A 135,148-nucleotide genomic window follows, 5' to 3' on the forward strand; every position below is an offset into this window, starting at 1 on the left:
ACCCTTAACTTCAAAGACAGTCCAAAAGTAGATAACTAGTTTCCTCTTTCAGCCCTTCCTTTCTTTCTTTTTTCCCTTTAGGGTTACAGTGAAATCAGCGAAGCAGAAAGTCCGAGCAGTAACATTATCATAAGGACTGGAGTAAGGTGGCGTGACGTAAGGGTTGACGTTAAGTACTAAAAGTGATTTACCTTACTTAGTTAAGATTTATCATTTAACAGTCGACATTATGATCAGGTTACTAATTTACACCCGTGAATTTATGAATATTTCGCACTGACACGTATTATGATCGTATTCATTCACTGTTAGTACTACGTTGGAAAATAATAGTTCGGTGCGAAGTTCATTTCAAAAGATTAGATGAAGTTAAGTTTTAGGTACTTTATGTAAGTTTGACCAATCATTCCAAATATTTTTTGTAGATGCCATTCCAAGAGTGAGGGGTATCAGGAAACCTCTCCAAAAAGTTAGCAAATGATACGTTTAAGTTCCGCAGTAAGCGAATTTCATTAGTCGATCAATTAATTATTACTGATGAACCCGTGGGACTTGTTTTAGGTCAATATTTTACACGCCGTTGGCATGAAAAGTTTATTGTGAAGTTTATTTGATTTTATTAATTTAGGGTAATTTAATTTTATAAAGTTAATTCAATTTTATGTTTAAACATTTTCATTATTTTAGACTAGATGTTGATTGTAGATGTGGATATTAACAAAGGAAACAACTTCATAAAAGTTCAAAATTTGTCTACATAGTATACAGCACTGAAAGATAAAATCAATTTCTGGTTCAACTGCTATGTAGTGTCCCAAAACGCATCAACAGAGTTGCAAACTCTGGAGACCCTCGGAGGAGTCAGTTGACAGCCTTGTGTTGGCAGTGTTGTAGAATACTTTGTATAATGAGTTCACACTCACACTCACAGTTACATACTCCACCAGCCAGGCGTCGCCACCACTCGTTAACAGCGTGATGCAATTTAAATGGCTCCCCACAAGCCAGCTAGGGTGATCATGGTCGAATGTGAAGGGAAGGAGAGTATATCTGTCATTGTCGGCCCTTCCTTTTACGTCCAGTCTCCCAAGATAGGCCCAGTTATCTCCCAAAAGCATGATAATGATGTCGTCATCTGTCCCCGCATGTCTCCTGTTGCTTGTCTTCACCCATACTGTGTATCGGACAGCATTGCACGAATAAAGCACAACACAAATTATAGTCAAGCTCAGTAGACTGATCATCATGTTTTTTAGAAATTATCTAAACACCAAGAAAAAATTTCTGGGAATAATGGATGCCAAATCAAAGTTATTGTATTTAAATAAAAACGAGCGTGATATTTTAACGTGAGGAACATGTACTCATTTAGTTAATTAATGGAGGGAGCTGTTTCATTTACCACGAATCCTTAAATCATTTCTCAGTTAATTTGTAGGTAAGATAAGCTGATGAAACACACTATAACCCACGCATAAATAATTACTTTACTCGCTGTTTACACTTCACAACGAATGTGTTCACGGTTTTGGTTGAATTGAGGGGGGGGGGGGGGGGGGTTCACCCTGATTTTTTGTGAAACTTGGTTTCGAGATAGCAGTTGACCAACAAACTAGGACCGGTGACCGAACTTTTGAGGGGGTCCCGGACCCCAACCGCCAAACGGTGCCCGCGGGGCAGCCACGCCCATATTTGGTCCAAATTAGGCCCAATTTAGCCAAATACCCTGAACATGCCCAAAACCCAGATTTTAGGTGCTCTACTTGTAGCTAGTGATCCCCCGAACTAGTATATGAAATTTCATCAAGATTGGATAAAAAATGACTGAGCTAAAAACCATATGCCATATTTGGGCATACGCACCTAATTTGATCGATTCTGGCCCATAAATTGGTCAAATATCAATATTTTTGAATGAAACCAACTTTATATGAAAGTTAAGCCTAAACTACACATTCTCTATGATTGTCAGCTCAATATCTACCCAATTGTGGATTCTGTGTTCAAATAATCGCAAAAAATGAACAAAATCGCCCATATCTCAGTTCGCAATATTTGCGAAACTGACTTCGCTCAAAACAATAGAACTCAATAGGGTTTCAATATTTTTTCATGAAATTTTCAGAATCAACTTAGAATTGCCTCATGACCTTAAGTTTTGGGACAGAATTTTGAGTTAGGCCTTTAAAAAAATTGGGCGGCCAAATTCTGAAATTTGTTCAGGGTATTTGGCTAAATTGGGCCTAATTTGGACCAAATATGGGCGTGGCTGCCGTTTGGCGGTTGGGGTCCGGGACTCCCTCAAAAGTTCGGTCACTGGTCCTAGTTTGTTGGTCAACTACTATCTCGAAACCAAGTTTCACAAAAAAATCAGGGTGAACCCCCCCCCTTAATCAACCTTTCATTGCCAAAAAATGTGCTATTCTTTGTCGGTGCAGTTTTTTTTCTCTGCTCATTTTGGGTTAAATTGACTACCAGTTAAAGGTCAGGGGTCAAGAGTGGGGTTAAATTTGATACATAAAACTTTCTTAGATTCAATATTAAATTGCAGTTAAATTGTAGCTAAAGCTGCCAGGTTGTACATTTTTAACAGTGTTATTTTAAAATGAAAATTAGGCATTACCCGGAAAACCGGATGAGATAAGGAGCAAATATTATATAACATTGTTCATGAACCAATTTGTGTTGCACGTTGTATAATCAAAAGTACGGACTTTTGTCAAATTCAAACGTACTCCATTTTACCAACTTATAAAAATTTCACATTAAACGAACTTAAATCACGATTCTAAATTGTCCTTGCAATAGCATCAGGGTAGCATGAAACGTGAACAAAAGAAGTTTCCAGCATGAACCAAGGAGAAAAGTGGTTTCTAGGAATCCACTTTCATAAGCATTTCTTAACCCACTCGCCTGCTGACGTAACCTTGTTAGCCTAAAACTTGACCACTATAGACTATAGACATAAAGTTGATCACTAGACATATAAAACTTGACCACTATAGACTATAGACATAAAGTTGATCACTAGACATATAAAACTTGACCACTAGACATTAACTTGGCGTCTTGGCCACTAGAGTCTAGGCATAAACTTGACCACTACTAGACAAACAATGGATTATGAAATCGTGCAGTAGGTGAAATCAGTGCTGTTATTGATTGTCACTTGTCAGATGGTACACGTATTCTAGTTCGACACGCACTCTACTTCTAGTTCGACACGCACTCTAGTTCGAATCTGGTATATCATGCGTTGTCGCAAAAGTTGGTATGGCACGAACAACTGTTCGCGATCAGTTTTTCGCGATCAGTTGTTCGTGAACAGGGGTCGGGCTATCTGGATACTGCCGAAAGTATGAAGGCTATATCAGTAGACACAATTACCGAACACAGGGCATTGGCTCGACCTCCGAGACAGGATATTCAAAATTATGTAATCAATCACTATACATCCACGATCATATGATCAAAACACAAAACTTTGAAATATACTTTTTCTGTTTGAGATTTGAATTATGTTGCTGTAATGTTTCAAATTATATTTTAAATGTTTTTCAAAAAATGAAATTTTTTCACTCAAAATCTTCTGAAACGTCAAAAAATTACTTTTAGCTGCCCAAGACGATCTTTGGGAAAATACATATATAGGTGGGGGGGGGGGGGCAACGTTTTGTAGATTAAGGTAGATAAAAGTATAATGTCATCCATTTTTTTTGCGAATTCTACTCTACTTTATTCTACTTTATTCTACTTTATCCTACGTTGGCCCCCAAAGTTTTATAGATTCAGGTAGATGAAAGTATAATGTCATCCTTTTTTTTTGCGAATTCTACTCTACTTTATTCTACTTTATTCTATTTGGCTCCCCCCCCCCCCCCCCCCTATAGGTATTTATGTATACTTATGAGGTTGGCCACCCCCCCCCCCCCCCCCTATAGGTATTTATGTATACTTATGAGGTTGGCCACCCCCCCCTATAGGTATTTATGTATACTTATGAGGTTGGCGCCCCCCCCCCCCCCCCCCCCCCCCCAGCTCATCAATACCACTGCTAATTAATAACGAGTGTGAGATTATCATAACCTATTAAATTGGTTCTTTTGCGATAGTCAAAACGCGACAACTAGCGCTGGATGGCGACAACTAGCGCTATCCAGCGCTAGTTGTCGCCATCCAGCGCTAGTTGTCGCCATCCAGCGCTAGTTGTCGCTATCCAGCGCTAGTTGTCGCTGGCTATGCAACACTGTCGCACGCGATAGTTTGCGATGGCCAGCGCAACTGGCCATCGCAGAAAACAGTTCGATAACTAGCGCTGGATAGCGACAACTAGCGCTGGCCAGCGCTGGCCATCGATATCCAGCACAAAATTTTTGCGCTATTACTCGTCAGCTAGCGCTGGCCAGCGCTAGCCAGCGCTAACCAGCGCTAACCAGCGCTGGCCAGCGCTAACCAGCGCTAGCCAGCGCTAGCCAGCGCAATGTATCAAAATCATATACTTGCGATATTACTCGGATGATGATTAATCACTTTACACTCGACTGTCACGTGACTTTTTTAACCCATTCTCTGACTCTAGCTGGTTCTGAACGACTTTTCTAAACCCTAACCCTCTAATCTGATCCCAACCCTAACCCTAACCCAATCCTTAACAAAAACATAATATGCTGAAACCCTAACCCTAACGAGAAATTAGACTAACTTCCTTATACGGTCATATCACGTGATCGATACAGTTTTTCGCCAATATCTCGTCAGGAGAGCATTTTAACCCTATGTCATGGGAGTTGATTCGGAATTAGCGTCCGAAAATACATTGCATTGATTGTTGATTGAAGTTGGTTACAACCATCGGGGGCCCTTTTAGAACAATCTCGAAGATCGACTGTAGAGTGATTTAGCACGCTCGATATTAGTATTACTCGTCAGCCAGCGCTGGCCATGAGCGCAATATAAATGCGATATTATTCGTCAGCTAGCGCTGGCTAGCGCTGGTTAGCGCTGGTTAGTGCTGGCTAGCGCTGGTTAGCGCTGGCTAGCGCTGGTTAGCGCTGGTTAGCGCTAGTTAGCGCTGGCTAGCGCTGGTTAGCGCTGGCTAGCGCTGGCCAGCGCTAGCTGACGAGTAATAGCGCAAAAATTTTGCGCTGGATATCGATGGCCAGCGCTGGCCAGCGCTGGCTATCGCTTAGCGCTGGCCAGCGCTAGTTGTCGCTATCCAGCGCTAGTTGTCGCTATCCAGCGCTAGTTATCGAACTGTTTTCTGCGATGGCCAGTTGCGCTGGCCATCGCAAACTATCGCGTGCGACAGTGTCGCATAGCCAGCGACAACTAGCGCTGGATAGCGACAACTAGCGCTGGATGGCGACAACTAGCGCTGGATGGCGACAACTAGCGCTGGATAGCGACAATTATCGAACATATATATTTTGCACTGGCCAGCGTTATCCAGCGCTGGATAGCGACAACTAGCGCTGGATGGCGACAACTAGCGCTGGATAGCGCTAGTTGTCGCCATCCAGCGCTAGTTGTCGCGTTTTGACTATCGCAAAAGAACCATTAAATTGTCTGTTCTTACAAACTCTAACTGCTCTAACTGCTAACATATTGTGCCAGGAAGTGACTGAGCACGACACACTGCGCACTTTTGTGCCGACCCTGCTGAGGGAGGATGACGTGTCCGTTCTAACGGAGACAGTCAGGTTGTTGAGAGCTGCTCTCGCTCTGGAGACGGACATCTCAGACAGGTGGCGCAGAGTCCTCCCTGATGACACCGTCGAGCGTCTTATTCACATTATCCAGGTTCATTAAGTGGGACTTTAGCGCAACAATTCGGAGTTAGTTGATTTTTAAACTTTTAATTTAGTACGAGAAGAACAATCGATGATCTGATGAGAGCTAGTGATTTCGTTCAGTCCCAATTTAATACCACGTTTACTAAAAGAACAATAAAACGTGTTGTATCTAGAGCACGCTTAATATGACGAGTGTACGAGCGTCAGTACTAAAGGAGCACTGCGCCATGATGCTAGAGATTCTCTTCTACCAAGATGAGCAACTTCTCGCTAACTCAGCCTACACCGTGTTCCCCATAGTGGATATCCTCCAGAACCGGAGTAGTCAGAGTCTGGAGGAGCCTCTCTTGAGGTGTCTGCAGTACTTGTGTGAGGAGAAACGGGCTGTCACCAACATGTCCCAGTGTCCAGGTACTTGTCACTTTGTTCTGTCACCAACATGTCCCAGTGTCCAGGTACTTGTCACTTTGTTCTGTCACCAACATGTCCCAGTGTCCAGGTACTTGTCACTTTGTTCTGTCACCAACATGTCCCAGTGTCCAGGTACTTGTCACTTTGTTCTGTCACCAACATGTCCCAGTGTTCAGTTACTTGTCACTTTGTTCTGTCACCAACATGTCCCAGTGTCCAGGTGCTTGTCACTTTGTTCTGTCACCAACATGTCCCAGTGTCCAGGTACTTGTCACTTTGTTCTGTCACCAACATGTCCCAGTGTCCAGGTACTTGTCACTTTGTTCTGTCACCAACATGTCCCAGTGTCCAGGTACTTGTCACTTTGTTCTGTATCTTTTTCCTTATCAATATGCGGATACCGCTAAGCTTCACTGCCCAGGTCTCCCTAAGGTGCTGCACAGAGTGATGTCACAGAAGATCGAGCACGGTTTGACGGCAGTGTGTTTGTCTCTAATCTGCACTCTTCTCACCTCTCAGGCTACCGATGAGATGTGTGCCTGGCTGGAGAAGGATTGTAATATCACCGAATCTGCTATCAGGACCCTGCATAGCATTATTCTTGATGACGAGTTAGTGTTTTTAAGAATACTCTTCTTATCACCAACTCATTTTTTTTTCATTTTACATTTTAGTTTTACCTTTTATTTTGATAGCAGCTTTCAGAGATGGCCCCAACTTTTTTGTTGTTACCTCTGGTTACTCCTTGTTACCCCTGGTTACTCCTTGTTACCCCTGGTTACTCCTTGTTACCCCTGGTTACTCATTGTTACCCCTGGTTACTCATTGTTACCCAGTCACATTTTTCTTCAGAGAGGAACGAGAGAACAAGAGTTCTGAGATTTCTTCGAATATTAGCGGTGTTACAAGAGCAAGTGAATCGTGTATAACCGAGACTGACAGTTCTAAAGTCGCAGAGAATGGTCCAGGTAATCTACAAGCGATGTCCAATTAATCATAATGTGCCCTATTTTCTGAGGTCAGACAACAATATAATCATTTTTTTTGGAAATTATTTTTTCTGATGGCTACTTTCAATTAGGACTGTTCAATTAATTTTAAAAGTTAACATTTAAGACTTTCAATTGATGTTGTTTAGAAATTCTGTTATACTAAATCATTGTCTTTACGGAATAACATTATTTAATGGTTCAGATAATCAAATTAAAGAAGGTCCTTCACAAGAAGGAGAGATAAACGGACACGGTCAAAATGAAGGAGCGATAAGAAGGCAGCTCTCAAATAATGAAGAACCCCCAAATGAGGGGGAACCCCCAAATGAAGACGAACCTAATCAGAGAAATGAAGGACACATAGAGACACCGACCCCCAAATCAGCAGGACCGTTTGAGAATAGAACCCTACACCCCTATCCGATTAGTTACCCCTACTTACGGCACTCCGTGTGCACTCCCAACTCCTTCATCACAGTAAGTCTTATTTGTTTATATGTAAATAATACATCATATCTTGCATTAAACTTTCGTAGGAGTCATAAACAGATAATAGTAAGGGCTGATATATGGTAGTCTTACGATAAGCAGAAGTGTTATTCATTAACCAACACCCACCACCCAATCCAATATCTACTCATGTCACGTGACGCAATGTTACAAAACTAGAACCGGACCAGTTCTGGTCCAGTAACTGATGCTTTGACTTGTTTACTGGCCAATTGCCAATTGGTCTTTTGGTTTTTTAAACTTTTTCCTCTTGGTCTCTTGTCAAGGCATTTCAGAGTCTTAACCTGGTAGATTAGAAAATTTATACGCTGCTTTTCACCTTTATTGTATAATAAAGTGTGTTGATAACTAACCGCCTTCAGATCGAACGCCAACACTCCACAGTCCACCCTGTCCACTCCCTACTCAATACAGCAGCGCGTCATCTACACGCCGAGTGAGCGGCGTGTGCGGCGCGCCACCTCGGAGCCCAGTCGGCCTATAATCAAGGTGTGCAGAGATATGTCCTGGAACTTCCTGTATACTCTCGCTAACCATGTCCCTCAAGAGGGTTCCTGTGTTCTGAGGTTTGTTCTTTACTTTCTAAATTAGTGTTATTGATTCTATTTTGAAGCCTTATGTGTTATACTGTGTAGTAATATCGATACTTTTAAAGTATACAGTAATGACACAGTGACCGAGAGGTGCTTCACTTTTTAACAATTAATGATAAATCACTGTAGATGATACAGATGATCTACAAATAAAACCCCCACTTTGCATCACCTCCCTCCCCACTGCAACCTGCTTTCACCGTCTTACTATTCAATTTTAAACGGTGTTATTATCATTACAGGTACATATCAGACTGTATTAAAGATCTGATCAGTTGTTTTCAATCTGAAGGTGACAAACACGTTGAGTTAGCTATGCTTTATAAACAGCACTTGGACAAATACCTACACTTTTCTAAGTCAAGCACTTTGCTGAACAAGTACATCACCTGTCACACCCGCTGATGACTCTAAAAATCTCATACCATAATTAATTAATTATAAAGTTAATATTTATTATTTTACCGTACTGGATGGTGTATTGAAGAATTTCAAAGTTGAGAATTTCAGATTTAATAATACTTCATATTTTATTTGAAAACGGTGGAAACATTTAATCGCAAATGATTTTTGTAGCTGATAATGCTGGGCGCGCATACAAATTGTTTGAAATATTTAACTTTGTACGTCGTCATAATAACTTTATATAAGGACGTTTTTAATTATAATCATAATCGATTCTAAAAGCATTTTAGGAGCTAATGCTATTGCCTGCCAGCCTCTTTGATGTAAAAATATGATAAAATAGATAAGCCCATTGCTAGTATTTCACTATTTTACACTTAATTTTGGTCGTACATTTGGTAATCATATTTAAATTTGAATCTGTGCTATCAATTGATGTTTTAAAGTTATAATTTTATGCCATTTGTAGACAGCGTAAATAAACTAACTCATCGAGCGTGCTAAATCACTCTACAGTCGATCTTCGAAATTTTTCTAAAAGGCCCCCCGACAGTTGAGACCAACATCATTCGATGTATTTTCGGACGCTGATTCCGAATCACCCCCCATGACATAGGGTTAAAATGCTCCCCTAGCGAGATATTGGCGAAAAACTGTCTTGATCACGTGATATGACCATATACGGAAGTTAGTCTAATTTCTCGTTAGGGTTAGGGTTTCAGCATATGCTTTTGTTAAAGATTGGGTTAGGGTTAGGGTTGGGATCAGATTAAAGGGCTATGATTTTGAATAGTCATTCAGGGCCACCAAGAGAACGTGTTTAAAAAGTCACGTGACAGTCGAGTGTAGAGTGATTAATCATCATCCCTAACTCATGGCGCTTATTACACTGACTATTACTTATTTTTATCATTATTCAAAATAACGAGTCTTTTCTGTATGACTATAAAAAATAAAACGCGACCACTAAATTGAACAACAGAAGAATATTACAATGTTGCATGTTTACACTAAAATATGGGGAGTATTTAAGAACGAGATTGATCAAACCACAAAGTACAAAATAAACTGCAACCTTTGCTTTAATTATATTTGGCTCAGAGTTACTTCCTCCATCCTTGCTCCATCGATGTGCTTAAGAACGGAAAATGTGTTTTTAATCAGTACTACTACTATCACAAGGTGTCGAGTCTCCGACCTCCGTGCTTATTTGAGGCTCCAGCCTAGCTAGACTAACGGCTAGGCATCTACAGTGCCTGGTGCCTAGCCTATAGACCGGTTACGACACGAGGACTTGAGTTCTGGGCCAATGCCAATGGCCTGACGACAGCCCGATGGGTTTTAGGAAGAAGCAATTGATGTTGAAGTTTTGATTAATGTCCTATAAGTATAATCAATAATTGGCTCTTACTAAATCGCTCGCCCAAAAATTATCACGAGACTTTGGTTTTTATGGTTTTGCACCCGAACAAAACGGTTTTACATAAACCCTAATCCCAACCCTAACCATAAGTATAACCCTTAACACAACCCTAACCCGAGCCCTAAACAATCGAATTCGTATTTTACTAGCCTGTCACGTGACCAAAAAGGTTTTTTGCCCATAACTCTCCAGGGAAGCATTTTAACCGAACCCTACGTCATGGGGGGTGATTCGGAATCAGGGTCCAAAAATACACTGACTTAAATCACTTTCATGCCCAAAAGGGTCTTTTCGCAAGAATAATCTTAAAATTTGGGCGAGCGATTTAGTAGGACTAGGACTAGGAGCGGCTACGAAGTAGCGTGCGCCGGGCCAGACCATTAATAATGGTCATTGTAGCGCGATGCGTTACTGTGCCGGGCAGCGCCGCGCACTCAATGAGGCTTCTCCTCGCTAGATCGGCGAAATGCGCTATTGTGCCGCGCCGAGCTGCGATGAATTGACATCGTCAATATTTAACATGATGGTCAACACGATATAAATAAACTTGCTCAGATTTTTAAAAATTTTGTACCGTTCGCGTTGTTTTCTAGAGACTTTGAGAATTTTCACAATACCAAATTTGTTATACCTTTTTTGAAAGATCAGTGAGTTTCGCCTAGGTGCCATATTTGATGGTGCGCGGCTTTTGGAGCAAAATTAGCTGTAAAAGTCGCGTAATTTGACCAAATTCGTTGATTTTTGTCGTATTATTCGGATATAATGTTTTCGGTTCCTTGAATGAGATCATTCTGAAAATTGGCGACGACCTTCCAATAGGGCTTTTACAACTGTCCGAAAAATTTGGTGGATATCGGAGTTGATATATGATATAGCATAGTGATCAAAATGGGGCAAAATACGCTGCTTTTAGCTGTAACATAATGTCTAACGGTTGGTTATGCTTTAAATTTTTCGGACACATTCCTTGTAAGTCTATGAGTAAGCTTACCAATTTTTGTTGCAATCGGAGGTCGGGAAGGATACTCAATATCTATTTGTTTGAAGAAAATTGTGCTGGCCGAAATTAGCGCTAAAAAACCATCCTCAATCCTACAGTCGGCACGCGCGGCTCACTACACTGTTGATGGCGCACTACCTATTTGAACACCGTTACCATGGTTCATGGTTATTATGCAGCTTCCTATTTCTCACAGACAGACAAACATAATCTTTCGAATTATAATATAATTATAGACTAGAAAGCCCGTGGTAAAAGGGATGAATCTAGTAGTTTTCTATTTATTTGGCAGTCAGTTTTTATCGAATCAAAAAATATACATCACAATTATACAACCGAAGATACAACTAATTAAAATGTAGCTCGCACTGAACACAACGTAGTCGTAATAACAACAAAAACGATCAAAATGCCATTCCAACAATCTGTGCACGTGCGTGTAAAGGTGTAATAACCCTCGTTACCATTACCAATACCATGGTTACTATGCAACTTCCTATTTCTCATCTGATTTGCACGTGGGCGGTCGTACAGACAGACAAACATGATTCATTGAATTATAAGTAGGACTAGAAAGCCCGTGGTCGCAGGGAGGACGCCAATAGTATTCTTTGGTAGTCAGTTTTTATAGCATCAAAAAATATCCATACTAGACTGAGCGCCGCCCAGTCTAGTAATTCCAAAACTAAAAGGGACATACGTATTCGTTATTGGGTATATTAATTTTTGTAAAAATAAAGACACGTTAATTTGGAGCATATGTGGAATGATTCAATTGAAATTAAAATACAGCAGCATATAGCAAGATATTTTGAAATACAACACAATTTACAAACGAATAAAATGCAATTAAAACTTAAATAACTTAATTTTAATTGATTATGAATATCAAAAGTCAAAGCGAAAAGTTTGCAGTCCTATTAAAATAAGTGATTGTGGACAGCAATTTTGCAGAATTTAAATAAATACATGATTATTCTTTGCAATTGAGCTCATTTTGACAACATATAAAATTTCTACATTATCATGCAACAGTAGACAAATATACAAATATCTAAAAAATGACTGAAATAAATACTGCATGAGCTAACTTTTATATAAATACTACTTCAATATCATTATTTTGTCCGGTCAAAAATCACATCATCAATAACTGTCATATTGAATACATTTAACAGAACACGATATCAGAATCAGTAAGGTTGAACGAAATGACAACAATTTTCTCGTTCTGTTGGAGAATTGCTAGTGTTTCGTGATTTCAAGTCCAGCTTGAAAGCATGCGTTTTATTTACAGGTCATAACGTCAATGTCTTAAATTATTTACATAACAGCAGTTTTTGATGTCATTATGAGATTAACTTAAATAACACATTACACGCATAGCACTACAGACGAGTATTACCAGTCGGCGCTCAAGATTACCGCCGAACTGAAGGACACTCCGTAAGCGATCTAAGCCAGCCCCAAGTGATGGGCATATGTAACCATGGAAACCACGTGGGACATTGGTAACCATGGTACTGACTTAGAACTCCGACAGGCAATGCAGCTATTTTTAAAAAGTATCAAAATTTACACACGCACAAAAGATCACGAACAAACGATATATGAAAACAAAGAAAAGCGCAGCGTGTAGCGAGGGTGCAGTCAGTAGCAGTTGAAATGTCATGTGATAGACTCATCATTTGCCAGCGCCAACTATTTTCCTCATAATCGAGCTCTAAAACAAATAAAATAAATTAAAATTAGGTTTCAGTTCAGAATTACAAAAAGTTTTACTTGAGTGGTTCATGGGATGCATGAGAACACATTTTGCACGCGGACACGCGCATAGATCACGTTTTGCACGTGGAAACGTATTGCATGCATTCCACAGTCCTGAATCTCATGCTTTTTTTAGATAGTCTCTAGTAGGAATATCCTCACAACTTCGCGATCAGTTTTTGAGATAGTGCTCCCTGGAAAACCATGCGGTGAATTTCATTATAATACAGATTAAAACTTATCAAGTATAAACGAGTTCTTGAGTTGATTGGAGGGAGAGAAAATAATACATGCATACGTTTAGATTTGTCAATAAATGAAGGAATTATTATATTACAAACGTGGGTCATGGTTGGGGGTGGCGGGATTGTTTTGACAAGTGATTCTGGCATTTCATTAGTCAATGCTCACTGTCAAAATATTTGCACAACCTCCAAATTATAAATATCTCCGGGATTTCGACGCGGGATCATATTATCACTCAGCCCGGCCCGCTGTTAGATAAACATCTCAAGGTGATATCATCCCGCCCCGGAAATTTGTATAAACCCGGCCCGCTTTTTAGTCGTAACTGATGTTTATCATTCAATTCTCCGACTTACAATAATCAATGATACTGCTGATTAGAACTCGATAATAGTAGAACAGTTAGACGCGCGATCACGTGGGCGCGTCACGTGCGTACCACGTGCCACCAATAGCATACGCCGAGTCTATACCACGTGACACGAAAGCGCACCACGTGATATGAAACATCGTAACCGTCCACTTCTTTTACACGCAAATTACTGGGAACGTTGCCAAAGCAGCTAATTCTTGGAATTTCTCCAACGCGTGGCGTGAGAAGTTGGCGACTAGCCAGCTACCCTTGTCCGTGCCCTAAAAATAGTATTGTTTTGCTTGCTCTCCTTCCAGCTCTTGTTCCTGCTAACGTTCAAGCTATTGCTCCACTATGACAGATCGGTTTGACATTCAGATTGATGAACTGCTTTCCAATCGTGTTCCAGACAGTACAGTTAGAATCCCTTGTCGAAATCGCCGGAGATAATTATAATCCATAAACACTTCACGCTCAGGGCTAAATAAATGTAATCCCTCAGCTGGCGCTTCGGGATTACATATTAACACAAAACTCGTGCGCTGCGCGCACTCGTATGTGTTTATCAGATCATCCCGCTAGCGCGGGATGATCTGTTATATAAACCCTTTGCGTGGCGGGTTTATGTTATTATAACCGTCATCTATTGACTAAACTTACCGGAGCTGAGTAGATGAAGAGACCAACCATTGCGACAACCAGGAGTATAATAAAACCTATGAGGATGTACCACTTGTAGCTGTTCCAGATGATGTACCTCAGTGATTTCCACGGTGACGTGAACCACAGGAAGGAGGTTGCTGGTCGACTGAGGAAATTGAAGGTTTAGTAGGGGAATTCAGTTGCGGTCAAACTCAAATTTTTGCATATAAAATATATCTTTTTACTAAAGGCTTCAAAAATTAATGAATTAAAACAACATTATATCTATAATATCAAAGTTCAATATTTAATAATAAATCTTGACTCAAATACTTGAGTCTATAAATGAAGTTTAATCTTACTTGGGTGGGTCGAGATGCGGGTTCTCGTTGGGCTCCTCCTGACCTTTACCAGCTGGTTTAGCTTCGGAGTCCTCCTTCGACAGGATCTCCAACTCCATCTCTACCTTTCCCTGTGTGGAACACCAAGTTAGAGGATTCTCAGGTAAAATTGCAGACAATCATTCGACAATAAAATTACACCAGGTTACATCTGTGGTTACTACGGTTACTATGAATTCAGTGGTTACTCACTGTAAGTTCACGAGGCGTGTCAGGGCCACCCTCTTCGTACAGTGGCCACCATCCCTTCACGTTCTTCTGGTCGAATAGTGAAACCATGGGTACAGGTTTTCCTTTCTCGTTATCCGGGAGATCATCTAGAGAAACACTCTTTGCGAACTTGTTGGCTTTAGGCATGAAGTTCAAGTTGAGTTCCAATAATCCTGGTGAGAAGGGGTGTTTTAGATAATAAGAGTAATCTTTGGTAGTAAGAACACGGATCGTCACAATATACACATTTTATCAGATAAGATCTAGAGTCCATTTACTGACCTAAAAAGTCGTCCGGAGTGAAGATGTCGTTATCCCAAATCTGACAGACGAAGGTTACGGGGTGTTTCTCCTCGTGCTTGTCCAGGGAGAAGAAGTGCTCCTTCTTCTTGATAACCATCACTTCCTCAGCTGGGAGGTACTTGAATGGGAATACGTATCTCCAGTTGAAGTTACCCTCACCGTTCAGCGATCGGTAATGTACATCTGTCTTCTGTTTCTTATCTTGTCCTTTCAGCCACCTGGTAGCAGAATAATTTAGTATACAGATTAATCAACGGTTCTATTTAATAAAACGGAGGAGAAATTAGTTTGAGTCTGACCATTAAGTAAATAATTAAAATGTTAATATACTCCGTACCCCTTGACATAGATGTCGCTCATCTTCTCTCCAGTGAAGCTGGTATCTGATAGCAGCACATCTTGGACGTTGTACACGATCACTCTCAGTTGCAGACTAAGGAAACACGTCGTTACAAATACGCTTAAATCTATAGCAATAATTTACACTGCAATTATTGTAAAATCTAAGAAATTAGATAATACGAAAAATCACTTCATGAGTCTGAACATAACGGTTTGATAAAGGCAAACAAAAATAGGATGATGACTTACTCTTGAGGCGCTCTAGGAGTGATGTTAATGGGAGGGGGTATAGTGGCAGACTTGGGGAATATATCAACGAAGATCTGTATCTTTCCCTGAGGTATCTCAGGTCGGAGAGGGTTGTACAGAGTTCTGGTCTCAATGTGCTCAGGGACTAGACCCAAGTCCAGGAGGGTGTAAAGAGCAAGCCTCTCCTCGGGGGGTCCCCAATCCTTGTGTACCTGTCCTCTCGTCTCTGTGGAGTGTGGGGATAGGGTTAGTAATTTGCTAGGGTGGGTTATTAACTTTTGTAAAAGAGCGGCGGGTTTATCGCGATAATAATATTACAAAACCAGCAGTCTGATCATCTAACCACTCCGATTATGCTACATATTTCTATAACCACTAGTTTTTGCAACTATGTTTTGTTTGGCAGAACTTTATAATCACGTGATCATTTCTTTCCCCGACTTTCTCATTTACTGATAGGATTGCTAGTTAAGTATGTGTGCAGTGTTTGCCGTGACAGTGAATAAAATTAGAAGGAGTGTTTGTGCGATCTTTGTCGCAAGCAATCAAAAAACCAATAAATCAGGATGATATTCTTTCAGCAGAAACAAATTTCCGTGATTGTGTTGTGGAGGTCACGCGATGTCACTTGTCACAGGTTGAAGCTGTATACATTGCTTTATTTTCTGTGAAAACCGCCGAGGTTTGCTGTGCATGATTTACACAAACAAGGACATTCCGTGTTCTCAGCTCAATCTAACGAATATGTTTCTTAGTTCGTTTCCTCCACGATTAATACAGTGTTTTCAGAACTAACCGTAGTCTCGTAGGCAGCAGGTTTTGCCGTTAACGTAGACCTGACTGTTTCCTCTCCAAACAGGAGGTGGTAGGGCCTGGGTAGCACACCATTTCTCCAGTATCTGTCGGGGCAGTTCTGCATCTCTCCACTTGTAGGGTCCCGCTCTGTAGGTTGGGAATCAAGATAACGATTAAAAAGTCGCATTAGAATGCATATGGATCAGAATGGACTATATCTTGATAAATAAAAGTGTTCTAGTTTGACAAACCAATGTAAGTCACATTATTTGATAATTTAACCTTTCACACTTTACATCAGATAAATTATAGATAAGTTATAAAGAGAGTTACTTACACGTAGTATCGTTTGGGGAGGCCACACACCCCTCTTCTAGCACTGAGGAACCTGTTCTCCAGATCAATCTTAGTCTCGCCGATCAGATCATCTCCAGACAGAAGATCGTAGTCGAATATCTGCACTCTCAGTTCACTCTCAAGAGGCAGAGTGCCGTCTAACTCGAACATTTTACCAAATGTTGGGGACAAGTTCTTGGGCACGTAGTTCTCACGGTCCTTTACTTTGAACCGACCCAGTTTGAGGGCCAGGTAGGGGTCACTCAGACCATTGGGATCCTGAGGCTGGAGCTCAAACGCTTTCACGATGTAAACTCGGACCAGAACCTCAACAAGCTGGTTACACGGGACATTCTTCAACATCCTCGGTGGGGGGTCACTACCATCTGCAGGTAGGGGATACACTCTGAAGGTTCCCTGAGAGAAAGAAGAAGGTTAACAGTTAATTCTTACAATTTTCTAACAATGTAATCTTATAAAAGAAATTTGTCCTCAGATTCAGTGCTCAGTAATAAGCCAGACTCGTATCTCGTACGGCGTACCTTGAAGTAGCCGACAGCCTTGTCCTCATCAAGATCCTCGTCTTCGTGTCTCTTTCCATGGAAGAGAGGGAAGCTCTGAGCTAGATCTGTGAAGTTGTCGAAGTAGTTCTCTAACTCCTCCTCGAACACCACCATGTTCTCGTATCCCTTCTCTCGGTAAACCTTAGGATGGGAGATTCTTTATAAAGCTGAGAAACGTCTTAATACACGCACGTTAAACATTATAGAATAATGTGCTAAATATTCCTTCAAATTAAAAGATTTTGTGATGGTTTGAACTTTGAACCATGCCAACATTTTTAGGTTTGTAGCATTGAGGTGACTAATAAAAATTAAAAAATAAGTTTAATAATTAAACAGTTTGCTGATTAAAGTTACTTACTCTGCCGAGCTGCTCGTTTCCACTGGAACTGTAGTATTTACTCCACCAGTCAACATCCTCTTTAAACTCTCCCTCCTCGCTTGAGGTACTGGTAGCAGGCTGTAACAGTAGCCAGGGTTACATGTTACAAATGTAACAGTAGCCAGGGTTACATGTTACAAATGTAACAGTAGCAAGGGTTACATGTTACAAATGTAACAGTAGCAAGGGTTACATGTTACAAATGTAACAGTTGCCAGGGTTACATGTTACAAATGTAACAGTAGCCAGGGTAACATGTTACCATGGTAACATGTTACCATGGTAACAGTAGTGCTGGTTACATATTGCATCTTTAATGTCTAACATTATTAAATCCCTATAATATGATCTGTACCACCAAATGTTACGATAAACGTTTGATATGTTCGATAAACGGAGGCAGTTTAACCTCTAGTTGCTGCTCGTATTGGTGGATGGGTCATTACAGAGCATGTAATTATATAGTTACTTGTTGGTCTAAACCTCAGAACTCGATATTTACGGTATTTAAGGCTTAGTGTAGTTCATGATACGTTCCGAAACTGTTTACTACTCAACTAGACCAAATAGGGCTGTCCTGCCAAACAGTTCCACTTTGGACAAGCTATGTTCAATTCACCAAAATCAGTATTGTAAACTGGAGGGTGGGGTGGCTAAACTTAACGTTAATAAGTGTTGGAAGTAGTTGAATTAGTGCTAGGTAGATACTATAATATTCCGTCTAGGACCAGATAACCCACCCATAGCTTAGTACATTTGACTGAAACAGTTTCTCTCAAACCAGTGCAGCTTAGTATTTTGAGTTGCTCATTAAGCTTTACAAGTAATTATTTAAAAACCTCGGCTTTCAACCGTTTTCCTCCAGATCTTAAAAAGGAAGATCTACTCACAGGTTGGTGCTCTGCTGTGGCAGCAGGATCCGCAAAGTCCATGTCAATAGCGTACTCAGCATCTCCAAAACCTGGAATTAAGGGCAATTTTAGTGCGTGTGTGCAGTAGTCGAGAGCTAAGGTGTACTGTTCAGATATAAGTAATGTGTTCTCTGTTTACCTCAGTTAAATATCTGTGAAGTTACAATGTTGTGATGTGCTAGTAAAGCTGTGGAGTAATTGTCATATCACGTGACACACTTCAAGCAACGTTGTCACAGCAACCGAACTGGGCTCCGATTGCAATTGGCTGGGGAGATATAACAGCTGGAATAATATGGTGGTCTGTACACTGCACGATTCATCATCATGATTCATATCCCAATCACGACCTATTCATGTTTGCTTACTTTCTATGAATTTCGCGGTCTCGCAACATATTGCACAGAGTGATGTTCATTTTCATTACTGTGTTGATTATGAAGGTAACTGTAGGTATGAGGTAGAATTTATCTAAAGGTTAGACTTACCGCTGTGACTACATTGCATTTGATGTATTATTGTCGGACGATATTAAGTATAATATTATGACATAATACTGAATAATAATGTTATACTCAGCACAGATTGTTTGAATATTCTCGATAGTGATGTTAATGGTAACTTACGTGCAGTCGGTCACTTATTTGAATGTAAAAATAGACGTGGGTACTAGACGTCTAATGTCTATGCTAATGAACGTATTACGTAATAATATGGTAGTTGTTTCGTTCTTTAAGTTAGAACAAGTGCCCAAGGTACCAACATGCATCAATCTCTCATAAACCCCTTATAAACCCATTTACAAGTACAGGTATGTTCCGCTCTAGTGCCCAATCAACTAGCGGAATTGTTATAATTACCACATATTGCGACATGTTGTTTAATGCGATTTGCTCTCGCCAATCATTTGTTTCGTTAAGGGGGCCGGGGGGGTCTTCATCAAAATTCTCTCGAAATCGACTTTATAGTTGTTTCTGATAGAGGAGAGTGATATCTATCAGCTGCTTTTGGTCCCATGGAAAAATATTGTTCCTAGCCGAAATTATCGCTGGTCAAAGGTCAGCGCTTATGTGTAATTGTATTGCGCGAGCGATTTTCAATCGCGCGTTCTGAAAATCGAGTCTAAAAATCTATCTTCTCCTACATTTTTTGAGCAATCACCCTCAAACTTTCAGGATAATTAATTTGATTTTGAAATTCTTGGACCTTGATTTTTAGAGATCCAAGAATTTCAAAATCAAATTAAAAATCTTTAAAGGCCTATCTCAAAATTCTGGCTCTAGAGTTCTCTTCTAACTGATCCTAAGAACATATCCTGAAAGTTTGAGGGTGATTGCTCAAAAAAATGTAGGAGAAGATAGATTTTTAGACTCGATTTTCAGAACGCGCGATTGAAAATCGCTCGCGCAATACATGTACACATAAGCGCTGACCTTTGACCAGCGATAATTTCGGCTAGGAACAATATTTTTCCATGGGACTAAAAGCAGCTGATAGATATCACTCCCCTCTATCAGAAACAACTATAAAGTCGATTTCGAGAGAATTTTGATGAAGACCCCCCCCGGCCCCCTTAACTGTACCGCCTGCAATCTATTATTGATGGGTTACCTAAATGGTAAATTACATTCTCAGTATTTCGAACTTTCATTATGCGCAAATTGCATTTTCTGGTCCAAAACTAGTCGAGGTGAGACTGGACGGCGTGGAATTTGTCGGCGCAAACAATTAGGGTTAGGGTGAGAATAATTCTCATAAACGAACCCAACCTAAACCCACATTTTTTGCGCCGACAAATCCCACGTCGTCAAGTCTCACGCCGACGAGCTTGTAGTTGTCGTATTGTCAAACCTTAGTTTAACCTTTATTTATCAGTAAATTAACTTAACCCCTAACAGGATGCGTGGTACTGGACTCAGTTCCTGACCTCCACACCTCTCTATTGTAACACAAGGTGTAGCTTAGCTAGCTCCTGAATCTACCCCCTCTATCCCCTCTACCCCATCTACCCCTCTACAGCTCTACTAGAAACCCTCTACCTAGCTACTTCATAATCGTTCCTCCACCCCACGCTGCATGGATGGTCCAGCTAGCCATCTTCAACGCAAACAAATCCTGTTTCCAGAGCGCAGGATGTTTCTACTCCAGCTTCTGCTGTTACAACATCAACGGAGTGTGCCAGGAGAGTATGGTGGGATCCTGTAGTCGGAGTGAGGAGGGTATCACTAGCTGTGTTAACCTTACTGGGTGTCAGAACCAGCTGTCTGCTGTCTGCTGCAAGGTAAACCACCACTGCTGTCGTTATAATTATCACCACTATTTAGTTAAGATGGTATAGCTATGGTGGGTTTTATTTATAGAATTTAACCCCTGTATTAGGTCAAATTGTCTAAACAGTTTACCAAGTAACAACCATGAACCTCTCATGTCGACTCTTACTAATCTCAACTGAAGCTATCGTTCTGAGCAACTGTCGTAATTAATTGTAACAATGTTCTTGTCTTATTAATCGAAGTTTCACACGTTGGTCCTATACTATATCCTAATAAATAATGCCGGCTGTAACATCCCACTCGCAGGATGAGAGCTACTGTTGTGACTACGAGTGTTGCATGAAGAAGAAGTGGGTATTCTGGCTGGTATTCTCAGTAGTGGTAACAGTGCTGGTGTTCACAGTGTTCGTGCTCCTTCTCAAGGGTATCAGGAGGAGTCGGAGGGTGGACGAGGTGGCTAACATCCCTCCTCCACCACCAGAGCATAACCATAACATCAAAAATCACAACAAACTATTTAACAATATTGATAATAAACTCGAGGGGGTTTATCGGAACACTGCCTGTTGAAAGTGAAAGTGAAAGTGGAAGTGAAAGTGAAAGTGAAGGATGTGCATCTCACCTGACTCCAACATTTTCTCTCTGATAGTCTGTACCATAGCAACAGGGTCACGTCTGTACTCCTGGAGAGACTTGATCATGTGGGTACCAACTAGAGGCTTCACTCCGAAGGATCTGTGGTCCAGCAGTCGGATGTTGAGAGGAGGTGTGTACAGCTCCTCTACCGGCAGGAACTGTGAAGGTGACAGTCAGTATTATAGATACTGTGTATGTATCAAGAGAGTCAGTGATCAAGAGATATCTAACGACTCAAAGACACCATTTAAACTGAAGACTTCTTCTAGGCATCATGTTCTTCAGAGCGAAATACAAAGGAAGAAGGAAACTTACCACATCAAACAGCATAGAGGATGTGTCGAAGTTGGGGTTCTTCTTAGCGTTCTTGATTTTGATTGTGGAGAGTACCACACCACCACACTCTATCTCAATACTAGGAGAATTGACGGCTGCTAGCTGGAACTTCTTCATGTGTCGTACACCCCAAGTCAGCACCTGGGTTGTTTTAATCAGTATTAAGCAGAAGGACAAACTCGGCGTGTTTCGACAGTTGAATAACTTTGTTTATGTGAGTTTTTAAATGTAATTTGATAATTTCTATCTATATTTATTGTCCTGAGATTAGACAACACATTAATAACTGCGTTTCAATGAAACTCATAATATCACCATGGTAACAAGACCCGTACCTCTATTCTAGTGAGCTGCATGACAGGTCTGATTCCACTAGGAACCTGGTATACGTCTCCTCTGGTAGGTGGCATGAAAGGTAGCTCTGCTCCCTCGTTCAGGTACAGCTCAAACGCTCCTAACAATTCACCTGCAGGTTCGCCACCCCGGGTTATGGGGTGCCAGTTCAACTTCGCCATTTGGTGCTCACCCCCTAGTTTGACTATGGGGGTAGCTATCGCTCGCCCCAAGAAGTCAGATCCCTGCAGGGTCAGAGGTGGGTGGTAAGGAAATAATATTTATGATACTAACTGCGGGAGTAACGGAGGATGTTATTGCTATCAATGTTAAAACAGCGCAATAAGCAAGTAGACACATTGTCATTTATCTAAAACACACAGAATGTGATAGAAAGGAAGGACACCAAATTTTTAACAAATTTTTTAATCTCACCACAGTATCGTAGTCGAAGAGCTCTACCACAACGATGGGAGGACTCTCTGCCAACATGGTCGGGTTCCCGTAGAACTCGACCTCCTCAAACACCAAGGTCTGGTCCCATGTGGGGCAGAGAGTCTCATTTAGGATTTTAGTTCTTTGACTCTGTCTTGAGAAGACAACCCTAGCGTACGGGTCGGATAGACCCGAGGGGTCAGCACTGAACAGATCTCTAGCTTGATAGATGTAGGCTCGCAGCTGGTAGGTATGGGGCTCTAGAGAGAAGATGAGGGTTAGGGGAGAATGCACAGCATGCTTTAAGGTCAACATGGACACAACATTGAAAAACTACTCAGGGTCAAAATATTTATAGTTTAATTCTGTGGGGAGGAAATGAGAAGTGAATGAATTTTTGAGTTCTTCTTTCTTATTCATTTCACAGATCTCATCACTATTAATAAGGGGGAATCCTAGATGCAAATTAAATAACTTTAAACGCAGCGAAAATATTGAACCAAGGATAGCAACAAATTCATATAAAGGACAACATGGGATGCGCATTTACAGGGAGGACAGTGAGGAATGTGAAGACAAAAGACAAATCATCCAGACGTGCGACAAAACGGATATCGTTTGAAAAAACACAAAGAGACGAGGTATTTTACATATTTACATCGGAATTCGGACCAAGTAACGGGATTTTTGACGTCAAAACAAAACTTACAAAGGAGGGAAAATTTTCACACCAAAAACAGCTCAATTATGTCGAATCAAATCATGCTATGATAACGATAGAGCAAAAGTTGTAGCAGCGACGTTTTGGAAGTGAGCCAAGTGTACAATATCGACAATAGGCCAAATAGCCTTGTTCAAACTAATTTACGATTCAACAGGGGCCACTAATAAGACCAATCAATAAGAATATGAAGAAACTGAATTGTATGAACATCAATTATACAGTGCTATGGTAGGCTACATAATGTGGACCATGATATGGTCCATACTATGGTCAAGTTTTACTATGGACCTTATTACAGGAGATGACAATGTGGACAGGCTGTGGACACTGTGGACAGGTTAACCGCGGCGTGCAGCAGATATCAGCACACTGGTAACAACGCCACCAAACCTTTGAATGTAATAAACATTCTGGGGGCCTGAACTTTCGGCAAGAACGGCTTCTCGGCACCCGTACTATCCTTACGACTGCCCTCTTTTTCCTCTTTGGTCTAGAAATGAGATGTGTGAGAGTGTAGATGAGAGTGTAGGGGGAGGTGCGTGGCAAGGAGGGGGACAGCGTGACGTCATCGTGATGACGTCACGTGGTCCCCGCCTTACTGCACTAGTCCCCTGGTTTGTACCTTTGTAAGTTAAGAAAACAGTCGGTGTTATCATGGTGCGCTGCTGTAGGTGGTCGTCTTCTTTACCTCTGGCAGGGGACCGAGCCCGACTCGCACCAATAGTCTAAGCAATGTTCAGAGTTAACTCACATTCCTTCAATCGACCAATTAGTTCAATTATCCAATTATTTTATTTATAGTGTTTAATGAACATTTGATTTAAAGGAACTATGTAAACTAGTTCAATATTTGATAACAGCAAGTTTTTAATGCACTGAAATCTACAAATTGTTTTGTTAACCATTTTTGTGGTCTATAATTTAGAAATCGCCACAATTTGAACGAAATATAACTTATCTTTTGTTCTGGACAAGCTGTAAGAATATAAAAATTGGGCTATGATTATAATTTTGAGCAATTAACAGCCCCATTGAAATATCAGCCCCGATGTAGCACCGTTGTGTTAGCGGCCGAACCAGATCAACTTACATCGAGCAAATCGTATGGATTTGAAATTAACGTCTTCAGTGGGCCTGGTTTTTCCACTGGCCCAGTGCCCTATCATAAAGATAAACTTAAGGCCACAGGGGGGGGGTCCGAGGTCGATTTTGAGATTTTGAGATATGTTGTAGAGCTCGATCTAAATTTTCAAATGCTTTTGTCCTTACCGAAAACAAAGTTTCCTATTTGAAGATATCGCGCGTTGAATTTTGAGGTTTACCTGTAATTCTATTGTAAATGAAAACTTTAAATGAAATCGTGTTCAAAATCTATCTTCTTTTTCAGTTTATGACTTAGAACCTTGTAACTTGGCAACAATGTTCTTCAAGGTATTTTGAGTTTTTGTTATGTAACGATTTATGATATCTTGCTCCAAAGCTGAGATATGAGGTTAACCATGAGTGCGGGTTACAAAATTTAAAATGGTTAACCTCATAATAAGAGTTAGGATCAAAATTACAACAATCGTTACATAACAAACTTTTAAATTTATGTCAGGAACATAAGTTCCAAATTTGAGGTGAAATGGATAAAAACTCTAGGAGAAGATAGATTTTGAAGTCAAAAATTCGAGGTTTTCAGGACTTAAGTATTGAGTCGAGTAAAGAATGCAGAATTGAAGAGTATCAGAGGGATAATAAGAGTCCAGAAACAAGCGCTTACCTCGTGTACATCACTAGTAGGATCTATGATGAAGATAGCATCAGCATCTGGGTTATCAGCAACCATCTTCCTGTGCCATCTCCTCCTCCTCACCATATCCATGGTGCGCTGCTTCAGGTGGAACTTGGTGGTGAAGAGTCTGGAGTACTCCCAGCCTTCCTCAGCTGCTCGAACCATTCGTTGCTGGGGGAAAGTGGGTCAGCTCTGAGCCGGACGTGTTGTATTCTATATTATCAGACTCCCAGGGGTAGAAAAACTCAACAGAATTTGAAAAACTCAACAACAAGCCCGAATTAAAACCCGATACTGTTCTTATAATGAACCTGATACTTTCTCTTGCGAAAACTTAACGACTTGAACTGATATATGTGAGAATATTAACAATAAAAAAGAGTAACAGAACAGAGGCCATATTATCTAAAATCATCGATTAAAAAAAGTGCGGAAAATAAATTAAAAAACTCACGTGTGCGGCCTGTTGTCTGAGATCAGGGTTCCTCTTCCTGGTACGAACCCATCTCCTTCTCCTACACAGATGGTAGGTCTTTTCAACTGGTACAAATCCTCCGACACTCTGGTCCAAACAGTACTCGTACCCCTCCTCATCTACAGCTCTGTTGAGATCCACAGTCCAGATATCAGTCCACTCCCAACCAGCCGGGCACATGATGTCCTCCTTGCTCTGTGCTTCTTCTCCCGTTACATCGGTCCAGAAGAGCTTGCTGGTGGGCCAGTCACTTCCTGGCACTCTCAGTTGGTTCTCAAACACGTCATCTTGGAAGGAGCTCAGTCCGCTGTCTAGGTCGTAGCTCAAACTGGGTAGGGAGTCAGGATTAGCACTTAGCAGTGTCAGAGTTAGTGAAGCTATCTGATCATTCTGCTGATTCAATTCCTTAGTTTCTAGCCGAGGGTTTATTTTCGGGACATAAATGTGGAATATCAAGCGAGTTTATACTTATTTAATAGGTTAGAGTAGCTTACCTGAGGTTAGGGTTGATGAACCATTCTCCAGCCCATCTCCAACCACCAGGAGTAGTAAAGGACTCCTTGGGCAGCTTCAACTGTCCGGTGATATCAGACCACTTAGGTCTAGGCATGGCTCTGGTAGTCCACTTGCTGAGAAGTGAGATCATGTTCTCGTAGGTCTCAGCGAACACAGAGATCTCACCATCAAGTGGTTTGTGTTGGATCCCCTTGGCATGGTCCTCTAGACCCATCCACACAAACACTTGTAGTTTGGCGGGTAGTTTCCACTGCCTCTTAGCGTTGCTCTTGTCCGGAACTGAGGGCCTCTTCAGGAAGACACTGAACACATGACCACACAGTTTTCCGCAGCAGTCTTGTTTGGGAGAGAACATGACTTGGTGAGAGGGAATTCTGTGGTAAGCCACTCTTCTGTTTCCACACAACATCCAGATTATCACATCTGGGATACTGTTCTGGGGCTGAAAGGGAGGGGGGTTAGGTATCATATCATCATACTACTCTAACATTCTAGCAGAGATCTTAAACACAGTACGTGATAAAAAGGTGCTCTTTCCTCATAACGAACACTCATAATCGACCCATAACAAAGATGATTAATGATTATAAGGTCACATGATTGCAGTTAGCACGCTGTTATAAATTTACAGTTGGACCTTTTTCCTGGGTTATTCTGGAAATTTTCCGTTCACCGTCTAATTTTAAGCATCAAAATTGTTTGTAAACCAGTTAAACAGGATTAGTTGATGCGCAGTTTTATCTTCCATATCGTTTAAAAATTCTTAAATCTAGTGGTGAACACATCTATATCGTGAACAGACATCCACACGTACACGCGTGACTGAACACGTGCACGCATGTTAACTACACGTGCGTCGTGCACATGCCAACATGTTACATAACCCACGTGCAGTTGGAAAACAGGTCAACTAACCTCAGTTGCGATCTGTTGGAGTCTGTAAATATAACTGTCGATCTCAATAATGGCTTGCTCAATGTCTCTGGCATTCTCTCGCAAGTTCACTGCCTCGATCAGGATTCGTTTCTGAAACACAAGTTAATATTATAAAAGGTCTGTTAGTGGTGTGTACGTGTAGGAAAGACGGTAGATGTATGGTATGTTAGGCCGAGTGTAAACCAGGAAGGAATGCTTCTACTTTTGGAGAGCTTGTTATCTAGAGGTAATTATCCGACCATCCCACGAGCCGACCAGCTTTGTGCTAACCACTTGCACGAAACATATTACGTGAGCTGTACTACCAGCTGGAAACGTAGCGAAACATTCCCTACCATAGCCAGGATGAATATATGATCGACAAATTTAAAAGAAAACCGGTGCGTTTTAATGACGAGCCCATAGAAAAGTAGAGTACGAAACTATGAATTAGTAATAAGAGAAGAAAGTTGAGAACACTGACCATCTCGTCGTCTCTGAGAGCGTACAACTTCTTGTCCAGTTCCGTGATATTTTTCTGAGGGAGCTCGAGGAGAGGCTGGTTGAGATCAATGATCAGCTCATCCAGCAATTTTATCAGCTTACCTGCACTCTCTGCTAGAGGTGCTTTAGCTCTCATCAGGTACTTCACGTCCTTCAGATGTCCTTCCTGAGAAAGAGGAGGGGGAGGATTAGAGGTAGGGTAGGTAAAATCAGGGGTGTTGGGAATAAGCTGAAAAAACTCAAAAATATGCGGGATCCGAACCAAGCATTTCAAGAAATACCAGTATAAAAATATCAAAGATTGCTTGTACCAGTCTGTCAATAGTCCTACAGATGAGGTTAAGACTCTCAATCCTAAACATGACATCCTCCCACTGAGAGTTGAGCATGACACAAGGTTTGGTCTGGCCCCATGGCAGGTAGTAGTAGTGGGAACCATCGTACACAGGGTTAGTTGGCTGGGTGGTAGAGGGAGCTGGCAGGGTCGTGCTGGCAAACTTGTTACCGTACTCTCCTGATTGGAGAAAGTCGTGTCACGTCTCATATCCTCCTTTTTATTATAAAATCTTTATTTGGAATTCAAGTTGTTTTTAGAGCAGAGTATTTTGGGATGAATAATTCTAATTTTATTTGTAGAGGAAGAAGCATGACGTGGGTTCGACGCATGTAATTCTTGGGCAATTTGTGGCTCTATTTACGATTTTCCCATCAGAGGAAATAAAATTAGTAGACGGGATTAATTGGGTGCGTCACTAGACGATGACTATGAAGCAATCACATCAAATCACCATACTCAGAGGGCTGAGATGAAATGAGTATCATGACCGGATATCATTACCGTGGATGGGTGTTCAGTTGACGTGGCAAATGGTATTGGGGTCGAATATATGATAGAGTTGTGATGAAGTGAGTCTGAAGTGGATGGTATTGATGGAAGTCGTCCTGCTAATAGTGTTAAGTATCAACTCACCAATACTAATCTCAAACTCGACGGGAGCATCTACTGGGTGGATCATGGTTCCCTCTAGGAACCCAACAAATAGTCTGTATCTCCTTCGTCGCTGGAAAGGCTGTACTCTTAGCCAGTCTTCTCCGTCTATATCTCTTAACATCTCATCCTTGCTTGGTTCTTGTCCAATGTTCACTGTCAGCTCTACAAGAGCTCTTCCTCTAAACGAACAACCCTCACCCTATAAAAACACACTAATTTAGAAAAAACATTGCGTAAGATCACTTTTAACAGAGACCATCGTCTAGAAACATATAATGACTATGGCGCATTTCATCCTAAAAAGGGTTTCGCACCCGTGACCCGCCTCCCTAGCCCCACTCCCAAATAATCCTCTCTCACTTACACAGCCGCGGTTAAGAGGTTCCAGCTCGTCGTCCACAATACTCTCTCTGGGACTTCCGTAGAAGTTAACATAAGCGGGCCCGAAGGTGGGGAGGAAGCCCTCATCATCAGGATCAGCAGATGATAGCCTTGTCAGCTGCAGAAAGTGCGTCGCTATGATGTCGTCCCGGTTAAAGTGGTCCCTGCAACAATGGAGTCATTAGTCAACTTATCGATAATTAGTTAATTACTTAATTGGATAACAACATCTATCATGATTATCATCAAATGGTCTCAATATCTGGGAATGTATTAACAGGAAGACTAATGTTATTAATTTGGCAATCCAGTAATTGGTCAGGTCAGAAGGAGTTTGTGGCCGTGTTTACTCAGCGCGAGTAGCGGTGAAGGATGTGATTATGTTTAGCTTGCTCGAGTCTGAGAGGAATCCCAGGTGACACCTGCCAGCAGCCTCATTATCCCTCTAATTAGTGTGATTAGAAGAGTTTGCTAATCGTTGTGGGCGTGCTGCGGCTGATCACGTGGGCTAATTAGCTAATGAGTGTGACGTGTGTTACCGGGTGTGGTCTGTGTTGTGGGCGAGCAACTATCATGGAGGAGGGCGTGGTCTGACCGACCAGCAGCGAGGGAGAAAGAGAGCACGTGTTGCATCTAGAGAAGACATCTACCCTACCAATACCCGCCTCATCACAGATGTAGAGGCGGCTAACACGTGCACACACCGCGCACACAGACAACCTTGATCCCAGGTCACGTGACATGCACGTATACAGCTAATGATGATTCAGTGGTGTAGGTACTGGCATTGTAAGGGTCTGCCAATGTGTGAATGTGTCGCTGCTTGTGACAACTCCTAGTATTCTCAGGGCGGGTTCGTTAAACTATATTATAAGATTATAGTAGTCACTATTATTATAGTAGCTCGAGAAGGGTAGCCACTATAATGGTATAGTGTACAGGACGCCACTAATTTACTGTACACAGTCACCAGACATGGCATTAGGATATTAAATATCGATTACTGAGCCCAACCCTCTTACAACATCATGTGTTACTCCATCCTGACCAGGTTGCATCATCTTGGTTAAGTAGCGCATCATCAGGGTTAAGTAGAGCTGTATTTTATAATACCTTCCGGGAATTATATCCACTAAAAGTCTCCGACACTGAGAGCTGATAATTTGCCGATATATCCCGCAAGGGAAGCCAAGGTATTATCAGCATAGACCTCAGACTGGCTGGCGGCAAGTTGTAAAACAAATAACACTGGCGTTCTATATATTAGACACTATATTGTATCATGCGCACGTATCGGATTACACCCCTTCCAATTCGGAACCGGAAAATATTATAATACATAATACCTCCGGTTCTTCGGGCCGCAAATTCCCTCCAGCAAGCTGTCGGGAATTATCAAGCGGAGCCCGAAGAGCCGAAGGCATTATTATATTATAATAAGCAGGCAAGTGCTGCACCAAGTGCTGCACCTGGTCACCATTTCAATACCCATTATAAGCAAATACCGCTTGTTATTTACTGGTAGTTGTCATTATAACCCACAACCACTACCAGAATTGCAAACCGCAGTGTAAATCTTGACCAAGCAGAACAATTATAAATCGGAGAATATCTTAAATTTGTAACCGCTATCTAAGCACACACGTACGAACAGACGAAAAGAAAGAACTTGAAATGTTAAAACTAACTTGTCCATGAGTCTGAGCATGAGCTGTTCACACATGGAAGGCATCTGAACCCCTATGTTGAGCTCCTGAGCCCACTCTGGCGTGTAGGTCTTGTAGAGGACCTTTGTCTTGAGCTTCTTGCCCGCGAAACTGACGATCATGTAGGGGTCCACTAAATCGTGATCTCCGTGTTGCATCCGGAGTACTCTCTTCATTCCCTCAAAATAGTCAGTGTCCACTGAAATTAGAGGGAGGTTATTTTTCACCGTCAGTATCATAGTTTTAGTCACTTACAATCGGTAACAAACTATCAGTAAGGTCCATAGTAGGTTGTCATTGATATCGAAAAGGTTAATATCAAGTCCATTACTATGAGTTGTAAAGGTTTAAATGTCGTGCAATCTAAAAGTTCACAGCCTGACCAATGTAGTTGGTTCTCTGTCAAATAGCATTTTTATCAGTTAAAAGTTTGTCAGTTTCTTAGATAGGAGGTAACTTACTCTTGGGTACATCCTCAGCCTTATATATCTTAACAGTGTAAGTAGCAGGCTGCAGCTGCACTCCAGCAGGTCTCAGCAGGTTGCTCTCAATATCAACCAGATCATCACTGGATGAGGACTTGGGAGGGATCTTCAGCTTGTCTCCGGGTCCCAGGATTGAGATGGAGATCTTGACATAACCCTTTGCCCCGGACTCCTTGTCCTCTGGGTCTGTTAACAGTACCCACTTGTGTACGAACTGGTGATCTGAGGGAGCAGAGTTAGTCACTTAACTGGAGGGGTGACAGAGGAAAAGTTCCTAACTAGAGGGCAGGTGAGGACTGAGGGGTGACAGAGTTCATACAAGTTCCCCCTAATAATAACAGGTACTCAGCCCTCCTAACTAACGCATCACAAGGCGTGGAATCACGTCAGGAGCGCTATAATCTAACAATAGTGTAATGTCCAGTTAGTACCCACCTGCAGATTCGTAGACAAGTCCAAGGTCGAACTTAAATGCTCCTATAAGCGAGTCAGATCTGATCTTTCTGGAGTTGAGTACCTCTATCGTAACCGGCTCATCACACAGGTCAAGAGCGGAGCAGTTGAAATCAAAGAACAATACCTGGGAGTGATGTGATGTATGACTAACAATGAAGAATTGGTGGCTACACCGAGTAAAATGCGTTTCACTGCCTTATTTACAGAATTTGTCTGGACATCAAGGAAGTGAAATGAATCTTGGTTTTAGTGAAACATTTTAACATCTAACATGGAGATAAGAACTTCTTATCGAGGAACATATAATAAAGAGATAAGAACTTCTTATCATGGGAAATTTTTAAGAAATAGGTAACAACTTCTTAGCAGGGAATTTATAAGAAAGGGATAACAATTTCTTAGCAGGGAATTTATAAGAAAGAGATAAAAACTTCTTATCAGGGAATTTATAAGAAAGAGATAACAAATTCTTATCCGGATATATATAAGAAAGAGATAAGAACTGATAAACTGACCTCGTCCCACAGAGGCTTGTTGGTAGATTTCTGGACTCTAGTGTGTTTAGATTGCTTCCCCACGTGGATATTACAAACTGGGTGGATGTTTCCTCCCAGCAGTTTCCTGCCCTCGTGTATATTAACTCTGACCTGCGTAGATAGATGATCATAATTATGTTCCGATCATAATTAATTTGCTAAATGGTCTTCCAAGCCTAATTTATAGGGAGACCATTTAGCAAATTAATATTATAATTGTTTAACTTTATGTAACTAGATTTAAAGGATAAAGGCTACTAAGGAGAGAACAAGAGCTTACGACTCAGTTAGTTCATCAAAAAACGTTACGGCCCGCTCAGAAATAAATTCAATTTTTAAGGGTTGAATTTTGAATATAACTCATTATAAATTTGATCGCCAGTGTATAGCTATTTCTCTAATGACGATTTCCATTTAACGGCCAGGAGATAATGATTATATATGACTGTGATAATTGAAGGTAATCTCAGCAGTGGGCTTATAAAATTACACGAAATATTACATTATTTGCTGAGAAAATAGTTATTTGAGAGAAGGGTCGTCTGAGACAATTTGAAACTAGCTTTTACCTGGAAGTCTTGCTTTTTGGTCGAGAGTTTAGAACGATCAATGCTAGATCGTGGAGCTGCTATTACACTGAAATGGAATGAATGTGAATTTTCATCGAGATTTCAAGTCTAAAAATATTTTATATGATGTTTTATTAAACTAATTTAGTGCCTGAATATTAGATAAATAGTTAATTGATTAAGTGCTTTTAGCGGGTAAAACAATGCTAAACAAAGCGGTTTCCACTTTCCTGAACAGCGTTAGTGAGTCCTATTATAATCAAACAACATCACTCCCTAAACACTAAACCCACTTAATCCCACTCCCCGAGTATTATTTAAGCAAAGAATAACGGTTCTGATGAGAATATATGGTAGGTTCGCAAGGATCCTGAACCGACTGCATTGCCGTTTTTATTACTGGATCCGACCTGTCAGACCGGACAGGATTCCTGGCAAAACAGGCCGAACACTGAACTGATCCAGACCCGATCGGTGCAAAATTATATCGGAGCGGACCGGATTTCCGGTCGATTATTGGACTCCAAAAGAATAAAAGATCGCGTACTCGTCATATTGAGCAGTTTTGACTTTCTCGCGGATTTCTTCTTTAGGCTGTCCTGAAACCTCGACTATCTCCTCATCTTCCTCAAGTTCATCAGGGTCCATGATACAATAAAATTCTCCGTCTTACTAAATAACGGTCAGTTGCACAACAAATCTCAACACCACAAGTGGGAAATGATCGTCCTGTAGTCAATCCGGCTACGTCCTATTTAATTCTGTATATGGAGATAACCAGCCCTAAGATTGGCAATTAAAATCTAGGCAGGGTAAGAAAGGTGCGATCGGATTGGCGGATTGACCGGACACGTGCCCAGGTTAGATTGTCATGTGTGAACTGGTCAAGGTTTGACTGGTCGACATCCTGTGACTAATCCACCCTCATAATTGATAGGCTGGAAAAGTGCGCTGACGATTTTAGTATAACTGTGATAATTACAAAATTTCAGCACCTACCACCGGATAATTTCTAATTTTAAGGATAAGATCTTGCGATCGGGATCAGGATAATTCGGGAAAGAAAGACGCAGCACTGAATGATTTGTCAGCCGGGGTGCAATATCATTAATCAGCGCTGATAGGTGCTGCCAATGGTATCGCATCACAGTGACTTCTCTCACAACAGTTAACTGATTAGTCAGCTATTACCGGACGGGAGACCGATCTGACCTGGTACAGAGTTGACAAATCTGAACAATTTCACAACATTCTACGTAACGAGACTTGCCCATCCCTCGTTCGAGACACTGATACTTTCGCCGCTAACCGACCACAATTAACAATAAACTCAGCTGAGTAATCTAAATGGGAGGGAAAGTGAGAGGTGGGGTGTGAACACGTACTTGCCGTAGTAGCGGTGGTCATTCTTGAAGATCTTCTTGATCTTGTGCTTCAGGGGCAGGTTTTCAGGGTTCATGGGTAGATTTCTCTTCTGGTTCTTCATTGACTCCATGTACTCCTTATAAGCCCTCTTTCCTCCCAGCCTTTTCTCCTTAGCTGGCACCACAACAGTTTTCCCATCTTTATCCTTCCCTTTCTTATCTTTGGGGTCTAAGAGCTCGTCCTCGTAGAGGTACTCATCATCATCATCATAGTCGTCATCATCCATGATGTCCCCCGGGTCATCCACCTCCAGGGTGTAGTCATCAAACGTCACCTCACTCCGACTTATCTTATCACTCATCTATATCTGTTAAACAAACATTCGCCTAATGTAAACAAACGTTAAAGAAATTGACGGCAATGATTGTGTTTGTTTGTGTAGCAGCAGCTCTACTAAACCTGCCCACAGTTGCTTGTGGTAAACTCGAATACAGGCCTCGGTCGACCCGCCCGCAACCCACTTAATTTCCATGGAAGTTGCCGGCCTTAATAGAACTACTTGAATTGTGATTGGCGGACTGAAATTAGAGCGCAACCAACTAATTGGCTAAACGGTCAGACTTAAAGTACGCCTGAGGATTACGGAGAACGTTTGTAGGATACACAGTAGGAGGATAAAGCAGATACTGCAGATATACTGTACTCAACAAGGCGGAAACTGGCAGGAAGTCAGGTTACTACAGACAGAGGTGATTCTAACTCTAACTAAACTCTAACTATACTAAAGGTCGGGCTAGGGCGTGTGAAGCGGTTAGCATGGCAACGCCCGCTTAAGTAAGATAAGTAACATTAACTCTGCGCTCTAGCAACATACATGGTTTATAACTACATAACTGCTTTCAGCAATGGACCGCAGACGAAACCATCCTATGCAGACAGCTATTTATAAACATCCTACAGTCTATTGAAAATGCAAGCTACCACTGTAGCTGTGGCAACCGTTAAGATTGCTCGGAAATGACCTATGTAAATAACAAGTCATCCTACAAAGTTCATCCCACAAAGTTCATCCCACCTACGTCATGATTCATGAGCACAACCGGGTTCTTGAGGTTTACTAACTCACTAATCACTATATACTTAATTAGATAAGAGGATAATACTAGTAATGAGAGGCCTCACAGAAAAAAGTAAGGAGACCACATACAAGATAACGTCAGAGAAGATAAGGGCCCCATAGATAAGATAATCATTCCCAAGCAAGATAATGGGCCCACAGGTTTTTACATTTATAGACAGGATAAGGTCCACATTATATGATATAGACAAGATAAGGTCCTCACTGACAAGATAAGTGTTGCACACTAAAGTAAAAGGCCTTCACAGTCAAAATAAGGGGCCAGCAGATCTTCACAGATACCCATAGACAAGAAAGGATCTCCACAGTCAAAATAAGGTACAATATGATATGGTCCTCACAGACAGGAAAAGGTGTCCGTAGATCAGATAAGGTCCCCATAGACAAGACAAGTTTCACACCAAAAGAGAAAGCTCCTGATGACAAGAAGAACGCTACCTTCAAGATAAGGTCCACGCAGACAAGAAAACCATTTCCGAAGAAAAAAAAGGTCCTCGAAGAGAGAATGTCACAAATACAAGTAGAGATATAGACGGATAAGATAAGGCTTGTGCAGAACAAAAGAAGCCGGCCCATTAGAATAGAAACAATAGGAGCACAGTGGGGAGTACTTAACATTTTGAATGCAATCTTCTAAAACCATGGTCGTTTAAAATATTCGAAAGAATACATATTGCGGGTGGGATTTTTCAAGAACTAGATTATGTTGAAGTGAAGGTATCTAAAAGCTTGGAGAAGCGCTCCTTATATAATCACTAGACTTATGTCTAAATCATGTATTTTCCAGACAGATTGCCGAACAAGGACTTCGCTAAACTTTACTTGGTTCAAGTCTGTGACAGTTCGACCGTTACAGAACCATTTTCTGTCCTGTCATGTGATTACTATAACTACACCATTTTCTATCCTGTCATGTGACGCTACGATCACCGTAACTCCCATAACTGAACCGTTTTCTGGCCAATCACGGGCTGCCACGCCCTTTGGCCTCTGTTACAAGCATATATAATGCAGCCAGATTTATAACCTGTCACAGCATTAGTGTACTCGCCCAACTAATTAATTCAAGGTCAGAGAGATTAATGGACAGTACCCAAAAAAGGAAGACAATCTCAAAAAGAAGCACTAGGCTCTGAGTACAATAGATAAGAAGCAGACAAAGGTATCGATAAAAAATTTCCGAAACCCTGCACAATGTCAAACTGTCTAGATACACAAGGCCACAATGTGTACCACAATGTGTACCACAATGTGTACCATAATGTTCACCACAAAATGTACCACAATATGTACCACAATGTGCACCACAATATGTACCGTATGAACCTTTACATTAACCAGTCCCAGCAAAACATACTCAAATCATTACATTCACACGGGGTACTATGTGTGTACGAGGTGAGAGACTTGTTGTTGCCAGGCAGTTAAGTTAGGCTGCCGATAACTTGCAGAGGTCATCAGCCAAAACAAAACTAACCCCAGTATTGCAAGCCAGTAACTCTTGTTATATTATAGAATAGAGGCCCGCGGAGGGGGAGGGAGCGTTGTCATACCATGGTAGCAGAGTGGTGACTTGGATTGACAAAGGGGCTGTATAGGGGCGTGGTTCTTCCATTGTGCGGTCTTGATAAGAGAAGTATTTGCTCCATTAGTCTACTTGAGATGAACTCCTCCAAAAGATACGTGCTGTATAGATACTGTATGTATTGTACCGTGTTGGTCACACTGACACATCAGATCTAAACTCAGAGCACTGAGTAGATATCTCTAATATTCCATCTGAATCTCAGAGAGAGCAACCAAATTACTGGACACTAGGGCAGACTGGAGCGGACAGAGCGGTTACCAGCTTTATTTGTCTGTCAGGTTAGCTGACCAGTTAAAAGTTCAAAGAGTAGACATCTAAGAAGAGAGAAAGGTTGGTGTCTCTCTAACTCAGGTTAATATAAGTAGTTTATATGCTGTCTTCATGATGCCTGGTGACTGGCCCTCACTCAATCTCAACAGTTTTGTTGTACGACATGTCTTGATTATGCAAATAAATGACAGTAATCTTGGCTGCAAGATTTTAAATTGTATTTGAGTGGATTGAATGCTTTTAGCTGAATGGTTCTTTTAAATAATCCATCGCTGAGAGAAAACATCGTGAGATTGAGCAAGTTAAGAAATGCTGGCTATGTAACAAAATTTGTCAGACGGAAGAAACCCCCCAATTCCTGGTATTGCACCATAGGGGGAATTATCAACAGCTGGGAACTGTAAATTATGTATCTGATTTCTGAAATGCAGATCATGAATCATGATTCATGATAATGACTCATTTAAGCCTCGTTATCTTGTCACACCAAATCTCCATTGCGAAGTGAGACACTCTCACTATGCAAATCTCGTCTGCACATTCAACGGTCAAGCAGAGTCTGCTAGTGCTTCATTCCTGAACCCGCCATTCTTATCATGGTTGATAACATCTTGTTGAGGACATCAAGCGCGGAAAATTAATCAATTATTAACAATTTAGTTAGTAGTTACTTCTTTCATATCATATTTGAGATTAATAAACACCCCCTCCCATCCAGCATCCCCTATCCAAAATAACGAATATCTTAACAGAATAACAACACATGTAGCAACATTTAGCACGCTCACTAAACACACAGCACAAAACACACTGCACGATTAAGAAATGTATCAAACCGTTCGTCAGCTGACCTATCCACAGGCTTGGAGGGACGGTTAGGAGCCCCCGGCACAGCTATTTTCTCATCTGATATCCCTTCTTTAGACTTGGCGGGAGATTTCCCTGATTTACCTTCCTTTGCACGTGCAGGTGTGTCACGTGTCCCGGCACGTTCAGTAGTATCACGAATATCTGGGTTTGTAGGTTGGTCGAACAAGTCCTCATCATCCATGATGTCTTGTCCGTATCTTGCCTTTCCCGTATGGATATTGCCCATGGAGATGGAGCGTACCTTCTTCCCCTTCTTATTCATCTTACTGGGAGCCCCGGGGGACCGCTTACTACCGCGAGAAGACAGGTCCCCCAGCTCCAACAGTGATGACTCGTACCCCGCCACTGCTCCAGTTAATTAGCTAATTATTTAATTAGCTAATTATTCAGCCAAATATTCCAGATTCACCACAAATGCTTTGTTAGGAGTAGTGTCCACGGTCGAGTTCTTCTGGACAAACTAAACTAAGTGGGGGTGAACAGCTAGTTTAGAGCACTACAAATGGTTATATTCTATTATCAATCTTCAATCCCGGATTTGTCACAGCAGGGGAATTAAACTGTTTCATGTCATCCAAAAGATCACCATGTTAACTAAAGAAAATCGCACAGTTATAGATAAAAGAGACTGTTCCTGATTATATAAACACAATAGTCAGTCTATAACTCTAACATTATCACACGATTCGTCAGAAAGCTGTATAACACATTATCCATGTGACCCGAGCAAGGACGATAAGCCGCCTATCCAAGCAATAACTATTAATAATCACCATAATTTCGGTATATGATCCCAGCAATTTACCGATGAAGCAACTCAATAGAGTCTGTCTAACTGCTAATACCTGATCATCATCCCAGGTAATGAGTGATCACATTGGTTGTAAATTAGAACTTGAAACTATAATAACGTGTCGAGGCGGATATTAACTGCGGCCGATCAAAATATTACGACTACCAATAGAGCTAAATCTCTAAATGTATAAAGTTGATTCCTAGCGAACAAAGACGTTGTTCTTCAACAAGTTATTTATATCATTTAAACGACATTTATGAAGTTCAAGACTGTTTCTGGCACCAAACGCTCCAAAGTCAGGACAATTTAACTTATCGACAACTTCTTGAGTGATAATCCAATACTAACTTTTCTAGCCTATACCTAGTACCTACCTTATCGGATATTATTTGAACGGACATTAATCGGACGCTGGAGACCCTACAGATAATTTTAATGCCCGTTCAAATAAAGTCCGACAAGGCAGTTAAATCATATGAATGTCTTCGAGCGTTCATTTTAATACCCGTTCACGCTACGTCCGTTCAAATAACGTCCGAGAAGATATGTAATATGTCGTATAAATATATTAATACTTTTGAAGAATACGGACACTGCGATGAATATTAAATTGCCAATACCAAACAATCGGGTAATTTGAATAAATAGAAACTTGGGGATGCGTCAACTTTGAACGTGGATTATCATGTCAATTTAATAGTCAATTTGATCTCCTATTTATTTAATTCCTTGCCAGGCCAGTACTAATAGGACCATCTTCCTGGACACCATTAACAAGAAATACTGAGTCAGTCTATGACATGCTGCTCCTTGCCCAATCAGTGGTCAATGACTAGACATGGTCTCCATTTGATATCCTTAACTTCAAATCTTAAACAGACAAATAACGATTATAACCATACAGTGCATATCAAGTTATACCCACATCTAACAGATTTTCCTTTCATAACATTACATTTTAAAGCACAATACTTAAGAGAAATAAAAGTTTGAGATGGGACACCGGGACGGCCAAATTTACGAGGCGACCATTTTGATTTCAAAGGCTTTTAGTTGCCCTAATTTTATGTTTAGAGTATTAATATTCAAAATTTGGGTTAATTACCTAAGAATTTAAGTTATTTAAAATTAAAGTCTTTTGGTGTGGAGATTTTGCATTTAAATTTCATGGTCCAAACTCCAATCTGGTTTGACCATCTTTTCAAAAACTGGTTTGAAAAGTACAGTGGTGACGAATCCCCGGTTCCTCAAAACTAAACGGCTCTTTGGTATTGAGAATTCCATATTCACCGAATGACCATCTTTTTAAAAAGCGTCAAACAAAACCGTTTAGTGTTTACGTTAAAAAAAACCCTAAAGCAGTTTACGTAAAATTGTTGTCGCAACAAACCATGTCGAAGCAGAAAACAAGGCACGAGTAGGTTGAAGGTTCTGGAAACATAGAGTGCTACTCAAAACGATAAATAATGGGAATCTATAGCTCCAGGTACTCAGGTACTTAAATATCAGCAGACATTTGTAGCGTATCATTGGTTCAAAGGTAACCACAAGGGTACTATGAAGAAGCTTAATGCTAGCACCGCAACTCAAACTTGTCCTACTTAGTTGTAATGTACGGGTTGTAATGCACGGACCTTCAGCTCCTCTGCTATAGGATATAGGCTCAAAACACCAGGAAATTTAGGGCAGTAACCCAAATAGTATCCACTCTTCAGGACTAAGGTCGAATCTGAGCAGAGTACTTGACTAAAAGTAAAAGGACCCACCTGTGCGGCGTTCAACAAGCATTTCTTTCCAATTTACCATTTAGCCGCTGTGAGGAGAACTGTACGGAAATGAGGTCCGGTAACCACCATGTTCCAGGTCATAAAATACTCGGATAAATCGGGACCGTCTTGCATTAGAATAATCATCTGTGGGGGTTTAATTGGACTAAACCCTTCAACTTCGGACTAATTTGAAATACTTGGTTAAAATAGACGGACTTAGCCCCGCTTCATATGTACCAATATTTTAGGCAAGATCTGTTCTATATTAATACTGTCACGTGATAATGATATCTTCCTCTGCACCATTTACCTCCTCTTTTCCCATCTTAGCCGATTAGTGCCATGGCGCCGGATGCGCATGGTCTAAAAGTGTAAATAGAGAAATAGAGGCTAATGCACCATTTCACGGCGTATAGTAAGTGAAACAATATTGAACCACTGGTAATGACCTTGAACCACTGTGCACACTTATAAAATAAGTGAGTCAGCAGATTCGTCTATCAATAAGTTGTCGAAAGCATGAACTAGAGGTTAAAACTAAATGGAGTAAAACATGAAGCTGAACTGATACCATGAAGATGATACCAAGAAGACCAATCAAAAAATGAGATCCGCAAAAATCATTGAACCCGCAATTAATTTGCCATAGGCATGACTAGAGAAGCTATAGAGTAACCAAACTCTACAATTACCAAACAAAATTTTGTTTATCTAACTTGAGCATATTTATCAGTCGTGATGATCTCATCCGATTGATTGGCTCTGTCAGATGTTAAAAAGAGGGACGTACAAATATTACAGTATTTACATATTATATGGTCGAAGTGTAGAAGTCTTTTTGCAAGTAAGCATCTTCAATCCAGGAGGTTTAATCTGTTTCCCCTGTGATCTGTATTTTCCCCATTTTGCAGTCCAAGTTCCCGCAGCTTAAACAGACGGAGGAATGTGGAGGATAAAATTGGGCTTTTAGCAACAAACAGCACATAAAATAGCTTCACAATGAGCATCATGCTACAAGTAAGCGTGAGGTTGGTCATCTATAATCGTCGAGCTGCTTATTTGAACCACCAATCTACAGGAGAAGGATCATGATCCCCTCTTCCTCTCATGGTAATTAATCATACGACTCATGCAACATTCTGGGGTTGTCTTAAACTTACGAACTATAGTTTTGAGGGTTGCGCTGTCTTTTGCTTTAAAGAGTATTCCGTTACCACACTAAAGTATACAAGCTTTCTCCTAATGCTTCACGAAGGAAAAAGAACACACAAAATAATGCTCATTACTGCACCACACTAATTAACCAATTTACACGAAGCATAAAAAGTCAATGAATTACAACGACAATTTTAAGAAAGTACTCACGATTTCTTCTTCTTGGCAGCACCAGGAGTCTCCCCCGGAGCCACTTCAATCTCCTGCTCAGTCTCGTCAGGGATCGGGTTTCCCGCTTCATCTGCTACCGTGCCTGCAACACCTTTTAAACTACAGATGTATTAGGAGAAGGGGTGTCTCAGAAACTGTACTCTAAACTCTGTTTATCGGCGCGGGGTAGGGGAGGGCGATTGTCTTATTTTGTGGATGAAATGAATGTTCAATAAAATAGTAATCGTCACGTATGATCGTAAGTGTGAGTAAAATATGCAACTAGTATTAAGGTTGTGACGTACCGCCTGGACAGTAAGGCTGATACTCAGTGGTTGTACTGAGTCTAGGAGTCTTGGAGTGGAAGAGAGGGAGTATATCTGCGTTCTTTATGGGACTTATCTCAGGATGAGAGCAAGCAGTGGACCTCCTGGTGGGACCTCCTTTCTCAGAGGGCACCCACCCCCCTCCACTATCTGACGGTAGAGGAGAGGTGGGCCGGCCTGAAGAGGAGCCACCAAACTTGTTCTTCATTATTTTCACCCGGGGACAGTTGCAAGGGCTATACAATACAAAACTGTAAGTGCCAAAACCAAAATGAGGATTATTTATTATATTTTATCAAAACTATACGGCATACGCATTACGCATTTACGTAAGTACTGTAATTGAAACCAAACTGACTACTAAAATACTACAGTTTAGTATGAATAAATCATTAGAGTTCTTATTTATTACTTTTTGCCGAGATGGCTGGTTAAGATGAAAATGGTAGTTGAGCCATCTAATTGATGTCCTAATTGAGCAGTAACTGAGGCCTTGAAAGTTGAAGCAGTTAAAATGTTATCATATATAGAATATGTTATATTATTATATGTACCCTTATAATACACCAAAGAGAGAGATTACGAATAAAGTAACAGAATACAACTACTGGAGACAAAGTCAAGCAATGAATATACCGAACAGGGATTGAGACTATTTTTAACAACGACATCCGCCTCTTTCATAGCTCAGTTGAAACACAAGAAACTGTCTGACAATGACACCAGTCTTTGGCAATAATCGGATTTAGATACTAATTATTATATTCCATGATCAGCGATAATTGAAACTATCAGTGATAATTGGAAACTTTGTTTATCGTCACTGCGGTCGAATGATCGATGACTACGCTGCCAGTTTCAACTATCACTAATTAATACAGCCTCCATTAATGTCATTGAATTTCCTGAAGCAATATAATTGTCGCAAGGTTTTCATGGAATTTCTGAGTTTCTACAGGAGTTCGTACTATGATGATTAACCCATTAGGGACGATAGGGTCGTTTACGACCCACCTTTTCTAGAGGCTATAGAGGACAAACCAAAATACTAAACGCTCAATAACTTTCGATTGGGTCGTTATTGGCCCAGTTCATCGATTTTAAAAGTTAAATCAACGTACAGGAGTAATGACCAAGATATAAAATGTTTTTATACTAATATTTGTAAAAGTCTTTGACAAAAATGTATTTTATTAATCAATTTTGTTGTCCTAGTGGATCGCTAATGACCCATTTAACCGATTTTTCGCAGTTTATGATGATAATCACTTGCTGAGTGAGCTGAGTGGGTCGTTAATGACCCAAATTCTTTATTTAAACTTTTAAAAAGTTAGAGTCACACAGTATTGGCCATATGCTTTTAACTTACGATACAATTTTTATTCTATCCTAGCGTCTTTGTTTCAGAGGTAATAGCCGAAATACCGTGATGGGTCGTTTGCGACCCGGACGAGTGGGTCGTTTTTGTCCGTCGCTGTATCTTTTATAGTAAACGAGATACAGATTAGCTTTTTTGGATATCTAATTGTTGCTGTAAAGTGACCTAGTGTGTTAAACGGCATCAAAATCGGCAAACTTTAAAACTCGTCGTCCCTAATGGGTTAAAGGAGCCCACAAATCAAGCATATGTTCAGTGGATAGTCCTGAAAGGAAATTATCGAGTAAAACAACTGATAAGCAATGAACAGATAATCCCGAAATGAATGGATCCAATAAGACAACTGATATGCAAGTATCATATTAAACTGAATGGGTCTACACCATGAATGGCTGGCAAATTTGCAATAGATAAAACTCGGTCGTTGAGTAGAAGCGAGATGTAACTAAGTAGCTGATAACAATCCAACTTATTATATAGTTGATAACAACTAGTTAACAAGTATCACCCACGTGGGCAGGGCAAATAGTTTCCTTCTTTATCTCTTAGTATTGAGTCTGATAAGACCACTGCTACAGCTATAAAGGGCACAAAGTGTAACTGCCCCAGTTGCTAAGACGATCCTAAGTATCATACTCAAGTAGGGACAATTATGATCAAAATGACGTGTGCTCATAAGTAAAGATGAGAACTATAAAGTTAGTTCAGGAAATGTAGAGATTAGCGGGATAGACCAGCCTTCAGGATCAGGGACAGAATTACTTACGCGGGAAGATAATCACCACGTGCAGGAGACGCGGTTTTGAGTGATTACGACTAATTATGACTAATTACGACTAATCACGGATAATATTGTTGTCATTAAGGGGATAAAATTTGTATCCCCGGCGTAAAATGCAGAGTAATATTTGTAATTTAGGCGTGGTAACTTTTAAGTTTGGAAAGTCTTTGGGTTTGTCTGTTCGGCTTGTCTGTTAGTTGTTACCAAAGTCTGGTCTCGATATGAAGTCATCAAATGTATCCAGATAAATGTTGCGAAATAACTATGGCTGACTGAATGAGAAAAATGTAATGAAACGAATATAAGATGAGTTGAAATGACTGGAAAATATTAAGAGGGAAGTAGATAGGAATTTCAAGTATTTGACACCATTAGACCTAAGGTTTGAGCTATATTGGGACCGTGCGGCTAAAAAAATCCGTGTTAAAATTACAGAAGGGTTAAAAGAATGATTCCCTAAACAAGCTTACCTTCTTCCATCTCCTCATCAGGGTCAAGAGTTGGTTTAGTGTATTCCAAATAGAGGTTCAATCGACTCTGAAAAGATGGAATGATAAGAAACTCATAACAGCATCAACATCACAAAATAACAATTCAAACTCTCCAAAAACACAAGGAAACGTTTTGAAGATCTCTCATCACACCTGTTCGTCTAATGAAAGGTCAGGCTCCTTATGATGCAACCTCTTTGCCAGACTGAGCTTCCTTACAGAGGAGCCCCTCCTAGCTCCCTTATCTACTGCCTCATCCTCAGAACCCCGCTCCAGCTTATGTTTGGTCAGTCTCCTAGTAGCTCTCTTTACCAAGCCCCCCTTACTGTCCCCCTCCTGCTCCTCCTGCTCCCTGATAAGATACAGCTCGTCCAGATAGGCCTGCTCGTTGGAGGGAGACGGGACGGGTGCCCCTGAGAAACGTTCCGCCAGAGATGCTTTACGCTTTGACATTTCAGCGTCAAATCAGGTCCTCAACACTTCATGGACTTGAGTTCAGTCATGTTACCAATGCAATAAAGAGTTCAAAACAATAAGAGGGAGATACTGATCGCTGTATACTCCAAAGTAAGCTAGATAATGATTTGGGCGCAGATTACAGAGCGAGACAAAAGGAGGGGGTATCTATGAGAAGTGGACAGATAAAAAATTATCACGAGTTAGGGAGTCGCCCTCCAAATGGTGGTAGCCATGACGACGTAGGACCTCGTGGACAGTTGGTCCGACAAAGGAGCCAGTTAATTAGCTGAGAGAGGTCACCACAGTGCGTAAGAATCGGTTAGATTCCGCCAGTGTCTTATCTCTACCACTACCATGTAGATTGTTAGTTCAGTAATGTAGCCTAAACCAGCCTGTATCCTGGCCAGGGTACTACTATAACCGCAGATGTCATACGGCTCTTTTAATTCCCACAGTGCAGTGTGCAGCTAGTGGTACGTGACGTAACCCATGGTAACAAGCAGAGCTTCATTTCCGGGGAAAGCTTCCCAGGCTCGAGAGAGATAATTGTATATACAGTATAGTATATCTAACGGCCCCGTGGGGTAATTAGGGGACCGATTATGAGTTATATTCAGCTGCTCAGTTCCAAGGGTGTGATCATCCAGTTGTTTCCATGGTGATAGAAGCACGGAGCTGTTACAGCTGCCTGTCATAATGCCTTCAGTTGGGCTTGCTAACATGATCAATTATTACAAGTCCTTTCGGCTCGAGTATCTACTATTGATTTCCACTTTTGGCTATCCGAGTTGCAATAATTTGTTAGAATTCTTACCAGAAATCTCTCCGGAAGCTTCATAACCCGGACTCACAGAGATCACACTAAATTCCTCGCTCTAAAAACAGCTCCTCCGCTAGCTACTGAACACTGGCAAGGACAAAATAAGGACAAGTCCGAAATGTAATCCCGTATACACATCTGCCCAGTGGAGTCTGCCCTCTATCCCAATTTATTGTATTTCAGGGCGGCTGTGATTGAACAAGACTGATACCAGCGGCAGGAATTACTATTACTCTTTAAGGAACAGCTTCCAAAGGATTGGACAGCTGGTCTTCTGCGGAATGCAGTTGTGATCTTCAGTCGATGGATCCAATTAACCCTACAACCGACCAACCAATAAACTCATTTTTTCAGAACTTTTGAGATAGTACTGAAATGAGTTTAAAGGGTGGTTGAAAAGCACAAATAGAGCCTAAAGCACACAGGATCCTGTTGATGACCTGATAATGACTAGCTTTAACTCATCACGGAGTTATCAAGCAGATATCAATTAGTGACCCTTGTCAGTTGCTTGTGCTGCTTAGTGCAGCTTAAGTGCCTAATTCTATCGGTTAACTGCTTCACCATTGTATTTGGCGCCATCAAGACCAGCACAATGCATGTTATTTGATTCTCAAAATTTAAGCAGATATTTGGATTAACATCCATTTTATACTACTTCAAAGGATGAAACAAATGGAGCGATTTCGATCATTACACTTGGAAGTTGGAGACAATCTACCCCAATTCATATTAAAAGCGCTGATACACCTAAGCTTATGATGACGTAAAAAAACAACTACAATATGCAGTTTTGACTGCGTAAACACACACAAGGACATATAATGACTTAATATTAGTAAACACAAATAATAATACAAAAATAGACAAATTATGGATATTGATAATAATTAAACTGAGAACTGAGAAGACGCTAAGTTTCACATAATTGCTAGAGTTTAATTCAAGAAAGTTGTCAATTTGGTATAAGTGGACTTTCTGTCGTTCTCATTGTATCGATGACTGTTTAATCAGCAGTTTATCAATAAGATAATGACCTTGCCGCTTTGAACTGTACGAAGTTTTAGTTGACGATCAAATGGAGGTCTTTGCGTTCCCAGTACAGAAAATGATACCAATAAATTGTTTTCTGCGAAATGTCGGCAAGAATGCAAGATTCCTAAAATCTTGGACAGGATTCGAATCAAACTTACCCAATTGTGCAAATCACGTGGATTCCAAAATAGCTTCGGTCAACTAATTCGGCACACAACACTTTCTAACTGTTTACTAATATGAAATGTCATATCAGACAGAGGCAGCATCATGTCAAGGCCAGAAAGATGAAAACAGTCGAGTGTTGTCCTTTATAATATATACTGTAGTGTTGTCTGATGAAATTGGTCCTAGGATCACTTGAAGAAAACCTGTCTTTTAAACTACAAAGTTAAACACTATACACCCTCCCAACAGAGACATTAAGCTCCAGCGAGCAGAACGGGGACTTTAGGAAAGATAGAAGATGCGATACAAGAGATAGTGCATATATCTAGAATATAGCGATAAAAAATAAAAGTAGAATATGGGATATTTGGAGAAAAAGTAAATATAAAATATTCTAAATATTAGGCTCACCTCTCCAACTTTACCGTCTCTGTCTCTGAGTGGTACAGTAGCCTCTTGTGCTCCTAACCTAACCAAATCTTTCAGAGGGTAAACTGCTTCGCCCAGTAACCTATAAGAAGTTAGAGAATCAGTCACAAACAGAATCTCAGTTGTTAAGCAACGAATTACAATAAAGACTAGAAGAAGTTTGGCAGCGCGATGAGCCCTATAAAAGCCGCTAGTATTACAGAGCAGGATTCACAAAAGCCGCGAGTAAAGTGCGAGCATGTCCCGTGAACTCCCCCCGGAAACCTCCGGTTATTGGTGGGATCATTTTAATAACAGGGTGGGCTGTTCACGTGGACATACAGGGGAAGTACATCAAATCAGGTTGGAGAAGAGAAGGAGAGCAGGAGGCCCTACTCTACAAGCCTGCCGGATTTAATACATTAATTTAAGGTAGGATTAAAGCGATAGGTTCATTCAATCTCTGACTCTAACGAGGCACATCCTAACGTCGGCAGTTTAGCAGGATCATAAGTCCACCAAGGGTAGCAGGACACATCCTCGCATTCAGACCAGAGCAATGTTTTGGGATTAAGTTAATTGAGCACATGATAGATCAGGGATAGTTTGAGGGTCTGACCGAGCCATTAATCGTGATGTTGTCTTGGTTTTAAAAACTTTTCAAACAGCTGCCGAGCCAGTGTTCTTCAGTAAAATGAGTAGAATTTGTATTTACATAAGATGTTGAAGATATAATAAAGAAATTTGACTCTTATCTCTAATGAGAGAAGTAACTCAAACTTTCAATTTCTATTTTCTACTCTTAATCATCAAATTAATTTGTCAACAGTGAACCCGGATTCGGAAGTCTCAAGCATAAGTTATTCAAAGATTTCGATAAATTGTCAATCATGAATGGTTAATACTAATCAGCTTGCACATTTGCTGTATTAGTTAAATTAGTCGGTTCGGTCATCGGTGGTCTGTCCAGGACAATGAAAAGACGATATATCGCAATCAATGCTTAAGATAAAACTGTCGATAAAATATTATAATCACGTAAATGACTCTTCTCTTTTCTTGGAATTGGGGTTACCACCTTGCTGCGACAAAACACCCATTTTTTAGCCTTTTCCGTAGGAAAAAAACAATTTCAAGATGATTTTCTACCTGATTGGTCCGAGTTTTCTCGCTCTGAAACATTTCGTTTATCCACATTCTAAAGAAAATGTCCATGCCAGGCCTCTAATTACTGAATGTCTAAACGGCTATGTAACGATCTTAATTAAGGATTTTCGGGCAAATTAGGCCCGAATAATGCCAGAAATTAAGATGTGATTGGCGGCAGTGGAAAGCTGGTCAGTTTAAACCTAGTTGCTTCAACCACTCCCTCCAATCTAACTTCATCACAGTATGACGTTGTCAAACATTGGTAACCAATGGAATGCATTTGTAACAAGGGCCACATGACCCACGAGCATATAGCAAAACACTTTTCGAGAACACATTCACATAAACGAAGCTGAAAAATGGACGTTAAGCAGAAGGGCAAAAAGGAAGGGAGTTTTAAGAAGATGAAGAAGAAATTCCGTTGAGGAAGGTCTGCTGTATTCTGCAGCTTGAGAACAGAATGAAGGCTGTTATATTCTGCAGCTTGAGAACAGAATGAAGGCTGTATTCTGCAGTATGGGCCGCTCATTACATACTAATATTAAGACGTGTCGATTATAAGCTAGCTATGATCTGTGATGAGCTAATCCTTTAACTGCTCAGGCTCGCTAATAGACCCTCACGTGTGGGCCCAGGATTACAGGGGTGGGTCCGGAAGGAGGCCTCCTAAACGCTCTAAAGATGGTTCATTGGCGGCATTAAGCGCTCCTCAATCTTATCAATAGGTGGTGACGTTCATTAAACAAGGGAAACGCAAGCAAATTTAGGAGAGTATAATGGTGAACTTTCTGAATCTTATTACTCTATACTACTGTAGTCTCACGAAGACAGCCGATCAGAACATTTCCTGATCTTGAGAACACACAAAAATACTGATAGGATAAAAAATAAGGAGAATAAGAAATGAATGATAATATTTATACTGAAATATGACGACTCCAGCTGACGGTATAATCGACGTTGTTGGTTACCCACGTCCACAGGGTGATAGCCTAAAGTTAGCGAGCTGATCCAATTAGTACAGTTACAATTGAGTCAAAGTTTAACGAGCTCTAAATTAGCACACTAAATAGTCTGACCAGACCTAACTGATCCAGTCAGGGAGTTTGATAATCTGGGAGTGAGAGAAGAGCTGGTGGTTGCGTGACGAGGATTGTAATTTTTGCTGAGGATTTGCTAGCCGTCGCGGCTAGGTCACGTGCCACGTGCCTGACCAATTCAGTAATTATAGATTAATGAAATTGAGATTAGAGGAGCACTGTAGGCCAATTTCTGGAGATCTCCGATGATGGAGATAGTACATGCCAATCGATTAAGATGGTAAAACGGGCATTAAGATCGGGTAAAATGTACAACTACCATGTCAGATGGAAGTCAGAGGAAACGAACTTCGGAGTATTCCAACAGCCACATTGTTACACAAGTGCAACCAGCCAATTACAGGAAGCCGAAGGATTTGTTTTAGCCAGTGACGGTTAAGGTAGTGTGTACCATACTTTCTTCGCCCGAGACTTTGCTGCAATGTGCAGCTCCTCATTTATACCTCACACCCGATTTCTCGAGTATTCGGCTGAGTAGACCGGGGGGCTGCATAGACCACTCAGGATCCTTAGCTGAACGTCAACGACGCTCACTCCACGACCACTCGACCAGACAGACAGAGGGATTCGAACCCGCAACCTTACGATTGCAAAGCTGGCGTTCTAACCAACTGCGCGTTCTAACCAACTGCGCGTTCTAACCAACTGCGCTACCTGGTCATGACATTTCAGACTACAATCCGGGGAAATCGGCAAGTCTAACTCAGGAAGAACAAAGGATGTCAACTTAAACTCAGGCACTGGTAGAACGGGTTATGGAATACTACCGACACAACGACTGAATTAATGCGACCTATTTACAAAGTATTATCGTTAAAGAGAGTATATTAAGAAAGTAGCAGGACCAATAATGATATGTGGGCTGGTGCGGTGGTTGGTTGGTTCCTGTCCGTAGATAGGCTGGAAGTGTTGGTTTATTGATAATATGATAACAGCAGTTTACTGTTAACTGGATAACTGGGCATTTAGATAAAGCAATAAATTGTTATTTACAGTTGCAGACTAATTTGCAGACTAATTTGCTTTATCTAGATGACAGAGTTTTAAAATTTTGTAATTAAGGCTCTCATGCTCACTTTTAATATACAAAATTTCCAAAACGATCCTTTTGGGGAGTCTTCTTAACTCCAGAATTTTCCAAAAAAATAACCTTTATTTAATAAATGTTGACATTGGATTACAGGAGGATTCAGCAAAACAGTAGTAAGACTTATAAAGGTTACAGTTCAACATGATCAATACCAAAGTGAAGTACAGAGAAGGGAGTGCAGAGATTGGAGTGCAGAGAGCCCACCACACACCTCTCACACTGTAGGCCCATTTAGGCAGCGAGCAAAGGGGCCCCCATTCCAATTACACTGATGAGCTCATAAATATTAAAGAATACGTGTATGGTAAAGGTCTGATAAAGACGAGTACAATTTCTTAACGTATCCTGTAGTAGACCGGTAACCCATTTGCAGGTAATGATATAAACGTACTGTATAGAACCTTGCAACTCCTAGAAGAGATAACACTGAGTTATGGTGATCAGATACTTGGGGGGTTGGGCTAAGATGCAGATCACAGACAAAGACTGCTTTATACTTATTAGTAAAATATGAATTTAGTTATAATTATATTATAGCAGACTAGATCGGGACTAAGTCAGATGTACGCCAGATATCAAAGGCTTGACCCGCATCCCGGTCAAAATGGGCCTATTTTTTGAATCCCCTTCCCGGTCCAAATTTGACCATTTGGCTACTGGAACCAAACCGGGATTTTTGCTAAATTTTTGAAACAAAAATTTCGTAATAATCATTGAAAAACACATTTTTCTCCCAAAATCGTACTTCAATGTCAAATTCTTTATTTAATCGTCAAGAACATTTGTATATTCTTATCGAACAAATTTGACATTATCCTTGCCATCCGACTCCTCGATAAGTTCGATGCTACTAAAACTTGCTTGATCGATTCCGTGAACATTTTCCAATCCCCAGAGTCATGCTCCCATCATCAGAGTCATCATCTAAATTCCTGGAATCTCTGTTTAGAGTTTAGACTGGAAATCATCTGTCAGGGACTGGAGCTTATAGTGATCGGTTTCATAGTTAACTGCCCTCAGATTGTATTTCGCAGAAAAGGATTTATCTCAACGTTTTCTAGTACTCCAGTTTTTTTCCTCATATTTAGTCACATCATCGCTCACTGCATTATTTGGTGATCTGGATCCGTCTTTGTTGTCAGGCTGTAGCTGATTCCATAATGCCTTATCATCGTCAGTTTCTTTTACTGAATCAGCAGTGTCACTTTTCCCGATCTGCACAACATCATTGCCGCCACTTATTCTTGTCAGAAACTCCCCTCGAGTTTGGAATCTGGAACTCCTTGGTGGACTGAGCTTTTGTTCCCACATTTTTTTTGTGATGGACTGCGACTTTCGGGTTCAAGCTTTCTCCAAAGTTTTCAAAAATGGATCGAACAACGTGATGTTTATAAAGCTAGAGGTCCCGGTCTTAATCCCGGTCCCTGGATTTTTTTAATACTCCAAAATTCAGGCCCCGGTCTTAATGCTGGTCCCGATTTTAGTCCCGGTCCCAGCTTAATCCTTTTCCCGGCATTTTTTCCCAGTCCCAGTCCCGGCCAAAAAAGGTGGTCCCGTTAGAGCCGTGCCATATGGTACCGCGACAATTGACCCCCTATGTAATTATACTTGGGTAAATTGTCGCGAAATCTAGGGCTTAGTACGACAATTGACCCCCGACAATTGTCCCCCCGACAATTGACCCCTATGTAATTACACTGGAGTCAATTGTCCCGAAATCTAGGGCTTAGTATGACAATTGACCACCCCCCGACAATTGTCTGGGGGTCAATTGTCGGGAGTCATTTGTCGGGGGGTCAATTGTCGGGGGGGGGGGGGGGGGGGGGGGTCAATTGTCGGGGGTCATTTGTCGGGGGTCAATTGTCGCCCACCCGTGCATATATCTCTGTCCCGCATCAGGGGTCGCGGAAGAAAACAACAACAAAAAGCTACTTGAGTGGGAACCTGGAGCAAGTAAACCAGAGATTTATCGGTCATAGATCAGACAAGGCTGGTCGGTCGGAGGTCGATCGGAGGTCGGTCAGGCGCCGGTCGGCGGTAGGTGAACGCCGGTCGGAGGTCGATCGGGCGCCGGTCGAGCGCCGGTCGGAGGTCGGTCGGAGGTCGGTCGAGCGCCGGTCGGAGGTCGGTCGGAGGTCGGTCGGGCGCCGGTCGGAGGTCGGTCGGAGGTCGGTCGGAGGTCGGTCGGGCGCCGGTCGGAGGTCGGTCGGAGGTAGGTCGGGCGACCATTCTATGACACAATTTTGGACTCGAGGCTCCCCCTGGTAATGTGATCTCGGAAGGCAGGCCTCCCCTTTGCAACACGAGCTCGGAAGCGGGAGCTCTCGATACAGAAGGTACGTATCGAGAATGAGTCGGACCGAAAATTTCTAAGTCCAAATTTTTTTTCCGGAGGTCGGTCGGGCGCCGGTCAGAGGTTGGTCGGGTGCCGGTAGGGTGGTAAGCCGGGCGCTGGTCTGGCGACAAGGCTGGTGTTCCGGTCATTCCATAGCCATGCTGCAACTGCGCTGGGTCGGTCGGACTGATACAGTCACGTTTTCATAAAGATACCTCGTGTTGCAAAGGGGAGGCCTGCCTTCCGAGATCACATTTCCAGGGGGAGCCTCGAGTCCAAAATTGTGTCATAGAATGGTCGCCCGACCTACCTCCGACCGACCTCCGACCAACCTCCGACCGGCGCCCGACCGACCTCCGACCGTCGCCCGACCGACCTCCGATCGACCTCCGACTGACCTCCGACCGACCTCCGACCGACCTCCGATCGACCTCCGACCGACCTCCGACCGGCGCTCGACCGGCGCCCGACCGGCGCCCGATCGACCTCCGACCAACCTCCGACCAACCTCCGACCAACTTCCGACCAACTTCCGACCGACCAGCCTTGTCTGATCTATGACCGATTTATCAAATCTTAACTAACAGGCCATCGGAATCACAAAAGGCCCACATGCCACGGCAATCACAGAAACGAGGTCAAACTTAGTACAAGTTAATTGACGGAGAACGAATGGCACAGATTGCCCATTTAAACTGATTCGAACAAAAGCACAAATATCCCAGCAGAGCAGAAGTTATAATCGAATGAGAATGAAGTTCGATACAAAACGGAGTTCTACTTAAAAGTTTAAGCTACATCAGGCCAGAAACCTTGTATTGTAAATAATCACACAAAGGATTCTAGAGGACCATTATATGAACTGTGTGGTCCCCTGGATTAAGAGCGCCTGAAGATGATCTCAGATTGGAGGAGAGGTTGTAGACGGAGGATATGTGGTTTTCAGCTGGTTATGGAGTTATAGAGGTGACGTATGTAGAGTAGGAGAGGGTTAGAAACACTGCTCTCTCTATATCCTACCCTGGATACAAGGCTGGTGGGCACCAATGACAGTACACCACCCTGTATATAAAACTCCCCCTGGCCTATACCACCTTCGAACAGTACCGACACATACCCCCGGAAATCAGGGGTATATACAAGAGAGAAACCAATAAGCTAATATCAAGAGAGATACTAAGAGTAGGCAGTGCTGCGATCTTTACCAGAGTAACAACTGCCCTGTCAAAGTCGCTGATTTGTATCCTTGATGTGTAGCAATGTGACAGACTATCTGTCATATTGCAGTGCAGTCACGTGATCACGTGGTCGCATGATATCACGTGGTCGGGGATCAAGTGGCGTGAAGTTTGGTGAGAAGACAGGGCATTATAGAAAGTAGGATGTAACAGCCAGGTTGGTGTGAATAATCAATAAGGGGAGTGTGAGTACTACCCTGGGAGTCAATTGTGGGGTACAAAGTATGCCACAATACTGGTCATACTATTATAGTGTTCGAGTTCAGTGGTGTGATGGGCGGGGCACGGCATTGTCTATATTAACCCATTATAAATCTTATGATAAATGCTCAGTCCTTACACCAAAATGCCGGGTTCATGACCATGAACAATAGTTGAACGCTGATAATTATTGACTCTTAAATCGGGTTAACGAACATTTACGACTTGCAACATAAGTCCAGGTTTTTTCCAGGGAATGTGTGTGGATGATAAAGAATATACTCGGTAATATATGTATGATTTAGTTTTTGGTTCATAACAAGGAATATTACTGACGAATTTGTAGAGACCTGGAATACTAAACTTGTGAGAGTGATTAACTGATTACCGATCATTAAGGTAATTCATAGTAGTTCTTTCAAACTTCCCTGACATGTTTGTAATTATTCCCTAATTATTACTTTTCCTCATATCTACAATGATGTTCTTAATCCTTCTTTTCATCTCTTCGATTTTCAATTCGAGGAGGAGGAGAAAACCAAACATAAAAAGGCGGTACATTTTTCAGTAATTGATGTTGCTCAATGTTGCTCCTCGGTATTCTGTTCAAAAACCACTCTTATCCGAATAGTTTATCCTTATTTTACACATGAAATTGCTCAGTAACTATGCAGCGTAATTCTGATATATAATCATCAGGAACAGGTTCAGTAACAAAAAGCAATTATGCTTTATTGACAGTGACGATAATTACCCTCATATTGAAGTAGTAATCGCTTCATCCAAATTTCAATGACTCGACGATTTAAGCTTTTGTCCGCATAAAATTGGAAATTATTCTCGTCCGTATTTTCATGATATCGTAGATTCCACGTTTTTCAATCAATCTCTAAATTTCAAGCACCCAATCAGCGGAATATATCGAATTGGAATATGATAATGATTAGGGTTACAGTTATGATTAGGGTTCATGCGGAATTTAGCTGATCAGGTTTTTTACTGCCTTAATCTCAGGTTCACATTGCCCTTTTCGAGATATCACCGATAATTTTACAATAAATAGCAAAGTAAAAAAAGAGATAGGAGAGAACTAACTTGTTTTTGAGGATCTTCTCATAATCATAGACCTTTATCAAGAGCATACTCTCTTCTGTCAGAGGCCTGTACCTCTTCCATGTAAACGTCTGTGGAGTAAAGAAGTGTAAATTATAGCGAGACAATTTCAAATACGAAACTTTCTGGAAGTTATGTTTGTTTAATGTTTATCGTAACTTGCTAAAAAGAGTACCAACTGTTTCCCAATATTACCCATTATTACCCACTATTACCCATTATTACCCATTATTACCAATTATTACCGACATCAATTTGCTGAATATCGAAATTCTCACCTCGTTCCATTCCGGGTTAAGCTCACTGTGTATAACACGTGTTGTTCTCTTGATTCCTGAAAGATATGGTAGTTCAGCAAACTAGGTCTTAATTTGAGAGTTATTTATTATATATAATTATACATAATAAATATTTGGTCGTCATGAGTTATGTAAAAATTGTACAAATTCTTAAATATGAAGGTTGAGAAGGTTTAAGAATTTAATAGAGACGTCACATGATCAACACAGTATCACATCCAACAAATCCGCACTGTAAATAATGGCCCACAATATTTCGAACATTCCGCGAGCTAACACGACCTACAGTCCAATCAGTGTAGTGATGATCCCTCCACCTAAACTTACCTTCTAAATCTAGTAAGACATGAGGGTCGCTGTAACCAAAACGCTCTACGTTTTGGAGATTTTGAGCATTCCTGACCAGAACTTGGACTATCCCCTCTTTACTCATAACCTCATTATATTCCCGGTAACTGGAGATATGATCGTCATCTTCCGAGGATCCGTACCGTCCCAAAAACGGGCCGAACATTTACAATATCACATACAAAACGGTGCACAACGGAGAAAATATTAAACTAATAAATAGGCGGGCTGAGAGTAAAGTATAAGTAAGCTGGAAGTTTCAAAACCACATTGTCTATTCATAAGTTAATAAAGCTACTCTGTAGCCACGGCTGCAGGAAATGCCAGGCCCGAAACTACTGAGGTGGAAGCTAAAAAAATGCACTATTATGTAATTAAGAGTAGTTTATTGGTTACAGTAAGCATGGAGGGTGCGTTCTTGGTGGGGCTACTGTGAAGGGGCTACTGTAAGGGGCTACTGTAAGGGGGCTACTGTAAGGGGGTTACTGTAAGGGGGCTACTGTAAGGGGGCTACTGTAAGGGGGCTTCTGTAAGGTGGCTACTGTAAGGGGGCTACTGTAAGGGGGCTACTGTAAGGGGGCTACTGTAAGGGGGATACTGTAAGGGGGCTACTGTAAGGGGGCTATTGTGGGGCTACTGTAAGGGCGCTACTGTAAGGGGGCAATTGTAAGGGGGCTATTGTAAGGGGGCTATTGTGGGGCTACTGTAAGGGCGCTACTGTAAGGGGGCTACTGTAAGGGGGCTACTGTAAGGGGCTACTGTAAGGGGGCTACTGTAAGGTGGCTACTGTAAGGTGGCTACTGTAAGGGGGCTACTGTAAGGGGGATACTGTAAGGGGGCTACTGTAAGGGGGCTACTGCAAGGGGGCTATTGTAAGGGGGCTATTGTAAGGGGGCTATTGTGGGGCTACTGTAAGGGCGCTACTGTAAGGAAATGGGGAGGGTAGATGGGGCTACTTGTTGGGAAGGCAGTGCACATTGCACACTAAGGTCATGGTCATCGGGAGACCTTGAACAATATAGAAACCTTCCTTAAATTATTGAATAAAAGTGAAAAACTGGAGATAGTAAAACCAAGTTTAATCCTCCCGGATCACTTCTACGAAAAATGAGGATGATAAAAAAGAAGCAGTAATGAAGATTGAAAGAGACGGGAGGAAGGATTTTCACAATAGAAGATGGGAAGAGTCAGATGTCTACTGTAATCCCAGCAGCAGATCTCAGACTTAAATACGCAGATTACTAACTAATTCCGCTGAATTAGAAACTTAGAATAATTTAGGACAATAGAATATTATAATTGCATTCGATGCCAAAATACGCTGAACCAACGTCGAAAATGAAACGGCTCTGAAGAAGAATAAACATTGACAGTCTACCACTTATTTCTATCTGACTGAGACGAAGTTTAATTCATTTTTGATTTGTAGACCATAGGTCTCAACAATCTGGTTCATATGAAGCAAGCTATTATAACTATAAATGAACGGCAGGAGAATAGGACGTGGAGAAGTAGCGCAATACTCCACTGATAAGGTTGGCACACAACAAAAGCGAGGCCACCAACAAGCTTCATTACACGGTGCTGACACACGTCTCTTACACTCACTGTCTACTGTCTAGGGTTCTGATTGTTAAATATATATATAAACCTGCTGATGATCACCAATAATGGTGTGGTCGTGAGCTGAAAGCTAATTCCTAATCTAGTGATCAGTGTACAGCACACACACACCCACACACCCACACACCCACACGCTCAGATAATTATATGGGACGAAGTGCAGTGGGTCAATTTGGCACGTGCACTGTATTTCACTGCAGGTATTTGCACGTGGACAATGTCTCAATGTAAGCATTTGCAGATGCATTTTCATACAATAAAATGAGGTACCACCTGCGTGAAGATTGCTGAAGAAGTACCTGTTTTTACTTATAAGTATAAATACGCTAATACTTCTGTACAATTGGCCAACGCGTTTATTTTAAGAAGACGTGAGTTACTGAGTGGAGCGTATTTATATTTTATTCTTCGTTCAAGTTCGTTCAAAGGGGCTTATGATAAGAGATATTGGCTGAGATTACAGCGAAGTTTTGACCTTAAGTTTTTTAGGGAAAGATTAGACATGGCAGTTGTTTTTACTATGCCTTGTTTAGAACTTTTAAAAGGTATTTAACTAAAGGGAGGTTACCTCGTTTATCAGGTCCTCGTTAAAAGGTATTCACTAACTTTACTCGTTATAACCGAAAAAGAATACTGTCTGTCAGCTTTACAATTTACATCAATACTTTTAAGACTTTAAAAAGCTGAAGTAACTAAAAAATGCAAATTTACTAATCGATGATCCCAAAGTGTGCCATTTCAGTTAATTACACAAGAACCAATACAACAACAATTTGAAAACGAGTTCCGTATGCAATGCTGGATTGCGAAATGTGGGTGAGGTCTTACTGTCTAAAGCAAATGACAACCATTTAAATCATAATAACAATTAGGGGGCTAAGCATCACGTCAGATACTTTACATGAATATTGAATACTCATCTTACTTACTTATCTCGTTACAAAATACTCTTCTAAAGGCTCCTCACTGAACTCTCCTTAACACCAACAATCTAATTGTAATGCTGATCCTCATAAAACGCACAGGTTACACTCTTCTTACACTCTGAACTGAGCCAGTCCAGGTCCCCTTTAGTGTGGACAAAGCAACAATAAGCCAACTCAAAGAAAAGAGCCGAGCCTCTGGTGTCAGGGTCCAGGGACAAATAGGGGATAGGAGCGAAAAGGAGCGGGTGATAATAAAGAGGCACTGCTTGGGCATTCACCATTTTAGAAATACTCGGCCCTGGAAACAACTCCACGTGTCCGTCATGTGACCAACAAGAAGAAACTTCCAGACAGCAGATGCAGATGCAATTTCCAGACCCAATCAGAAGATGACATGGAGTTGTTGAAAGGAAAAATACCGGCCCAGAAACATGCCAACCAGAGAGGACCCTATCGTTTGTAGAGGTCTCTTCTTCGACGCTGGTACATCCGACTCAGAGTCTCCGAGCCGTCTTTCTTAACAACAGCAGCTTGGTTGACTAAACACCTAGTCTTTAATGTGCACTGTGCAGAATAGAATAAACCCTATTGCACGTCACAAGATTGTAAGATTGGCTCGCCGGGGAGGGTTCACACTAAATCCAGGGTCAATCAGGTAGGGTATCATTCAATACTTCAATAGTGTAGTCATTGGTCCGTAGGTGCTTACTCTGCTATGCATGAGCATTTTGTGAGTTATGCAGTTTATCTTGCAAAACTGTCTCTCAAAAAGTCGTTACCATGCAGGCTTCTAACGTGGCCGCCTCCCGCGTAGCGCGGGACGATTGTTCCAATGATGGCAAAACAAGACAAGAGTAGAATTAGGGTACGTGAAGTTAGCAACAGGAAAAACGAATGGCACCTCCCCCGCGATTGTTAACCACCATTTAGTAGTTGTAGCCTAGCGGGCACTGTTTGTAACTAGTTGTCATTGTGATTAGAGCAGGGGGGAGAATAGCAACACTGCGCTTACAGAGTCGCCCAATGACAGACATTGTTACCGAAGAATGGAGCAAAATCACAAATTACACAAACACGCACATAATCTCTAAGCTGCTTCTGTTGTGTGATTATATAACAGGTCACTAAAGTTATTTAGGAGGAGGAGGAGGAAGAGGAGGAGGAGGAGGAGGAGGAGGAGGAGGAGGAGGAGGAGGAGGAGGAGGAGGAGGAAGAGGGAGGAGGAGGAGAAGAGGGGAGGAGGGGGAGAAGAAGGGGGAGGAAGAGGGAGGAGGAGGAGGAGGAGGAAGAGAAAGAGGGAGGAGGAGGAAGAGAAAGAGGGAGGAGGAGGAGGAGGAGGAGGAGGAGGAGGAGGAGGAGGAGGAGGAGGAGGAGGAGGAGGAGGAGGAGGAGGAGGAGGAGGAGGAGGAGGAGGAGGAGGAGGAGGAGGAGGAGGAGGAGGAGGAGGAGGAGGAGGAGGAGGAGGAGGAGGAGGAGGAGGAGGAGGAGGACTGAGGAGGGGTGTGCACTGTACCTCACTTTAGTAGCAAACACGCTACTAATCACGAGCGATAAGATTGGGGTGCAGCTGAGACACACTATCATCTGATAAGGTGTAGCAATAGTAGGTGCTAATACTGATCATAACTTCACTACTCTCACTACACATGCTTGGAATGCCATCACAATTATTATTATAGATGCAATGTTTCGAATCAGCTCCACATTGGAATGGTATTCCTATCATCTTATCGGAATCTAATCCACGTGGGTATTATAATTCCTGGCGGAAGGGACACCTTCTCGATGTCAGCTTCATTTCAGTACTGTCTTAGGAGAGCTTCTCAGCGAGCAGGATGGTTGGTCGGTGGAAATTAAACATATCATAGGAAACTCAGACCATCATAGATCTCATTAATATAATATACAACCTGTTTACTTGTACAGGTTGAGATGGGACTAACAAATCAATCGGATGTAAGAAAAACTGTGACGTGTATTTTAAATAGGGCAGGGTATTTTAAAAGGGTGTGGCGCATGAGTAAGAGCAAATAATCAAACACGTACTTTGGGACTGATTCCGCTCTGTTGCGTTCTCTGAACTGATTTAAAACCATTAAATAATTAACGAATTAACTAATTAGATGATTAGACCCTACTCGGGGGCTGATCTCAATATAATTAACAACAGTAGTAGGTGCTACCATCTACATACTGCACCTAGGCCTAGGGTAATATTTATTGTACTCCTCTTAATCTTCGTAGACTTACTGACTTTAAAACATTCTCGGCAAACAAGAGATAAAAGGAATTTTAGAGGTGGTCAGTATCATACAAATATTCTAAAACCTATAGTCAATAGTATAATTAACAATTTCAACCTTAGAACGTTGTGAATATGACCGATCTGGTAAAGTTTGCTTACACGTTCTGTCTAACCCAAAAACTAACGACTGAACGTCTAGTTCTGCCTGAACTAACGTATGATGATGGGGCCAGAGTAAGAGTCGAGAGCACATGAGTTCTAGCATGGATGTTACTGGTTTCCCCAATCATATAGTACTGTAAAATTCTGGTTACGTGTGCCTGCCCTAACTAGTCCGAATATTTACCCGGCCTGAACAATTTTCTGTATAATTTTTGGAATTACAACTCCTTTGAACCACTATACTACCACTATACCACTACCTGCAACTTCATTTTGAATTTAAATGACTGGAGAATTGTAAAACTAACCGTCAAGTTGAATAACGACGAAAGGGTCGGGCAGTCCGAATGTTTTAAGGATAGCCTCGCCAGGACCCATACAAGTAGCATTCCTCACATGAACTATCACATAATTCAGATCTTCTGGCATATTCTTCACAACCACCTCCTTCTCCTGGAACCCTTTATCCTCCACTTGGGCGCTGGACGGGTGATCATGTGGCCCTGCACTTGACCTTCTGTCGCTCATAATCCGAACAAAACAACAACGATATTAAGAAAGTTAGGGGCTGGGGCACGCTATTTTGGGGCTAGGTTACAGTTACAGTTGCTTCATTTCCGAGTTGATAGCGGATTGTCCCACTTTATACAAGCTACCTAGCTCAGGAGTGGTTAGCCCAGTATGGAAACCACATATATTACTTCTCCAGGAAGAGGTTAATCACCTATTAGTGACCACTAAAACTTTCTGGTGATCGGCTTAAAAATTACACGACATGGTAATTTTTAACAGATAGCATTTATTAATTCAGTACAACAATAATTGCTCGCTGATTCATGATCACGTGACAGCAATTTATCAGTAGATCTTGGAGTTTTACTGATGATAACCTTTATAAGAGCATCTTAGGTCCAATTACTCACTTACCAGATTACAATGAACAGTTACAATCAGTTGGATCAGAAGGTTAACACCACACTTACGTTCGTGTGAGATCCCAGAGAGCTGGATGAAGATAGTGCCTCCACACCGGTAAGCTCCACTTCTCCACAGCTCCGAGTTAGGATCTAAGTGCCAGTTTATAACTGTGACATTAAGTCTGCCGTGATTAAGTCTGCCGTGTATCCCGGAGGCGTGTCGTCTCCGTCCAGCAGGACGGCTTACTCCTAACTTCTGCACGAACCTATCCATTATATCAGGACATGGGACAATTGTAAACTAAATTTCGAGTAGAAAGTAAGGACACTGCATACATTGTGCATTCTGCACGGGTATGCTGGAAACTTCTGAGATATCTTGTTACGGCTCGGTACCGGAGCAATGCTGATGGTGAGTAGCTTGGAATGGGTACAGAACGAGGGGCAAAGTCTTAGTTCCTGTATCCTGCCCATTGTACATCCGAAGTAATATAAGTCGATATCCTATCTAGAACTATCCTAGAACAAAGCTCACTTATAGGAGAAGCTCTGCCGTTTTCTGACAAAAATTTTAAGTAATATTTTTGAAATTTTTGATTTTTTGTCTAAAATTTGACCAATGGTTTCAACGGGTCATTTTCATCAGAAGATGGAATTTCTGCCGATGTGGCTGTACTACTACTTAAGCACTTTTCTATCAAATTCAAATTCAAATTTGTAATTTTTAGGCACTTTCCCAGAAATTAGGATGAAACCTTTTCATAAGTCTCAAAAGTCAACAAAACACCTTTACTTAGAAACATAGTGGGTGCAGTTTAAATTTGACACCAGCTAGTCCAGAGCAGAATTGAAATCTTTAAAGTCAATTTGCACAAAGTGACCCTTAGTGTACTTAAGCACTTTTGTCAGAAAACGGCAGAGCTAGAGTTTTGAGTATCGGGTAGGATATATCAAAGAAAGCTAGACTCCACCAATTCCAAGCAATATCTAGGTGGATTGACGCATGGATCCAACACTGAAGATTTGACTTTGAAGATCCAACTTCAATGAACCCTCTATTTTTGACCTTGATATGTCTGGGAATCTGACTCTAGAAGTTGATCCTGGTCACTTAACTTGAAACAGTTTATAACCAACTCCGTGTAAAAGTGTTAAAGTGTAAAAGTTTGTCCAAAACTTCTCTTCAAAACCAGAACAGATGACTGAGTATTGTTTAGAGATCTGAATTTTAATTTCAATACATCTTAAATAGTGGTAAAATTTAACTTGAGTTGTAATATAATGATTGGTGCCTCTTAAAAATACGTTATGAGTACATGATTTAGAATCTAATGGCTGAATAGTTAGTTAGTGGAATGTAATACGTGAAATTGGAAGCAGAGAAATTTTGCAACAACAATCACTCTCTCTCTCTCAACAATCACATCTGAGTACTTGCTTCTTTGTTAGGACTGTGCTAACAAGCTTACTTCCTTCAGGCATAAAATGTATTCAACAACACAAAAAACTGTCGCTAATGTGGCTTCTCAAGCTTTCTTGCGAACGTTTATTTATTAGATTGTATAAGTTTAGCAACTGGTGCAATGATTGCTGCCACCAACGTAGACTTCTAATGCGGAATCAACAGACCGAGTCACCATGGTAACGTGGTAGACGTATTACTATTAGTCTTTCCCCAGATTCCTCAGACACTTAAACAGACAAAGTAAACGCTTTCAAAGAAGTATTTTCAAATTAGATCGCAAGTGTATAATAAAGCCTTGCGGACGAGGAATATACCATTCCCCCCATATTCAACAACAAATAAAGCATTGAAAAGCAATCACGAGCAGTCACATGTACCCTCTCATCAATAAGAGCAGTAAAAGTTCAATCTCACTGCCCGGAAGTTGCTCGCAATTAAGAGCTCACAAGAGGGGAAGCTCCCATTTATGGGGGCCAACAACAAGTATAATACTGCTCTCTCTCTCTCCCCACTCTTTCTCCCCTCTCAGTCTCTCCCCTCTAACAATTCCTTCACCTATTGGTATCTTAATTATTAACCACCGGCAACTCTTCATTATCTTAGTAGATCTTTATGTATTCGCTATTCATAAGCATTGAAAGGAGAGCCATTTACACTACATTTATATCGATTTTAGAAAGATTAGCAAACATGGTTTAAACTCTGCGAACCCTACCAAGGTAGGTAGCAGGGTGCTAATGTGTTGCCAAGTGCCATCTTGCCAGGAAATTAACCTTAAAATTATTTAAGACTGGTGAAGGAAGCGACCTTGCCAATTTGGAGCTAGGTGATTTTCTGAACACTATCGACCTTCCAGGAGAACGTATAAATTGTGACGATATATAATGATGAAAAGGCTATCTCCAAGACGAAGATGCTTCAAAGAATTGATTTTGGGAAAACAGCAAGTAAAACTAGGAAATTGCTCCTGTTACATAGGTCACTGAGTGAAGATGTGAGGTGGCCTCTCAATGAAAGATGTTTGAATTCTGAAACAAAGTCGCCTCCTCACAACTCACAATGCACTAGACAACCACATAGCGACCTCACTTCCTCATTATCTTTACTTTGTTCTAGTAAGTAAAAAGATCCAGTTAGACCAACTTAATTCCTCTTAGTTAATGACGGCCGGCTAAAGGATCTGAAGATTAATGTCACTGGATGCAAGGTGTGGTCGCAAATAAACCACATTTCTTTTAAAAGAGAGCTTTCTGACATGTCAGAACATGGAATGATGGAATTGCCAGATTATTCATTTCTCTGGAAATGGAAGAGATTTGTAAGTTTACTGCTGACCCTCTTGGTAAAATAAACATGGTAGTCTGTATAAATCTGGAATAGCAGTGGAAACAACGGGTTAACAACTAAGAGTTTCATGCCAAAGCAATTGTCAGTGTTTAAGAACTGCTAAAACTACTAAAACTAAAAATTGAAGATATTCTTAGAATATTCCTAAAAGTTCTAGAATGGGCATTTCTTCATAAATATGGAATTATATAGTACTGAATATTGCCTTGCAACATATAATGCTTTGTTCCTGTATGTTTACGGGGAAAAATGCCAAGGCAATCTTATTTGAAGATGATCCAGCCTGCTTAGGAAAGCAACTTGACAGTTGACATACATGTCAGCGATGTGGGCCCATTGCTGTCTTGAGCTTCACTAGAGGAGTTATAAGCAGACAACTCTCTGTTTGAATTGACGAATCTTAGAGAAAACCGTCCGAATTGGGGCCTTTAGGTGCATATTCAGGGGCTGGTAAAACAATGGTATATAAAGGTGTCGGGCGTCTGCGAGAAAACAGATAGATCATGATACCAAATTACGGGAGACAAGGTTAGCCATGTTTGAAATTCTAGTTAAGATTGAAGAGCAGCCAACAACTACTCCTCAACCTGTAATAATATTAGTTATGACATGGGCAGCAGTATGTTTATTGGTTCATAACAATTCCATCCTAGGTTCTAATTAGTGATTTGATAAAAAAAGGTCAACATGACAAGAACAGTAGCTGAAGCCTGAATTACGAAAAGTAAATGTCAGCAACGTCAGCACAAGATAGATCACTATCAGGAAGTAGTGATAAAAACTTAATAAACCAAAATTTAGTCTTATATTTCCACTATACCACCGGTCTAACGTTGTATTGTCTAATAGCGAATACAACCGCTGGGGTGATATCCTTGATTGGTCCAAAATAACTCTGGCTTAATGTGAGCCACAATCACATACCAAGTTCAGCACAAAATATAGAAGAAAAAACAAAAAACACACGCAAAAGTGAGATCTGTGATACTTCTAGCACCCTTTCGCAGATCCCAGCAGGTGGTTGAGAAATAACGAAGACTAATGAATAAGATTTGCGGTAGTGTCCTTGCTTTAATCGCAATTAGCAGCTCCAAAATGCAGCTAAACACTGGACATGGGGGAGAGATCTGTCTATAGTGGGGATAATCAGGGGTAGGCTGAGATAATGTAACCTAACAGGATCCGGAGTAGACATTTTTAATTAAACGATAAAGATCGAGGAAATGGAGCTGCTTTAACCAAGGATTAATAACAAACCTAATCTAGATTCATGCGATATATTTCAACATCCTGACCTTTAATTGGTACCTAAGGGTCAATATCATGGCCTAGGTTAAGTAAACCAAAGATTTTCAACTCACATACGGGCTAACCATTTAGAAACCTCTGCAATGCCTAGATTTATGGATGCATGAGGATTTGAAAGTTTATGACAGAAAAAGAAGAATGATCGTAAAACGCGATAAAAACATCAACGAAGTGTAATTAATACCTTCACTTCAAAAGTGATTTTAGGAGCTGTAATTGAGGAGCTGCATTTTCGGAGCTTCAAATATTATATTTTCCTTTTTCCCGTGAGAGGGAAAAATTGACTGGTAGTGCTTTCTTTGGTATCAGGTGTGCCAGAAAACTTTGAGAAGTGGCTCAAGGTAAGTACCTATTACACGAAATAGGGAGAGAAGACTGGAAGTGAAAGTATAAACACCAAAAAGACACCTTATTACCAGACATAGCACATTCCAAGGCAGCGTCTACAAATCAGAAATATTTTCCATTGGCGAGACTCCCGTCTAGTAGCTGGGTTACGACCAGGATTATTAGAGTAAAATAAAAGCCGAGATTATTCCGCAATTAACTTGGCTAAGGTTCCACAAGACAAATCAAACGGTACAACAGGAAGCACTGATTTTAAGCTAGAGTGAAGTTACCTGGCTCTCACCTGAATACTCCACCTCCACGAAGCGATGTGCGGGACCGGAAACAAGCGGAAGTGACACTGCCTTCCTCACCCTCACTGAAATTTGCCCAGGACGGCCACTAGGATTGAACTGCTGAAGATCAGGTTCCTGTGTTGGTGCTAGTGGGTTCCTCCTCTCCTTCTCCCTTTCTTCCGTCTTCCTGTCCTTCTTGGAGCTCATCTCCATTGCTGCATCCTCCGAGTTGGCGGACAGGAACCTAGACGCTATCGTCATGTGACGAGAACTCAGCAACACAAACCGGCAGAACTATGGTACGATTTGAAACAATCACCCTGCACCAGGTCCTTATATCAATATTTTTCCAATCAAAGCTAGCAGGGTAGTAACAGATGTCAAGACCTGACGTGCATTGGGCGGCCGATTGTTGGTTGCCAGCTCATTGGTCAGCTCCTGAGCACCTGACCCGACCACGTGCGTACTGTTATTATATTATACCTTCGTAATCGCTATTCACCAAAGCCACTACTTTATATATTTTGCTCTCATAATCAACTGATAAACAGGTCCCTTATTGGTGCGGGCTATTTCGCCTAATCTTGGCAATAGTTCCACCCTTTTCTCCGTACACAGCGCGGAGATGACTCACCATTAACAGGACCTAATGTGTGGTAGCTAGCAGTAATCACGTGACTCTGGTGGACAGGTGTGCGAGTATGTCAACTGTGAGGATGTTAAGCTACCCCGTTGCTTGTTTATCAGAGAGCTATCTGTCGATTAGAGCTAGCTGAGTAGCTGACACGCCCTTCAACAAGTACACTAATCCAATAATTATTCTGCTCCTTCATCAACACATCTGCTCCTTCATCAACACAACCATTCGTCCCCAAGATCAGTGGCCCGGTATCATTTATAATCAGTTGCCAGGCCAGACGGGGAGTGATTAATAATCAGGCCTATTTCCAATCCTGGCTGTACAATCGGTAATCTCATTCAGAGAACAATAGGGTCAGAGTAGCAGTATTGTCAGAGTCGTCCCGAGCTCATCAAACTGAGGAGGCAGTACACGGTGCGGTGTGGGAGAAAATTACTAAATCTTCTCCGTGACATGGTGAAAAGTGTGCCGTTGGACGAAGGAGTTACTGTAACAGCTGTAACATTAAAGGGCTGGGTTTTGGTTACAGCGCTGTTAGGTGAAATTAACGGAGGGATCGCTTTGACAGTGGTTCAGCAAGAATTTGGAAACGATATTTTATTCTAATAGTAATCCATTAATTAAATAAACTGTGGATTAATCCTCAGCTTCATTCAAAATGAGGTTATGGAACATGAATTGGAAGATTAAAAAAGTTACTAGGTAAAAATGCAAAGGACTGATGACTATTGACATCTCTAATGACCAAGTGACCGGTCTCATAGATAACAAGGGTATCTATAGATATAAATATATAATGAGGATGGGTTTTAAACCGTTTTTTGCCTTTACTTTAGGTAGAACGTGAAGGAAATGTCAAAATATCGCCGGATGATGAATATCCATGTAAGCAAGACATGATAATAAGCGAATAAAGTTACTAATGATCATGACAAAGCCCTTATATATTGCTTTCTATCATCAGCTAGGGAAGTGGAAAATACGTTATTCGACATGACGTGCTCATGTTCACAAATCAATCAGGATTGGCAAACAAACATCAGGATATCACGAGAAAAAACAAGAATAGTTCATGATCTCGCTATGTCTACCACTTAAAAGCGATTAACGTTGTAGCTCTACAAGGTCTGTCCAAGAAAGTGTTACACCAGAAAATTGGTAAGAGCAAACACTTACAACTACAAGTGTTATAGGCAGTATGACATCAAGAAAGCAATACAATCATAGCAACGTGTTTACAGACGTTAAGTATTTGAAGTAAACTTTTCCATCAAAACAAGGCAGGGGTATTTTACATCAGAACAACTTGATCCATAAAGTACTTCTACTGTTAACACTTAAACGTACTTTTAATGTTTTAGTCACACACTAAAGCTCTGAGATTAAACTAGGGAAAAGAAAGCAATACAATCATAGCAACGTGTTTACAGACGTTAAGTATTTGAAGTAAACTTTTCCATCAAAACAAGGCAGGGGTATTTTACATCAGAACAACTTGATCCATAAAGTACCTCTACTGTTAACACTTAAACGTACTTTTAATGTTTTAGTCACACACTAAAGCTCTGAGATTAAACTAGGGAAAAGATGAAAGAAACATGTTTAAAATGAGCATGAAAGTAACATGTAAAAAGGCTGGATTTTGAGAGGAACCTTTCGAAATTGTTGGAACTCAGTTTCTAATTTCCTACCTTCCTAATAATAACGAAAGGTTGTCGCTATTTGACCTTTTATAACAGTCAAGAAATAGCGACAGACCACTGATGGGTTTGGTAGTTTCAGTTTACAATTATATTGAAAACAAGCCTGGCTCTCAGTGGTAAAAGTGATAAACATACTCGCATAATGTTGCGCAAAACTTAATAGTAAACTGTTCTGAAGAACAACCAACTGACCTGATGGTTCATTGGAAAGCTATAAAGGGAGCAGTTTTTCATATTAATCTCCCATCCGAGATTAATAACAACACGAGGAGGCCGAGGGTAAGGCGAGTTATATAATATGAATTGGAATAATCATAGAATAACTGACGGATAAGGGCCAATGAAGGTCGGAGCCGTCAGTACCACGGGACCTAATTGGGCAAAGTGTCCGCTAATGTAACTAATACATCCTGGAGGAGCGAGCTGTTACACCAGCAAACAAGGAGCGTGCTGTTACACCAGCAAAAAAAACTGCAAAAAGTAACAGAAACAATAGCCCTGATACTTGTCCGAGATTCTGGAAACTGCAAGGTAACAGAAATAAAAGATACTTCTCCGAGATTCCGGAGCCTTGGTATCACCCTTGCAGTTAACATATTGAATTAGTCACATTTCTGCTCATATAATAGTATAATGCAACGGATGAGACACACAAGAATCGAAGATAGGTTATTTTAATATAAAATAATGACGTGATATCTAAAGAACAATATCTCAAAAGTTGTAAAATTGAAAGTTGTCAAATTGAAAGTTTTGTCAAATTAAAAGTTGTCAAATGAAGCTCTAATATTATAAAATCCTACTCAATGCCTGTTGCAATTTTAAATACCTGAAATCCAGCTGAAGGGAGTGATAATCAGTGATCACCAACTTCATCTGACAACACTTTGAGTATAATCGAGAGAATTTGTTACTCTCTCACGAGTAAATGAGATACGGCTAATTAAACTAATTTGTCACTGACCGTCGAGCTCGAGATCCACAAATGGGTCGCTCTCTCCGAGAAGATCTCTGTTAGGAAGTTTTGCAGCAGTCTTAACTTGTATGATCAGACATCCCTCCTGACCCTTAAAGTCGACAGGAGCTCCAGCAGCTCCGCTTTTCTTACCCATCAATCCTGAACAGCTCTCATCTGCACCACTTCCTACACACAATAAAGTTAAGTTAGAAGATGTTAAGGTGAGTTATTACTTAAAGTTGATAGTTGAATAAAAAGGTGAGTTGAATAAAAAGGTGAGTCAATAGTTGCGAGTTGGCAAAAGTTTGTCGGGACACACGACAGTGAAATTTGATCGGCCGAAGCTAGAAGCTGTTTCCTGATCAGTAAATCGCTATCACGAGTCCAAACAAATCTTCTCGACCTCTTCACCATTACCCGTGTTAAAACTTTAAAAAGCTATCAGATGGTTAAAAAGGAGGAAACTAGCGATCGCAAACAAGATTGTTTTTAACTTTAGGACGAGCCTCCAACACTGGAATAGTTAGTTATCGATTCAACGAACAAGCGACCTAAATATGGACTAGCTTAGTATAGGCTTCCAAACTTTCTCTCTAGAATAAACAACGTTCTGGATTAAAGTACAGAATATTTTATACTCGAAAGTGATTCAAATACCAAGAAGTTGCCATGAAACAAGACGCACGTGAAGCACGTGTGGTTACAGATGAAGTTGCACAGAACCTCACAAACTGGCAGCCAGACAGTAACCCTTAGTGGTAGCAGTCACATTAAGTTATTTAGTGCCATTACACTGGACAATCCTCTGCCAGATAAACGTCCCGCTATTCTTATTACACAATTAGTGATATCTCATGTCAGTATTAGATATTATGATATCTTAATCTTGGTAGAGATAACAGGTAAACTTTAGTTATACAGCTCTGTCGATTCAATGGAACTTAACTTAAGGAAAATTAGCTGACAAGAATGTTCCATTGTGCAGTGTGCACAGAATAAGATCTCACTAAATCCCATATTGGATTTAAAATTTTTTTTCTTCTTTAGTTTTTAATGTAGCTTGTTGTTCAGCACATCACAATGTAACAATTCAGCTGGTTTCATATTAAAAAGTGCTGTGAAAAATATGCACAACATATCGTGCATAAGTTTAAGGACCAGGATTTCTTGTTGTGGAGAAAAGCGAGCTAGTTTCAACTAGGTCACAATCCTTATGCGCTGAATTTTGCAGACTCTCTGCTATTCTTCTTATCCTTACTTTTAATTGGGAAAAGCACCTGCTCCTAGCTGCAGGCCACGCCTTTGTTAGAGTTGCAAGAGAGTCATGAAAATACATAATGATAATGATTACATATATGATATAATAACCAGTTTAGCGAGTGAAAATCTATAAGCGCTTACGTATTTGATATTTAACTTGGCGCACATTCTTTTTTGCCGGGGTACTAACAGTTTTACGGTTTTACGAAAAGGATTGTTATATTACAAGTAACGCCAACGAGGACCATCTAACATAAAATATGTACGCGCCGTACAATGGACCAAGACTATAAATACAATATAAAATCCATGAAATTAAGTGGACGTTGATCTTATAGTTTAAGGAAAGCAGAAACTTCCCTCATGTTATTATTATTATCATATAGGAGCTACACTACATTATAAGAGAAGAGTAATAACCAAGGGAAATATGAAATATCAGATAATTCTACCTAAGCCTCTCGGCACTGTATTGTCAAGTGGCACTTATAATTTATAACTGCTATCTTTTAAAGAAGTGCTTCCATATGTGGTAACTGGTAGCATAACATTAAATACACTAATATTATGTATTAAATCGCTCGCTCAAAGGTGAACGCGTTACATTTAACAATAACCTTATGACCAATTATATTTAGAACAGTCGCTCGTAGCGTTGAACTCAGGGGCCCTCTAAACTGAACGGGGCACTAAGTCTATTCATTACGTTTACTGAGGTTTGTTCAAACTAGGCTTGCATATTCAAGTTTTTATCACAATGGGCACAAAGTGGAGTCCCTTGTTTATATGATACACTTTAGGGATGCAGACTCAAAGCAAGTGATGGTCATTGGGGGGGGTGTCACGTCCGTCTATGTCCGCCTATGTCCTGTCCTTTTTGGATTCTATGAGACAACGGACGTGTTTTTTGGGACATTGGCGGACACGGACGGACATTGGCGGACTCAGACGGACATTGGCGGACACGGACGGACATTGGCGGACTCGGACGGACATTGGCGGACTCGGACGGACATTAGCGGACCCGGACGGACATTGGCGGACTCGGACGGACATTGGTGGACATTAGCGGACATTGGTGGACATTAGCGGACAAACGTTTTGAGAATTTTTCGCAACTTCTATGTATTATAATTTTGTACAAAACAAACGACTTATTAATCACACTAAAGCTATTAATAGTTTTAACTTATTATATCAAATTATATAGGGACCCAGGAAAAGGCCCCAGGAGGAGGAGGAGGAGGAGGACTGGGGAGGAGGAGGACTGTTGAGGACTGATGAGGAGGACTGAGGACGAGGAGGAGGAGTAGGAGGAGGACTGAGGAGGGGAGGAGGAAGAGGACTGGGGGGATCAGGAAGACCCAGGAGGAGGACCCAGGAGGAGGAGGAGGACTGAGGAGGATGACTCAGGAGGAGGAGAACTCAGGAGGACTGAGAAGGAGGAAGACTGAAGAGTACTGAAGAGTACTGAGGTCTGAGGAGGATGGCTGAGGAGGATGGCTGAGGAGGATGGCTGAGGAGGATGGCTGAGGAGGATGACTGAGGAGGATGACTGAGGAGGATGACTGAGAGGGATGACTGAGAGGGAGGAGGAGGATTAGGAAGACCCAGGAGGAGGATCAGGAGGAGGAGGAGGACCTAGAAGGAGGACCTAGGAGGAGGAGGAGGAGAACTGAGGAGGATGACTCCGGAGGAGGAGGAATCAGGAGGAGGACTGAGGAGGACTGAGAAGGAGGAGGACTGAGGAGGATGGCTGAGGAGGATGGCTGAGGAGGATGACTGAGAGGGAGGAGGAGGAGGAAGAAGAGGAGAAGGACTGAGGAGGAGAAGGAGGACCCAGGAGGAAGAGGACCCAGGAGGACCCAGGAGAAGGAGGACCCAGGAGGAGGACCCAGGAAAAGGCCCCAGGAGGAGGAGGAGGACTGGGGAGGAGGAGGACTGTTGAGGACTGATGAGGAGAACTGAGGACGAGGAGGAGGAGTAGGAGGAGGACTGAGGAGGGGAGGAGGAAGAGGACTGGGGAGGATCAGGAAGACCCAGGAGGAGGAGGAGGAGGACCCCGGAGGAGGAGGAGGAGGAGGACCCAGGAGGAGGAGGAGGACTGAGGAGGACTGAGGAGGAGGACTGACGATGACTGAGAAGGAGGAGGACTGAGGAGTACTGAGGAGGATGGCTGAGGAGGATGGCTGAGGAGGATGGCCGAGGAGGATGACTGAGGAGGATGACTGAGAGGGAGGAGGAGGAGGACTCAGGAGGAGGACTCAGGAGGAAGAGGAGGAGGAAGACTCAGGAGGAGGACTTAGGAGAAATGAGAAGGAGGACTGAGGAGAACTGAGGAGGAGGAGGAGGAGGAGGAGGACTGAATAGGAGGAGGAGAAGGAGGGGGACTGGGAGAGGACTGAGGAGGAGGAGGACTGATGAGAAGGATGAGGAGGAGGACTGAGGAGGAGGACTGAGGACCGAGGAGGAAGAGGAGGAGGATGAAGAGGAGGAGGAGGACCCAGGAGGAGGAGGACTGAGGAGGAGGACTGAGGAGGATGACTGAGGAGGACTGAGGAGGATGACTAAGAGGGAAGAGGAGGAGGAGGAGGACTCAGGAGGAGGAGGAGGAGGACTGAGGAAGACTGAGAAGGAGGAGGACTGAGGAGGAGGAGGAGGACTGAATATGAGGAGGAGGAGGGGGACTGGGGGAGGACTGAGGAGGACGGAGGACTGAGGAGGAGGACTGAGGAGGACTGAGGACTGAGGAGGAAGAGGAGGAGGATGAAGAGGAGGAGGAGGACCCAGGAGGAGGACCCAGGAGGAGGACTCAGGAGGAGGAGGAGGACTGGGGAGGAGGAGGACTGTTGAGGACTGATGAGGAGGACTGAGGACGAGGAGGAGGAGTAGGAGGAGGACTGAGGAGGGGAGGAGGAAGAGGACTGAGGAAGATCAGGAAGACCCAGGAGGAGGAGGAGGAAGAGTAGGAGGAGGAAGCATCTAAATGTTATTTCCATTTTTGTCCGTTTTGTCCGCTCTATTTTTTGTCCGTTTTGAAAATATAGGGTACCGGACAAAAAACATGATCCCCCATATAACAGCAAAAATTGAACAGTTTATTTAGCAATTTAGGTGTCCATTAATGTCCGCTAATGTCCGTATATGTCCGTCTATGTCCGCCTATGTCCGTCTATGTCCGCCTATGTCCGCCTATGTCCGCCTATGTCCGCCTATGTCCGCCTATGTCCGCCTATTTCCGCCTATGTCCGCCTATGTCCGCCTATGTCCTGTCCTTTTTGGATTCTATGAGACAAGCGGACATAGACGGACGTGACACCCCCCCCCGTCATTGTTTAAAGTACCTGTTTAGTTTTACCACTGCAAGTGTACATTCATTGTCTTCTTTTAGTGTCAAATAATAAAACAACTTTAATTTACCTTCAAAAATGAATACCGCGAACTTTGATTTCGGGGGAACAAAAAACTAAAAGTTACATTAACGCGAAGTTTTGTCCCTGAAGTGTGCTAACTCCTTACCAGTACCACCAACATTTCAATATAGAACGAGCAAAAACTAACTAACTAATCTAAAATAAATGATCCCTTAATAACAGACATGACGCCATCCTGACCTGCCCTCTAAATGCCCACATTTCTCGCCAAAAGTGTACACGTGCACATAATTGCTCAGCGCGTGCATTATGTTACGACACCTAATATGCACGTGCACTGTCTGACATCACCCTTTAAAGTTTAAGACACATGCTTCATCGACATCGAACAGCACCAACAACCTTATACTACTTAAATAGCACTGTCGAAACTCTAACTTTTACAATCCTCTAGGTTTCAATAAATGTCATAAAAGTGGTAAAGATGATAATATAAAAATGGCAACTAACCAAGCAAATCATAAATCATTAACAAACGTCAGTCTATATTAATTACTGATTAAAGCGTCCAGATACAAAGTACTCGGAATTCTGACCAAAAGTTCAAGAGAATTATTTATCACTACAAATTTAACTTTTCTACCCTCAAGTGTCAAGATTTAGCCAATGTCCAAGGATCAGCGCGGGTACGGAACAAGAGGTTACCAATTGGGTACTGAGTAAGCTTCTAGGTTTGATTAAGTGCAACGATCAGGCAAAATGTTCCCAATACAATAGTGGGGCGGTGCTGTGAAGAGGGACGAATATAAGGCTTAAGGTAGCAGCGCTGATCTTCAGTAACTGTAGTGTAATTATTAGAATCTCCCTATGTTGAACTATACTCGATACTGCTCAGCACGTTACATACTACTTTTCTAAGGGCGGGCCAGGGCAGCTAGATCGTTAGCTTAAAACCTGCTACTTACAGCTGCAAGCTGTATCTCAGAGTAAGTGCGAGTGTGTTTATATATATCACTTAGGCCAGGGACAAGGTGGAGATAAGGTTAAAGAGCTGGTTGGGAGCATCATGACGCTTCACATCCTTCAAATTAGTTGTTATATAGTAGCATTAAAAGTTTTGATAATAATACCGTCAATATTATTAAATATAACTAATAATTAGGGGGAGCCGTGATGGCTATTACACACTTACGTGCTGCAATATCACATTATTAGATAAACCCACTTCTGACTACCTTAGTTGACCGGACATTAAATGAACGGACATATTTATGGACGGACGTTAAAATGAACGCTTAAAGGCATTCAAAACCATCAAAAATCCAAATTTGTTCATCTTTTTTTTGCATTTTTAAGATTTTAGCAGATAATTTTTCATACAATGAGCAAGAAAGGCAGTCGTTCAGCAGTAAAAATATCTGTAGATCAGTGTCTATGATTATGAAAGTTGTGTAAAAACAACTGATACGAAATATGACCAGATTTGATGATCATATCACAGGTCATCTACCTCAAATGAGTTATCGTGCATTAAATATTCAATGCTTAAAGCATCATACCAGTAATACCTGCTTTTTGAAGAAAAAAAATTTTATTTCACCACCTCGGTCCTGCATTTCAGTGTAAACTTTTACAAGATGTGGAGATAAATAATAACTCCGAAGAAGTGAACGAGGAAGCCAGTCATCAAGAAATTAATCATTGATCTTCATCTATGAGAATACATTATGTTTTGTAAATAATGTGAGAATAGAACTAGACGATCCAAAGATTACTGTCTAGTGTCCTGCCACGGGCTCTGGGAGTCTAGATATCAGGCCTTCATATTAAGCTGTCTAATAGACCGATATATCCTCAGATACCACCTAACTGGAGGGAAGGTGGCTGCTAGATAAGGGCTAGATAACTTCTGACAGACGACCCATGATCTGAGGTCTTATTGTCTAGATGGTGAGTAGTGTCAATGGTTAAAAACACACATTCTTAATTCTTATCTAACTTTAACCAAGTATTTTACTGTTAACCTCTATGCTACCGAGTGAAGAATGGAAAAACATCAAACTCAAATTAATCTTTTTATTGGCAAAAACTTAAAATTGCAGTAAAATTAGACCGAAGGAACATGATGGGCGTATAAACAACAACATTTCATATCTAAAATAATGTCATTCGTTTCTCTTCCAGTCATTATTAGAACTAATTGCTGAAACATCTTTACAAACAGTCTACAAGGGTGCCGAGTGCTCTTTTGATGTTGCTCACTTAACAGTTAAAAAACTGTCAGTTACGTCAAGGGAACCCATACCAAAGGATGAAACTTGTTGTCATAAAACTTAACCTTATTTCTATTATCGATTCGACAGAACTCAACCGTGTCAGAAACGTCGACTACAACAAAACATCTATTAGAAGACCAGATAATCCCACATAACAAATAACATACTGGCCAGCTTTATCCTGATTGCTATCCCTGACGAGCGGAGACAATGTAACAACACTTTTCATTAAATTCCGGACAGAGTTTTTAAGCTTTAAAGTAAAAAAAACAGAGTTTCCATACTGAAAAGATAACCGTGAAAGAAAAAGTTATGTCAAGAAATGGGTCTAGAACACTAAGAAAGAACATGTCGAGTAATACGGGACTTGGTATACACTGAGCGCCAGGGTCCGGTTGGATTGCTAAGAGACCCCTGGGCCGGGACTGGACATACATCACGCGATAGGGGAACCAGGAATTCAATGGGACTTTACCCGGGCCCATTAGTTTCAATGGCACTGTCTTCATTTCCTCAACCCAAATACCCTGAATCTTCCCACTTTACATTAAAGGTTACGGAACACTGAAAATGGAGGTGTAGCTTCCCTGACATTTGAGAAGTACTTACTAATGGCTTCAGACTATCTCAAAAACGTGTTTGTACGAATAATAACGAGAGGTATTCTGAAAGGCGATTACTTTTCACGGCCCATTGAAAGTAAAAGGAGTCAATAGCAAGCTAGGGTAGTTAGACAAACCACTTAAAAGTGTAACAATCAGAGCCTCCTCAGACAGAAGACGAGGCAGGCTATAAATTAGGTAATGTGTAAGTGTTCTAAAGAGATGTAGATTAGAGGAACTGCACATATATAATATAGAGCTGAGCAAGCAGCCCCAGATTAGAGGTGTAGATAAGTGTGAGGAGGTGAGGGAGGCGAGGGACAATGCTAAATGACCAGTAAGTGTACACCACCAACATCTTTTGCATAATTTGTAGAGCTCCCCCTTACTCCCTATTTTACAATGCAGATACACTGTTAGTTGCAGGACTAGAAACCAGTGCACAGTTTCTCTCCTTTCCAGGCTGCACACCTACGCACACACCACAGTGACACTGTGTGACACACTACGCAGTTCATAGTTCACACGATATAAGAGTGTAAATAAGGGAAAATACTGCATCTACAAGGTGCCACTGACTTTACACCACATACACAAAAACAGTTGATCCAGTGGTTAGAGTTTGCAGGTTGAGACCACATCTTTTTTCACTTAATGACTCAAACAACGATATAAAACTACTCTTCTAAGCTTCTAGTTGTTGTAATCGCCGTTTTTTACAATAGAGCATGACTTGGTCTTTAGTCATCAGAAAATTAGTGAATGAGATTCAATAATGGGGGGCAGGTGTTTGCTGATTCTTTGCTGGCAGAAGAGCAAGATATTGTGCAGACTCACTTCCAACAAAGATGATTTGCAATAACATCAAGGTGTATATTTAGTAAAATATGTATATTTAGTAAAAGGTGTATATTTAGTAAAAGTTTTAAAAATCAGGTTTCATTCAGCAAGCTGCTTGAGTAAAGTTACTGGATATTAAGTGAGTTGCGAACTGCAGAGTAAGTCACCAAACAATACCGAGAGGGATGCCCCGCGGAGTTCAAGATCCTTCGTTTGAACACGTGGACCAGAATCGTACAGCAAATAACCTGGAAACGCAAACTTAAAGTTAAACAATCAATTAGACCCCGATAGTAATACACGGAGTACTCTTCCACCAAGGATGAAACAATTTCCAGCGGACCCAAATGATTTTAATCATAGCTTTTAAAAGATTCGAATTGGTATTACACCAGACCGAGATAATATTAAGTGCTTCATCCTACTATTTACAATATCAAACAAGGAAATCACATGTCAGAGATAGGACATTTGGGAGCCTAGGCTCACGGGAGTTGTTTTCTAAGAATCCGGTAAATGTTATAATACGATAGTAGGGGTTAAGGGGTAGCCAGGAAACATCCAGAATGTTACAGGTATATTAACACCTAGCTACTGGTAACAATCACTACAACTATTAGTGGATCCATAACAAGATGACGTCAGACCATCCTGTGAGACACAACTAGAAGTAACACTAACTAAGAAACAGACCCATTACACTACAACTAATAATAAACCTAGAAAACCCAAACTACTGGTTCAGTGAACCGTAAACTAAAAACACCCTCATTGAGCCAGCAGTGCAACTAAAATAAACTTTGTTTATGTAATTGTAAATAGTCCAGCTCTACTTAAAACTCAACGTGGAAGCTTGGCTATTGTCTGTAACCTCTTTGTGACCTCATCACAGTAACGTGCTAACTCCATTGTGTGGCCCGCCCTAGCTACCACTGTTAAAAAGGAGCCTAATTGAATATTAGGGGTGCATTTAACTGTTTTAACAGGAGCTCACGATCTGAACTGTAAACAGATGTACAGCTCTAGCTAACAACTTGTACGTGTTACCGTAGTTAACAAGACGTGGTGTTACCTGTACAGTTAACAACACAGTTAACAACACAGTTAACAACACAGTTAACAACACAGAACTTAATTTACTTTACTTTAGGTTACTTTAGGTAGGTTCGGCAGGGATCGCTTCTGGACAACAGTATCAAGTACGTCCTCCGATCACTCCTGGTTTAGATCTTTTTGTAAAGTCCATTCCAGAAGAGAATTATTTGTGATGGCGGTATACCCTTTTGTGGGCGGGGTATCCGGGAAGCCTTTCAGGAATTTAGCAAGGGAGGATTTGAAAGTTTCCAAGACTTGGATTGTGTTAACTTCCTTGGGGAGCAGGTTCCATTACATAGTTTGGCTGCTTTTACTCCAAAAGAGTTTTCATAATGGGTCGAGATTGAGCATTGTGCCTTTTTGTTAAATGCAGGCACAGTGGCCTTTACACCGTGCCGGGAGTTTTCCTTGAACTGCATTTTGATGTCGTTCGGAGCTAGTCCATTCATCATCTTCCATGTATGGATTATGATGTATCGTTCTCTGCGTCTCTGTAATGAGAGAAGATTCAGGTTCTGCAGGCGTTCCCAGTAATCAAGGTTCTGGCAGCCACTGATTCGACGAGTGTAGTGTCGTTGGATGCTTTCAATAGCTTCTATATCGCTGATCTTGTCAGGGTTCCACACCGGGCAGCAGTATTCGAGTTTGCTTCTCACCATGGCCTGGTTTTGTAGAGTGTGAGCATGAGGAAGCGTGACCTATCTCTGAATACGCTAAGGACCCTGAATACGCTAAGGACGTCATCGTCCTTGCTGTTTTAGCCATCTGCTGTATTAACAACACAGTTAACAACACAGTTAACAACACAGTTAACAACACAGCTAACAACACAGTTAACAACACAGTTAACAACACAGTTAACAACACAGTTAACAACACAGTTAACAACACAGTTAACAACACAGCTAACAACACAGTTAACAACACAGTTAACAACACAGTTAACAACACAGTTAACAACACAGTTAACAACACAGTTAACAACACAGTTAACAACACAGTTAAAAACACAGTTAACAACACAGTTAACAACACAGTTAACAACACAGTTAACAACACAGTTAACAACACAGGTAACAACAATAAACAGTCATATAATTATAACCAGTATAATATGTGGTGTTTAATGGGCTCACATTTGTAATTAACGTTGTTTAGACTGAGAAGGGGGTCGGGAATGGTTTTGAAACACGAGGCAAGCAAAGTTAACTGGGTTAAAATGATCAAATGTTGGAGTAGTTCGTTGTCTATGTGTCTTATGATGAAATACTGATAATTGGAAAATACCCGGATGAAAGAGACAAAACGTTATAATACCTTCCGGGAATTATATCCACTAAAACTCGGGGACACCGAGGGCTGATAATTTGCTCATTTTTCCCGCAAGAGAAGCGAGGGTATTATCAGCCCAGACTCAGACTGGCTGGCGGCAAGTTTCAAAACAAATAACACTGGCGTTCTATATATTAGACACTATATTGTATGATGCGCACGTATCGGATTACACCCCTTCTGCAATCGGAACCGGAACGTATTATAAAATATAATACCTCCGCAACTTCGTGCCCGCAAATTCCCTCCAGCAAGCTGTCGGGAATTATAGCGCGCAGCACTCAGTGGCGGAGGTATTATAGTATTATAATACTTTCAACACCATTATATAACAAATAATTTGAGCCTGAAGATGGCGTTGACGCCACTTGACGCCACTTGACGCCACTTGACGCCGAACATTTGCCTACATTCCTGAAATCTATATTTGTTATCTCATGATAATCGGTACTAGTCCCAGGCCACTGATTAGTGACTAATGTGGACTTGTAACCCTTGACTTATCTCATCAGACAAATAACTTTTGTAATTAAGATTCAGTAACTAAGCACTAAGCAGTGACCCTGATAGTGGCTAACTTAACCACGGTAACGGTGCGCAGCTCCCTTCACCATGGTAACGGTGCGTAGCTCACTTTACCAGTTACCACGGTAACGGTGCGCAGCTCACTTCACCACGGTAACAGTGTGCAGCTCACTTCACCACGGTAACAGTGTGCAGCTCACTTCACCACGGTAACAGTGCGCAGCTCACTTCACCACGGTAACAGTGCGCAACTCACTTAACCACGGTAACGGTGCGCAACTCACTTCACCACGGTAACAGTGCGTAGCTCACTTCACCACGGCAACAGTGCGCAGCTCACTTCATCACGGTAACAGTGCGCAGCTCACTTAACCACGGTAACAGTGTGCAGCTCACTTCACCACGGTAACGGTGCGCAGCTCACTTCACCACGGTAACAGTGCGCAGCTCACTTCACCACGGTAACGGTGCGCAGTTTACGTCACGGATAATTTGTCTGATTTCAATGCCCTTACGTTAGAAAATACGTCACGGACCACTGCAGGAGCGATCAGATACAATCAGGAGAGATCACGACTCCGATAGTGAATTAAAAAGGAAAACAAAGTTCAATCTTTAAATAGTAATTTCTAGCTATTTGTGGTCTTAAAGAAGGGTGTCTTTAAAACCAACCACTTCATGGTCCATGATAACCCTTTATAGCATGTAACTCAATAAATTGAACGTTGGTAAATCACAACATCAATTTTGTACCGCTGTTATCAACGTAATGGCATTATCTCCTAAATAAATATACACTATACAGGAACTCACACTCTCACAGCGATAACTGGTAGTATAGCAGTTGGTGCAATAATACACTTTACTATAACTACCCTCAAGAACTACTGAATGCTGATGTGTTAAAACAGAAAACTTAAAATTTTTAAAATAGGAGAACACAATAACTACATAATATTTACTAGAATTTACTAGAATTTCTCTCTTTTTTCTCACAGTAATTTTTTTGCTATTTGATTATGGACAGTAAATTTTTAGAAGAAAATAAAAAGCCGATCAAATTACGATCTCATGATTAACTTAAATTAAACCAGGTGTTTTAGCGATATCGTCTCGCAGATTAGGAGGAAATTATGTTTTAATCAGGCAAGAATTACAACTCACGGCGACTGAAACATACTAATTCCAGGGACAATCTCACCTTCTAGAATCATTAAAAATATTGAGAAAGCAAGTTGTCTAGCTTGTTCTTAAAGAAATCTTGGAATATCTAAATTGAATCTGAAAAGGTAGTTTGAAGCCCCTCATCATGAAATGTTACCAAGCACGGGCAGGAATGTGGAGCAACTGACTGTATACTGCCCAGGATGGGATAAGAAGCGGATATTACCAGCAATCTCCAACAAGAATGAGAGGAGAAAGAGTGGAGAGATTGCTGATCCCTTTGTTCACCAGTGAAGTGTGCTTGAAGTGTCACCCAACTTCCTGGCTTGCTATGATCAGTACTACACTGTTGTGTATGTGTTGTTAATACTTGCAGATCTTGCAGCTCTACTGGCCACTGCTAGTTGGCGGAGTCCTTAGCACGTAAAAATCAAGTACTTATAAGTAATTAATAAATAATAGATAAATAGATAATAGTAGGTAGCTAGTATATTATATTATACATATAGCCAGGCAGTCGTTGATGGGCATTCCGGTTATTTTTGCCACTTTATAATTTTGGAATCATTTGGTGGCTCGAATTTGACGGCCTAAGACACAAATTCATAAATGATACATAGCTAAACGAAAAAGCCCTAGAATGACCAACCTCGAAAAACAGATAATATAGAAATGAGGGAAACCGGCAAGATAACAAGATAAGTATGAGGGTAAGGAGACCAGAACAGAGAGAGAGAGAGAGAGAGAGAGAGAGAGAGAGAGAGAGAGAGAGAGAGAGAGAGAGAGAGAGAGAGAGAGAGAGAGAGAGAGAGAGAGAGAGAGAGAGAGAGAGAGAGAGAGAGAGAGAGAGAGAGAGAGAGAGAGAGAGAGAGAGAGAGAGAGAGAGAGAGAGAGAGAGAGAGAGAGAGAGAGAGAGAGAGAGAGAGAGAGAGAGAGAGAGAGAGAGAGAGAGAGAGAGAGAGAGAGAGAGAGAGAGAGAGAGAGAGAGAGAGAGAGAGAGAGAGAGAGAGAGAGAGAGAGAGAGAGAGAGAGAGAGAGAGAGAGAGAGAGAGAGAGAGAGAGAGAGAGAGAGAGAGAGAGAGAGAGAGAGAGAGAGAGAGAGAGAGAGAGAGAGAGAGAGAGAGAGAGAGAGAGAGAGAGAGAGAGAGAGAGAGAGAGAGAGAGAGAGAGAGAGAGAGAGAGAGAGAGAGAGAGAGAGAGAGAGAGAGAGAGAGAGAGAGAGAGAGAGAGAGAGAGAGAGAGAGAGAGAGAGAGAGAGAGAGAGAGAGAGAGAGAGAGAGAGAGAGAGAGAGAGAGAGAGAGAGAGAGAGAGAGAGAGAGAGAGAGAGAGAGAGAGAGAGAGAGTGAGGGTAAGGAGGGGTACTACTGTGACGAGAATTGGGTCACTTGGCGTACCATGGTCATCTGATCACGACCAGGGTCATCTGATCACGACCAGGATCCTCACGGATATCCCATCTGAGGAAGCCAATGACCCTTCAACCTGGTTACAAAACGAAGACAAGATGTCCTGGAAGGGTGATCCAGTTGGTACCGCGACAATTGACCCCCTATGTAATTACACTGGGGTCAATTGTTGCGAAATCTAAGACTTAGTACGACAATTGACCCCCCGACAATTGACCCCCGACAATTGACCCCCATGTAATTTCACTGGGGTCAATTGATCGGGTCAGGGTCAGGGTCAGGGTCAGGGTCAGGGTCAGGGTCAGGGTCAGGGTCAGGGTCAGGGTCAGGGTCAGGGTCAGGGTCAGGGTCAGGGTCAGGGTCAGGGTCAGGGTCAGGGTCAGGGTCAGGGTCAGGGTCAGGGTCAGGGTCAGGGTCAGGGTCAGGGTCAGGGTCAGGGTCAGTTGTCGCCCACCCGACCCAGTTACCAGATGGGTGACCTATGTCCACAGAAGGATTGCTACCTTAAAGTAGTACATCTTATGGATCAGAAGTTAGAACGGTTCTGATAACAAGACAGAGATAAAGGCAGTATGTATTTTGATATTTCCACTAGGCAATCAGCAAATCGGTCAACTATAAGTTTGACAAGGCTTTCAGACAGCCAGATAGGCAGGCAATCAACGAGATGAAGATTGGTGATGGCCGCCCACTTCCAAATTACTAAAATTAGAATTTAGAGTAACAGCCACTAATCATGAAATGATCATCACCGTCATCATTACCGGCTCATTAGTCGATCTACAATATTATTTAGTACCAAAACTTAGTTAGTTTGTAAGTAAAGTTACTAAAACTACCATATTTTTATGGACAGAATCAAAGAAAAATAATATAAGAAATGGATCAGTTAGCTGATCGTAATAATATTTGGCCCGGTGATCATGTGAATTCTTGTTGTGCTGGTTGGATCCTCTTAGTGGATTTCTCTTTATCTGGTTCAAATGTGTGGAAAACTTATTAATGGGGTTTTAAACACCAAAAGATGTATCAAATTTAAATATCTTAGGCTTCCCTCCAATTAAAATATATTGTTGGGGCGGCGAGGAGCACCTAAAGGAACGATACCCAGACGGCATCGTGTCCCGAAAACTATACTAACTGTGTAACTGTGTCTATTTTAGAAGTTCTCCTTACCCTACCATGGCAGCAGGGCCCCAAAATGGCCCATCAGTCTTGACTAGGGTTTGCAACCGATATTATCGGCGATAATTTGTGAAAAATTCATTATCGGTTATCGGCGATTATTTCTAACCGATAAACCAATAATATCAAACATTTTTCTTCACAAATTATTTCCAAAAGGTTCGAAATTCCGTAAAATCATCGATCAAATTTAGCGTTATTGGACCTCTACAGCTAACTAGCTAATTTTCACCGCCCACTTTCACTCTTGATATAGTGAGGGGCCATCTACTTAGGACGTCCGCCGCCAAAATCGCAGATTTTCAGACCACCTGCACCCCCTCCCCCTGTCCGGGTGTGTCCCAATTTTCAAAACCACCCCCGGCCCCCCCCCCCCACTCCCCCTGACGTCCGGATTTCCAGCTACTTTTAAGAGTACAAATAAAACCAACTCAAATTCATTGTTAATAAAAATGTGTAGTTACTTAAAATAGACAATAATATATTTAGTGTCGAACAAGTTTAGCACAGTTACATTTAAGTACATTTAAGTGCTCGTTCAAAATACAGGGTCCAGGGATCTAAACTTACAAAGTAATTAGTGTCAAAGAGTTGAAATAAATGGGACTTTTTCGTTAATTCTGCCTAAATTTCCGCATGTCCGGATTTTCAGAAACCACCCCTCCCCTTTCCGAATTTGTCCGAAATTCCAAAAACACCCCCCCCCCCCCCTCCTTATTTGCCAGACGTCCTAAGTAGATGGCCCCTAAACTGTTAGCATGGATATTTATTATTTAACCGAATTTGCTACTTTAATCAGTGTCATCCTCTCATTGTTAAATCAAAATATGTAAAGTTATTTTAATTTCATTGTCATGTCTTAATCTTATTGCTTATTTGTCCAGCAATTGATGATTAATTATTTTAACAGCATAAGTTTCCCAATGGACAATTCCCATAGAGTAAAATTATATTTCGCCAATAAGACTTCTATGTAAAGTTACTTGTTTTTCTTTGAACATCTGTAAATCGTAATTTTCACGCACTTGAATTGATATTATTAAATTGCTTTCTAAATAAATTTACGATGCCGTTGTGGAATTTCAAATTACGAGTTTAGAATTCGTGTAACAGTAACTCAGGACTTCCGTAATCCTCATTCACAAAGGTGACGAAGGTGTAATTGATTATGTCAGTCATGAAAATCAACAAAAACTTAGCTCATTGTTATGACAAAATTTTATCGCCGATAATTTAAAAATTGTTACCGGTTATCGGCGATCAAATTATTGGACCGATAATGCAAACCCTAGTATCATGTCAAGAGTCTTGACATGATACTGATCCAGGCTTCTTCAGGATATTAGACTCAGTGGCGAAAGTAACTGACCGTTGTAAAAGGCAATGCTGTTGTAAGAGAATACAGGAAATACCTCGTACTAGTAGAAACAAATAAAGCGTATTTGCTAGTGTGTACAGGAGGTTGGATCTATTGGCGTGTACCAGGTACCAGGTACACAATTCAGCTAAATCCCTGCCATCTCTTAACACGTGTTAACCTCCTACAAGCATATTGTCAACTCATAATCATACAATAATTGTAGAGCATATAATTTCATTTCTTAATTTTAATTCTAATATTTCATGTTTTATTCCCGGACGGCTTCAAATAAACTCATACTAATTTCACAAAGCATTGCTTACAATTTTCAACACTTCAAGTTCACACCTATTAGTAATACCTCCCTCGCGAATTCATTCTCAGAAACCTTAAGACTAAGTAACTACCTTCACCTTTCACCGTCTGGCGTCCTAACACTATCTTAACATCAGCCAATCACAATTAAGAAACACGTCTCACATGACACATTGACACTACTTTCACCTCCATAGCCGTCCGTGGCTAAGATTGTAAGAAAAGTCTGGTAGTGATGTGACGACTGGAATGGCGGAATGCAGTATTTGCAGCAAATAAGTTATTGAACACAAAAAAGTTCAACAACCTCTCACCGTTTTCATTCCTCCCACCAACGCCGTACCTTCCTAAGTTCTTATGAAGGCCACTGTTGTAGTCTTGATCTGACCGTTTACCAAGTTTTGCATTAAAATCGCCTAGTATTCAGAGTTCATAACGTGCGGGTACATCCACTGCTACTTGAAGTTCACGGTAAAACTTGTCTGTAGCTGCTGGGTTTGAAAATGTTTTTGGATTGGTTGGGCTGTAACGGTTAACGATGCGCAATTTACAAGGGGGTTTGCAAGCAGATTTTGAAGGAACAAAAAAGTCCATGTAAACAACACGATCGCTAATCTGATGAAATGAACGGAAGTAATGATTAACACGAGTATTGATAAGAAACCCCAGTCCACCATGGTAACCATCCTTCTGGTCAAACAAAAGAAGGCGATGATTTCCCGGAAGTCTCAAATCTGAAAACTGACGTACTTTAGTCTCTTGTAATCCAATAACGTCTAAATCATATCTGTCACAGTCCTGTGCAAGCAGATGTTGCTTGTCTGTTTTTGTCAAACCTCGAACATTCCATGTAGCAAAGCCGAGTAGAGCAATGGTGACAAGGAGCGTAGTGACCTCTCCAACAGTGATCTTCCACGTAGCAGTATATTTTCTGGTTATAGTAACCATGTGTGTCCATCACGACATCACGCCATGCTAATCACATGATCTACTTAAATTAAAATCGTTATCGTCGATAATTTCAAAATTGTTATCGGTTTTTTTAAGTATACCGTTTTTATTTATCTTATTTCGGCTATAATTTAATCAGTTAAATTAGTTAGTGGCTTAATAACAAAGTAAGGTTTGTTATAGGTATGGGCACAAACTGGTTCCTGGTAGTGGTAGGATCGAAATCAGATCGTAAGATATGACTTTATGTAAAAATAAAATAGTTGTTCGGTAAAACTGTGTGCGCAACGGCCGTTTGTACCAACTTATAAGGAAAACTTCATGAATTCTTCTATATCCCACTTAAGTTTTGTTTTCGCAAATATCACTTTATTACCATGACACTGCTAATACTTTCAACACTACTATATGGACACGTTCATTTGAGTTTGAGGATATTGGTAAATATAAGTGACCCTATTAAAAGGCACAGTGTAGTTGACTTTGTCACACTATGAAATTACACAAACCCTTGATGGTTAGGATAATCGTCTCATCCTCTAGGCTAACTTTGTCACTTAACGATATCTTAATCAGCTGATAAGATATCGCTTAAATACGGCCGGCACGGAAATGGTTACATTGTCACACTATAAACATGTGACGGAGTAAATATGGACCCCTTACTGCCGTTTTTGACCAAATTTTTGAGTGTCCAGTTGATTGGATGGGTACAAATGACCATTACCTACATATTTGACGAGTTTTTTCGTTAGATGGTGCACTCAGGTTTACTCTGTCACACATTTAAGAAAACATGTGAAGAATGTTTAGGGCACCCTGATAAGCAATGCTGAGTAGTGTAGGTTTATTTGATGGCCTGGAAGTGCTACGAATTGTTATTATATCATATAGTCGTAAGGAATTAAAACACAGAAGGCACAAACAAGTTTACTTTGTCACATAATCTTGATGATATCTGAACATGTGTGAAATTGAACAAATAATGATATACCAGCTTAAGGGGGCATACACCAAAACAGTGGTTTGTGCCGTCCAGACCAAATGACCTCATAGGCAGTTCAGTGACCTTCTAGCGCACCGTTTCCACACCAAAAAAAATCATTTTGAGAATACCCATTTTTGTAATCGACCATTTCCTGGTTAAGAGTGCAATTTTCGGAAAAAATAATTTTTTGGTTGAGACGCTATAATTTAGCTAATTATTGAGATAGCGAGCTAAAATTTTTCAAAAAATATGTTTTTGTACTGTTCTACATGAGTGTAAAATTTCATCACCGTATCTAAAAAGGCTGATGTGTTATAACCATTTAAAGTCAAAAAAGCTGAAATCGTCCTTTCAGGCTCATTTTGATCATAAGTCAGTCAGGGAACAAGGTCGTTTTTTATGCTTGACATGAAATTGTTCTCTGAACTCTGGCGCAGTTTTTGATGACCTCAAAAATGTGTTTACTCATTTGTAATCAGATCTATTGGACCTCAAAGTTACAAGAAAAAAGTTATGATATTTTTATTTTTGTCAAAAAAATGATTCTGAAACCACAGAAACGAAGCTTGGACTCCAATTTTAGGTGAAAATGGTCCGCTTCAATGTGCTCTAAGACCTTGTATTGGTTAGGAAATCATTCTGGCGAACAAAAATCGTGCATTTTTTCCCCTGGGTGATTGTAAGATATTTGGTGTGTTTGCCTCAAACGTCCAAAGTTACTCGATTTGGGGCTAATATATTATGCCGGAGTTGGTAACAGTAAACAGAAGGCTTTGAAACATGATTTGGCAACAAATACTTGTTGAAAAGAGATGTTATAACTTAAAGTATAAAAACCAATGCTAAATTGTTTTACAAACAATAATAGTTAAACATGATACGATCACTTCTACATATTTACAACCCAAGCATAGCGTTCAACAGTTTTGTTTGTTTTGTTTGGACATATTTATAGATACATGAACATATTAACTAACAATTACATAAGTTAACTCATTAACGTGTAATTGAAGTGTACCTCCACACTTTCAATACTAGTATTAGCAAGGCTGGTAGTGTAACTGAGTAAACAAACAGTTTCCGGTTTAGATAGAGGGTTCAGGAATGTGTGAGTTTATACCGTTATTTCCATCCAGACCTCAACTAAGACATGGTGGTTTTTGCATGTCTAGGTCATAAAAAAGGATGACCCGTAAACTGGACTGGGGACCCAGCATGGAAGTAGGGGGTGATCTCCCCTTGCGGGAGCGCTGCCCAAATTATCAATTTGTGCAGTCTTGTAGGAATTTTTCTTAAAGAAATTTGAAGAAAAATGTAACAAAACTGATACTGGAATAATAATGGAAACCTATTAGTTTTAGTAATACATCTGTAGTAGATTTACCTTGTAGAATTAAAATTAAAAACCATACATTTCATTATTGAAATATATTATATCTTTACTACATCAGGAATCTAATGTGAAAATAGCACCGACATTGTCATGAAGGAAATCAGAGCCCTATTGAGCGATCTAGAAGCGCAATTTACTTTCAAAGAGAAGCATCGTCTGAGGCCAAGGGCATGCACAAAATGTGGCACAATCCGTACTTTTGCACATCTGGTAAAATTTGCGATTGACAATTTCTCGGAACTGTTCAGTAAGTTAGAAATCTCTCTCCCGTTGTCAGTCCTGGAGGGTCTCTCATTGGAATATGACTTATGGTGTTGCAAATTAGACGGCACAAAAATGAGCAAACAGTGCACATTAAACTCATTTTCCAGCGACTTCTATTCAGACATTATCTTTAAATACGGGCATCTCCGAAGGCCCTGTAAAACACGTCAACAACAACCTGACATAGAGCCTGCTGTTGAAGTTGCTGCAAGTGAATTTAATAATGAAGCAGAAACTATTACTTTGGAGAATAACACATGTTTCCTAGATAAAAGCTTTTTTGACAGTTTCAAATGCCACGAGTGTGGAGATTGGTTAGAGATTAAAAATCTCAGATCATTTAGTGTCAACAACTTGTGGGGTTCACTAGAAATAGAGTGCACCAAGTGCTACATCAACTGTCATTTGACTACTGTGGAAAATCCTCAAGCCACTCTAGCGAGATATCTTTCCTCTGTAGATGCCGTGGGAGGATTTGTTTCTACATCAGAGAAGCTCTTCCTCTGCAACGACTTGTTGCCACCCCGCTATCACAAGGCCAAAGAGAGATATGTACAAGATATCGATGCAGCAGCTGTGAAGGTTGCGTCTCATTCTGTTGATAGGGCTCTCAAGGAGGAGAAGGAGTACAAAGAAGAGCTCACTGTCAGAGGAGATTTTGGCTGGCATCAACGAGCAAATATGAATGCGCAGTCTGGTAATTCCTATCTTTTTATTACTGAAGTTCGAGCACACAGTAGAACCATTCAATCGTCTTTATATCAGCTTATTCTTTAGTTTCATATATAAATGAATTTACATCTTCACACCACTATTCCTAACATGGTAATTTCTAGGAGATATGGTGCTGGTAGGAGAAAAAACCAACAAAGTAGTGTCCTACAAGGTATTTTCGAGAATTTGTAGCCTTTGCCATAGAAACGGAGATAAGGGACACGAGGGCCCGTGCAATAGCAACTTTGACGGTACAGCAAAATCAATGGAGCCAGTCGGGATGGTGGAATGTTTGACAGACATCAAAAACCGTGGTGGGACAGTTGCAGAGCTTATAGTTGATAATGATGGCAATACCATGGCAGCAATTCAGGTAATCTCGAAAAATACTTATACTTATACTTGAGAATGAAATTTGCTTGTTTCGTTGTTCCTCACATTTGCTAAATTTAAATCTAACATGCCTGATATCAACAGTACCTTCTTCAGCTAATACTTACAGTAATATATAATTCAGTCAGCTGGATTCACTGATGTCAACATCACACGGGATAGAAATCATACAGTGAAGAATCTTACCGCAAGCTTCACAGACTCGAGAGTACTTCCTAAAAAAAGTGAAATCCCCCCTTTTATATGGTCGAGATGCTCAGTGGCTGAGCAAATTCTATGGGGTATGTGTTACCACTTACAAAGCACAATGCCTAAATAAATTGATGTCATATTTTTTTCGTTGTTGATAGTACGATAAAAGTACATAGCATGTGCTTCATTGCATTGTAATACAATTTTACTTCATTTTAATGACATTTCGTATATTTTCAGGCAGTAGTAGATCATAGCAACGGTAACCACGAAAGATGCACGGATGGATGCAACAAAGGAGCAGCTAAAAAATTTATCTCTATGATTTCCAGCTAAAAAAAGGCTAAGGTCGAGGAGTTTTTTGAGAGCCTTGCTATAATGGCAGAATCTCTTACGAAGATGAAGTCTACGTCAGAGGTTAGAGATAGTTGCAATTTATTTCAAGCATAGTTTAGTTTAATATTTTAGCCAGGGTACTGTTGCACAGTAGGGGCATTTACATACTTTTTACCCGAACTGTGTTTCCTCTTCCAGGTAGAATCTGTTCATCGGTCAGTGATATCGTACGTGGGCTACAAACTATGTGTCTTCCCCAAATCCGTACACAGAAGGGTAGCGTTAGAAAGACAACTTGGCTAAGAGTGTGGTTGTTTACGATTTAGAGACAGCCGGGTTACGTAGAGAGAATGACATACTCCAGGTGAGAATTGTAGCAATATCATACTGAACAGTAAACACTATAGTATGTCTTCTTGACAAATTACACAATAACTTAAACTAAAATCTGCATACACATTGATTATATCTAAAGTATGTTAGTTTAGAATACATAGCACATTTTTACACATTGTTCAATAAACTCATTTTGATGGACAATTACATTTCTCAGATTGCTGCTGTACGCTTTGATCCCTCCACTGGCACGATCATGGAGCAGTTCTCAGAGTACATTATATATTGCCTACTGGTCCGGTTTCGGCCGATGCTTCAAAAGTGAATGGACTTTTTGAGGTCGGGGGCAACCTCTGCAAGCAGTCTAACGGAGTGATGGAACAATTGTCAGCCTCACCAGCACGTCTTGTCTTTGACAAATTTGCAAGATGGGTATTGAACCTCCAGGGTGGGGAGGAGCTGGAGCCAGCACAAGTCATTTGTGTTGGTTACAACAACTCGAGCTTTGATGACCATTGTCTCCTAAGTCATTGGAGAAACAAACTCGACCCAGAACTTTTCATCATAGTGCGGCGGAAGTTGTTCACAGTTGACATACTAAGAATGCTAAAACTGAACGGTACCTTGGAGAAAAACTTTGTGGCCTGTGGGGGTTCGGTAGAAGAAACCAGCCAGCTCCATGATGCTCTTCATGATTGCAAGGCTTTGGCAAAGATAATGAGCACTTTGAAAGTGACTTTAGAAGTTATGAGCTCTAGCTGCCGCTCTTTAGAGAGCGTTATTCAGCGTTGTACAAATCCCATGCTAAAAGCGAGTCTCATTACTGATACTGTCGCATTAAAAATGACAGAACAATTGTCATGTGAAAAGTATCTCAGTATGACTGACGAGGAAGTGACCAAAATGTTTTTAGCTCTGGGGGTTCGTCAAGCGTCCATAAAAATTTGCTTAAATAAACGTAGCCATTATATGACTTCAAGCAATTCGCTGTAATTGTAAAATGATGTACAGTTTTAATTTCAATTATAGTTCTGATATTTTTGATAATTTATAATCAAAGCACAAAGCTTAGTTTCTCTCTCGATGTCGACTACAAATTGATGTCCAGAAATTAAAAGCATGTCTTATCTGTTAACAACTCCAGCATAATATTAAATATATTAGCCCCAAATCGAGTACCTTTGGACGTTTGAGGCAAACACACCAAATATCTTACAATCACCCAGGGGAAAAAATGCACGATTTTTGTTCGCCAGAATGATTTCCTAACCAATACAGGGTCTTAGAGCACATTGAAGCGGACCATTTTCACCTAAAATTGGAGTCCAAGCTTCGTTTCCGTGGTTTCAGAATCATTTTTTTGACGAAAATAAAAATATCATAACTTTTTTCTTGTAACTTTGAGGTCCAATAGATCTGATTACAAATGAGTAAACACATTTTTGAGGTCATCAAAAACTGCGCCAGAGTTCAGAGAACAATTTCATGTCAAGCATAAAAAACGACCTTGTTCCCTGACTGACTTATGATCAAAATGAGCCTGAAAAGACGATTTCAGCTTTTTTGACTTTAAATGGTTATAACACATCAGCCTTTTGAGATACGGTGATGAAATTTTACACTCATGTAGAACAGTACAAAAACATATTTTTTGAAAAATTTTAGCTCGCTATCTCAATAATTAGCTAAATTATAGCGTCTCAACCAAAATATTATTTTTTCCGAAAATTGCACTCTTAACCAGGAAATGGTCGATTACAAAAATGGGTATTCTCAAAATGATTTTTTTTGGTGTGGAAACGGTGCGCTAGAAGGTCACTGAACTGCCTATGAGGTCATTTGGTCTGGACAGATTTGGTGTTTGCCCCCTTAAACCCCTTATATTACGTACTATGGATCAGTGGCGTAACGTTGCCTGTTGGCGCCCCCCTGCCAAAAAAAGCGCCCCCCTGTTGGCGCCCCCTCCCCTTTTGGTGCCCCTCCCTAAAATTGAACAAATTAGGCGATTTTAAAGAATACGCCGGTAAAATCTCTAAAAAAGTGTGTATCTAAAGCAAAACGCGCAGTTTTGCTAGTACTTTAGTTAAGTTTTCGAAATTGTCCCACATTCAAACGACGATTTGGCGCCCCCCTAAGACGGCGCCCCCCTGCACAGCGGGGTCAGCAGGGCCTTTCGTTACGCCACTGCTATGGATCAAACAAAACTGCTAGTACCACGCACCAGTCACATAAATCATTATCGGGTGGTAATATGTTAATAGTGTCACAATTAAACTACCGCAACATGGTCAAAAATAGGGTAATTTCGTCACAAAAAATTATTATAACTCTGTTAGCTCCTTGCTGGCAAAATAACTAGTTCATTGATGATAAAGTTACATAGTATTCTAATAGAGGTATAGCTCTTCAAAATAGGGGCAAGACATGTTTACTTTGTCACATCAGTTATTATACGAGTTAGGTAATCGTCATCAGATTAACAGATCTTTTTCGTAGTTTGGATCGATTAATATAGGCAATAAAGCATCATATGCCAATTTTAACACACTATCTTGATATTGTTGGGGCAGGGAAAGTTAATTTTGTCACATTTTCAGCGTTTTTGACAAATTAATCTAAAATTGTCAAACTTGAGCTCTGATGTTCTGGACAATATTCGACCAATCGTTTCTGAAAGAATGCTGAATTCTTATAGAGTTATAGATCTTCAAAATAGAGGCAAGACATGTTTACTTTGTCACATCAGTTATTATAAGAGTTAGGTAATCGTCATCAGATTAACAGATCTTTTTCGTAGTTTGGATCGATTAATATAGGCAATAAAGCATCCTATGCCAATTTTAACACACTATCTTGATATTGTTGGGGCAGGGAAAGTTAATTTTGTCACATTTTCAGCGTCTTTGACAAAGTAATCTAAAATTGTTAAACTTGAGCTCTGATGTTCTAGACAATATTCTACCAATCATTTCTGAAAGAATGCTGAATTCTAATAGAGTTATAGATCTTCAAAATTGGGGCAAGACATGTTTACTTTGTCACATCAGTTATTATTAGAGTTAGGTAATCGTCATCAGATTAACAGATCTTTTTCGTAGTTTGGATTGATTTATATAGGTAATAAGGCAGCCTATGATAATTTTTACACACTATCTTGAAATTTTTGGGGCAGGAAAAGTTAATTTTGTCACATTTTTGGTGACTTTAACAAATTTAATCTAAAATTGTTAAACTTGAGCTCTGATGTTCTGGACAATATTCTACCGATTTTTTTCTGAAAGAATGTTGAATTCTAATAGAGTCATAGAATATATAGATCTTCAAAATAGGGGCAAGACATGTTTACTTTGTCACATCAGTCATTATAAGAGTTATTATAAGAGACTATTTCATTCTATAATCATTGTTTTTAACCTATTTACGATTTCGTATCATTTTTTGTGACAATGTAAACATCAACTGATCTTAACTTGCATCAACTACATTGTCATCATGTAAAGTTTTCCCGCCTTTCAAACCAAAATCGGATATAAATAATTCGCCCAAAATTTAAAATTCCATATATTGTGACAGAATTAACCTCATTTCCCAATAACCAAGTGCCTGTATTAGCTAACTATTCGAAACAACATATGTTAGGGCTATGATTGGTAGATCAACCATCAAATAATGAGTTAAAAGGTTTTTGAGGACACCTCACAGTAGAATAGAGGTTTGGTATTCTGAGTGTGACAAAGTTACCCAAATATTGCCTTGTAACCGTTTGATCCGTGCCCTTTAACCAATGTTGTATCATAATTGTTAGATTGACCTAATCTACTATATTTTAGGCCAAGTAATTATAATTAGACAACTGCAGTTAACTAAGTCACACAAAATGTGACATTTGAACCATTATAGTGCCTAACAACAATAGATTTTCTTTCTGAGCAGTGCACATGGGAGTATGGGTTACGTGGCTAATGTTCAGAACTTCTGAACGTGCTAAGTTAATAGATGTCAAAATTAAGCCACTATCGTTGAAAACGCTATCATTTTTGTATACCAATATCCTCAAACTCAAATTTGAGATCATGAATACGATGTAGTTACATTGAAACGTCGAGTAAACTCCTTTCCCTAATAAGAGCATTTTCACTTGTCGCAACAACCGGGATAAAGATAATTTTACACAGAATACATTACAACAATGCGACTCATAAATAATACTCCAATCCGGATTTTACACACTGCTACAGTATGGATATCGGCAAAATATTGTTATCATAAGAAATACATAACAGTCCAGAAATTAGATTTACAATATCGGTATTGTATCACTATTAATTAGAATATAGTGGGACTCTAAAACTAGGTTTTTTCGCACCTGATGGCTACGTTAAACTAATTGACAAATGACTGCCAATTTTAGGTACCTTTTTTTGGATACCATCAGTTCAATATTTGTTTTTCAATTTAGTAGAGTTTTTATTGTTCACTTCGCTCCTGATTCCGAATTCTCTTCGTTTTAGAACATTGGTCAGAGCAATTGAGTCAAGAATTTATTTTCGTTGATATCGTTATATTTCACTTCTTGTTTATCTTAAATATTTTATCTCAACGCTGGTTTATTATTTAAAGTTGAATTGACTTTTATTTCCAGCATAGGTAGCACTAGCATAGGTATTTTATGTTAGAGAATAAAAAATGTATTTTAAATTTAGAACGATGTTCTTCACTTCTAAGAATCTTTGGTAAACCGGATCATAAGTCATAACTACTTATTCCTTATGAATGGTGTCCAAATTATATTTGTATAACTTTGATACTGATTCCTTTGTCTCACCAATAAACCGTTAGTCCGTTACACTTACTTATAATATAATAATATTACTTATAACTTACACTTATATTACTTATTATTGTTGTTTAGTTAAGTTAACGATTGCATGTCATTATTTACAGTCTATTTGTACTATGAAATGGCGGTGATAGGATAGGAATGTTATTGGTAGGCGTTTTTTTTTTTCTTCCATTATTTGTACTTGATGAAGTAGAATCGGTATTAGTCTGTAGTTGTTGATAATTTTAAATGAAGATAAACAATCATAAATTGTTATTTTTAGTCTATATACTCTATACTCAGAACGCTTCCTCTAAAGTTCCAGTTTGTTCAAATGTTAACGGTGATGAATTTATTATTATTGAATTAATTCGATTAGTTCTTATTAAAGTTATTGGTTATTAGGACAGCCCTGGCAGATTTACCCTCTGACATGTAGTGGTCAAATGTACATATGTACCGCCCCCACGGCCCGCTGAAATTGCTTGCCGCACACTTAACATTTTTCCAATGTCCTAAAAAAGGAAAAAACGTCTTCTTATATGTCGCCCCTATAACATCCGAACGTTCAAGTCGGATGCTTAAAAAACAAATACCTAAAATTCGGGAAGATAACCCCTCCCCCGCACAGTGGGGTTAGGGGGGCTGGTCGTTAGTGTTACGTCACTGCTGAAAGTGAAATGTTAGTTTCAATGTCTATTGACAATATAGATTATAAGCGAGCTATAAATACCTTGTTTAACTTAATTTCAATGGGTGCTTTTAAGATCGTTAGCTGCCTTGCAACATCATAAATTTGCTTTATGAAGCACGCCAGCACACGTTTTTTAGCTCTGGAGACGTCCGACCTGGTATAAATACATGTTTTTAATAACTAAACGAGTTTTTTCCCCTGCAATCTAATATAATGTGTAATTGGAGTAGTGACCACTATACTAATGGCATATATAGTAATGCTGATTAAATTTTAACGTGTAACAGGGAACAATGTTCATACATTTATCATTAGTAATAGTACGACAAAGCGGCGTGAGACTCGGCACAATAGCACATAATATGTGTCGTCATCAATCAGTTTAAGGTTGGTGGAAAACCGGTTTAATAGCCGATAAGAAAATGTAATATCTTATTCTTAGTAAATAAAAGGTGCGGATTCTCTCCCGCTATATCATTTTCAAAACCAACACGAGCTTTATATAATATATATTTAATTGTTGATATAGTTATACCCTACGCCTGTATTGGCCTAATAGTAATGTGATATTGTTTGATCGTTCTTTTAATCTTGATCGAGAAATGATGGAGACTTATATACCGAGTGCATTTTCCAAATAAATGTTGCCACATCGTCAAACTAGGAATAGACTGTAGCTCTTAGCACTCTTTATAATTGCCACCAAAGCACTTATGAGCCAACAATTTTACCTACCTTATCGGACGTTATTTTTAACCGGACATTGCGCGAATGCTCGAGCCTCGAATGCATCATCACTAAAAATTCGAAATTTTTCATCTTTTCCCCAATTTTAGCAGATATTGTTTCAATCGCGTAATACAGCAAGGAACTTGGTTTTGATAGATCCAATGATACAATTTTTGTCTGATGATAGAAATTTAAATTGACCGAAATTGAGCACAACATAGCTCGTCCACAGCTGGTAGCAAAAAAGGAAAGGTAGTGCACTACGCCTTGTTGCGTCAGTGATCGCATTTGTTTATGTTAATATGTTATTCTTGAAACTGTTTGCTTTTCCTGCATCAGGGGCAAAATATGCAAATTGTGACACCTCATAAACCATTATTATTATTAGTGCTTTGCGATGTGATCGCTCTTTCTTTCTGGTATTTTATCAACAGGGTAGTTCACACGTTGCACTTGCTTTATGTTCTTCACTTTCCCGAGCTTTTATCAAACGTATAATTGTTCTGAATATTCTCACCTAGATTATACAAAGTTTTAAAACTGAGTATTATGCATGTGATTGTGGTACTACCTGATTACCATGGTACAATACATTAACACCTCTAAATATTTAAATAGGACTGACTAAGTGAGTTCTGCATATATGTATATTTTGCAGTTTGCTAAAAAGGATTTTCTCCCCTCCGACCTTCGTTTTTGCCATTTATGTTAATACTATTCAAACATATAACAGACAATTTCTTGCTATTCGTCAGGTTGTAATGGAGACTAGTGCAGTTGCATCACAAACGAAACCGTGACTTATCTAAATAACGCAGTCCAGCCACGTTACTAAAAGTAGCCAGTGATGAACGGAGGTGGGAAAAACTCGGAAGAGTTGGAGATGCTGAGTCCGGCAAATTCCACCACTCAGTCTACCTTCAGTATCCCACTAAAATGTGACTCGACCGAAGAATACGAGTCTGAGGAGGATGATGACGTTTTCACTGATCAGATGATAAGTTTTGCAGAGAAAGCTGACCACGATCACAAGATTCTCAAAGATCTCCTGCGTTCTGAGCCGGACTCAGAGATTTTTCTTAACGAGGAAGGAGTAAGGCTGGACTTCTTGAAGAATCCCACAGCGTGGATGAACGGAAACACATGCCACACCCAGACATTCCCAGAAGATGACAACTATATAGGGTATGTAGTGGGATTACTTGAGATTATAGTAAACAGCTCGCCCTACGGAGAAGACAGAGATAACATCTACTCCCCCATCCTCCTACTTCAGAAAATAGTAACAGTTAGCGCCCTGAAGGAACGCAGGGACCCCATGAGATCAGCACTGAAACTGCAGCACCACTTACAGGAGTACGCCAGCAAGGAGAACGACAGGAACTCCATCTACGACAGGAGGATCGAGGAGTTGGAACAGATCCCCAGAAACTTCGCTGTGATGCTCATGAAAGCCTGCGGGACTCCTGTAGAGGTCACAAAACTCATGAGACTTGACGATGAAACTATGTTTCTTGATGTACTTAAGTCGAAAAACATGCGACTAGTCGCTTCTAAAATGTATCAGAAGGTCGTCTGGCAGAGATTTTGGGGATCAGAAACCTCGTCGAAAAAAAAGGGAAGTAAACTCGTAAAAAGTCTATATGCTGTTAAGAGACTTTTAAGTTTCTTTTTCTGGAACTTTTTCTACCTTCCACTGGCTGTCCTCTCACGTTGTACCAGCAGAGTAGAGCAGCGAAGAAAAAGAAGAGACATTTTCTTCTCCCCTTTTTCTTCTTACCTAGCTGATCTGTTAAACTACACAATCCTTCTCGCACTCCTACTCACCGTTACCTTGACAACTGTTCCTAACCCCAATTCAGTGCACCTCCTAATTCACCAGCTGGAGGCGGGAAACATCACAACATACAACAACCCCCAATTCAGAGTGGAAGGAGACGGTAGTATCAGAGTTAGACTCCCTACACCCATAATCCCGCCCACTGAGTGGGCATTGTGGACCTGCATCTTCTCCCGGGTCCTCACCGAGTGGTACCAGGCTTACAGGAAGAAGGGATCCTCAGCTGCGGTAAAGCTGAGGAAGTACATCAACAGTTTCTCAAACCTGAACGATATAGTCCTCATGTTCCTGCTCGTCACTGGAATGGTCTGTAAGCTGCACATGTTCATTTCATGTAGACTGTCCGGAGTGTTCCACCCCATCGACCATAAACGCATGGTGTCCCGCAGGTTGATATTTACAATCTACTTTTACAGTACAGCAGCGGTCATGGCCTTAGTTCGGTTACTCCAGGTCTCCACTATACACGTCCCTGGACTAGGCCCCCTCCTCAGAGCTATCAGAGCTATGTTCTCGGAGATTTCCAGGGTTCTCTTCCTCTTCATCTTCTTCATACTAGGGTTTATTATTCCCATGTTGAGTATTATTTCCTGTTACCGGGCAGTTCATGGGATAGATGGAATTGATGATCAAGATGATTTCTACTCGTTTGGGACGGCAACCAACACAGTGCTCACTCTGGTGTGGTCAATGTTCGGGGGGCTGGCCTACAACCACAAGGAGAACCTCTACGACTCACAGGTTTGATATCACTCTGATTAGTCATTGTCAGTTTCAGTCAAATCATTATATCATTCAACTCCTTATCGGTACGCTTCAGTGTCGAAGATAGAGTACTCTTAAATTAGTAAGCTTCAGTTACTGGAATATACGTTTTCGTCAGACCTTATCTGTTAATATCTTTTCAGGACGGAATAACGACGGTGTTCATGAGTTTCCTACTGGTATTATACGCGGTATTACTCGGCCTCATGTGCATGAACCTACTTATTGCTATCATGTGTAGTGCTTACTCCAAAGTCAATGCTGACAAATTCGCAGACTGGAGATTCTCCCAGTTCGAGTCCATTATGGATTACAATGCAGTTACTAACGAGGGACATGGCATGCCCTTCCTATTTCCCTTCTGCATTCCTTACATTGTTTTCAACCTCATCATCAAGCCCTGCAAGAAGAGACGTCTCCGAAAGAGAAAGACGGAGAGGGAAGTAGATAACCACTTTGCAAGGTTTCTCTGTCAGCACAGAAGTATCGAGCTCGAAGACAGTGCAAGCGAGTCTCAACAGGAGACTGAAGCGGATTTATCAGACTCAACTAATACCTCCTCCAGGAGAAATAAAATAAAGAGGATGATCGAGCATGTGAAGGTGAAGGCTCACAACGATGGTAATTTTGGATAATAAATGGCATAAAATTGAAATTTTTGTTAGATCGAAATTTTTTTTACTGAAATTTTTGTTTGACTGATTAATGAGTCTACTTTACCTACAGTACAGGTAGGACATATGAAATGAAATAAAGTATTTTTGTCCCGCTTATATCAACAATGAATTTAAAATAAAGACTGCCGATGTCAAAGCGGCTGGCCTTGCGATATAATTCAAAAACTTGTTGATGCTCTTCTACAACTTTTGAATTTGATAAAGAAAGTTACAAAATCGCAGATTTTCAGACCAGCCCCCTCCCCCTGTCCGGGTGTGTCCAAATTTTCAAAACCACCCCGGCCCCCTCTCTATTTGCCGGACGTCCTAAGTAAATGGACCCTTAGTCACATTTTAAGTGCGCGTCAATCGCGATTTGCACGGTAACTCAACTTCAAACTCAAAGCGTCCTGTAGGATTATGCCCAAGCTTAAGGGGATATACACCAATGACCAAAACCTTTTTTGCCGAGATTCGGGATTTGACTTCATATTAAGAAAGTATAGATTACAACAATAAGATTTGAGGCATTGAAAAGTTTTTTGAGAGTACGCAGATTCGAAAAAATATATATTTTCTTTTTGGATAATTTTGGAAATTTTGAGAAGTCTGTCACTGTAGTACCGATATTTCAGTAATTTTAAATGTTTTTTGACTGATTTTTTACTGAACATTATTTACAATCCGTACAAGAAGCCCTTCAAAGGATTTTTATAATCAAACATTAAATGACGAAGTTACAAACCAAACAAGGTCGAGAAAAGCAAAATTGAAATCTTTGCAAAAAATCAAAGTTTTATATTTTACCTATCACCCAGCACCCAGGTCATAACATATCGCTATTCGCTTCAAAAATTTTTGTGAATGTAGGCTCTGATGATCATATCCAACTTTTTGAAACAGGATTTCTATCTTTTGAGGCAAAGCCAAAATATGGCTTGTCATACGTTGTATGACATGCCGCGCACGAGTGCGCGGCTCCCCCCTGTATCGTAGAAACGCTACAGGGGTTGACCATTGTTAATGATCTGGCCCGGCGCGCGCTACTTCGTAGCTCTTGCCATCGGGCCAACGTTTCGAGAAGAAAGCGTTGGCCATCGGGCCAACGTTTCGAGAAGAAAGCGGCGCGCGCTACTTCGAAGAAACTTAGACGAGTAACATCCGTCAACTACAGGGGGAAACGACAATGGGGGTCACGACGTGATACAAAAAATGGCAGATTTATTGTTTAAATGATGTTCAGTCAAAAAATCAGTAAAAAACTTTTAAATTGACAAAATTATCGGTTTTTCAGTGACAGACTTCTCAAAATTACCAAAAATAAAATATATATTTTTTGGAACGTGCGTACTCTCAAAAAAATGTTCAATGCCTCAAATCTTATTTAATTGTTGTAATTAGTACATAACAGACAGATCCGTTTGAAAAAATCAATCTGCCGACACACAAAGCTTACAAAGGATTTTTGACGTTTTTGAGTCCTAATAGATGTCCTTTATGGCTGACCAACTTTTCCAAACTTTTCCACGTGTCTTAAGGCCACTTTTTGCCACTTTACCACTTTTTACCACCTTTCTTGTTTGTCGAATATCTTTAGTTGTGAACATCGTAAAAGGTTGCAGTTCAATAGAGTTTGTTCATATTACCATGAAGAAAAACTTTTGTTACAACAATTTTTACGTCAGATAATCAGTTAATTGGATAATTATCAATTAGCAAAATTCTAAAAAATTTGTATTGGCTCAAAACGATCGGAATAGCCTAAAACTCGGAGAAAAGTAGTTTTATAAAAACTTTGAAAATTTTTCACTCACATTTTTTTACGAGACTTGAAAATTTCGAAGATTCAAAATATTTTTTTCCGCCAAAAGTGATCAAATTGTATGAAACGCGGAGAAAAATGCTTTTCAAAAAAACTTAGTGAATTTTTCGTTTCAAGAATACTTAAATCACCAATATTCGTAGTTGGAGTTCAGTAAATCGCGGCATATTTTAGTAATCAGGAATTACTAAGTGAAAAGGTCTGAAACTGAAAAACGTTAACCATACGATATAAGAGTTTCATAACTAATTACAATACAGCCTTATCGATTTTTACAGAAACTGCACCAATGGCACAGTCAAGATCGAAAGACGAAACGATAGCCTGCTGTACTATCATTTTATTGATTTCAATGATGAATCAGTGGGGTTAAGATAATCACATTTGTAATAAATAAAACCTCTCTGTGTACCGTCAATTGTGCTAATCTAAACCGGCCTACCTGGATTACCAAACCTCTTCTTTTCCTTAACAATCAAACCAAGTTGTTCATATCGCATTTGGTGGGCGATGTAATTACATATCGAGCTGTATTCAATCACAATACGACACAATGCAATACGTGTATATTATATTATGGCCCTTAATGAGGTATATATAATATGAAACGTTCTATACTGTACACTTCTTGTTTCTCCCGTGAGAGGCCCGGTATGGAGAGGTTTTACAGTTTATCACGAAAAGGTCTACTTGGCCTCATGGCTCTTTGACAGCTCAAAGAAGGCAAAAAAAGACCAGAAAGCTTAAAATGTCAACTCGCTCTTTTCAATGCTCTTCGATCTGTCCCACATTAATCCCGAGCTGATCATCATGGGCCCCGAATATCCTGCGGAAAGAACCTGTATTTTTACTTCACAACGTCCGGATTTCAAATCAACATTTCGAATCAACATCCTTTCTGATTATGATCTGTCTCAATTTCCAAAATATCCTGACTCTCGTGGAACATTTCACTGAAGGAATTATTACCGGTTCTTTACTACCCCTTGCCCGACGCTCGTATCTAAATCTTATCCTTGCCCGTATGTTACCCTGGTTGATTTTACTTTTAGCCGACCCTGACATATGGGGGTGATTTTATCCCGCATAGCAAATGAAGCGGTATGAAGTACAATACAAAACAAGTCACAGTAGATGTTGGAAGGAGTATTTACACTTGCTTCCTGCACCTGGCTGTTCCTTAGTTTCCCTGGTCTGTTCTTGCCTTCTTGTTTTTGCCTTCTTCGAACTGTAAATGAGCCAAGAGGCCAAGTCTACGTTTTCGTGATAAACTGTAAAACGTCTCTATATCGGGTTTCTCACGGTATTAAGTGTTTCATAAACCTCATTAAGGGCCATAATATAATATACACGTATTGTGCCGTATTGTGATTGAATACAGCTCGATCTGTACTTACATCGCCCACCAAATGCGATATGATTATGAACAACTTGGTTTGATTGTTGAGGAAAAGAAGAGGTCTGGTAATCCAGGTAGGCAGGTTTAGATTAGCACAATTGACGGTACAGAGAGGTTTTATTTATTACAAATGTGATTATCTTAACCCCACTGATTCATCATTGAAATCAATAAAATGATAGTACAGCAGGCTATCGTTTCGTCTTTCGATCTTGACTGTGCCATTGGTGCAGTTTCTGTGAAAATCGATAAGGCTGTACTGTAATTAGTTATGAAACTTTTAAAATTTTCAAAGTTTTTCTAAAACTACTTTTCTCCGAGTTTTAGGCTATTCCGATCGTTTTGAGCCAATACAAATTTTTTAGAATTTTGCTAATTGATAATTATCCAATTAAATGATTTTCTGACGTAAAAATTGTTAGAACAAAAGTTTTTCTTCATGGTAATATGAACAAACTTTTTGAACTGCAACCTTTTACGATGTTCACAAGTAAAGATATTCGACAAACAAGAAAGGTGGTAAAAAGTGGTTAAGTGGCTAAAAGTGGCCTTAAGACACGTGGAAAAGTTTGGAAAAGTTGGTCAGCCATAAAGGACATCTATTAGGACTCAAAAACGTCAAAAGTCCTTTATAAGCTTTGTGTGTCGGCAGATCGATTTTTTTCAGACGGATCTGTCTGTACTAAATCTATACTTTATACTTACTAATAAATTGATGAAGGCTTGTGCTTCAGGAAAAATACTTCTCGCATCGTGCAGATAAATGTGCGTAACTGATTGTAATAATTAACTTCATGAGATTAAAAGCGATCCCGATCATTAATTTCATTTCATATTTAATTTTACCGATAACGAACAGCTAGAGGGGCGCACGCGCGCGTAGAAATAGGCGGGAGTGTCCATAAAATTCATCTTCGCGCCCCACAACTTATTGATAGAGACCCTTTTGTAGAAATGTTCGTAACGTACTAATGGACGTTACTAAGAGATTTTTGAGGTAATTCTGATTGATAGAGTAGACCATTTTCTTGAAAGGTTCGTACGAATGGAAAGTTATAAGAGTGATTTTGAAGTTATCCTGAAATAATGTCCATTTTACCTTCACACAGACATCGAACGCTGTAAGAAGATGACGATCAGACCTCATTATTGATGATCCCGCTCGTCGGAGAAGATAAAGGCCTTGCTCAGCAATGGGTAGGGTTTGCAGTTTAGATAGCCATGTGGCACGCTGCAACTAAATTATTCGAGATTCTTCTCGAATAATTTTCAAGACTTGATGTCAACTTATTATCGGAGAAAAATACGATTTATAAAGGAGCAACCTAACATTCTACCTACTCCTCATTTCTTAAGACAGAACTCCTATTTCGACATAAAGTTTCTCAATCCCAATTCTGAGTCTTATCTCTCATCATCAACAGAAAAAATATACGAGAGAGCTGAGACTCAGAAGCGGAGGTTATACATCGAGAGAATATTGAATGTCGAACATGGGAGTTTCTGTCCACTGGTGTACTCTGTCACGGGTGGCAGCGGGCCAGAAGCGAGAACATTTTTTAGATTACTGTGTGAGAAAATAAGTTATAAAACTCAACAAAATTATTCAGATGTTGTCAATTTTTTAAGATGTAAATTATCATTTATTATCAGGAAGCTGGTTCTCCTGTGTATAAGAGGAACCAGATCTTCTGTCAATTCAGTTGACAAAAGTTGTGAAAGCGACTTTGAGTTCGCATGCTTTGTATCAAAGCTTAGCTAATTATGAGTCCTATGGACTCAATTAATTGTTGATTCAAATCTGGTCGATATACATTGTTGTAAATTATATTGTTATATATTATTCTATTTGTTTTTTTTATCAAAAAAATTTCTTAAGACATCCACTACATGATGTTGCTCTACCAATTCGACTTATGTCCCTTAAGCGCTTTTAACTACCGTTCACCGAACCTTGACTGCGGCTTTGTTAACAAGGTTTGGCCGGTAGAGGGTCCGCAGTAGTCCCATTACCTTTGTATTGCTGTTCCACTACTAAATTATCCTGAAATAAATAGAACTAACCTTTGTCATGATCACAGTGCACTCTGCAGTTATTTGTTGTTTGTTAAATCCCACATAGTGAGGGATTTTTTCTCGCATCCTGGAATGCTGCCAATATAAACATCTCATTTTCAAATCTCCAATTGTTTCAAGAACTCATTTTTCAGCGGTAAGCCGTTATTTATTATTTTTATTAAGAATTATCATCGTTGTTTTAACTTTGTTGAGGGCAAAATAAAGTGATAATTGCGAAATTGTTCGAAATGAAAATGAGTTTTGATTTTTAAACACCATAATATGCAAAAATACCATTATTAACGGTTTCCCTAAAATACAGATGAGAGATTAATTAATTAAATATTTTAAGTCTAATGTAATGAACTAGGAAGGTAATTAAAAACGGTGACCCAGATTTTGATTTAAGGGTACCGTTATGGATGAAGGTTTAACCAATCGTTAAACAGTGCCCTCTTTCTGAGAGTATTTCCTTTTCCTTTCATAGTTTAAAATTATAACCGGTCGTTCACATATTACGTAATCAGTCGAGGGGGGGGGGGGGGGGGGGAAGGGGGGAAGGGGGAGGGGTTCCAAATGCTTACGCTAGTGTAATTTGACACAATAGCTATGGGTCAATCTGATTACGGAGGGGGGAGAGATTGTCCAAAACAAAGGTCAAAATAAGTTCAAAAAGTGGCACCTTAACACATCAGTTTAAGTTACATATTATTAATTCTCTGGGGCCGGGGGTTTCTTCATGTGCTTGCTGCCCGCTTGCTGTGACAAGATAATCAGGGCCCCTGTCCATGTCGTATGTCCGGAGCAAAAGGGCAAGGTGTCCATCCAAATCACAATCACCCGGAGACCGCAAGGGCAGAGGGGCAAAATCGCCAGAGGCGGAGATTTTTTGAGTTATGGTGCCCTAAAATCATGCTAAAATACCCTTCTAGAGACGCCACAGGCAAGTTTGATGCAGTTTAGAATCGCTTTGAAAATAATTAGATATGGGAGTCTGAAGGCTCTTGAGATGATCACCAAAATTAAAGGAATGCTGGCTGCTGGCAGATAATTTGGAGCAAAATGATCAATTGTATTGCTCTCTGGGACTTCCAAACAGGTTGAATTAACCTCTCTCAATACAAGTTAAATTTCCTTCAGGTTAATCTTTTCACTTGAACTTTTTCCTAAAATTTAACCTGGCGTTCAAATTCTAACGTAAGGAGGGAGGATGAGAAGGTACTTATTTACAGTGGTGCCCCAAAAAATGATTACGTAATATGTCATCGACCCCTAAAACATCAAAAAATGGAAATTCGATTTTTTTGCCATAACTTCGAGAAAGACGGCCATTTACAGAGACAAAATGGTTACTTTCTTGAAAAAAATGGTTACTTACTAAATGCCTTTTATAATGATAATAAACGTCTGAACCCACTACCTGAAGATAGTTTGGAGAAATTATTTTATAAAGTGGAAGACATTTCTTATGTAATGAGTGAAAACCCTTGAGCATGATTATTAACGTCAAGGGACCTGCCCTCAGCACCGAATTGCACTCCTTAAGAGCTTCTTCAAACGGATTGTCCTCATATCCGTTATTTGCTGTCCTAAGTGATGCTGACATAACTAAGGTTTTGAAGTTGGGTCCAGCATTACCAATAAACAGAGCAAGATCGTCTTTATCGAAATTAACATTAAACATTGATAAATATTCCAATGCTTCCAAATGTGGTAGCAGGTTGGATGCAACACATCGGAAGCTCAAAGCTGGGTCATGTTCTGGAAATATCTTCATAAGTCTTCGTGCATTATACTCCCTACATTGATCGTTCTCCCAGTCTTTCGGAAGTCCATCTAAGCAAAGTCTTTTGAGACACTTCAGTTTTTTAAGATTCTCCAATTTTTCCGCCGGGATCCAGCAGTTAGATAAATGCAACTCCTCAAGCAACAAACAGTGACGTGATAAAATATCCACAATGTCAAAGTCATTTTCAGAAAAGTGGTAATTCCCAGATAAATCAAGTACTTTAACATTGGGCATTAGCTTCAAAATCGAAATCATAAAAGCAGAATGTGAAACATTTCTTTCTGAAGTTACACGTTTCAAGTTATTGTAAGAAAGAAAAACTTTCATATTATGCAGCTCTGGTAGGCCGCTATAATCCATTGTCACGACATTGTCACTCACTGGGTAAGTTCCTGATAAGTTCAAGTACTCCAGAGTTGAAGCAAAGTTTCTCATAATGAACTGTACGACAGATGTATCCAGCTTTGTAGTATTTGTAATCTCAACTGATTTTAAAGGATTAGCTAAGGAAAGCTTATCTGGAAGTATTGTTGGCCAATTGAAATTTGGAGAATTAGGCCCCAAGTTCTGGTGTATAGAAAGGTGAGCTAACTGTTTTGTGTTCATCAGCAAATTGTTCATCGCTGTTTTGTTATCTTGACAATCTAATCCAGCTCCATTCAGAATTATAAATAAACTTGCCAATCTTGGCGCTTGGTAGGGTGAGAATCCTTGCCACGTTTTTGGTCAGCTTCGCCGGGGCTCATGTCTTTCCTCGAGGGAGCATTAGTGTCTACAGAAAAACTGACAAATCCTAGCGAAGTCCAATCCGAACCACATCTTCCATCAGAGGTGGTGCGGGGTCAGCTGGTTACTGAACGGATTGGCCTGGAGAAAAGCATAGTCCTGTTATTCTAAAGTTAACCATAGAGGGGGTCAGGCGCTGTTCGCTCACGGCTGGTTCTTGGAGCCAACACCCTCGGCCCCACAGAAGTGGGAGCACTGTCGGTGGTGGCACACCCAGATAACGGACAGTGTCTCTCCTTCTTTCTTCTTGGACTTACATTGTTGCTGGTGAGTCAGCTGGCAACAGTGTACCATACTTTCATATTCATGTTTTCTTCCCCACTTCTCCTACACCTCACTTTTACTCACTCATTCACTCACATGCCGCCTTAGGGCCGCTACCAGTTAGAGGGGATCTAACAATCAGACAAACTGCCAGCTATTGGAGATATAGCACTTAGATTATTACCAGCAAACGTAAAATTAGCAATAATTACGTGAACAAAGAAATTGCCAAATTGCGACAAAAAAGGGTCTACTCAAAATTCAAATATCGCATGTAAATTCGTGATTCAGCACTTTTATTTAGTATAGCGCGGAAATTGAGCCGCGCAAAGACAAAGATTTAACACAAAAACAACAAAGATATGGGAGAATTACATCATAGGCTCAGGCATGCCTGGTAGGTTCCTGTCAGCCCACTAGAATGACAGGGGGCAGCCTGTTCTATCGAGTACCCGGGAGAACATCCAGGCATGGGTGGTGTTCTCCCGTGAACGAGCATTATGACAGTTTCCCTTACGGGAAACGTCGCTCACCAGGCTTTATCCTCTGGAGGGGCGGGATCACTAGCCCATGCCAAGTGACCCAAACCTACTGACACCTACAACCAGAGGAACCCCAATAGACGTTAGTCACTAATTGACGGACGTAGCCTCCCAATAGGGAGGTAAAGTGGGTGCCCCAACATAAAAAAAAAAAAAAAAAAATCTTGGCGCTAATTTGTCTCGTATGACTGCCAAAATAGTCATATCTGATAGTAATTTTTCGGCAAGCTTCAAATTCATCAAATTAGGAAGTTTGTCGCTCAAATATGATAAGTGATCTGCTTTGATACCAACCACACGGTACAACGACAAAGTAGTCAAGCTTCCACAGTTTAGCGATAAAGCTGACACAACGTTATCCATTTGATGCGCTTTAAGCAACGAATTCACTTTATAATAGATCTGGTTATTCCTGACTATACTTCCCTTTATATATTTTAGGTTGCAAAAAACAGAAAAACATGAAATCCGAGAAATCTTCTGCAAGCACAGATTATACCATCTGCGGCAAACCAAACTCAGCCTAAAAAGTTCCACAACATGGAGATAGGACAGTATCATATCTAGCGTATCATCATTCAGGACATGTAAAGTTACAAGTTCCTCGTTCTCAGCAGTAGTGTCAACTTCATTAAACAGGGGGTGGTGGTAAACTTCTGACTCTACTGATGATAGACACTGTCGCTTGGCTGTGTGCTCGTCATAATCTGATGAACCCATAGTGTTATCTGCAACTGTAAACTTTACCTATAATAAGACATGTGAGTTATCTGACATAGATTTCCAGAATCTGGATTGAAACAATAAGTAAACTTTATTATAGGTATTAGGCAGGTTTCAAATTATGGTTGCTGCTTCTTGTGAATGGGTAGCTTGTTTCTCCAGAAATGTCCTGGTACAGCTAATTCTGAGCTGAACATGATCTTAGTTTCTAAGCCTGGCCGAAGCTGTATAATATACTACTAAAGGTGTGTAAGCGTTACAAAATATGAAAAATAATATTTTCCCATGTCAGTCCCATTTTCAAACATGATATTTCCTGAATAGAAGAGAAATTTCACAGATTTGACGGTATTTTTGTCCAGTGACCAATTAGTCATTTAACTATGGATGGCACGAGAACCAATTAAGGTACTGGAAGTCCCGACGCGACGAAGGCTACGTAAAATGGAAAATCACCAAAATACACTACCGATGTAGTACATTTTCAAATTGAATCAACTTTCCTAGACCGACACAGGTTTGTAATAGTAAGCAGTAAAGAGAACTGTATTGGTGGATAAAACTAAATAAATTTACAAAATATCAGATAAGTTTAAAATTATACGACCTCCTCAAGCTCACATTTTATAAGTTAAAGAGATAACAAGTAATATGATAAAGTTTTGTTGCATAAATAAGGATAAATTAGTTGACTAATAGTAGCTATCATATCATAATCGTTAAGATCTATTAAAATATTGAATATCCCAGAGTTTAAACAGATTGGTTAAAACAAAAAAGTTCAAATTAAATAATAATTGACAATTTACGTTGACACAGTCTAGTTAGTAGCAGTTGTTTCACTTCAAGACATAAGTTGGTTGTGTTTATTCTTCACAGCGTCGAGAACAATGTTGGTGTCAATGTTTCGGTTAAGTTTCAGGTACTCCTTCTTCCTCAAGCTAGCCATACTCAGCCAAGTTGGGCAGATCTGAAATTGGGAAGTGCTAATTTAGGTGGGGCAGCGGTGCAATATTACAAGTGAGCTGGTAAGGGTGTTGATGTGATAGTGTAAAATTTCCAAATCCCTGCTGCATAGTATTATAATAGACAACATATTAGTATAATATACATTATACAGTATACACTAATTATTAATACAGTACATCGGATAAAACTGTACTACATTGTACCATTTGCATTTTAAGGATTACATTGTTCCTCCATTGCTCCCCAGAACATTACCTTGATAAGGAGTCTGACATGCTCCTCCACGGCTGGCTGAGACATGGTCATGCTGGGGTTACTAGCAATATCCAGTGTAACATCTGACAGCAACAGGGACCCTTTACCTGCACTAACATACAACACTCTCAGACAACGGATTATCGGCTCCAGTCGCTCTACCATCGCTAACTGGTGGGGTATCAGTGTTAGGAAAATTAAACGATGCAACATCTTTTGAGACATATAATCCAATTGTGATAATAAAGTTTCAGTCAGAGGTCGATTATATGATTGTAAAATAATAAAAATCAAATTGTATTCCCAGCTGAGTACTGACCTCTTTATCTGTTTGAGGATCACGTGTCATCTGTTGAGCTATTCTCTTAGCTTCCTTGGCCCTGATCCTAGCAACTAAGGCCGGGTTTATACCCTTCAGCTGCTCCTCCTTCTTCTTGTCCAGCTGTTTCTTCTCTGATAACACCTTTTGTAGGTTCTTATCTACAGCATCCTGCATCTGAAATCATGAGACAGTTCTTAGGGGGGGGGGGGTCCAAGGGGAACTTTGGGGAGTTTTGGGGAACTTCAGGAAACCTGGGGGACTTTCCCAAAGTTCCCCAAAAAATTATCAATGAAACAAATAATTTTGGGGAATTTTGGGGAACTTTTTTTTGGGGAACTTCAGAAAGTTCCCCAAAATTCCCCAAAGTTCCCCAAAGTTCCCCAAAAAAATTATCTTGCCAAAAAAATTATCATGCTGCAAGTATCAACAAGTAAGTTAAGATTATACCTTATAATAACATACATGTTAACATTAATGGGTATTAATGTATATTAGAGAAATTTTGAATAATATTGAATAATTTTGAATAATTTTGAATAATTTTGAATAATTTTGAATAATTTTGAATAATTTTGAATAATTTTGAATAATTTTGGGGAATTTTGGGGAACTTTGGGGAGTTTTGGGGAACTTTTTTTTGGGGAACTTCAGAAATCTTGGGGGACTTTCCCAAAGTTCCCCAAAGTTCCCCTTGGACCCCCCCCCCCCCCCCCCCCCCCTTCTTAATTACAGCTATTATACATAGTTAATAGTTGTATTTTACTTTAGAATCTAAATTGTGGGAAATTTTCGTAGTTTTTTTGTATAAATGTAAAACAGTTGTCATTCAGGTGGTACTGCACTGGTAAATCACAATGGCAAATAGATAGCTAAAAGTTTGCGTAGTGGGAAAAAGTGTATTTGAGTTAATTAAATTTAACGATTTCACATTTAAAGAACTCTTTCAATAAAATATGTTGGCATATTTGTTATAATCTACATCTAGATTATCTGCATAATGAATTCAAAAGCCATAATCATTTCCAATTTATTACTAAACTTTGAACTTATTTTCGATTTTCCACGTTTTGAGTACACCTTGACTTTGAGAGTTGATCAGTACGATTAGTAAGTTTTTCGTATAGAAATGCTAACGGGTGTAGGCAGGGAAAATTAGTATGCGACTGATTTTAACAGTCCTACACCCCTGTTTCTGGTGCACCAAGAATCCATTTCAATGTTATTGTGATATTATGATTAAAACACCAATCTTATCGCAAATTGAATTTAGAGCATTTTATATTATGAAACGCAATTTTTAAACAATCGGATGTTGTAATGACTCCAAAAAATACCAAAAGTTCCCACTTTTGATCAGAATGCAGAGAGCACTGCAGAAAACTAATCCCCTCTGCGTCCCACTAGCTTATTCCAGTTCTCACGATGCGACTTACGTTCCCTCTTGCTCTGTGCCCTGGCCGCACTCTGCGTTGCAGGTTCTCGAGACAAACTACTCCGGTTCCCAGAGGAGTTGTCCACAAGTAACTACGTGATCCTACAACCTGATCTGAGTGCTGCACAACAGGAGTTTTCTGTCTGTTCTTGGCTCAAGAAAAGGCTTGATCAGAGCAGAACCGGGGTTCCTACGCAGTGACAGGTAAAGACAACTCCATCCTTCTCAAGGCAGCTGGTGATCACTACATCACCACTAATGTCAAGGCGTTTAAATTGAAGTACGACACTACAATAATGCGGGACGAATGGTACCACCTCTGCTTCGCCTGGAAATCTGGAAGAGCAGACTTCTACATGAACGGAGAGTGGGTTTACATGAGTGGAGCCCACCCTACGGGGCAGATACCACTAGGCGGTACTTTGGTCTTAGGACAAGAACAAGACACTCCGGGAGGAGCTTTTGATATAAACGATGTGTTTGCAGGTAATCAGGATCTAGGATTAGCTTTTTTTAATACAATATAAATTATTTCTGTTTTTCTTCATTACATCCATCGATTTTATCAATTTATTATTCAAAATTAATTTTTCATATTTTGATATAAACTGTTGCAGGCGACATGTACCAGCTGAACGTGTTCAAGAAAAAACTGACGCTGGGGGAAGTGACCAAGATGTACTACAACGGACGCTGCAAAGATCTGTCCCGTGCACTTGCGTACGAGGTGGTCCTCAGTTGGGATGACATTTTAAAGAAGGGAGTGAAGAAAGGAGACGTGAGGGAGAAGGATAGCAAGTGTAAAAGGTGGGTATGTGGCTGACTTGCTGGATCTCAACACAAGACCTCGTTAAATGAACTGACTTTGGTCAATGAAGTTTAATAGTTAATAGTTGTATTATACAAAAAATATTATATTATACAGGGGGGGGCCAAAAGTCAGTACCCATACGTTGGCCTTAATAGCTCAATCACTGAGTGCGCAATTGAAATAATTCTTTTTGGTATGACTTGCTACCACCACGCTACTGGTTCGAAGAATTTGTCTTTGTATTTTTACACAGTCACAAGTACAAATGCATATAAGATTAACAAAAAACACTGCAACACAGGCTCCAATCTCATATGATTAGCTAGTTAAGGGGGCAGGGGGGGGGGGTCTTTATGAAAATTCTCTCGAACAATATTTTTCCATGGAACTAAAAGCAGCAGATAGATAGATATCACTCCTCTCTATCAGAAACAACTATAAAATCAATTTCGAGAGAAATTTCATAAAGACCCCCCTGCCCCCTTAATTGGATAATTACTCAATAACTTAGTTTATTGCATAATTACTCAATTAGGTAGTTAATAATTACCCCTGGAGGAGGTAGAGCCTTGTTACTGTCGATCTGTTGTAACATTTCATTAGCAGATAGCAGTCTACTGGACACAGGAGGTTTAGGGAGGTCCGCAGGGGGAGGTAGCTCCAATCCGTTCAGATCAAACTCCGGGTGCCACCTGATATATTGGAGGTTTAGGGGTCAGTTAAAATGGACACACACTTAGCTTTATGAGTGCATGTTGATGAATATTTAAATAAATAAAATAAATAAATAAAGTCAATTTTTACAGCACAGCAATATATATCTAAATATCAGATCCTCTGTAATCATAATGTATAAAAAAAAGGAGCTTTTCTCTGTGCTGAAGGATGAATATTTAAATCATCAGTTGGTCATTATTCAGTTTGATAATATAAAACTTGCTAAAATCTAGTCGCTACGTAAGAGAACCCTGTAATTATTATTAACCTGGTAAGTTTGGCTGGATCTATCTTGATAGTAGGTACGAGAGTAGATAAGAAGAGTTGGTGTGCAGAGTGGACAAACTTGAGCAGTCTCTTCTGGAAACGTTTACTTCTCTCTAACAGCTCAGCGCTTACCAGACCCCGCTGTGAAAAGGACTTGTTAACAACTAGTGGACATGGGATATAGGTTGAGGGAGAATAGACATTAAAGACAAGATAGTGTAAGCTGAAACTTAGAGTCGTTCATTTATAGCTCGGGTTAGAAACCTGGTAAAAGGCGTGTTTCTCTTTCTGTTAAAGAAAGTGAAATACCTGGTTAAAGGCGTGTTTCTCTTTCTGTTAAGAAAGTGAAATACCTGGTTAAAGGCGTGTTTCTCTTTCTGTAAAGAAAGTGAAATACCTGGTTAAAGGAGTGTTTCTCTTTCTGTTAAAGAAAGTGAAATACCTGGTTAAAGGCGTGTTTCTCTTTCTGTTAAGAAAGTGAAATACCTGGTTAAAGGCGTGTTTCTCTTTCTGTAAAGAAAGTGAAATACCTGGTTAAAGGCGTGTTTCTCTTTCTGTTAAGAAAGTGAAATACCTGGTTAAAGGCGTGTTTCTCTTTCTGTTAAGAAAGTGAAATACCTGGTTAAAGGCGTGTTTCTCTTTCTGTTAAGAAAGTGAAATACCTGGTTAAAGGCGTATTTCTCTTTCTGTTAAGAAAGTGAAATACCTGGTTAAAGGCGTGTTTCTCTTTCTGTTAAGAAAGTGAAATACCTGGTTAAAGGCGTGTTTCTCTTTCTGTCAAGAAAGTGAAATACCTGGTTAAAGGCGTGTTTCTCCTTCTGTAAAGAAAGTGAAATCTTCTCATTTTCGGACAGTTTGTTGCTATCACCCTGCTCATCTTCGAACTGAATTACTCTTTTCGTATCCATAGTTGGGTGTAACCCAAATATGTTAGTAGTTTGTGCTCTGCAAAATAACGCAACTCTTTAGTCTTTATCAACGTAAATGGTAGGGACCTAATACTTAATAGTCTTATCTTAGGGAATTTAATCTAGAAAAGCCTGTAGATATTATCTGATTTATAACAAGAGTTGGTATCTCACTTCTTGATGTGCTCTGTCTCCTGGTAGTTGAATGCGATAGTGAGCTGGTACTCGTTTCTAACAGTCCTGTCGTTCTTTATCTGGGAGAGGCCTTTACATTGGGCTAGGATATAAGCTTCCGTGTACACTCCTACTGCTGTGCTCAGATCTCCTTCTGTGAACCGCCTGCAATCACATTACACTAACCAGCTCTATCTTCCCACAAATTCTACACATTTTTTACTATTTTGAATAAGTCAAAGTCAACTTAATAAACATTTAAATGTTAAATTAATAGTTTTTAAAATGAAAGGAACTGACTTGCGGCAAATTTCCTGGACATTTCTTTGGAGTTTCTGGAATGTACAAGTTTCCTGGCGCCGAGCCAGCAAGTTTACAACTTGATCTGAAGTGTTGAACTTGTCTTGCAGACGTTTGTACATCTCTGGTAGAATCAGCTCCTTCACATCCCTGCAGCAGATGTGAAGATTAAAGAATTAACAGTCGTTAATTTTGGTTATCAGAATAAATTTCCAAGTCTACTTAACTGGTTACGTTTTATTTTCTTAAATCATAAAAATTGTTAAAAAGACGAGACCCACTTGAGGGGAGATTTGGTAGGAGAGCTGATGGAGATAGATTTGAATGGTTTTATCTTTGGCGAGGCTGGCTTTATCAGGTGAGCGAATCTGTCTCGCGCTCTCAACTTCTCTGTTACCTTCATCAACTTCTCAGTAGTGTCACGTGACTTCTCTCCAACAACACGTGACGAGGTTGGTTCAGTAGAGCAGGTGGAGGGGAGGGAGGGTGTACGGACACACAGCTCCTTTCTAGCTGCAAGAGCTCTTATCACATCGTTCTTGTGGGCTGGAACGCCTGCTCTGCAGATTACAGCCGGTTTATCAAGATATCCTGTTTTATCGTGGCCAGCTTATTATACTAAGATAAGTAGTAATTAGTGAAGGTGACTAGTTTTAAAAGTGGTGGTAAATTACGACATAACAAACGGAAGAAAAGATGTTGGCTATTTCTTAGTTACTAACTGCAAGAATATAATCTCTAAAATGCTTACTTCTTTTTGGCCAGAGCTGCTGCAAGCATTTTGCCACCGTTTGTCTTGTAAGCTACCCTTAGTAAAAAATTTAAAAGTTAGGAAAATAAATAAAAGAAGAGTTGACAATGTTTAAAGCTGTATCAAAGTAAGTGTCAAAGGTACACGAAATTCTGTACAATATTGAAAGATAGCATTATTCTGAAGGCAGCCAATGACTCTAGTCTGAGCTAGTTATTAAACCAACTATAACGCGGTTAAAACCCACTTGACTTCAGCTGGCTCCTCTCTCGGTACAGTCATCTTCTTAAGGAAGGACTGAAAATGAGCATTTTAATATAATAAAATTGCTGGTGTCATAAGACGATGAAGTGAAAATAAATCAGACAAATTTAAGAGAGTGAACGAGTTGGCGATCGAAAACCAACTGGAGCTAACCTTGGCGGAAAAGAGAGGGTCGTTTTGAGTCGACTTGTCCTCACATACGACAGGTTCAGGAGATACTGATGGAGTGACCTCCTCACTGGTATTCTCAGTCTCTTCTTCCTGGACAGGTTCTACAGTTGGTTCCAGTTCAGCAGGTATTGTTTCTTCTGAGTTGGGTGCCGCCAGATGGGATTCTGTGCCACCTGATTCAGATTCAGGGACGTCATCTGCTTCCTGCTTTTTTTCTGTACTCTCAGTTTTATCTGTAAAGACGTAATAGATCATTAAAAGCAAAGTTTAGATATGGTTTAAAAATGTACGGACTACGGTAAAGACCTCCTTTAGAACGTTTCAGGCATTGTTAATGTGAAAACACTTATATCGTTGTGAAAATAGCCGCATTATATTTACAGTTAACACACCTGATGCCACATAATCAAAGAGAGTTTTGCAGGCAGTGTGGGAGGAGCGAGTGTGTCTAACACGCTTCTGTTCGCGCTTCACACGTGTGTGACCTGTTTTAGGAGGCTTTGCCACTGGAGATGAACTCTCGGGGGAGGATGCATACTTCCTCTTGCTACCTGAGAGAATAGAGCAGGATTGTGTCACACGTGACAGTGTTTCTGGAATTTTATTAGTCGATGAAACTCCCACTATTCCCATGTACATGATATCATAAAGCAGTAAATATGGTTATTACAGCACTGAAAGGTCTCAAAATGCAATATCTTACCAGGAGACTGTACGTCTGTAGATCTTAAATTCTTTACTGTCTCCTGAAACAACGAGCACATAATTATTCTACAAGATTGTATGAGACCTAACTACTTAATAACTTAGCTGCAATGTATAATGTATAATGTATGTATAATGTATATTATCGACTAATAGCTCGTTACGAATCATCAGCAAGATTAGCTAACTGGGTTGTGTAATTTTTCATTCGATCTCAATTGGGATTAATGAAGGACTATTGATTCTGCTTATGCTCAAATATACTTACATTAGTTAAGCCCCCAGCATCTAAATTCTTTATCGGTCCCCGTCTGCTCTGCTTAGTGGTTTTGAAGGATAACTTTCCTTGGGACATACTGAATCGAATTATAGCGATTAGATTGATAAATATAAATTGATACGAAATACGAATAACTCACGAAGTACAATATTACCAATAATATTGAACTCATGCTCCAGCTAATTGCAAAATAACAAAATAGTTCATTTAAAGATAACCAAAAAAATAATTCATTAACTATCGAATTTCAACATTGAATTGTCAGGAGCTATCAAATGAAACAAGCCTGGAATTAGTACAAAATTAAATTTAACTGAATAAAGATTATGATATTACAAATTGTTTCAATTAATAACTAAATTGAAAATTTTAACTGAATAACTTAATTTAACTGTTTAAAAAATAATTTAAAAAACCACAATTTTTATGTAATCCATTACTGTTCACATTGAAACAATAGAAATATAAGTATTCGTGATATGCTTTTTTAAATAATGGCTGATAGCCATGAAATTTGAAAATAACAATTTTGTAGTAATTCAAAAAATTAGCAAAATTTACAGTAAATTCCCAAAAGAATTTTGGTCATTAATTGAGTTATAGACTGATGAAATTCCTGTAAAAGGGGCAGGAACTGTGAGTGCCCATTTTTCCACAGTTTGTCACATTTTGTCAATCTTGTCGTATACTGCCATATATTGTCGCATATTTTCATATATTGTCAAATCTTGTCAAATCTTGTCAAATCTTGTCATATACTGTCATATATATATTGTCATATTATATTGTCGTATATTGTCAAATCTTGTCGTTTATTGTCGATTCTTGTCACATCTTGTCATGTATTGTCATAATTATATTATATTGTCGTATATTGTCGTAAATTGTCATATAATGTCAAATATTGTCGTGTATTGTCATTTATTATATTGGCACATATTGTCACATCTTGTCGTAAAATTGTCATGACATTGGGCTCTATCGGTTCCTGCCCCAAAAGAAATTCACTGCAATGCAACATTGAGATGATGTTAGTACAGCAAAATAAACTGTCTAAGTGAACAAAAGTTGAAAACAAATTGTAATTCAATAGATTTGCAGTACATAAATTAGTTAAAATAAGGTTATGAGCTCCTTTGATAACAAAATACTTCATACACAATATATATTATATAGGGATAGTAAAACTATCATGACGTGTCAGTTAATAAAATATACATTATGGTTAAATATATATTATATTATATATATATATATATAATATATACTACATAGCTGCAACTAAGATAATAACATTTGAATAATTCAATAAATTATAACAAGTCAGAATCTAAGGACTGGGTTACACTTTCGACCAGATCTTGTTACAGTACTGGCCTTGTCGACAACTATCTCTGTTTTTCCCTCATTTATATTGCTGACATTAGGGGTAGGTTCCTCTGCATCTTTCTTTGAAGGTTTAGATTTTTTAGCAGATACCACATGTTCCTTTTGAGCTTTTCTCTTTGCAGTCCCTTTATTAGCGATGATATTAGTAGGTACATTTTCGTTTTGTTTTGTTGAAGCAGGTTTTGGTTTTTTTACGTTTGTGTTCTTGGAAGTTCCCTTTTCAGTAATTTTTTTGGTTTTAGTTTTAGTTTTGGGCTTCAGGTATTCTTCGTTCTCCTTCTCCCACTTTTTAACATCTTCTTGCCATTGTGCCATATAACTGTTCATGATTTTTTGTTTGTGCGCTTCAGAATCATCTTTAGAAAACCAAAAGTGTGAGGGTTTTTGTGGTTTCTTTGTCTTTGGTTTGGGTCTTTGTGACTTCGCCTTGCTCTTTGTAGTAGAAGCATTTTGTGGTTTACGACCTGGCAGGTTGTTGAGGGTCAGAGGTACATCTGGTAATGGGAGAATGTCTAAAGTTGGACGCATGTCAATCTGATCTTCATCAAAACAATCGTGTATGTCTTCTAGAGTAATCATCACCTCGTCTTGCTGTTCTTGAAGTAGTGGAAGCAGTTTGTCTTTGTAACCATCAGGCAGTCCACCTTTGTAGATCAGCTCAGTCTCACCATCAGGACTGCTAATCATAATTTTCCAACAAAGACTGTATTCCTTAAACAGCTTTGGAAATGATTTTTCCGACCAACTTTCGTTATCTCGAATCCATCCTTCATCGTTTCGGAAGACAAAAAACATGCTGATCAGAGATGTTAGAGCTTTACAGAATTCCTCTTTCTTTAGTGCAGCAATACATTTCTTCATTTCAGGTTGCATGACTGTGGAGAATATCATATCACCCTGATAAGTGTCTCCAAAGCTCCAATCGTTTTTAATGTTTCCTAGCTTCTGAAGAATTTTTTGTGCATCACCATACATCTTTTTTGGCAAGAGAAGATGCTTCAAGGAAAATACATAATCTTTGTCAATTTTATCAACGGTGGCACCATCTTTAAGGATACTTTCATCCAAAAGAACAAACGTCGTCTTGGTTTCCTCCTCTATCATGCTTACAACTGCTTTATACTTAGTTTCAGCCATGGTATAGTCTGCAGATATTGTTGTTAATAATGATAATGAAGACAACTTTTCCTTTTTAATACAAGGTTAGGTGAAACCTAATGAAAGTGGAGTTTCAAATAGAGTTACTGCTGTACTTGTCATTGAACAATGAACACTGAACATGTATCGATTGTTGAATTTAAAAGCAACTAAATGATTTAGTCGACACTAAAATTCGAAACAACTCAGCCATTATCTTTTAATGCGATCTGGAAATTATTCACCAAACCATCCGTAAATGTTAGCCATTTAATTTTGGGCATGGATAGAGTTAAAATAAATGGGAATCATTAAAATGACATAAAAAGGTTCTGCATAGTGGAACAAACGAAGCCAAAGGTGCTATGATTATTTGCATAGGATATGAATATATCTTAACGCTTTTAAATTGCAAAATCTGGTACATTAGTAATTGGGCTAGTGAAGTCCAAGAGATATTTGATCAAGTGCAACATATGGACAATTATTGTTTGTTCAAATTTAAATTAAAATGATAAAAATTTGACATCTGAGTAAATTTTTAAAACCCATTTAAAATTAAATACACAAGTTTGATAAATGGACAAAATTACCTTTTAACAACTTCATGCCATCAAGGGAAGATTAATTTTAAAAACAAATTCACTCACAGGTTTTTGTCAAACGCTGGCGGACAACTCATTTTTATCATACTCCGGGTGTACTCATAAAATATTTGTTTTTAAGACCGTTGATGACATGGTAGAAAATATTGCAGATTTTAATCATGGAACAATTATTACGAGTTAATCACATTGCGAGACGATTATTGTCATGTTGTACCGTTATTGCACAATTAAATCGAAAAACTTGACGTTACATCATGATGATAATCCCTTTTATCACAGTTAACGTGATGAAATGGTATCTTTACATATTATAATGTTAGCATATGTCGTTATTAAGGCTTTATCATTTATGAAGACAATAATCTACCAGTAGCTGTAATATAAAAGCAAGACTTGCCCATCAGCTTAACCAATAAATTAAAAAATACATATAAATAAAGCTGTTCCTTCGTGTGTTTCAATTCGTTGACTTTGTAGGAAAAATTATAATAATAAAAATAATTATTTCAACTTTCATATTGCAACAACTTAAAATGCACAGATGTGCCACGAAAACACTTCAGGACACAAGAAAACCTGTAAAAGCAATCCACAATTAGATTCTAAGCCATACACAAAATTTAAAGACTTGATGCACTAAATAAAAAGATAAAGGGTATGCACTTTTCAGTTGAAACATTTTAAAATTCATAGATTAAAAGAGGTAGTAGCATAAGAAACTATTCAGTAATATCATAACCACGCTTGAAAAGAAACTTTTTCAGATACACTTTTAAAAAGTCCAACAACATGATATGCAGTACTTAATTTCAAGAGGCAGCTCGTTCCATAATTTAGGGCAAACTTTCTGAAACAATCTCTCTCCATACTGTGTATGTACCCTAGGTTCAATTATTGTTGTGGTCCCCTATTATGTATTTAAATGACGTGACCAATATTAACTTTTTGGCCACATACTTTTTGACCAAACAAATAGGCAAACAGTAGTGCATCTATGTTGGTATATTATCTTACCGTCATGAACCAAGATTAAATAATTTTAAGTGTCTACTGTGCAGTGGCGTAACGTTGCCTGTTGGCGCCCCCCTGCCGAAAAAAGCGCCCCCCCTGTTGGCGCCCCCTCCCCTTTTGGTGCCCCTCCCTAAAATTGAACAAATTAGGTGATTTTAAAGAATACGCCGGTAAAATCTCTAAAAAAGTGTGTATCTAGAGCAAAACGCGCAGTTTTGCTGGTACTTTAGTTAAGTTTTCGAAATTGTCCCACATTCAAACGACGATTTGGCGCCCCCCTAAGACGGCGCCCCCCTGCACAGCGGGGTCAGCAGGGCCTTTCGTTACGCCACTGCTACTGTGTGAATAATACCTATTGGTCTAACCCTCCTCATTCTGCGAAGAACAGTCCTCTTCTTGCCCCGTGCACGTGGTTGTTCCATATTAGATTTAAACTAACTAACAGAGTGATGAGTGATTGAATGAAATAGAATTTTAAATGTGTGTGTAGTAGTATATTTGTCAAAGGGTTCATAATATTATATGGATACATTTTAAAAACACGTATTTTGTTATTGTATTGCTTGCATTCTACAGTCTAAGGGACCACTATAATGGTAGAGACAATGAAACCTGGCTATTTGTTAATAATGTAAGGGCAAAGCTGGCCTCATTCACGCTTAGTGTGGGCCGATAACACAACATGCCCTCATACACGCTTAGTGTAGACTGATAACAAAAACATGGCCTCATCCACGATTAGAGTGGGCCGATAACACAAACATGTATAAAATATTGAATAAATTACATTCAATTTCAGCAATGGCCAATTGGCTGACTATAAGGTCATGGCCTGAACAAACAATTTTTTTAAATAGTCAAGTGATGCTAAAGCAGAGCACAAATGTGTAATAAGTTAATAGATTAAAAAACTGATTCATGTGATGCATTACGCAGAGCACAGATAAAAATACTGATTCAATGATTAAAATTATAGCTGTGAGTGTCAATAAATTACTGTGTCATAGAAAAGGAACGATGTACACGTGATCTGAGATACCAATATCTCAATATCGAAAGGATAGTGTCTAGATAACACAAACATGGCAAATAAATTAGTGTCCCAGTGTCTTAAATAGCTTTCCTACTATCAACTCTGCACTGTCCACTAATCGTTAATCCGACACAAGTAGCCTATAAAACAGTGCGTGTGATCATCTATCGTAATAAATCAAAGTATTTGTCACTATGTTAATAAATCTTGGTATGCAAGTTTTAATTTTTAAAGTTTTGTTTTTTTTTAAATGAATAAATGTAAAAGGTTACATCATAACTTTCAATTCTCATATTCACGTATATTAAATAAAATTATATTGTTATGTATCATATGATTTTGTAAACATTGGACGGTGTACCAAAAACCGGTCCCCAAACAAACAAACTCTCTTTGCCAGTGACCGCTTCCTCATCTCAGCATTTAGTCATACCCTTGCTACCCTATCCAAAATCGGAGGTATTGCAAAAATATACAGTCATTATTAATAAGTTACTTATTGTAAGTTCAATACTTACTCTGGAAAGAGGATAAGTCTCACAGAACCATAATTATAGATCTAACAAAGCCACACTACAAAGATCTGGCCCATTACCCTCAGTCTGACATGATCAGCAATAAACAGAAGTTCTGGATTGACACTATTGAAACTAATCTGCTATGCAAAACTGTCGAGTGTGCTAAATCGCTCTACAGTCGATCTTCGAAATTGTTCTAAAAGGGCCCCCCGTCAATTGAAACCAACTTCAATCGATGTATTTTCGGACGCTGATTCCGTATCACCCCCGATGACATAAGGTTAAAATGCTCCCCTGACGAGATATTGGTGAAAAACTTTCTCTATCACGTGATATGACCGTATAAAGAAGTTAGTCTAATTAGGGTTTCAACATATGCTTTTGTTAAGGATTGGGTTAGGGTTGGGATCAGATTAGAGGGTTAGGGTTTCGAATAGTCGTTCAGGACCAGCTAAAGAACAGGTTGAAGAAGTCATGTGACAGTCGAGTGTAGGGTGATTAATCATCATCCCAAAACTGTAAGTAACAGCAAGGAGACTAAGACACTTGGTATAATCACTAAGATCAAAAACAGTGGGCTGCCCCTGATTCCTGGACAAGAACAAATTCCTATTCGGGCACAACAGCACAGGTAAAGATCGAATCTAGACAGCCGAGCAATGGATTTTTAAAATACTAAACCCACTGACTGCCTGGTCGTGGGGTGAGCGTCGTCGACGTTCAGCTAAGGATCATGAGTGGTCTATGCAGCCCCCCGGTCTACTCAGCCGAATACTCGAGAAATCGGGTGTGAGGGTTAAATGAGGAGCTGCACATTGCAGCAAAGTCTCGGACGAAGAAAGTATGGTACACACTACCTTAACCGTCACTGGCCAAAAAGATCCTTCGGCTTCCTGTAATTGGCTGGTTGCACTTGTGTAACATTGTGGCTGTTGGAATACACCGAAGTAAAATAAGTGTCTAGATAAAAAACTAAGGTGCCCAGCGGCCAGCATCACTGCAACAGCATTATCAGTCATCTTCTAGAACGCTCCTACTAAATCGCTCGCCTTACTGGGCCGCGCTCAGCCTGTCATTCCGCCAAATCTTTATTCGTTAATATATGTTAATGAACATAATAGCCTGGGGTCCTCAGGTAACGCTCGCCCAAATTTTAAGAAAATTCTTGTGAAAACAGAAAAGGCCCTTTATTAGTAGTCGGATCCCAACCGTTCTAAAAGGCTATCTCGTTAGCTTTTTGTGTTAAAAGCGATTTCTCAACGGTTATCACCTCTCAAGATGATTCTCAAAACATTTGGCCACTATTGCATTTTTGAAATAAATGCAATAGTGGCGTTTTCGGCCACACCCTTTTTCAGGGTTTCGCGGTCACTCGAATTTGTGTATTTCAGTCCAGGAAGGTCTTAAAGACTATTCCGATACACCAAAATGTGCCTAATAGACACATTTATATACAACTTATGAAGCAACATATACCTTAAAATGCTTCGTTTCGAAAATATGGCCGAAAAACGGTTTTTAGCTTGACGCAGTCCATAATTTCCGTGATTTTTGGCATTTCCGCCTAGGAAGGTCGTAGAGACTATTCTGATACACTAAAATGTACATAATGGCCACATTTATATACAACTTATGAAGCAACATATACCCTAAAAGGCTTATTTTCCGAAATGTGGCTGAAAAACGGATTTTTGCCGAGCGAACAATGACAATATTCACAAATGGGCTATTGGACTGTTAACTAGAACGGTCTTAAAGACTCATGAGCAACATAGCATTTGTCACAAGATGTAAGATGAGTCACTTTGTGTCCAGAAACACCTACAAAAAATGGAGAATGATCTACTTTATTGGGCAACTCTCTTAATGGGCCAGGCCAGCAGCATATTTGAGTCTTACGAAAGGGCGATTTTTCAAAATTACGGTTTCTTAAGGTCAAAGGGTCGGCAGCTAACAGAGAATTGGTCGCAATTGGCGACTCATGCACCTCATGTACTCAAAAACGCTCACTTTAGGAGTCATTAGTAAATAACTACTACATGATTTGTAAAAACTCCAACAATTTTTCCTTGGCACCAATTTAATTTTTAAATATAATATGTGCCAGACCAAAATTCAACTTCAAACTTTTTATTTATTTATGCCATGATATATGTACCAAGAATACTATACCGGACCTAAAATAAATCGGCACTGGATCCGGTCCAGATTGTTGCTTGACCGCTGACCAGTACGCCACTTTGAAATTATGATTGATTTTGCTGTCTCGACCAATATTGGTCTGTAATCCTTGGTTTGAGATCTGTTGGCCGCAGTTCAATAATACCGCAGTGGTTTGGTTCGCATAGATTTTACCATCGTATGATAATGTGTGTCATTTCCTCGTTTTTAATCAAGTGGTTACTGGCTAGCTCTTTTGTTATTACAGCTGCCTCGAGATCTTATCTAGGGCACTAATACATTAGTACTAGAACATTAGAACCATAATTCAAGAACTTCATATTAAAATTACTTGGCCGCATGGCCTGGCAGGGTTCGAGATTCGACTCTAAAACGCTCAGTTTAGGAGTGATTAGTAGATAACTACTGCATGATATGCGAAAATTCCAACTAGACAAGGATCATGCTTAATCAAAGTGTTCCTCGACTTGAACTTAAGTCTTGTAACCTATTGGAGTTTGGGCCACTGAATCGAATACGACCTGATATTAATTTTAGGATGTCGGGAAATTCATTAAGATTTTTATTCTTTGGTTTTCAATTGTGCTACGAATCCGACTTTGAGTTGATAACACCGTCCTGCTTGACTCTCAAAGAGAGGAACCAAGGCTTAGGTTCCTCTTTTTGGCTCTGAGATTCAACTTTAAGATCGGAGTTCGGAGATCCTCGCGTCGGAGATCAGACTTTTTGCTTGATATTGGACCTATAAATCAAATTATATATTCGGAACAGCACGGGATGTAACCAAGGTTAATTTAGATAAGATATACCAGCTTTCGGGGTTACAAGGCCTTATGAAAGGCAGGCAGAGCATCCTAAATCCTCATGCTATCCTCACGTTGACCATCTAGGTGCAAACTCCAGCTATTAGGCCCGAGATCCGTCCCTTGTCCTGTAGTGTCCCGTAAGTAAGAGATCGTTCAGATTTTGGTCATTAAGACCCCCTCCCCGCTCTAAAATCCACTTTACCCACAGCTGGAAAAATTTCACATGTAAAACCTAAATAGCCAAATCAGCATCTCGAGACCTTCTATTATATAAACCCCGTGATCCTACTATAATCTTATAACTTATAGTTATAAGGCATTGCATGCCGAAATTAAGATTCACCTCAACTGGTGATATGAACCTGGTATGTTACCTGAATGCCCTCAGTCAAATCTCGAACCCTGATAATGCTATTCTGCCAAGTAACCTTTATTTGAGGTTCTAGAATTACAGTTCTAATGTTCTAGTATTTGTGCCAATGCCCCAGATAAGATCTCGAGGCAGCTCACTGCTGTAATAACAGAAGAACTAGCCAGTTAATGACACGCATTATCATACGATGGGAAAATCTATGCGACTGAAAAAAAGGATATGGGGTCATTCTGAAGTACTGGTCAGTGGTCAAGCAACAATCTGGCCCGGAAACAGTGCCGAATTATTTTAGGTCCGGTATTCTTAGCACATATCATGGTTAAGTTTCATGGCATGAATAAATAGAAAGTTGATTTTTGGTCATTACATTTTGGCTAAATTGGTGCCAATAAAAAATTGTTGGAGTTTTCACAAATCATGCAGTAGTTAAACTTATTTACTAATCACTCCTAAAGTGACTAGTGAGCGTTTTTGAGTATATGATGTGCATGAGTAGGCAATTGCGAACAATTTACTGTTAGCAACTGACCCATTGACCTTTACTAAAGAAACCGTAATTGAAAAATCGCCCTTTCGTAAGACACAAATATGCTGCTGGCCTGGCCCATTTAATTAAGAGAGATATAATAATAATAATAAATACAACTTTTATAAACCGCCTTATAGCTAAATCATATAACTCGATATAATTTAATCCTGGAGATAAACTCCAGTGCTTTCTAAAGCGGCTCTTACATTAACTGAGCTTAGTTTAATTGAAAATTAGACATGACAAGTTCATTTTACCTATGTAAATGCAAAATCAATCAAATGCTAGAGAAAAGAAGTATGTTTTAAGTTTGGTCTTGAAAGATGCAACTGACTCAGCTGATCTTATGTCGTATGGCAGGGAATTAAATACTTTAACTGCACAGTGACTAAAAGCTTTCTCTGTGTTTACATAGTTAGGAGAGGGCGGAAAACTAAGGTAAAAATAATCATTATCAAGACGTACATTTTTAAAACTTTGCTGCCTAGGAGATATCAACTCTTTTAAGTAAGGAGGAGCTATATTATTTAAACACTTGTAGGCAAGTAGGGCAATCTTAAAATCTATTCTAAATCTAACTGGTAGAAAATGAACTTTCTTAAGTAGTGGAGTAGTGTGTGCCTTTCTTCCTCTCCCGAAAATAAATCTTACAGCAGAATTTTGCACCTTCTGTAAACGACTTAAATCATAAGAGCTCAGTCCAAAATATACGCTATTGCAATAATCAATTCTAGAGAGTACTAGAGCATGAACAAGCTGAATCTTAAGGTTAAAAGACAGTTTTGATGCAATAAACCACAAATTTCTGATCTGAATATTACATGCTTGAACCACTGACGTAATCTGATCACTCATTGAAAGATAACTGTCCAAATACAGCCCAAGACTCTTCACAGTTCCACTAACAACATGTGGCTCTTGATCCTTAACAATCTGTAGAGAGGCTGGAATATTTTTTGAGTCAAATTTAGAGGATATAACGATGACTTCAGTCTTAGAAGAATTCAGTTGAAGGAAATTGTTTGTCATCCATTTCTTGATATCAGACATACAGTGTTCCATATTGTGCTCTAGCTGTGATGGGTCATCAGAATCAAGAGTGAAATACAGCTGGGTGTCATCAGCATACAAATGAATACAGCACCCATGCATACTTGCAATGTTCTCAAGATCTTTGGTGTACAATATGAATAGCAGGGGGCCAAGGATTGAACCTTGTGGCACACCTATCTCAAGAACAGTTGATGAGGAAGACGAATCCTTGACTTTGACCCAAAATGAACGGTTAGCCAAGTAGGACCTGATCCATGTAAGAGCAATGCCTGTAATGCCATAAGCAGATCTTAGCTTCTTGATTAATCTTGGGTGATTGACAGTATCAAAGGCAGCACTCAAATCTAGAAGTAAAAGAACAACTTTAGTTTTCTTGTCAATAGTTATCAAGATGTCGTATAAAGTAGATCATTCTCCAATTTTTGTAGGTGTTTCTGGATACAAAGTGACTCATCTTACATCTTGTGACAAATGCTATGTTGCTCATGAGTCTTTAAGACCGTTCTAGTTAACAGTCCAATAGCCCATTTGTGAATATTGTCATTGTTCGCTCGGCAAAAATCCGTTTTTCAGCCACATTTCGGAAAATAAGCCTTTTAGGGTATATGTTGCTTCATAAGTTGTATATAAATGTGGCCATTATGTACATTTTAGTGTATCAGAATAGTCTCTACGACCTTCCTAGGCGGGAATGCCAAAAATCATGGAAATTATGGACTGCGTCAATCCAAAAACCGTTTTTCGACCATATTTCCGAAACGAAGCATTTTAAGGTATATGTTGCTTCATAAGTTGTATATAAATGTGTCTATTAGGCACATTTTGGTGTATCGGAATAGTCTTTAAGACCTTCCTGGACTGAAATACACAAATTCGAGTGACCGCGAAACCCTGAAAAAGGGTGTGGCCGAAAACGCCACTATTGCATTTATTTCAAAAATGCAATAGTGGCCAAATGTTTTAAGAATCATCTTGAGAGGTGATAACCGTTGAGAAATCGCTTTTAACACGAAAAGCTAACGAGATTCCGTTTCGTCTCAGACTATAGGCATGAAAGTGATCTAGATCGGTGTATTTTTGGACGCTGATTCCGAATCACGCCCCATGACATAGGGTTAAAATGCTTCCCTGGAGAGTTATGGGCAAAAAACCGTTTTGGTCACGTGACAGGCTAGTAAAACGTGAATTCGATTATTTAGGGCTCGGGTTAGGGTTAGGGTTGTGGTTAAGATTATGGATAGCTTCGGGGTTATGGTTTGGGTTAGGGTTGGGATTATAGTTTATGTAAAACCGTTTTGTACGCGGCTGCAAAACCAAAAAACCCAAAGAAAGTCACGTGAAATTTTTGGGCGAGCGATTTAGTAAGAGCCCTTTTAGAAAGGAAACCACTCTCATTTCACAACTCCCATCTAATGACTTTATATCAAGATCCACCAAAATTTGGAGCACAATTGCACTTAAACTTAAGCTCTTTGACTACTCCTACGAGATTAGCCTTGCTAAAAGTTCTTCTAAAGCTGCAACATGCTTATAATGATACTCGTAAAATATTTGTTCCAATTATCATCGACGAGTCCAACTCGGCGGGCGTCCTGGTAGGTTGTAAACCTGAACGTATCACGTCGTGACCCTCAATGTCGTTTTACTAAAGTTATAGTTTTTACTATACAGGGGAGCCGCGCACTCGTGTGCGGCGGGTCATACAATATATGACAAAATAGCGCGCGATCACCGCAAGCGGCACATTTCTTCACTTTCGTGAAGAAAGCGGCGCGCGCTACTTCGAAGAAATTTAGACGAGTAACATCCGTCAATGTATTCACTATATTACTAGTGAAACAACAAACAAGCGCGTCACGCAGTACGCGTAGACTCATGGCTAGGTGAAGGTCACAGCGTGCATCAAAAAATGTTTCTCGCAACCACACCTTCATTAGATCGGCGAGATGCACGAGTAAATTGGGCCACGCCGATTTGACATCGTCAATTAAGTACATCGTTGCTTCATGTTTAAAGTTTTTTAAATCGTGGCTTTTGTGTTTTGACTTACTTTATTCAAAGCCCTTGTGCTTGCATGCAGTGGCGCGCGCCTGCCTCCCGGCGTTACCTGTGATACAAAAGCACTCACAGTGGTGTGAAAACACATGGTTAGGTGAAGCTTTTGACTTGCTTTGACGGATTTTACTCGTCTAAATTTCTTTGAAGTAGCGCGCGCCGCTTTCTTCTCGAAATGCCCGATATCATAAGAGAGTTCGAAAATGGTAAAGCCAGTGACATTCCCATAAGTGTAATAAAAAAGTCATCTCATGTAATTGCACCTGTATTATCGAATTACTTCAATATCCTTATGACCAAGGTATATTTCCTGATGTCCTGAAAACTGGTAAAATAACACCTGTATATAAGAAAGGTAACCCAGAAGAAATCGAGAACTACCGTCCTATCTCCACACTGTCCGTCTTCGGTAAGATCTTTGAAAAGCTCATATATTCAAGCTAATATACGGATTTGTTAGCTCCCAGGGAGTTATATCGAAGACGCAGTTTGGATTCAGGAAATCTCACTCTACATCTCATGCAGTCAATTACTCTGTAGATTTAATTACGAAATCTCTTAAACTTAAGAATCATGTTTTAGGAATATTCATTGACCTAAGCAAAGCTTTTGACACCATCGATCATTCAACACTTCTTATAAAATTAAAGGGATGTGGAGTGAGAGGAGTTGCAAATAACCTCATAAAAAGCTACTTAACAAACAGGCAACAATACACCGAAGTTGTAGGAGAAAAATCAGATACCCTACCTATTCAATTTGGTGTCCCGCAGGGTTCAATTCTTGGACCTCTCCTATTTCTTCTTTATATGAACGACATCACAAACAGTTCTAAACTAGGATCATTTGTTACCTTTGCTGATGATACTAATATATTTGTTGTCGGCAAAACAAAACGTGAGGCATATGAACGAGGAAATGAGCTTTTGTCATCATTACAGTCTTATATGAGAGCGAATAAGTTACATATAAACATGTCCAAGTGCTGCTACATACACTTCAAACCCACCATGGCAGGTTCTAAGTCAGAGATTTTATCACACCCTGAAGCTGTACTAACTATAGATAACTTTCCAATCAAAAAGGTTTCATCCGCAAAATTTCTGGGTGTTATAATTGACGAGAACCTGTCATGGGACGGCGCTACTAATTCACTCGCCATCAATTTCACGAAAAGAGCGATATTTGAATTTCGCATTGGATAAGCGTCTAAATAAACCGCGTGGCGCGTGTCTGCGATAAATCTTTTCTTGTCAAATCGATATCTTCTCTTATTCGATACAAATTTTAACTAGTGATTTTCTGATACTCCACGAACATCTATGAGTGTTGCTTCTGTTCCCGAAAGGTTGAGTTAAGCTTTCAATCCTTTGTTAATTTTTTTGTTCAATTTGTAAGGTTAAAACTCTTTCAGGTCCGATTTCCGAATAGTCTGGTGTCCAAAAGAACTCTAATTGTTCAAGGAGTTAAATTTATTCGGTGTGGGAAAACAGGTCAGTGCTAATTGCTGATCACCTGTCATTTGATTTGTCATGTCATAAAGTCATACGCTTCTTTTCCTTTTTGCATGGTTTTAATGCCAGCTTGATTACAATTGTCATCTGTCATCTGTCATTTGATTTTTCATTAAGTCATACGCTTCTTTCACTTTATCTATAGTTTTAATGCCAGCTGTAATACATATATCCAAGCAAGCAAAATTAATGATTTATAAACTTTTCTTTGTGGCACTTTTCGATGCATGGTACTGTTCATCTCGTTTGCAAGTATTATATGTGTATGTTTGTAGTGGTTTTAATGTCAGAAGAACACATATATTAACCTTGAAAGCTGGAAGCAAGCAAGATTATTCAGGAGGCTACTATTTAATTAATTTGCCCCTTAAATGGGGACAATTAGATTTAGATATCATTAAGTCAACAGTACATCTAGTATTCTAGTTCCTTTTATTAAACAATTCAATAATTTCCAGTAGATAGGGACAATTAGATTAAAGATCATTAAGTAAACAGTACATCTAGTATTCTAGTTCCTTTTATTAAACAATTCAATAATTTCCAGTAGATAGGGACAATTAGATTTAAATATCATTAAGTAATCAGTACATCTAGTTCCTTCTATTTAATAGTTTAATGATTTCCAGTAGATGGGGACAACTAGATTTAGAGATCAGTCCATCTAGTTCCTTCTATTTAATAGTTTAATGATTTCCAGTAGATGGGTACAACTAGATTTAGAGATCAGTACATCTAGTTCCTTCTATTTAATAGTTTAATGATTTCTACTAGATAGGGACAATTAGATTTAGAGATCATTTAAGTAATCACTACATCTAGTTCCTTCTATTTAATAATTTAATGATTTCCAGTAGATGGGGACAATTAGATTTAGAGATCATTAAGTAATCAGTACATCTAGTTCCTTTTACTTAATAGTTTAATGATTCCT

General features: G+C 40.0%; 3 protein-coding genes across 18 annotated transcripts in view; 1 reads left to right on the forward strand and 2 right to left on the reverse strand.

Annotated features, from left to right (window-relative positions):
- Positions 1-9,015, forward strand: part of LOC134816143 (protein saal1-like) — an 11,798-nt gene extending 2,783 nt beyond the window's left edge. Inside the window, exons 3-9 of the mRNA XM_063824914.1 lie at positions 5,614-5,799; positions 5,966-6,203; positions 6,625-6,814; positions 7,056-7,171; positions 7,398-7,672; positions 8,068-8,271; positions 8,541-9,015. Coding sequence (XP_063680984.1) covers positions 5,614-5,799; positions 5,966-6,203; positions 6,625-6,814; positions 7,056-7,171; positions 7,398-7,672; positions 8,068-8,145 — 1,083 coding nt within the window. The 3' untranslated portion in view covers positions 8,146-8,271; positions 8,541-9,015. The remainder of the gene's footprint in view (positions 1-5,613; positions 5,800-5,965; positions 6,204-6,624; positions 6,815-7,055; positions 7,172-7,397; positions 7,673-8,067; positions 8,272-8,540) is intronic.
- Positions 9,016-11,875: 2,860 nt separating this feature from the next.
- LOC134824264 (myoferlin-like) lies at positions 11,876-70,672 on the reverse strand. 16 transcript variants are annotated; one of them, XM_063836103.1, is made up of 36 exons: positions 70,497-70,672; positions 56,205-56,260; positions 55,909-55,997; positions 47,704-47,803; positions 44,790-44,856; positions 41,835-41,937; positions 32,674-32,740; positions 32,084-32,215; positions 31,548-31,692; positions 31,089-31,334; positions 30,610-30,826; positions 28,905-29,085; positions 28,520-28,739; positions 27,861-28,063; positions 27,530-27,715; positions 27,046-27,156; positions 26,109-26,572; positions 25,594-25,942; positions 25,128-25,310; positions 23,753-23,852; positions 22,639-22,898; positions 22,206-22,448; positions 21,850-22,011; positions 21,521-21,692; positions 18,605-18,675; positions 17,694-17,792; positions 17,312-17,473; positions 16,771-17,186; positions 16,435-16,580; positions 15,639-15,864; positions 15,385-15,480; positions 15,027-15,265; positions 14,727-14,917; positions 14,496-14,605; positions 14,152-14,299; positions 11,876-13,087 (listed from the first exon to the last, which is right to left on the reverse strand). In XM_063836103.1, the coding sequence occupies exons 1-36, from the start codon at positions 70,642-70,644 to the stop codon at positions 13,052-13,054; spliced, it is 6,144 nt and encodes a 2,047-aa protein (XP_063692173.1). In that variant the 5' UTR covers positions 70,645-70,672; the 3' UTR covers positions 11,876-13,051. The 16 variants fall into 16 exon arrangements, with proteins under 16 accessions (XP_063692173.1, XP_063692147.1, XP_063692164.1 ...); XM_063836077.1 differs by lacking the exon at positions 23,753-23,852 and adding an exon at positions 23,985-24,087 and having other exon boundaries at positions 22,206-22,462; positions 22,644-22,898; XM_063836094.1 differs by lacking the exon at positions 23,753-23,852 and adding an exon at positions 23,985-24,087.
- Positions 70,673-112,230: 41,558 nt separating this feature from the next.
- LOC134813933 (DNA replication factor Cdt1-like) lies at positions 112,231-120,091 on the reverse strand. The gene is made up of 15 exons (XM_063821875.1): positions 119,996-120,091; positions 119,726-119,768; positions 119,415-119,573; positions 119,005-119,255; positions 118,835-118,884; positions 118,588-118,644; positions 118,118-118,396; positions 117,837-117,986; positions 117,537-117,701; positions 117,249-117,399; positions 116,456-116,595; positions 116,021-116,162; positions 113,225-113,401; positions 112,906-113,076; positions 112,231-112,651 (listed from the first exon to the last, which is right to left on the reverse strand). Exons 1-15 carry the CDS (start codon positions 120,080-120,082, stop codon positions 112,526-112,528), a joined length of 2,148 nt encoding a protein of 715 aa, XP_063677945.1. The 5' UTR covers positions 120,083-120,091; the 3' UTR covers positions 112,231-112,525.
- Between the last annotated feature and the right edge of the window lie 15,057 nt (positions 120,092-135,148).

This window comes from Bolinopsis microptera, chromosome 1 (assembly GCF_026151205.1).
Source record: "Bolinopsis microptera isolate Bmic1 chromosome 1, MBARI_Bmic_1.0, whole genome shotgun sequence".
NCBI classification, from domain to species: domain Eukaryota; kingdom Metazoa; phylum Ctenophora; class Tentaculata; order Lobata; family Bolinopsidae; genus Bolinopsis; species Bolinopsis microptera.

Bases quoted from the DNA above. Each gene is read 5' to 3' on its own strand.
- LOC134813933 (XM_063821875.1), bottom strand. From the start codon at position 120,082: ATGTCCCAAGGAAAGTTATCCTTCAAAACCACTAAGCAGAGCAGACGG. The intron at 118,885-119,004 runs GTTAGCTCCAGT...GCTCATTTTCAG, and splicing joins ACCCTCTCTTTTCCGCCAAG to TCCTTCCTTAAGAAGATGAC. The intron at 116,163-116,455 runs GTTAATAATAAT...CCAATATATCAG, and splicing joins GATCCAGCCAAACTTACCAG to GTGGCACCCGGAGTTTGATC.
- LOC134824264 (XM_063836048.1), bottom strand. From the start codon at position 70,644: ATGGGTAAGAAAAGCGGAGCTGCTGGAGCTCCTGTCGACTTTAAGGGT. The intron at 41,947-44,789 runs GTAAGCTTGTTT...GTAGTTTAAAAG, and splicing joins TGATGAGGAGATGGAAGAAG to GTGTTGCAGGCACGGTAGCA. The intron at 25,311-25,593 runs GTGAGTTTTTTA...ACTTTCCCCCAG, and splicing joins TCAGACAACAGGCCGCACAC to CAACGAATGGTTCGAGCAGC.